The 121,896-nt window shown below is 36.6% G+C and overlaps 4 protein-coding genes across 5 annotated transcripts; all 4 read right to left on the bottom strand.

Moving 5' to 3' along the window:
- Positions 1-206: 206 nt before the first annotated feature.
- Positions 207-11,461, bottom strand: pi4k2b (phosphatidylinositol 4-kinase type 2 beta). Its single transcript, XM_043238020.1, has 10 exons — positions 10,927-11,461; positions 5,107-5,258; positions 4,564-4,764; positions 4,348-4,479; positions 3,899-4,052; positions 3,325-3,389; positions 2,863-2,962; positions 2,300-2,433; positions 1,810-1,869; positions 207-1,064 (listed from the first exon to the last, which is right to left on the bottom strand). The coding sequence occupies exons 1-10, from the start codon at positions 11,264-11,266 to the stop codon at positions 891-893; spliced, it is 1,512 nt and encodes a 503-aa protein (XP_043093955.1). The 5' UTR covers positions 11,267-11,461; the 3' UTR covers positions 207-890.
- A 645-nt stretch (positions 11,462-12,106) lies between these two features.
- hgsnat (heparan-alpha-glucosaminide N-acetyltransferase) lies at positions 12,107-26,584 on the bottom strand. 2 transcript variants are annotated; one of them, XM_043238000.1, is made up of 18 exons: positions 26,353-26,584; positions 25,430-25,545; positions 24,326-24,462; positions 24,074-24,192; positions 23,077-23,146; positions 22,887-22,956; positions 22,575-22,672; positions 22,140-22,216; positions 21,450-21,480; positions 20,520-20,680; positions 19,415-19,530; positions 17,707-17,828; positions 17,150-17,276; positions 16,946-17,032; positions 16,655-16,732; positions 14,735-14,805; positions 14,397-14,509; positions 12,107-13,807 (listed from the first exon to the last, which is right to left on the bottom strand). In XM_043238000.1, the coding sequence occupies exons 1-18, from the start codon at positions 26,501-26,503 to the stop codon at positions 13,626-13,628; spliced, it is 1,926 nt and encodes a 641-aa protein (XP_043093935.1). In that variant the 5' UTR covers positions 26,504-26,584; the 3' UTR covers positions 12,107-13,625. The 2 variants fall into 2 exon arrangements, with proteins under 2 accessions (XP_043093935.1, XP_043093943.1); XM_043238008.1 differs by lacking the exon at positions 26,353-26,584 and adding an exon at positions 25,762-26,339.
- A 775-nt stretch (positions 26,585-27,359) lies between these two features.
- itln1 (intelectin 1) lies at positions 27,360-30,251 on the bottom strand. Its single transcript, XM_043247547.1, has 8 exons — positions 30,145-30,251; positions 29,952-30,033; positions 29,594-29,677; positions 29,043-29,290; positions 28,773-28,931; positions 28,475-28,595; positions 27,742-27,845; positions 27,360-27,597 (listed from the first exon to the last, which is right to left on the bottom strand). The coding sequence occupies exons 2-8, from the start codon at positions 30,013-30,015 to the stop codon at positions 27,457-27,459; spliced, it is 921 nt and encodes a 306-aa protein (XP_043103482.1). The 5' UTR covers positions 30,016-30,033; positions 30,145-30,251; the 3' UTR covers positions 27,360-27,456.
- A 4,188-nt stretch (positions 30,252-34,439) lies between these two features.
- pcdh7a (protocadherin 7a) lies at positions 34,440-66,393 on the bottom strand. The gene is made up of 4 exons (XM_043247536.1): positions 62,942-66,393; positions 61,652-62,368; positions 38,706-38,904; positions 34,440-37,431 (listed from the first exon to the last, which is right to left on the bottom strand). The coding sequence occupies exons 1-4, from the start codon at positions 65,510-65,512 to the stop codon at positions 36,929-36,931; spliced, it is 3,990 nt and encodes a 1,329-aa protein (XP_043103471.1). The 5' UTR covers positions 65,513-66,393; the 3' UTR covers positions 34,440-36,928.
- Between the last annotated feature and the right edge of the window lie 55,503 nt (positions 66,394-121,896).

Here is a 121,896-nt window from a genome sequence, read left to right as displayed (position 1 = left end):
GGACAAAAACACTGAAAACCTTACGCTTTTTTTTGCACAGGCACGAGGAAGTTATTAATAAAAGTGACCACAGGGTGGCAACATAATAACAGACCATAGTGACAGACTCAGAGATGCTCCAAAACACGACGTTGTTTTGCTAGACAGGAACCATTTTACATGTTACAAAAAGTTAACATAATACCATGACATAATAACACTACATCTATTATACCAACCCCAAAGCTTTATTTTTCTTTTTTTTTTATTCACTTCATTTTAAATATACAGCTCTACATTAACAATTGCTCAGCTGAAATACAAAGTCCAAGATGCATCACAGGATTGTGTGAGAGAAAAAAAAAAACTTTTGTAATTATACTTTTTTTCCTAGGGCTTACAAAGCACCCAGCTTTAACAATGTATATACTGTTGCCAGCATCCTGTTACATAAATCAGCAAATACATTCATCATATTAAATACCATGGTCACCAGTATTTCTTGGTGTTGAAATGTCCTCAGGAGACGTGTAAAATGTAAACTTGCAAGTTACATTCAAGCATTTTTCAAGTTTAAATTAAGTTCTATGCATCATTCTTCATTTATAATATCTATAGTTATAAAATAATTGGCAGTTGAGAAAGGCTGTCGCCGAAAAAACATCATCTTCAGTGAAACGATTCCCTTTTGACGATCCAACTTGACAGCCACAGCAAGCTGAAGAGGAGAATTCGGGGAAAAGGCTCAGGAAATTAAAAGGCCTTGGATCCTCTGCATCCGACCTCCATGCATTTTTTAAGTCTCTCCCTTTGCTACATTCACTCGGGAAGTCTTTCCAGAAAGTTCTTCATCCAGTGTCTCTCATATAGGACCCTCTTCCAATTTCGTCTTCACCCTCTGTGTGGCTGTTTTACCAGGATGTGAAAAAGGGTCTCTTGCAGTGAAAGGTCTGGGTAAATGCATTGCCCAGTTGGACCACACGACCCTGTCCTCCTCCACGACTCCTCTCCACCACCACACGAGGCATCTGCACTAACTGGATGGGGCTCCTCCCGTCTTTCAAAGCCTGGGTCAGGTTTAAGATCTATTTGGAAAGAACAGGCACATGTGATTTTACATGCACTAGAGGCTTTATATTCTCTTAAAACACAACACTACTTCCTGATGAAGTCTGCTTCTAAATGATTCATTTGCTTCTAAAAATATACAACTATCTGAAAACCTGGAATTTAAGGTTAACTCTAAATATTCAGAAAACCACCTAAATTAAATCCTTAACGCATTACTAATTAAAATGTTAAGGTTTGTTATTTACAGTAGGAACATGATCTTAATATTGTAATGCTTTTTGCCATAAAAGATAAATCAAATAAACCTATGACTTATGACTGTTTTTTTGGTCCAGGGTCACATATAAGAAAAATCTGTAAAAGCAGCCATTACTTTAAGTTTGCATTTAAATTGCTAATATATTTTAGATTATTACTGTGTTTTCTATCAATACTGAGAAAGACAAACAACTACAAACTTTTAAATAACAGTGAATAATACTATGCAGGAGAGATTTGTTTCTTTTCATTAGTTTTTCTTTTTTTTATTTTATTTTAGATGCACAATCATTTTCCCTTGGCATTGCAAACCTGAGGTCTAAATCTCAGCTGTGATAGGCTGAAAATAGCATCCCGGCTGGGTGTATTAATATACGTTAGCTGTGAATTTTTCATTATGAAGAGCTCCAGCATTTAGTGAGAATGAAGTATGTGAGAACGGCGCACTATTTCTGGAACAGCCGAGAACGAAATCACCCCAAAGCATAAAATAAAACTTACCTGTCCTCTCATAACGGACATCTGTTTCTCAAACATGGTCTTATCAAACCCCTTATCCGTCTGAAATCAGAGTTGTTAATGTGGAAAGTCAATGAATATTTAAAAGATAGTCATCCAAACTGAGATTCTTGCAAATGAATGCATAAATGATTAACTAGCGAGTAAGATTATACAGACATGATAGAAAACAGATTTACTGAGGTCAGGTCACTTAGAGAGGTCAATCAGTCATTTATCATTTCCTTGGTTTTAGAAATCGTAAGCTTGAATATTTTTAGCAGAGCCAGTTCAAATGGGAGGAATATAGAGACGCAACTTCTTTAAGGGTTTTAGTGTGCTGACAGCATGCTAAGCTCCAGCTTGCTAACAGAAACTGACAGCATGCTAAAGCCCTGTCCAAGAAGTTAAGTCTCAAAATAAACTACAGCCAAATCAACACTTTAATAACAAGTAATTCACTGCACTGAAAAACGGCTCTATTAAAGCTTACCTTGAACATCTCATAAAGGTCCTCACAGAGGTCCTGCACAAAGTTCATGTCAGAAATACGCGAGAGCACGAGGTCTCTTGTCTCCTGGGAAAAGGCCACTTTGGCCTGAGGCAACCATGCCCAGTGGAATGGGTCTACATGCACCAAGATTTAGGGGGAAAATAATAATACAAATCACCCGTTAAGTATGATCGTACTAGTAAAATGTTTTCAGCTCATAGATAGAAACTCACATTTTTGGAAGAAATACTTTTATTCAGCAAGGACACATTATATGCATTAACTGTGACACAAATATTTCTATTTAAAATGAAAGCTGTTCAGTCCATTCATAGAAAAATGTATCATAGTTTCCACAAAAACATTAAGAGGCAAAACACTTTTATATAATGATAAAAAAAGAACGTTATTAGAGCACAAAATCAGTCTATAAAATGATTTCTGAAGAATCATGAGATACTGAAAACTAAGTAAAGGCTGCTGAAAATGTAACTTGACCACTGCTGGAATAAGTATAAATATATTTTCATATTAAAACAGAAAACATTAAAGGAAATCCTTACATGCTCTCCACTCATCGGGGTGTTTAAAAGGGAAGGCCAAACCATTATCTATAGCTGCGATCTGTATGGCTGAGTCTTTAGGGTCAGTCCATTCAGATTCCTGGGGACGGACATGTGCAAAAGAAACTCAGCATTTGTGACTGGGAAGCAATCATCATTATCCATAATATAAGTCCTGCAGCAACTTGAGCTAACAGAAATGCTTTTGCAATACTAAACAGGCCTCATGTTTGACGTGGTGTGATGTTTAAAGAGCTTTACTGTGCACATAGGCAGAACTGTTTACCAAGACATGCCATGCCCATTCAAGCACAAAAAATTTAAATACGTACACTGTCATTTTACATCAAAAAAAGATGAATATGATACCCCTGCATTTGCACTTGGCTCTCAGTCATGGCATTTTCTTTGGGCTGCCCAGCACTGCAAACAAAGCAGCTCTATAAATATCCCTCAGCTCACCTTCTCTGTCAGCTCTCCATCGCCCGGCTTCTCATACTTGATCAACCAGTTATCGTTCCCTCTGTCTGAAGAAGCCAAAAGAGATATCAGATTTCCTTTTCAAAGACGCCGTAAACAATTAGCATCTCTTTCGTGTGTTCATTACATGCTACGCTGAAAGACATGGCACATTTGTGTGGTGTGGGAGGCAGAGAGTGCAAATGTAGAAAGTGAAAAAAAAGCTGCCTGAAAAGAGATGAGCTATAGTTCGACAAAAAGAACAAGAGGCACATGTTTTTTTTTTGACAAAAAAAATAAAAAATCTGGCAACCACAGTTCTCCTCAAAACACCACAGTAATAATTTATATTTATGTAATAATACTCATTCAATATTGTTTTAAAGCTTTATATTTTTTGACAATTGCGATCAATACTGAAGTTACTTTACAGCATAGCCAATTTCATAAAAATAGCCCTGTTAATAAAAATCTGAGATTAGAAGAACACTGGTTACCATGGCGAAGCATTGTTCAAGCCATAGTTCTTGAACGTGTTCCCTAACAAAGAAAGAACTTGAACGCTATCATTAGGTACCTGTGTTTCTGATGACGTAATCCAGCACCACCAGCCTCTCAAACTGAGACTGAAGCTGCTTCCTCATGTTCTCTGGAAGAGGTTCTGCCTCGAACTTCCTCAGCCAGTAGTCTGCTTCATGATAGCCCTCCACAAACAACTGAAATGAGCCCACCTACACAAAAGAAATCGACAAGTCATTTTTCTTTTAGTTCTCTTAATTCGATTTTGATGTGCCAAGAAAGTTGTGACGTCTAGAACGACTGGTCACAAAAGTGCAAATTTAGTCATTTCCAGCAAATAATGAAACACCACGCAATCTTATGAGTTTGGGAAAACCTAGATTTAGGCGTCACTTTGAGTTTTAATTCTGTGTAAAAGAACAATGTAAACAGAACGCTGGCCACGCTATAAAGCTTTGAAACAAATTGAGGGAAATGACGATTTGGTAAATTCATGCGTTTTGTTACCTTTGGAGGAAGACCAACTCTGTGAAACCGTCGTCCAACTTTGGGGACTTTCTCCAGTGCGTATTTCTTACCACGGGATTTGGCACGGTCGATTGCACTATAGTGAAAAGTCTCGCTGGCCAAATTCACAACCTGAAAACAAAGAGCGAAAGGTTTGGTTCTTTATTCCAAGAGCAAAGCTATTTCTTCAAGTAAATTTAAATGCTTCATCCTCACCTTAGTTTTGGGTACAATCCCCAGGCCCAGTTTTTGGTCAACGAGTGAGGCAGCTGCCTCGGAGAGGTAGCCCTGGTTAGGAATGAGGCAACCACGGCCAAAACAGCATGGGCAGCAGACTTTATGGAAATATTTGGTCCATTTAGGGTTTAAGTGACCGTAAGGCTCCTCTGATTTTGGTTTAAATACCCCAATGATTTTCTAAAAAGAGAGAAGATACAGACATCAAGAAAAGTCAAATTTAACACCGCCGGATTTGGAAATAACTACTAAGAATTATCATAAAAGGAAGTGGGTTTTTTTGAGAGAATGAATCCAAACCGATTCCACATTAACATTCATGCATAAATGTATTCGTTTAGCTCACTAGAGAGAGGTGATCATGCATATATTATCCTACAGTAAACACCGCTAAGCATGATGTTGCCTACAAACTGCACAATAACGTGAAGTGCATGAAATACTCCATAAACCTATTAAGAAGTACTACGTTTTCTTTTATTTTAAGGTCGTTTTCCACATTTAACAATCAAATACACATACCCCTTTGGGATCCTTGACAAAGTAGCTTCCACTGGATCCTTGCGAGATGCGTTCGGGAAAGACGCCATTTTCTATGGCCTGCTCAGCCCTCTGGATAATTTCGGCAAACTCTGGGTCTTCTGGGAAATGGTTGAATTCTCCACTGCTATTACCTATATGCACACACAAAGTGATTCAAATGTACAGTGCGGCAAATACTCTCTTGTATGTCTGCATTTATATGTAAATATGTCCCCTCATCTCAAAAGGCCATACAGCAGAACGTTTGGGGAATGATTTTCTTTTAATAATTTCCCTCAGAGTGAAATTTATGCTCAGGGCCATTTTTATCTGGAACAAAATTGAACCTTCTCCTAGAAATCCAAGCTTCAAAGCTGAATCACTAGTGAGCATGCAATTTAGTCTTAACACTTTTGCTCCGTCTGCAAACCAGCCTTCAGAAAGATAAAAATTAAGAGCACTGGGCATTTCTGAAGTCCAAAAAAAAAAAAAAAAAAAAAAAAAAAAAAAGGGGTATATATAAATATATATATATCATGCTTAAAAATATATATAGGCGGTAGATGAAAGGTTGAATATCAAAGTGATTCATCTAAAGACTGGCAAATGCAATGTTTTCATTTTCTCTACGAGGTACTGACAGGGTTCTTATAACTATTTTGTAAAATTTGGCAGAAGAAATTACTGTACAAGCTAGAAAGACCCTGTGTGGATACGAATACACCGCAGAGATAACATTTACATTTTCATAAGACATAAGCTAATTTAATTCATTTTTACCCCTGATATGCGCAATTATCTTATGGTGAACAATTAATCTATGCAAAGTTTCATCTCAACTCAACTTTCTTGGTAAAGGACTGACTTTTTACAAACAACATACTGGACTTCTCTAAAAATTGTGCCTGCTTAAAATCCTAAAATATATATATATATATATATATATATATATATATATATATATATATATATATATATATATAACGGTATACCTCTCCAGGGGTGGAGACATTATTCATCTGGTCATCTCAAAATGACAATTACATTTTCATGATTTTAAGCTTACTGATAAAGATGCCATTGTGAGGGAATTTTCCCACCAACTAATAAATTTGTAACAACGTATTGATATTACCCTGATATTACACTAGGCTTATAAGTTTTACAAGTGTGCTCATGACACTCCATACACACCACCTTAATATTTAACATTAGAACTCAAATGATAATTTAAAGAACATTACATTTTTCCTTTTCATGCTTAAAAATAGTGTATTGTTATTATTATTAAAAATAATAATAGTATTAATAAACAAAAAAGTACAATGACAAACTCCCTTATTTTAAACATATTTTACTCACCAAAATAAGATGGGAGACAACACTACATGGACAAAAATATATATCGTGGCCACAAAATTAAGAATTTGGCCACAGTTTAATAAAACGAGGGAGCAAGCTCCTAATTCATAGCCACAAATAAATATAAATGAATTAATTCTTATTTTGTGGCAACAATATAACTTCTGTCACGTAATGTCACAGCTCTGTAAAAAAATTAAAGATCTCTAAATGGATTTCTCACCAACTACAAAGAATCTTTGAGTCCATTACAATTGAATAAATACCTTAAACAGAAAGATTGTTACGTAGGTGCTTGTGCTTTTCTCTTCGACACCGAATCCTAGGTCATCATCTTGTCAGTCATCTCACCTTTCTCTATTCACATAATAACCACGAAATTTGACTCCTGTTTCTACTGCGATATGTAGAAGAAGCTTTCAGTTCAGAATTTTAGTATTCGTTAAACTATCAAAAAAATAAATAAATGAAAAAGAGAGTGGGAAAGCAATGTAATAGCTGCGCAGCTTGTAGCATTTATACACAGACTACTATATTGTAAGATTTCTATTGCGTACTTGTATCAGTGTTTTCACATGCAAGTGACTTGTGACCTGCGTAGAGGGAGCTGATGATGAGATCTGATAGTAGAGAGTCCCTGTTTGTCTCTCATCAACATCGAAAATAAACTACTAAACACACAACTTGCTCAACAGTCTTTGTTTAGAAAGAAAAAACTGGCATATGATTCAAACGCATCTTTTGTATTTATGAACCACGTGAAATCCAATATTTGCAAACCTGATCGAAACCACATCCAAAAGTGGTTTGACGTTCTCAGCCTTGTGGCATCTCGCCGATGCGTACGATATTATTACTATAGCAACCGACGCAACAACGCAGTCTAGCAGAATCAATTACTTGAGAAATAACAGCGCGGACAGTAAATACCTAAAGAAAACCAGCGTGAACAAAGCCTCGTGTCACGTGATACCCACTAAAACCATCATTCTGTTATTCCTCTACACTAAATGCACAGAATCCTCTACACTGAATGCACATATAGCAATAAAACGAACTAAAAGTCGTTTACATGGGATCTAAAAGGTAAAACGCGTGGACACGCTCCTCTGATGGTCTCTGGGCAGCTTTCCCTGGGTGAATATGAGAGAGTCCATTAGACACGGACAAACAGAACCTCTCTGATGGCCATTAAACATTTAGACGATAACAAAAACGCTTTCCCTCTCTCGTACACACATCCGCATACATCATAAGTATAAATTATCACGAACATGCTTACGTTTGCTACAGGCCACTGTATTGTAAGACAACATCGCACACAGAGATGTACTACAGCTACACGTGAACTCGTCAACGTTAATATTGCACATCACATCAAATACAGATGTGCTTAATCCATATATATTTCTTTATGTATTCCTGCAACATAGCTGTACTTCATTAATGTCTATTCCCATTTATGTGTATGTCTGTTTTGTATTTTTGCACTTGTCTCGGCATTCAGTGTGGACAGCAAAGCATTTCAATGTGCAGGGAAACTTGTTTTTCCTCACTGTGCACATGACAATAAACACTTTGAATTGGATTTAATTAGCATAGCATGATTTTTTTAAGGCTCCATCTTTGCTACAACATGTAATTATATATCACACATTATACTCCCAATTCATTCAATACTGATAGTTGATCAAACTGCTTTTGTTAACACCATGAGACACTGATGACTGAAAAAAAAAAGTCTCATCCATTGAAATTAATAATGACTTCTGATGCAAATGTCTATGTAATGCCACCAAAATTGCTCGAAAGACTTATTTCAGAGAGATTTCTTGATATTTTAGACATTTGTCAGAAAATGCCATTCCTTTCGTTTGTTAACAGTTGTATTTATACTTTCATAACCAATCCTCCTCAATATCACAGCAATTTGAGCAAAATAAAAAGCTTCTCTGGTGATGCAAGACCTGACAAGCTTCTAAACATTTGGAGTTCATTAATGTGACAAAGACTTACTGACTGCACAAAAAAAAAAAAAAAAAAAAACACTTTAAAAGTTGAAAAGTTCCTTGTGAGTATAGCACTGTTACACATTGGGGAACCCGAAGGTTGAAGGTATTTTTCAATCCGGCCAAATAGCATTTTGTTTACATAAAATGTATGTACGGGTGTATATTAATTATGTATATAAAAAAATATACACACAGTATATATTCTGAAAAAATAAAATAATAATAGTAATAATAATAATAATAATGCAAATTCTCTCTCTCTCTCCCTCTTTTTTTTTTCTTCTGTAGGCAAAACGCCTACATAAATATATTGAAAAATACTTCTAGAAAAAAAAAATTGGATTTCAGATCTAATTTGAACAAACTTAAAGTTGCCATGAAATTCATTACATGTATTTTTTTAATGCATGTTATAGATCTTTATCCCTGTTTTACAGACAAGGCTAAAGGCTAGTCTTAGACATAAATGTACATCTGAGCCATTTCAGCTGAAAGAAACTCTCACTGAGTGATCTTAAAATGTAAGCGTCTTGTTTTAATATTTATTTGCTTGCTACCTTTCTTTTCATGGCTTTGGAAAACTTGCATGTTGTATTTCTCTATGATGATTTTGGATCACTCCGGGTCATTGACAAAAGCTTCGTTGTGACTTTGTAGGAATTAATTGTTTTCGCTGAACTTTTAAAGTCTATCTGCGAGCAATTGCTCAGGTGCGGATATATCTCTAGCAGCTTAGTTGTGTATATAGTGACTTGGAGATGCTGCTCAATTGCCTGATCTCGGCTGAATGAGAAACCAACCAGGAATAAACAGAAGCTACTTCGGTAAGCCTGATTTTGTTTGCCATTTCAGTCTTTCGATTTCGTCTGAAGTATATCAGTATATATATGTTTTTTTTTCTATGGCAGGTTTATAAAAATAACTTAAATGTCCTAGTTAATCTACGACCTAATCCTGGCATAGGATAAACCGAACCATGAAACCGGGCCAATATGAATTTTTTTTAGCTGACCTTTTGATCTTAATGTCATAACTGGACCTTCCAGCGAAAATTACTCTCTGAAAATGAATCTCTCTGGTGATGTATGCATGACTTCTCCAATCATTTAGTCAGTTAAACTTTGCCCATGCATGCTTGTGTTCATTTGGTTCCATTCGTAAAAATCAAAAACCACTCAACCGATACAAAAACCAATTCCCCACTCTACATTTTTTACATTTTTTCAATAAGCCAGGACACTCTGATGTACACCACAATAAGGAAAAAAAAAAAAAAAAAAAAAAGATCACTCACTTGTTATTTCCATCTCATCTCAATTTCAGGGCCTTTTCGAGTATAATGTGACCTCCTTTGGATCTCACCAATGCTATAGGAGGCTGAATCTACATTTAATAATTAAACGTACTATTTGCATGTTCGTGGAAATAATTATCCAGATGAAACAAAGCAAACGTAGCGCGTCACAGTAATGCAATGCTAATAATATCTTAATTTTAACTAGGCAATGCAACTCCTGAGAGAGCGTTTCATTTTCCTTCACTGATGGCTTAGATGTGGATGTTAGAGATGAAACAGAAGCCAGGGTCTTTCTGCTCTCTGGCTCATCTGCATTCAAATGAACCTGATATTAATATGCAGGAAAACTTTATTGCATCAATACAGCCCACAGCTGCGCCTGTAATCCTGTTAGTACAGATGCACCTGCGAAGACTAAACCACATGCAACACACAGAAACAACCGAGCGTGGATGTCAAGACTTGAGCAGATATCCCAGCAGCTGCCGTGGTGTCACCTGTACACGTGTGCCCCGGGTTCAAAGAGCATGTAAGCTGAACTGTGCAAATGGTTGCATAACGGACCTTGTTCTGAGATAAAGCAGATGGAGTAACAAGCACAAAGAGCGAGATGTGTGGGAGTCAATTTAGAATATTAAGAGTATTTCATGATTGTCATATACGTTTAAGGCACGAGGCAAAACCTCTCCCTTCTCTGAAAAATGTTTTAACGCCTTTAAAAGTTCCCAAAAGGCATATTAGCTGTTTTTTGGAACACTGCGCGCAACAGAAACGGAACACGCGCGGTTGCTATGGAAACTAATGCAGACGGGTCCCCAGTGGGTTCTTTCCCCGGTTGAATTCACATTATACAACAAAATGACGAAAACTCGCTGTCGTTTAAAAGGGGAGTAGCTTTATCTACATAAAGGCGTGGTCGGCCGGTTTAATTATGTTTAATTAATAACTACGCGAAATACGTTGACTGTGTTGAAAAGTAGTAATAAAAACAACGTTATTTGCCAACCTGGAATATAAAAAAAAATGCTAGACACACACGCTTTGTCACAGAAGCAAAACAAAAGGTGTGGAAGTGTGACGCCTCTGCTTTGAGCCAGTTTAATCCGAATGCGCGTTGATCAGATTATATCCAGTTCATATGTATCTCACCTGGAGATGCGAGATTATCAGACGACGAGCTGTGTCTGTTCTTCCGCGTCCTTTTCTCTCTTCCAGCCCGAGGTGAGAGATTTCCGGCAGGTCCCGGTAACAGGAGCGCCTCTTCACCGGAACCGTCCGCTTCCAGCTCCGTCAGCACGCTTTCCGTCGAGTTCGAGATCCGAACCGCTGCCCCGGGGTTCAGCGAGAGTCCTAGCGACGGCGCCGGTCGGCTCTTTTCAAACAACACCGCGGGCACCTCCGACGCGAGAAAGTTCGTCTCCGGTGTTAACGTTAAATCTCCGCCGCCTTTCTCCGGCTCGCCGTCGGTGGGATCGCATTCTGCCATCATCGCGGACCGCGGGTGTATTCGGTCTCCGTCCAGAGAAACTCAGACACCTCTCAAAAATCGCGCTTCATATCCGCGAGTCCGTCTTTAAGAGGCTTTTGTTTTCTTCCTTGAAGACTCGCTGATGCTCTCAACTGTTTCTCGTCCACATCATCCGTCACCATTACCGACTTCCTCTGTTCTCAAGCATGCGCACTGCTGAAGCTCACCGTCGTCGAACAGGTTTCTTAAAGGCGCAGTAACGCTTTATTGATTTCGCAAAGAACGGTGCTTGTGAAAGGTGAAGGCATTTTTGTTGCAAGTTTGTTGTTTAACAAGATTTTAAAGGAACCCCAAAATGGCACAACTTTGATTACTTTGAAGAACGCAAAATACGTTATTTTAGGGAGATGTGGTTACCATTGACTTTAATTGCATAGACAAAGAAACAAACAATAAATAAGTCAAAAGTCATAGAGGTCTGGAATCACACGATAAATGTCTAATTTCATTTTTGAAGATGTTAACGACGCTGGGTTTAGTTTCAACCCTGCTCCAAGGAAACAGTTAACCACGTCAGTTCATTATGGGTTCCCAGTATAAATTTACTATTGGTATAGTGGTTTTCAATTATTGAGTATGATAACGCGATTAATTTTTGTTTTGTACACATCTGGAGTCTGTTTCATAAGACAAATTTATCAAGTAGGCCAGGTTTATTTTAGGTAGTGAAACAATTTTGAACATAATCAGCTGACAATAAATCAAGACAAAAAAATATATCAAACCTGGCTTATTTGGTAAACTTGCTTTATGAAACAGCCCTGGTCACCTCATCATTGCGTTTAAACAAAAAAGAAAAGATTTTAATGGTAAAAAAAAGTTTTATTTTTACTGCATCCCATGTTGTCAAGTATAAAACAAAGATATACACAAAGGAGACATAGTTGATACATGTATAAAATATCCATTATCCGTTACAAAGATGGAACTGATTTTGTAAGCTTGCAGAATATATGATAGATCAATATTTTCCCTTCTCCTGGAAAACCTTTTTTTTTTTTCAAGCAGCAATGTGTATGGAAAATATGTCAGTGATTAGTATTTTTTTCTTCCGTCCTTTCTAAAATGTGTATTGTTTAGCAGAGGTAACAAGTCACTGATAAACTGATAAACAAAGACACTGTTTAATCAGAGAAACCATAAAGTACAATACATTTGGCATTTCATGTTGTGCAAATCTCCTGAGTTTTTGAGAAGGTAAAACATACACTCTTTTTCTCTCACTAACATGCATCCTTTTAACCATACTTTCATCTTAAAGTGCCCCTATTATGGAATTTAGAAAATTACCTTTCATATGCGGTATGTAACAGAGCTCTAAGTGAATGAAAATGTCCTGCAAAGAATACTGTGTAAAACTTATTGTTTCTCAAAAGAAAGAGTTGACTCTGAATCATTAAAAAACAAGTCTCAAGCAGCTTCATACTGACGTCAAAATGAAACGTTAACATATCGCCCCGTCCACTCGTTGATCTTTTCCCATTGGTCTAAATAAAAATGAATTCTTTGCCACCGGATGCAATGTAAAAATTAATCATTGAATAAATCGTTTGAACAAATAAATGCATGTTATAAAAAAAAATGAAAGCGTTTGTAAGCATGTCAACCTGTTGTTTGGGACAAAAGTACAACATGAATGTTTCATAAACCACAATGTGGGCCCTTTAAGATATAAAGAATAAAACCACAGCATCAAAGATAGAAAGTCCACTGAAGAAAAAGAAAAAAGTAAAACAACCCAATCCTAGCATACTTTAAAACTTAAACATAAAATTGTGTAGTATTATTTTGCCAGGATAAGAATGTTTCAGCATGTTTTGTAGACCTCGATGGAAGACCTTTTATTTTTTGGTAGTCTGGTGTTCTTCTCCCGTTCTCATTTGCTTTTAGTTTCATAACTGCATACACCAATACCTTCATTAAATCTAAACCTGTCCCAAGACTTTCAGAATTCTTTCATATCATAATTAAGGAAATTCCAAAATGAATCATAATCCATCACTGAACTTCAAAACGCCATTCATTAACTCAAACAAGTTGATTCAATTCAATTTTAGCAGATTCTGGCCTTGGCATTTTGGCAGCCATTCTGTGGGCTTTGTTGAGTCCACAGAGGTATCTTGGCACAATCACATGCTTAGCTTTTTTCTTCTTTCTGCTCTTCTCAAATAATAGCCAAGTTCTATTTCTAGATTATGTGTGAGTTTTAGTCTCTGCACAGATGTTCCCGAAATCTGCTGATTTCCTACAACTAAAAATATCCAAATGATCTCTTTCACAATGAAGAGCAGCTCCTAAAATCTGCAGTACAGAGATACTTTCAAATCTTCCAGAAGATCTTCTTCCTGTAGAGCAGATAGGCTATGACCACCCATACGGAGGTGGCCACGAGGTTCTGTGCCAGGTGCTCTGCGTGTGATTGGCTATTGGCCATTTTCCAACGAAAAGGGAAGTATTCCTCAAAAACTTCATGACCCACATACACCAAAATGGAATTCATACCTGCCAAATAAAAGGTAAACTTGAATTCATAAATTCAGAAAACAATTCATAAAACAAACATAACTATTTGGAATAGTGTTAGCTAGTGTAAACTAGGGCTGCATGAAAATGGTTAAACTGTTAACGGCAAAAAATCTAAACACGGTTATTGTCTTTATTTTAACAGAATTATTGCATTTTCACGCGAAGAGAACGCACAAATCAAGAGAACGTCAACTTTAATTTACTCTTTATTTTGAGCAAAATATCTGTAGCAAAACTCTGGTGTTCAGATCATTTCAGCACATTTTATGAGTATTTGTGGTTGCCCGGTTTGGAAAGAAAGCAATCCACAAGAAATTTATTAATTTAATAGAATAGCTCTGACTGGGGAAACTTTTTACATCTGGCAACTTCAACAATAAAAGCTTGTTGGGGCCTGTTACCAATGCAAGACAAAATATCCAAAATGAAACATTTTGAGGATAAATATCCAGATTAATAATAGGTTAGATTAATAATAAGTTAGAGTCAACTATTAAACGCAAAAGCCAAATGATCAAATTTTGGGTGCAGTCATGAACACATTCATTCTGGCTGTGGAACTTACCAGGGTAGAAGAACGGAGCTCCAGACCACCATTTCTTCACATCCACCAAGTAGTAAAAAAACACTAGCGCCACAAAAGCAAAACAGCTGAGAGTCGTAACATAGGACAAAGACCTGAAAGTCACAAGACAGAGGCCATGAATCATACAGCATACAATACATTCCCTTTCTAATCAGTAAGCAAATCATTTATTATACTTTCTGCTTCTAGAAGTGCTGTGCTTAGTTTCATCATATAGGAAGAAAATCATAAAATTTTGTCCACAAATGAAGAATAATATATATTTTTTAAAAAATGATAATGAATAAAACTACAGACATATGCAAGACTGAGTTTACCACAAGTTTTTGTTGACAGGGATGAAGCCATCATTTCTGGAACACTTGGTCAATACAGCTGAGATGATTCCCTTAATGCAAAGACAGACAGCATGACATTTCCACAATGTAAACTTTATTTAAATGTTGATGAACTGTTTGAGAAGAGGAAAAAAACAACAACTGTCAAATGCATCCATAATAACTTTAACCAACAAATTACTTGATTGTTTCCAGTCAATCATGACACTCTGTGGTGAAACAATTTTGTGTGTGTGTGTGTGTGTGTGTGTGTTTTGACTGCTAAAGTGAATAATTGACCACTAAAGTGCATAATTGACCGCTGTGCCAATTGTACCATGTCAATTTTAGGCCACTCTATTCTAGGGTCTCTTTTGTCTCATATAATGAAATAACTTCTACTCAAATTAGTATTTCATGTTGATTTATTAATATATTTGGTGAGTGGCATAATGAACTCAATATCACAAAATACACCTCTCAAAATACTTCTCTTTGAAGTTCTGATATCTCACTGTTGTATTCTCTGTTGCACTAATGACAGACAATCTTATTCATTATTTCACTTTAGTCATGCATTAAAATTATTACTTAAAAACAGCAGCACTGTTAAGTATTAAAACAATCTGAAGTTTGAAGTTATGTTGTGTTGTAGTATATTTCATATATCTAATATATTATAAAATTCATTCTAAATTTATTGTAATTTATTCCTATAATGACAAACTGAATTTGCACAATGTACAATGAAACTGAAACACTTAGGCCAATTTAGTGTTGGAGGTTTCATGGCTAAATTTGAGCCGCCGGTTGGCCAGTCTTCATTGATTGCACATTCTACCAGTAAGAGCAGAGTGTGAATGTTTAATTAGCAGAGAAATAGCACAGTTTTGCTTAAAATAATTGCAATGCACACAACATTATGGGTGACATATTAACGTCTTGCTGGTGCATCTGTGACCCAGACAGAATGTCTTTGTGATGTATCAAGAGTATCCAAGGTAATGTCAGCATACCACCAAAAAGGACGCACCACATTCAACAGTAGCAGCTGTGGACGCAAGAGGAAGCTGTCTGAAAGGGATGTCCAGGTGCTAACCGACTGTATCCAAAAAACATAAAACCACAGCTGCCCAACTCACTGTACAATTAAACGGCTGCTATAACAAAACCTTTGATCACTTGCCAATGCCAAATGTCGGTTTCTTGGGCTATTGACAATGTGAAACATGTATTGTTCTCTGATGAGTCCACCTTCACTGTCTATCCCACATCCGGGAATGTTATGATGTGGAGAAGCCCCAAAGAAGAGTATCACCCAGACTGTGTCATGCCCAGAGTGAAGCATGGGGGTGGATCAGTGAGGGTTTGGGCTGCAATATCATGGCATTCCCTAGACCTAATACTTGCTAGATGGGCGTCACTGCCAAGGACTAGCGAACCATTCTAGAGGACCATGTGCAGGCAATGGTTCAAACATTGTATCCTAAAGGCGATGCCGTGTAACAGGATGATAATGCACCAATATACACAGCGTGACTGGTGACGGAGTGGTTTGATGAACATGAAAATGAAGTTGAACATCATCTCCCATGGCCTGCACAGTCACCAGATCTAAATATTATTGAGCCACTTTGGGGTGTTTTGGAGGAGAGAGTGGGGAAACATTTCCCTGCACCAGCATCACGTAGTGACCACTATTCTGCAAGAAGAATGGCTCAAAAGCCCTCTGGCCACTTTGCAGGACATGTAGGAGACCCTACACCATAATAATGAATTATTGTGGTCTAAGACCAAGCGTTTCAGGTTCATTGTCCAACTCCTATACATATATGAACAGTAGTATAATATAATTTTACATTAAATTCATTATCAAGTCTTAGCAAAAACAAATAATAATGAAATGGTAAGCAAACATACCAGTATGAATCCCCAAATGATAAATCTTGTGATTATTTGCTTGTGTTGATCTCTGTAATGCAGCAGAATTTTCCCTGCCTGAAACCCACAAAATAAACATAAAAACTGATGAAATAGGGCAGGACAATTATTAGATGTGATTCCTGTAAGCGCTGCAGAACAAAAATAGTTTGCATGAAGCATGTGACTGAACTGCTGATACTGATACTGTAAAGGGAAGGGGAGAAGAATCACTCATGCTGCTACGAGAAACTAGCAAAGTACTGTGTAAGAAACAGAAGTCTATCTCACCTGAAGACCCAGAAATGCCATTAATATTGAGTTGATGCTTCCCAAAACACCCTCAGGGTCAAAGGGCATCACAGACTGGTATAAAACCTAGATATAGGAACATATGTATCAGTGAGTACCAAAGTAAGAAAAGAGACAGGACCTAGCTAAAGCTCTAGCTCCATATGTCTGACAGAATGACTCATTGTTTTGGTCTCCGTTTACCCGTGATGAAGGCGTCTGGTAAATATGGTTATTTCCCAGCAGCCACCGATCGATGTAACCTGCAGCTCCGCCGGTGCAGTTCTGGTACTGGCCAAAGTCACCAATGCCCCCTGGACCCAAATAACCCCTGCAGGAGAGAGACAACAAGAGGAAAAATATAGCAATCTTCACACAAAATGTGCATCATGAACACGAGTCATGCTATTCAAAACACTTTTATTTGCATATTCATTTATATTTACATATCTCATATCTATGAAATATAACCAATTACAGTAATCAGTCAACTAATAATACTGTGTTGAACAACGTAAATAAAGAATAAACGTAAGAAAAGTGTTTATAATTAACAAGGAAAAAGCCGTCCAGTCTACTAATATTTATGACACCTTACTGATATTTATGCAAATTTCCTGTCATTTTAACGAGGCAGAAAAAGGGTTGATTCTGCAGAGGGTTCCTTTCATGATTGCAAATAAGGCAGGGGATAAGGGGACGGATATTTAGGCAGGTCTTAATAAATTATACACTGATATCATGAGTAGGATTGTACTTGCGTCGGGCAGTCTGGGACTGGGAGGAGGAAGGTCAAACACAACCATACTGTCTCTAAGGCAATCACAAACAGCCATGCGGGCCAGTAGAGGAAGACATCATGCACCGAATACCAGCATGTTTCCTGGGAACAACAACAGAATTGGAAAATTAAGAATTAAGAATGTTTAAATGAACAGTTAAAAATAATTAGAGTGGGAGTTAATGCCGCTTTAAATGCATGCTGATATGCAGGATATACAGTCCAAAAAAAATAATAATTATAATTCATTAAATGTTTACATTTATCACTTAAAAGTTTACAGATTATATTTGGACTGCTAGACAAAAGTTTAGAATAATAATTTCAAATAATGCTATCTTTTATTTTATATGTTTTTCCAAATAAGTCTCTTATGCTCATTGGGGCTATTTTATTTTACAAATACAGTAATATTGTGAAATATTGTCACATCAAAAAGCTATTTTAAAACATATTCAAATGTAATTTATTCCTGTAATAGCAAAGTGGAGTTTTCAGCAGCCATTACTCTGGTCTTAAGTGTAACACGATCTTTTTAATATGCTGATTTGCTGCCCAGTTATTGGTTTAATAGTTTTTATTTTGATCAGTATTAAAACTGTTTGTAATAAAAACATATTTGTTAATATATTTTAAAAAATAACACTAATGTGCATCTATCTGAAGAGAAATATTTATTTAAAACAGATTTTGGTAATAGTGCATATTTTATTACAGTTGCTTTTAATTGGTAATAATATTTAATTGGTGTATCACAGTCAATGTTAAAACTGCATTTAACGTTGATAACAATGAGAAGATATATAATATTTCTAGTGCAGCAATTCAGCATATTAGAATTATTATATCAGATCGTGTGAAACACACACACACACATATATATACATATACATATTTATTTATTTATTTAATACAAATATTTAATGCTTTCCTGGTGAGCATTATAAACTTACTTCAAAAATCGACTGGCAGATGCTTCACAGTTATGCATTACATCTTACTGTTGGCGTTTACGTCATACGTCGAGCCAGAAGTCAGCCAAGAAGCCAGAATTTAGCTCTTAGTCAGTCAGTCAATACGTTATTTACATTATTATTTGTTATAAAACCCATCGATCTGCTTCAGAGGACATATGATAAGCCCCTGTTTGTGTATAGGTCAGTTTTATGTTGCAGTGCTTGCAGTACATTTACATATGGACAAAACAGATATTCAGTTAATAATTAAAGAGATAATAGTATGTATGTTTATATTTATGATTATGTGCCATATAGTGTTGCTTTCACCAACTAAACGTATGACTAAATATCGTCGTCAACTAACTTTCTCACGTCACAAAAAAAAAAACACAAAAAAAAACGAAACAAGGCTCAACGTAAATGCTGGTCATGTGACAATGACTATAATTAAATGTATAATGCAATACAGTTTACGAATAAAAATGAGACCATGCTAAAATATCTCAATTTTCGTTGACGAAAACAAGACAAAACTAAAATGTTTGATGAAAATAAGACTAAAATGCTCAGCCTTCTAGTTGACTAAAAAGAGTATGAACGTGACTAAAACTAATAAAAAAACTAAAGTGACAGCTTCACACAAAGATTAGACTAAAACTAAAAATAAAAACGGCAGCCAAAAACAACACTAGTGCCATGTTACTTGGAGAGAAGGGTAGTGTGACTCACGCTTGACAAGTTGGTAAGTCGGTCCTGGGCCACCGCAAGATCCAAGAGAGAGACAACGAGATACGTGAAGCCCAGGCGCTGTAATACCCCAGGAATACGCAGAGAATCCCAAGACACTGTACAGACACATTCATAAAACATCAGTATTTATTTTTAATAGTGCTGGGCAATGATTAATTACATTACAAAATAATGGCTTTTTTATATAGCGTTTGTACTCTGTATATATATTATGTCATATTATGTTGATTTTTTTTTTCTTCTTCTTCTTCTTATATATACACAGCACACACATATTATGTACACTTTATGTAAACGTTTTTGGGATGCAATTAATCAAGATTCAACGTTGCCCAGCACTCATTTTTTTTTCTTTTAAATGGTCTTTGAAGTCTTCAATTTCACATTCCATTTAATCTTTCGCTAGTTTTTCTGAGCAGATTACTGAAAAATAATTTACAAGGTGACATGGAAATGTTGGGGTTGAACACATGATAATTAAAGAAAAGAAAATTGCACAAAAGTTTTCTTTTCTTTAATGATGCATTATTGCCTATTGAAAATGGAAGTTGGGGTAAAACAAAGAATTGAATGCCTTTTCTATGTCATATCCCAGCAAACCAAACCAGTTATATGCATGTAATCTATCAATGATAAACTTCAGATTTCATACTGATGCGTAGGGGTAAACATTTTGACAAAAATCATAACTGTTGATTATTCTCATGAAATGTGATTATTAATTTCGTTGATCACAATTTACACTGAATAATGTTTATACCATGGTTTGAAAAATGGTATTATTATATTACACTGAAACTAAATTAAAACAACGGAAAAGGCCTTAATGTAACCTGCAGAAAGAAAAACAGATCTTAAGCAGGCAGAATTACATAAGTTAACAATTAATTGATTAAGTAATTATGTAATGATTACATAACTGTGGCATCCGCAATTGCCATTATAAAATTGATTAATTGCGCAGTCCTGTGTTTTATGACACTGTATTTTGCTTATATAAATCAATGTAGTATTTGTACCAGCACTGGGCTAGAGATGGGTTTGCAGGTTTTAAAAGTCAGAAGAAAAATGTGTTACTACTCACAGGGTCCTTGGCAGTAGTTAGGATTGACAATGATGACTCCGATAACAAATAGTTGTAAGCTCCTCCAGAAAATCTTCCACAACATATGAGTGCGTTTGACACCTCTGCGCAATGAACCACTCAAGGACAAGCTAATAGAAGTACCCATAATGAACACAAACCTGTGAAGACAAAAAATACACAAAGAAAGACAGACTGAGAAAAAATGGGATACCAGTTTCAGGAAGTGCTACTTTCTGACATGATTTGCAACACAAATTAAACATCACCCATAAACAGAACAGTGTGAAAACCAATTTATATATATATATATATATATATATATATATATATATATATATATATATATATATATATATATATATATATATATATATATGTGAATATTTATAATAATAGTGAATATTTAAGGGAATATGATAACAAAATATTACAAAATTAATAAATTGTAATTGTTTTTCCAAATGCAAATGGGAATATTTATATTTTAAAATGTAAAAAAATGGTTTGGAACAACATTATAATTGGTTATAATTTATTATTTTTACTTATTTATTATTATAATTTCATGCACGCTTCCTAAAACCTCACAAAGGTGTAAATCTGGGTAGCACTGCTGCAGATACTTTCCCCGGCTGCACAGTAGAAAACAAGGTTATTGGGTTTAGTTCAACTGTGAAACCAGTTTATGCAGACTCTGATATGCCACTCCATTTGTGCCACAGCGATAAGCGGCCATGCTTGGTTCAGATATACTATAGCTTATGCCAACACTGATGCGGCTTGCAGATCAATCAAAGCACGGTACAGATATATAAAGCTATTTTACAATGCTGCGTAAGGAGTAAGGAGTATTGGAAAACGTAAGGAAGCTGCTCTACAAGCGTGCAGTGTGAGGAATCAGTCGTTTGTGACATCGGATTGACTAACCAAGGAAACACGAGATCAGCCACTGTGAGCCCTGCAAGAGGAAGAACACATCAGATGTCACTTCCTGCTGTCAATCCATGGTCTATTAAATTCATAACAAGTGCTTTTCAGACATATTCTAAATATGTACACTGTCAGCCAAAAGCTTGGAATAATTTACATTTTTAAAAAGAAGTCTCTTACGCTCACCAAGACAATTTTGAATTGCAAAGTTAAAGGGCAAAGTTGAATCTTCAGCAGTTAGTACTCCAGTTTTCAGTGTAAAATGATCCTTCGGAAATCATTCTAATATGCTGATTTAGCTGAGAATGCATTTCTTATTACCAATGTCGAAATTCGTGTTTGTTTGTTTTTCAGCAAAGACGCATTAATTTGATTCAAGTTTTTACAACATTAATATTAATAATTAATGCCCAATTGATAATAATAATAATTGATCAGCACATTAGAATCATGTGACGGTGAAGACTGAAGTAAGGGCTGCTGGAAATGTAGTTTTGCCATATGAGGAATACATTAGTTTTTAAAACATATTCAACTATTTTTACAAATTTGACTAATACTACATCACAATTTGACTGTTACAGTTGTTACTAAAATTATTAATGACCAATGTTATCAATAACAGACAAACCAAACTCTGATGCTTAAAACATTCTAGTAGCTATTGTAAAGAAAGAAATAGGATACCGTTCCAACTTTCATGCCTAAAGAACCAGTAACGTCCACCTCCGTAGTTGACAAATACCATAATGACCAGGGCAAGGCTGTGGAGAAAAAGCGTGAGTTAACAGAGATCCGGAATTAATAAACCACAATTAATAATGCAACCAAATTCCTACAAATCAAGACAGACAGAAATACAACAACAAACGTTAAAATAACTGCAGGCAATTAAGTTCCAGTTCTTAGGTGAGGTTACAAACCAACATAACCTTGTTTCAACAAGTACAAATTTTATCATTCTATTTCAGGATAATGAGAAATAAAATGCTAATTTCATTTGACGACCGGCTTCACGGTATGCAAAGCAGCAGCTTATACGCAAGATCATTTTCACCTGCATTTTTCAATCCCTATCTCAAGCGCATCGGACCCAAAACAATTAGTGAAAGAGCGTCGTACCCACGGAAGGAATCCAAAGAACGAAGCCTCCGTCCTGTAGTGGCAGGAATTATCGATTCCATAGAGGCATCTACCAATCTGTTTGGAGAGCCAAGCTCCTGCAGAAGAGAGAGTGTAAATTAATGAGAAAAAAAAGACAAGAATGATCGTTATATTTTTTTTGGAACCAGCAAAAACAAGCGTGATGCCATATTTGAACTATGATGGAAACATTACATTCAGGGGCATCTTTTTTCGAAGATGTGAAAATCATGCATAGACGATATTAGAAGCGCAACAACAACAACAAAAAAAAGCGAACAGCACTCTTACCGAGTTTATCAGCCTCTCTGTCTCCACTGTGCTCCCCAGGCGAAGAAGTAGATTTGTCACCACATCCAGTCTTAAAAATAGAAAAACTCAATTTTGCAAGCTTTCTAAACAGAACAGCTGAAACAAACTCTTCTGGATTGTTTAAATGTCATCAGTGCATTGTGAGAATTGTACTTGAAAATGTCTGTACCTTTTAACTGTGTTCCAGATAGCAGATAATGCAGCCAGAAGACCAAATGCCAGAAAAGCAAACAAAATAGCTGGGGGAAAAAAACAAGAGAGAAAAAAAAAAACACTCATCTATTAATCTTAGTTAAGTTTAATACATTAATTACATTTGTATGTGTCGCTGAAATCAACCCCAACTTTGCTTCACAGTGCAGAGAGCAAAGAGTCTCTTTATCTAAATGGTTCTATAAGGAACCTTTATCATCTGAAGAATCTTTCGGTTTCATAAAAAGGTTCTTTGTGGCAAAAGAAGGTTCTTCATATTACAGAAAGACAATAAAGAGATGCATCTTTAAAGAACCTCTGAAAGAATGGTTCTTTGTGGAACCAAAAATGATTCTATGACATTGCTGTGAAGAACCTTGAACCCTCTTCCCGAAATGCCCTTCAAAGACCTAAAATGTAATTTTGAATTTGCCCTGATTTAATAAAAGTAAAAAATCCTTGTCATAGTTATATATTGGCCCAAGATAATTAATATTTAGTTTAGCAATCTGTAAAATAAAAGTGATTACATTTTTGTATTTTTCAGTTGCTATTATTAAACACCATTATTTATACACTGACATTGGTCAGATGTCGCCATTAAAAAATGCATATTAGTTGACCAAAAGCAAGAAGGATTTTTATTTATTTAAAAAATTATTAATAAACCATGTACTTTTCAAGGCCATGTACTGGCCCAGGCTAATTAATCTTTTAATATTTGGCAACCCACTTGACTGATTCACGAAAAATATTGATCAGCCAAAAAAATATTCATCATATATATTTTTTTGTTTCCAGTTAATATATAAAATAAGGCATGTATGTCCTATTTGCCATTATTACATATATGCTGACCTGAAATCAGCCAGTTACCGGCCATTGAAGAATTCAGATCGGTCGACCACTGGTAAGAAATTAAAGACAAAAAAAAAAAACCTGAATTGCAATGCGCAGATGTAAAATTGACTCACGCAGGTAGCTGTTGATGGAGTCAGAATCGGTGATCATAGAGCAGCTGACCCGTGATAGATTATTCAGGTTCTTCACCCACAGAGAATAGTTCCCCTGCTCCCCAAAGTGGAAGTCAACACTGGATGAAAGAAATCAATTGTCTGATAATAAAGCCTTGATGATACTAATGGCCAAAGCAAACAAACACAGTGAATATGATTTGGACTGAAACTCTCATTATTCTGTGTTAAATGTATTGATGTCTAACTCACTTGCATTGCTCCACATTAGCAGGGGTGCCGTTGAGCTGCAGTTTCAGTGCGTGTTGTGTGCCTACGACAAACCCCACCGTGCTGGGGGTCCCGGAAGCTGGCCTTGCAGGTATTTTTCCCAACAGCTGGGGCAAACACTAACAATAAAGAAACACACGGGTCCAGCTGAAGCAGTACTGCAGCAGTTCATGACGTTCTAAAATAAAGATTTGCCGAAAATGGACTCGCCTTAGGCCATTCAATATGTAGTTGTTGTTTTTTTTGTGTGTTTTACCTCAAGGGAACAGATTTAGAGACATTTAGCACTACATCACCTGGATCCACTGCAGTGAATGGGTGCCATCAGAATGAGTTTAAACAACTGCTAAAATCATCTCAATAATACAAGGAATCCACACAACTCCTGTCCAATAATTCATGTTTTTATAAACAAATGGCAGTGTGTTTGTAATAAATATTTTACCATTAGGACATTTTTGACTTCAAACTGTTGCATCTATCAAAAGTATCAAGAGTCTTTTATTCATAATGCTTTTTTGCTTACAGTAAAAAAGTAATCTTATCTGAATCAGGAGAGAAATACGCACAAACCAAGCTTCATTTACAAGCAAAAACATTAAAAGCAAATACAAAGTGTTGGTGAATTTTGATGAGAGCACAAAGGGGGTGGACTCTTAGACTGGAGGAAGTGTTGTTAGGGATTATAGACTCCTATTTTTTTTGCTGGAAACTGTGGTTTAAAATTAAAAAGCTATACAATGATAGATGCTAGATTTGTTTCATATACAAACACACAGCTTTTCATTTCATTGAACATTAATTGATGGATTGAAGTCATGGTTTACTGTGTTGTCTTTATGAGCTCTCATTCTGGTGGCACCCATTCACTGTAGGGGATGTAATGCTAAATTACATGAATGGTACATCACTCCAAATCTGTTCTCACAAAGAAACTACTTTAACAAAGTGTCTTGTTTGGCCTGAGGATAAGTACATTTTCGGCACATTTTAATTCCCGGGTGAAATATTCCTTTAAGCTGCATTACACAGGCACATTAAATAATATCAGTATTCAATATCAATGATATATTGCAACGTAAATACCTTGTAACAGTGATCAGAAACCACATATAGCATGAAGTCATTCTCGATCTCATTGGTAACCGAAAGGGACGCCTCATCCATCTTCAGCACAAAAGTTTTGCGGTGGGGGTGAGAGGCTGAAAGCAAAGCCACTTCAGCTTCACCAATTGTACAGAAATTTGCAACATGAATACATTCAACCTCAAAGTAAGATAAACACATTTCTGATCAGTGCCTGAAGTTACAATCACAAACACATCATCGGTGCTTAACAAAAATGCAGTCTGGAAACGTGGTTCACCAGGTTTTGTGACTTTGAAAAATCAAACATTTCCCAAACATAGGCTACTCACCGCTCTGCAGACTTCAGTGGCCTCTAATTCAATTCAACCTAACTGTAGGTTTCCTAATGAAACTAGATGGTCAGCTGCTTTGGTGCACTCTACTACTGCAGTTTTACAATAGTGACTCTGTACCTCCTGCAGTCACATGCTTGCACTAATCTGCCTCACAAGAAGCATCGTAAAACAGCTCAGATCTGCCAAACGAGGGAAATTTGAATCCACGAAACCCCTAATATTACATGTACATGTTTTGGCTCTGTGCATAGGAGCATCGCACTAGCGTTACTTAAGTTAGACATGCGACAAAAGGCTAAGATAAAGAACGAGTCTCACACACAGCAAATGTAGATATGATTTAGTTAATTCAGAAACAAATATACATTTAGGCAAATCACAGTAAGAAGGTGCTCTGATATGTTAAATATAAAGAACAGTTAGCATAGGCTAAAAACAGCTAACAGTGGTGCTAGCTGGTTAGCTGGGTGAAATAACTAGTAAAGCGAAACAAAAAGGAACCACGGCATTAAAAATGTGTTTTGTATTTAATATGTTTCAGATAGAGAGAACATTTGCGTTGCGGTAAGTTGAAATGACACTCACAGGCAGGTCGATCTGTCATATGAGCCGCACACAGAGCTATCAAAAGCACAATCACTGCACAGACAGTCCATCTGTATTCCCTTTCAGCTGCCATAACATCAGATCTCACTGCCTCCTCCTTTCTTAATGTACAGATTTCCCCTTTTTTCATTAAAACATACTTCCGATCCCTCCTTCCTAGTAGCGCAAGTAGTGGAAGAGAGAAGGGTCAAAGTACAAAGGAAATCGTACGATGTGTTTAAAAGCTAGAGATCTCTACCGAGGCAATTTCAATTGAGCGAGATATCATACAGGAAATGTTTAAATGCGCTAATGATGCTTATATATATGTTTTTAGTTTAAACGCACAAATGATGTCTAGGTAGACAACTCAGTAGATTGTGAAACGCGGCCAAAATATGTAAACATACATATACGTGTGTGTTTATATATATATATATATATATATATATATATATATATATATATATATATATATATATATATATATATATATATATATATGTATGTGTACTTTATAAATACACATACATAATTTATGCAAACTATATATATATATATATATATATATATATATATATATATATATATATATATATATATATATATATATATAGTTTGCATAAATTATGTATGTGTACTTTATAAATACAAATGCATGTTTATGTTTAAGGAAAATAGGTTATATTTGTGTATTAAATACATTTATATATAATATGAATTGTAATACATTTTAATGTACATATTTTCAAAATATATGGTGTATGCATATTTATATATACATAATACATATACACAGCACACATACATATATAAACAATAACAATTCATTTATTTCATAGCACTATGTGTATGTAGGTATGTATTATATATATATATATATATATATATATATATATATATATATATATATATATATATATATATATATATATATATATTATTCTGGCAATTGATAAAATAACAAATATATATATTTGTTAGTAATAAAGACATAAGCAATGACCTCTAGTAACATTGGGATTTATTTCAAATTAGCAAATGCAGCGTTTTCTAAAATGCCATTGTGCCATTTTGTACACAGTTCGCAAATGACAATGTCTCCTAACGGTAGAAAATAAGCACAGCGGCATGTAGGAGCTCTTTAGAGGCACCGTATCCATTTGTTGCACCGGCGTTTACACCAAGATAGGAGAAATCGCTACAATAAGTGCTTGGAAAGTAGCCACCACCACCAATACAATACTGCAAAACACATAAATGTACAAATATAAATGACAATATCAATACAAAGGAATATACATGTTGCAGAAACGGGACACGATCCAGCTTCAATTCTCTACAGAAGACTAAGGTCAGCATTTCTGTCACTTGATTTGTGATACTCACATAGTGTGCATAACATCCTTTAGGCCTGACCCCAGAACACATTGCAAAGGATTCTCTGTAACTGTTAAAAGCTCTGAATGTTACATATCCAGGGTCAAAATCCCCTGTAAGAGAATCACAGAATCATTCTTGAGTCTAAAACATACAGTAAACTGCATAAAAACATACGTAAATGTCATTTCTTATTCTCGATTTCAAATTCATTCTAATTGATGGGGCTGTAGAGTATTTCAGAGGCATTATTATTCAGGTATAGCTGGTATAAATACATTAACTTTAACTGGTGCTCAACAAGATTACATTTTACATTATAAAGGCCTATTTTTGGCAGCAGAAATTACACAGAGCAGAAAAAAATTATAATTTCATGTTAAGTAAATAGTTTAAGAATGCAGTTGCAAACAAGGTCATTGATATGACAACTAAAAACTACAATAAATGTTTTGCCGCAATTTCAATATTCATAAGGATCCATTTTTATTCAGAACGTTAGTTTTGTACGTTTAAATGCAGAAAATATGTTTTATATGCTAAAAATAGTCCGTTTTGTACGTTTTAGCGTCTGTGAAAACGTAAGTAAATGTACGTTTTATAGAACATTTTTTGTAAAATGCATACAAATAACGTTGATTTGAAATATTAGAAGACAAAATTGAAAATAGGCTACAGAGAGATATGTGTTCTGTAAAAGTAAGACTAACCATTCTTTTTAGTAAGTAAAAAAAAGACTAACCTCTAACACTTTGTCCATATAATTCATTAGTCCTGTGCTCATTGCCAGTGTCATAAATAATAGGAACAGAAATTCCTCGATCAGTTTTGCATTCACCTGCGCCATACTTTAAAACATGTTTCTGAGTAAAAAAACGAACAAACAAAAAAAACATTACAGCAAATAATGAAAGTAACAGTGATATCAGTTTCAGTTACAAAGTTTCAATTACAAAGCTCGCTTTTATATTTTGAGAAAAAATGTAAGCCAGATCTCACACTGCCAGAAGATGACAAGTAAATTCAAACCTGCAAAGTACCTTAAAGAAGTTGTAAAGGTTTCCTTCAAACAGTGTCAGAAAGTGGGTGTTAGTATGGTAGCGTAAAACAGAAGCAATTTTCCAGAACTTAAGATCGTGGTTATTGGTAACATGCCACACAGCAATATCTTCTGCATTGATGTCAAAATATCCAGGGTTCTGTAACACCAATGAGAAACAGATGTTTAGAATTTTTTTTTTGGTTGTTATTTGGAAATATGCACATATATATATGTATATAATCTAGCTGTATTTAGACTATAGCTGTACCTTGTAGTCATCATTTGTTGCAGCTTCTGTTGTTCCAAATATGACTTTATTAGACCATGACTCATCTCCTTCAGGAGTATTTGCACTATTGCCTTGTTGACTTGTCCAGCGATCACCTACAGTGCATCTCCCATTTATGTTGTTCTCATGCACACTGGCCACCAGTGTCCAGCCTCCTCCGTCGGTGGTCATGTCACAGTAGGTTTGGTAAATCTCACCCTTTTTCGACACCAAATGGTACAAGCCGTCTGGAGAAAAAAAGGTTATCCGCCTTATTATTCAACTTTAGCCTAGGTCGAGACTTCTGCTTCATTAGCCGCTATATAGGAAAACAACGAGCACGATAAAACGGTGTTTTTGGAATTAAAAAGATAATACACTACAATAAGACACACCGATATGCAATTATAAAGCAGGAAATGAAGCTGTTACAGCTAAAAATAGCTGGATGTGGATGAGGCTGGCAGTTAGACCCATAAAATTAACAGCCGTGCTCACTTTTACAGAATAAATGGCAAAAAAATATATTTTTGTAAAACGATCATGTGTACCTTTTTTTATTCCCTGTTCCCTCAGAAGCTCCTTGCAACTGCTTGCAGTGTCTGAATAGTCTGTTTTCTCAGTAGGTGCATTACCTGTGAAAAATAGCATTATTGAGTTAGAATATATATTACAAATTAACTTAAATAATTTGCTTTTAAATTACCCGAAACTGATAAAATGATTAAACACGTTTGTGACATTCAGTATCATCCAATTGAAGAAGACACATTTCACATCTCAGTTAAAAACAGTTTACCATTAGTTAGTTATTAATTAACCACTATAGTGCATTAAGGAATATACAGGAATTAGCCTTTCTTTTTCTTTTTTTTAGTCACGCGACATATGCTGAATTCTTTTTCTTACTTGACTCGTGGAGTAGAGCGCTGAATGAAATGCACAACGAGAGGAAACCAGTTGACTGCATCATACAGTGGTAAATAAATCTCTGCAAAAAAAAAGAAAGAAAGAAAATATAATAAATTCCAGCGTGCAGCCCACTTCTGCTGTACAGTATGCAATATGTAATAAAAGTAGTAAAAGTGGCAAAATTTTTTACACGTTTTAAAATCAACAGAATCTGTTTCAGAGAGCCTAATATGTTGAATGTCTAATGAAGTTTAGGTTTGTTACATTAGAGCAAAAACCTTATATGTTGTAATTGAGCTGATTCATCTTCATTGTTTGTAGTCTATTGCACAAATCTGATAAGATGAAAGTTTCACACACAATTTAGAACGGATGCAACAATTAACCAACCGAACGTTGGTTAACTGAATGACGACCAGCATTTTCACCGAGGTGAGTGGCCTTCTTTATATTTAAGACTTCGAGATGGTAAGTTTCTTCAGTTTCACAAAATCAAATCTAATAATGCTGATAAGTATTTAGTGTCACTGATTAATTGAATACACGCTTCCTGAAAATTCATATCTCAGATTTAAAGATGTTATTAATGATTTAAATGATGAAATATATAAATGATTAAATAAATAAAATAATTACTAATCTAAAAAAAACTTTAATAATAAAATGGTCTTTAATTTTTTTTTTTAATAGTCAGAGGCTTTTTACCATAACAATTATGCAATCATATCAGCGCCCATAGGTTAGTAAGGTAGCGGTTTTTTTTTAAATGTCATAATACAGAGTAATAACCTAATTAGGTACTTAGTAGTAGCCTTTGTACTTGCCTGAAATAAAATGTAACTAAGTCATGGAGCAGCCTGTAATTACAGTTTGTAATTATGTAGATGTAACAGACAACTACTGTTACATATATGCGACAGACTTTATTTTAAGTAGCTTTAATATAGTCATTTTAATATAATTATAAAGCTATTGCATGTATTTAAGCTGTGGACTAATAAGTTAAATCAAACTAAGGTGCAGTTAGATAAGCTGTATATAATGCTGTGTGCAGTATAGATACACATGAAGTACACTTAAGTACAGTCTTGTTTTAAGTAGCTTATGCCTTTGTAATAGTGTGTAATTATAATGTAATTAGAAAGCTATTACATGCATTTGAGCACATGTGACTTTTTTGGGTTACATAAGTAGCTGTGTAACAGACAAACTGTTACATAGCTTAGATACATGATTAATACATTTTGTTTTATGAAAGTACAATGTCTACTACTAAGTACTTACTAGGTAATTACTATGTATAATGGACACCTTAAAATAAAGCATTACCATTCATAAGTGATATTGACGATGAAGGCAAAAAAAATATTTCCAATGAAAACATTTGATGGAGAATGAAAATAAATGGGTTAGGTTCTCAAGCGCACACCATCTGAGAACATCTGCTCAAATCATAGACATTGTTTAACATTCACTGCTGTGTTCACTTCATTGAGATATTATAACAAAAAAAATCAATATTATTTTCATCTTAATAAGTATATTAAGATGTGTAAGAAATGTACTGTGTACTGATTCTTGCTCAATGTTAAATGTATTGTATACTGATAAAATATTGGTCCATTTCCTGAAGTAGTTGTTTCATGAGTTCAATGAGTTGGGAAATCACCGGATGTGAACAGGTAAAAAAAAAGTGATGACTAGAATTCTTCATACTTGCTCAGTCGATTGACTGCATTAAAAATTGCAAACTTATTTTTATTATTGCACTTCACTGCAAGTTTTCCGAAATGCTGTTTAAATATGCAAACGAGTCTTTATCTAATTAAATATTTACTTTCACTTCATACTTTGCGCGAATTTCCAGAGCAGCCCGAAAAAGAGAATTCACCATGTTTTTAGGAATAAAACGTTGCATAAAAGCAGGCGAATGATAATGACTAAACCCCTCCGCACAGCGGTCTTGCGTGGGGGAAATGTAGCAATGCACAAGCTAGCGCTAGACAAGCGTACTATTTTAAAACCAAGAGAAAAAAAAAAGACAAAATTCTCGTATTCTTGTATTTAGTGAAATACGCATGCTTGGTTTGATGGTTATTCTACTTTAGGCATGTTTCCAGACTGCTTAGACAGAGCGAACAAAATGTTAACATGCCGGATTTAGAAGTGTTTGGACATCCCTAACGTTCTAAAGCTATTGGAATTGAAGGGGACACTGAAAATGGTGGAGAAGTATAAAAATTTTAAAAGTAAGTGAGCTGTTTCCATAACTAGAGCAGCATTTCTATATTCCGCTGGGACGAAGAAATCCTTGAAAAACATCATCCTCCCTGAGCAGATCTGTTCTTCAAAGAACTCTTGCTCATTGAAACTGCCTTCGGGGGCAAGTTCCTCGATTTTAATTCAGGCGAGTTCCTCAAAATGTTACATACTTTATTACATCAGCCAGTACCTTGGTATAACTTTAGTAAAGACCACGGGATTTCTAACTGGGGTTCTAGGGGTGTGCTAGGGGGTCTGTGGAAATTTGAAAATAAAGACTCTACAAAATGAATATTAACAGTAAGGAATAAAATAAATAAATGTGCACGTAGTTTTGAGAGAAAAACTTTTTTTAGTAGTGCAAACCCTGAAACACAATGCCAGGGATACAAGCGTCTATACATCTAATCATAAACTAAAGTGAAATAAACAGTGGTTGGTTCATTAAATATACATGCACTTAGTACAGATGAAACTTTCACATGCTGTGTTTGGTTTCAGTACTTAATAAAGCAGTTAAAGTGTTTAACAAATTGCAACTAGCGTATATCTGGCAACATAACCATGGATGAACATTTATTATGCAATAAATATGCATATGATTCTAGTCATCACTTTTTTTACCTGTTCACGTCCGGTGATTTCCCAACTCATTGCATCAGGCCTCATGAACTCATGAAACAAATACTTCAGGAAATGGACCAATATTTTATCAGTATATCCAGCTGTCCGTTTTCAGAATGTCAACGAGCTCTCACATTACATTTAACATTGAGCAAGAATCAGTACACAGTATATTTCTTACACATCTTAATATACTGCACATTAAACTTGTTGAGATGTGTAAGGAATGTACTGTGTACCGATTCTTGCTCAGAATGTGTTAAGATGAAAGTAATATTGATTAACTTTCTGTTATAGCATCCCAATTAAGTGAACACATCAGTGAATGTTAATCATATGTTGCTCCAAATCTGTATTTTTTTCTTTTTTTAAACAAGAATGTTGACAAACAAACATTCAGCCATTCATTTCTATAGTATTCTTTCACATTTCCAAGTCAATGGGTACCATCAATTGTTTGTTTGCCATCATTTCACAAAAAGACACTCGTAAATGTTTGTAATAACATAAGGGTAAGTAAGTGATGACAGAGTTTTCATTTTTGGGTGAACTGTCTCTTTAAGGCGAATGGAGTGCTGCAGGAGTGACAGATTTTTTTAGGCCAAAACCCTGTTGAGCAGAAGGAAAGCAAGCTCTGCATCTGTTTCGAGCAATTCCTCAGTATCATCTTATTCTTTAAGCTAGAAATTACTGTTTGTAAAGTTTTAAATATGGATATTTTTCTTACAAAAATGCATGAATTCGCTTCAGGAGGCCTTTATGAACCACGTGGAGCACTTTTGTTATGCACTTCCCTAGTGAAAACAATATATACTTTATCGTATATCATACATTCCCTGTTTTAATGGTACATTACAAATATTTCAAAGCCTGAAACTGAAGTTCACTCATTCTGCATTAATATTATATCACTGCATTATTACAAAAGTATACATTTTAGGGAAAAACAAAGCTGAAAAACAACATCTGCATTCATATCTGTATGAAGCTCATAAGTAGTTCCCCAGTAATTAGCTTTTAGTCTCTTTCAATATTGTTATAGCTTGTAAGAGTATGATAATTACTAAATTACAATGAAGTAAGTCTCATATCTTGCCATTTTGCTTGTGTTGCTTCACTTAAAGCAGACAAATACCATTTATAAGTAATAATAATAGTACAATTTTTTCTCAAACAACCATAATCTCAAATAAACAATGTCAAGAAACCATTATAAATAAAGTAGATTTAATGTGGCTTTCAGTGTGCGCTATAAATAAGCATACTCTTAAAAGTCACAAATATTAGACATATGTTTTTTATGATTATTTATGGGACATTATAACACATTTTTATAATACATTATGCATTCATTACAATGCCTTAAGAATATTTACTACGTTTATTTAAATGTAGCTAAAAGTCATGAACACCTAGGATGGCTTGAGAGTGAGTAAACCATGGGGTAACTCTCATTTTTGGGTGGACTCTGTGTATAACAATGAATGTATTTTTTTCTCTTACCAGCAGGGTGCAGGAGTGCAATAGAAACATCCTTGCTCAGCAATATGCGCAAAATGAATCAAGCAGCAGTTTCAAGAGCGAAAAAGAAAGCAGAACACGGTTTAAAGGTGTTTTAATGTCAAAATCAAACTTTTACATGTCACATACCAAACTTTCAAACCATTCCAACCCCTTTTGATTTGTTATTTGTCATAACAAACGCAATGAACGCATTAACTCCATGAGAGAGAGAGAGAGAGAGAGCTTCAAAAACTCCTCTTTCACATAGCATAAAAACAGAGAAATAAAAAACATTTTCCTCACAGGTGCAGGATTAAAGACCGTCAACATGCCTTTCAGGTTAAAGTTCAGTGGTCATTTCTCTACAGGGTAGCAGTAAAATGGCAGATGTTGGGCGAGTACATGAATTCAGTGTTTATCTCATAAAAAAGTTCAAGTGAATGTTACGCTTTAGACACAATGTTATTTTGCCCTCCCCGTCCCTCCCCGTTTTGCAGTAAGTGAGTTGAACTGTTAGGTAAACGTGCAGTAAAAAAAAAGAAAGAACGAAAACACACGGTTTGATATACGTAGTCCGTTATGCACCCCATAATGTACACTACTTACAGACTGCTGTATAACAGCATATTTAGCCTATAAACCTGGCAAAGGAAACACAGATTCCCTCTTCTCGAGTCCTCCAGTTTCACAAACCCTGTATAGGCCAGTTCAGCATTTTCCTCTCATCCAGGCACTGAACCGCAGGTTCTGGGCTAGTCTTTTTCAGGTAAGTTTGTGCACCAGTGCATCCAGTAAAACAGGAATAGCTGGACAGATTTTGGCATAGATGGACTGGAGTCCACCAGTCCCGCTCCAGACCCAAGGCTGTTCCGTGAAGTGAAAGAGATGAGTCTGCATTTCTCACCGTGGGAAGCCAGGAAACACGCACACTTCAACATCGTCACCCTCAACAGGTACGATGAGTCTGAAAAAGGAAAAGGGCGGGAAAACTGGCTCCCCAACAGTATGGCCTTGTGAGGACAAATTCGGACTAAAGCTCAGCGTTGATAATGGGCCGAGAACACACACTGAATCTCAAGTTTCCTGAGAGTTGGTGAAATACATGTCAGTTTGTTCTTATCAGTCAGATTGTACTTACAATGCATATCAAGAGCTAAAAAAAAAGCCATTCCTAAACTCAATTTGAAATTCCAGAGGCTTGATGAGATGCCAAGACCTGGACGAGGCTGCCGTAAGATTAACAAAGACTCATTAAAATGTCTTAATTTGTTTGAACTGTGATACAGGTATTTGAACAACTACGTTGTGTGTGTCATTTCTGGCTAAATTAAAGATCTAGCTCTTCACCGACCTCGCTTTGCATTCGCGCACGCACACACACACACACACACACACACACACGCACACAAACAATCGCACACTCCCCTCCTATAGAGGTTATATCCTCAGAAAAACAACAAAATCTGATTCTTATTTAACAAAATAAGCATTAGCTTATCCTCATGCAGTGTTGCCTTTAAAGAAATTTGGTTTAAATATGAGCTCTACTTAAAAGGGATGAGATACAGTATATTTGTTGTTTATAGTATAGTATAGATGTATCTAAACATTGTTTAATGCCCCTGTGTATGCACTTTACACAGATGATTAGTTATTCAAATACACTTCAGTGTCTTATATACTAGTTGAAGATCAAGCAGGCAAAAATGCTACATCTACTTTCAAAAAACCATTTCTCAAAAAAGCCTCAGGTATGCCAAAATGTCCGTTTATACAGTACATACACTTTTACACACACATCTGCACTAAATGGATATAGACATGTATCAGTGTGTGTGTGTATGTTTGTGCTGTGTACAGAGTATGTCACATGACATAATTGGCTGATTTCAACTCTGAGATCTGATGGGATGGTAATTTAACAGTCATTGTGATAATTGCTCCATTACAGAAGCAATGAAATAGTGAAGAATTCAATCTGAAAGTTTTGAAGCACTACTCAGAGCTGTAGTATATTTCCATATTTGTTAAAAAAAGAAAAACAAGTAGCTTTACAAATGATAAAGACGGATGACCGGATTTTTTTTTTGTCCCTCTTTTTTTTTTCTCTAAAAGTCTGTGATGAAAGCATTTACATGTCTAGTGTTTACCACGTGACTGTAGTTAAATAACCATATTGGCTCAGCAACAGGAAACTAGTTAACATTTAGATGCCACTGTCGCCCTATGATTGGTTAGGATTTTTTCCTGATGCTACATGTTTTTATTTTCATGAAGAGCCATTTATGTGGTCCGTGACTGGATTTTGTACTTCAGTCCCCACATCGCCCCCTGTCTGTGGGAGGCCTAACATGCAAACGTTTGCCATTGACAAAGTCAATCCAAGTTTATGAAAGAACAAAAGATGATTCGCTTTTTCTCCTCAACTTTGATATTTTGCATCTAGAGAAATGAACAGATGATGAATTTTTGGCAAGGAGAAGACGCCTGTTTTGAACAGGTATGCGCTAGTCTCTCGATGATCCTCCTGCTCGATGCAGTGAAGTTGCTCCGGGCCGCCCCGTGGCACGCGGGCCGCCTGCAGCTCACAGGTACACTTCCCTGCGAGACAGAGTGAGGCACGAGGTGGTCTTATAGTCGCCCCCCGTCCTCGTAAGCGGGATGACCTCTGGGGGGTGTGAGTCTTCTTCATCCGGACGACGGCCGAAGCCGGCGCTGCTGAAAGTGTCGTAGGACGCCGAGGTCATTTTCCGGTTCAGGAGATTGCGGTTGTGGTCGCCCATGTTCCTGTTCCGGTCCCGACGGCTGAGCGTTCCGAGAGGATCTCCGTTCGCAAGCGAATCCCGGACCTCCTCGCTTCCTCCGCTGCTCTTATCTGTGCCTCCATCTCCATCTTCCTCTCGGTCGCTGTCGTCCTCCGTGTTGTTGTTGTTATCGCCGGGCGAGGCGAAGGTGGAGAGTTGGGGTGGTTCCATGCGTCTGCGTGGTGACGGTTGCACAGGCATCCAGCAGGTGTCAGAGTGACCAAACTCATCACATTCTCGTGTGCACTTTCCTGTCAGAGCCACATCAGGGAGCTGCCTGGGGTCTGACGAAGAGAAAAAGAGGCACTTTTAGGATATCCTGTCAGGGAACTGTCTCTACAGAAATATGCGTAGGTCATAGGTCAAACTTTTTTTGCTCAGGCTGCCAAGTTTTAGACACTCATGATGTCCCTGGAGAATAAATGACTCTGTCTGTCTACAGTGGCGTCCAAAGGTCTGGGACCAGGTTCATGTCAGTTTGAGTACTGCTGTAATATACTACAAAGAAGAAGGACAAACTAAAAGAGAACAAGGCAAATTCTAAGAAAACTGCTGGAAATATAATTCGTAATAACAAAAACATGATAAAAAAAATATAAATAAAATTATTGTCAGCAGTGGTCATACATCACCCCACAGTAAAATTTCAAGTTCCTTTATCATATACTGTGAAAAAGTAGATCTAATGTGATATTTCAACTAATTTTACAGTAAACAATGTAAAATGCACAGATTTTAGAAGTAAAAACAAAAGTCATTGTAAATTCCCTGAGACATTTAATAGCATTTCATAGGGATGCACCGATACTGTTATCGGTATTGGCCCGATAATACGCACCTGTACTCATGATCACAGTACTGAGCAATTGCAATGGAGCAGCTCTAATGTGCTATTACCTTAATTATAAAGTACCATAGAACATAAAAAAGAAGAACAGTGAAAGAAACAAAAGCTTATAGAAGACATTTTAAATAGACATAATTAAGTGTGAAAATAACAGAAGGAAATATCGATTTACTAAATGAACTAAGCCAACTATTATTTATTTAAATGCAATGAAAATAAAATACAGGTATCAGTACTCAGTATCAGCAAGTACCAAAAATAAAAGTATCTGTCAGTCCTGGTATCAGTGTATCCCTATTATTTAGTCAGGGTTTTTCTTTTTTATCTTTTAGTTTTATGTTATCAATTATGTACATTGCTGTTTTATGTTACATCTTATGTTGTTTAATTTATGTTTCCTGCATGATTTTCATTTCCATGCTACTGTCATTAAAGGAATAGTTCAGACAAAAAATTATTTTTTGTTATCTTTTATTCACCCTCATAACAGTCCAAAACGTTATGACTGTCTTTGTTATGTGGAACATAAAATAATCTATTTTGAGAAATGTCTATAGGACTTTGTTTAGGTACAAACATTCTTCTGTGTTTTCTCTTGAATTTGAATTTTTGGTGAACTGTTGCTTTAAAGCGAAAGAAGAACAAAAAAACAACATATGTGCGTCATTTTTCACTAGCGGCCTCAGACCTTTCCCACAGATGGCTTTTTACCATTTTCCACATGCTCCTCTTCGCCTACGCTCCCTTCTGGTGTCGTCCTTTCATATCCATCCTCAGGCAGCGGTAAAGATCCCAGTCTGGGTCCAGAGGAGCTCTTGCTGCTTGGGGTCTCAGAGTCCTCCACTCCACTATCATAGCAGCCTTGATCAGGAGCCTGACTCACCACAGAAAATGTCACTCTTCTGAGGGGCTGCGGAGAGACATGGGATTAAAACATGATAGGTGACAGCAGGTATTACATCAGTGAAGATTATCTGTAAGTGACCTTTGTTTGATCCGGTTTTACAATGATCTCTCAGACAGATTAGATAGATAGATTGATAGATGGATGGATGGATGAATGGACGGATGGATGATAGATAGACAGACAGACAGACAGACAGAATTAAAGCAGTTAATTAAATATTTTGATATTATTCATTTTAGCCAAACCCTGCAACCATAAGTTTTGCACTGGAAAATGTAAAAATATAGTTAGAAATTTAATAAACACACCTTTTATTACACCCCGTGGAAAATTTTATGGCATGTATTTTATGGCTTCATCTATAGGTGTGACTCCATCTCCCCAACCTAATCTCACACTAGCAAATCAGCACATTCAAAGTCTCAAACAAAATCATAAAGTCCCGTTGAGGCTGCCCGAAAGCAAAAGGAGAAATGAACGGAAAGTCTAGCCATCCAAACGAGCCCCACATTGTCCCTTCAGTGTCTACTGGAGCAATGACTGACAGCTGTTAGGAGAACATCCTTATGAGAAGCACATTTTTATGCTCCAGTGTCTGCCTTAATCAAGACAATGTGAACAGAGAGAGAACGGGAGCGAGAGAGAGTGTTAAATGAACAGAGTAATTAACTGATGGTTTCATTTTTCACTGGGGGGGGAAGTGGAATCGTAACAGAGAGGAGAGAGGGTGATGAATCAGACTTTATGGGTGTCAGGTGTCAAATGTAGCAAGCGACAAATGAACATTAATAGAACGAATCATCTGTTTTGTCTGCGGGCCGATGTCTTACACGGCTTTGCCACTTGAGAGGTTTTGCGGGACGGCAAGTCTGATCTGGAAACTCTTTTTGTTTTATAAAGTGGTCATGAAAAAGTCAAAATGTTATTGACGTTTATCTGCCTTCGCAACACACTGCAAGTATGCTATTCCTTTCTACCATTGTGAGCCATTCTACCTGGTTTTGATTTAGGGAGTATTGTGACATCACGATTCTACCTGATATGCCACTTAAAATTGTTATTGTTGTATGTAATCACGGAGGTGTGTTCTGAACAGCTAATGTCTGTCCATCAATCACAAGAGCAATACAGCTGTTAGATGAAGACGTCGAGTAAGACTTAAACTGAATGTAAGCAACACCTCAAAAATCTTTGCCTAGACTTCCTAAAGACATTTCTTGCATAGAAAGGCCATGCGTTTCTAATGCATTTTTAATGGTGAATAAAAGATTTTTGTTTGTTTTTCACATTTCACGACGGCTGTTATTCAGAATTAGAATTATTCAGAACATACTGCTTGCACAAGACCTTATATTGAGAGATATGGAAGGACCAATCACTTTATCCTTGCAGGTAAGTACATTTATTTTTAATCTTGCATTGTGTCTATAATAAATGTCAGTGTTTGAGACTATCATTATTTGAGTGTTGCTAATAATATCACTACATACCCAGACCAGAAATAGGCTACTTGATTGAGTTTAATATTATAGTTTTTTTTTTTTTTTTTTTTTACCGTTGCTATTATTAAATCTTCACACAATATGTAACTAGTGTTTCGCTATTGCTGTCTTTTAAGAAAATTGTTTTAAGTGCCTCTATTATGGATTTTTGAAAGTTATTGTTCATGCAGTGTGTAATGCAGCTCTATAATGAATTAAAACATTCTGTAAAGTTTGAAATCTGGAAGTGCACCATGTGTAAAGTTATTGTACTAGTCATTTTTAAAATGGATTCCAAGCAGTTTTGTGTTGATGTCAACATGAACATTAGCATATTGCTGCCCAATTGTTGGTCTGAATGAAAATGCAAAATCATCTAGGTGCCACTTTTGAAGCGTTAAAATATAGGTTTCCCGGTAACACTGTAAACAAAGCAGCACTGAGCTCATAAACATCAGGCACTACATGCGTTATAAAAAGGAAATCGGTCCAATCGTCTCAGATTAGAGTCAAACAAAGGAGGGGATTGGAAAAAACGAATCATTGAGCAAACAAGGTAAAAATAAATGCTTATGAGACGATGAAAGTGTTTTTTGACCTTGCATGCATGTCAACCTGATGTTGGAGACTCCCAAAACCAAAATATGAACCATTTCTTACCCATAACAAGGGCACTTTAACAGGGATGTTTTGCATTATTGTATTCATGTCTTCAGCCTCAGGTTCAGACATATGGCTCTATCACAGGATTTCCATCTTGAGTATCAAAACACACAACATGCTCTAAAGAAGGTCATAGATAGGGTCTGATGAATTTAGCCAGCAATGGGCATTTACTCCCGAATCTGCAAGAGTTAAAGCCCCTAATTCATAACGGTTGCAAATATGTTGCACCAAAATTTTTATACAAATAATTCTATGAAACACACATACTCTTAACAGTGAGAAACATGATATAAGAACTTGAAACTACATTTCATGACTCTTACTGTACACACATACTGTACATTACAGTCTGCTTTCAATTCCTCGAGTATTCAGTATATAGTATCATTTGCAAATGATTCCATGTTGTATCTGGAGCATAATGCGTCATAATCTGATGCTAATGCTTGCAGTCATTCCTAGAAGACCCTTGAATCTTTAATATTGCCTTTGTACGTTCCACTCTTGTACACTTTTCTCTGTGTGTATCTCTGGAGGCACATAAAGAGACGCACACACATACTCTAGTCAGCGTTATGTTGAGCCAATCAATGCAGTGCCCTTGACCCTTGCTGGAAGTCTCAGTGGAACTCTGTTTTATTGACCCATAATTCCCCACCATCATTTACTAACTCCACTCCTCACTTTTCTCGGAATTTCTGCCTTTCAATTAAGACTGGGGATCTCCTCAGGTCTAACTCACACATCGAGCGCGGCTCTCCTGGACGCTAGAGAGACAAACATTGTGCAGTTACAGATACATTATATAAGTGGTTTTTCAACTGGTGCGTAGCGACCCAGAAATGGGTTGCAGGACTGTTCTGATTATAAACAGCAGGGGAAAACAACGTGAATGGAAATTTAAAAATGCAACTAACAATTAAATCATATTCAGCCAATATATAATAAAACAACCTTATGAACTTTCACTGGTGATATCAACATGTATATATTTATGCGTTTTGCAGCTACTATTATGTAAAATGAATTCCACTGCATTAAAGGTAGTTTTTTTTTTTTGTTTTATTTCCTGGGAATTGAACCCATGACCTTGGTAGGGCCCTGTAAAATCCATTTATTTCTTTATATTTTTTATCAACACTAGTACGCCACGACATGTGTTTTATTTCTGCACCATGCATGCTCTGCCGTTTGAGCTACATGAATACATTTCAAAATCTGCCAATAATAATAATAAAAAACACTATATACAGTATTTTGGCCGAAAGTCATCACAATTCAACGAAATCCATTGCTTTCTATGAGAACTGTACACGGTTGACTCATTTGACTGTATGAGGGTGGGACTAGAGGCTCAATAACATGGGTGGGAATATAAGCCTGTTTGCTGCATTGTCTTATCGACACAGTGGAACCAATCAGATTACGGCGGATTTCATGTTGAATTGCCAAGCACTGCTGGCTTCTGTTTGCCACTGTATACCGATTAACCAAACCCACATTTACACTAACGGCTTCGTTTGATGAAGATTAATTAACTTCATATTTAAGAACGATATCAGCATTTAAATCAGAAAGTAACTCGCGATGAACGTTTCAGGACTTTGTAGAGCATCATTTTATCCACACATCTGCCTGAAGGGTTTCTAGAAATTACCCACTGAATTGAGTTTCACCTACTCATTTTTGAGGTTTCATAAGTAATGTAGCTATACAATAGGTTGCTCCAAATAAGCAGCACAGAATCAATTTTAGTTGAATATTTAGCTTCTGCGGTTGAGAAACAGTGTAATTAGCACTATTATGAGAATGAGAAAGAGCTAAAGGTTTGTCTCAAGGTTTGTCGCAGTTTCCCTGACAAATAGCAAGCTATTGTTCTAAGTAGTTATCATTACGCTTAGTTTAAGAGTGATTCTCACTGTCATTGTGTATTATCTATTGAGCAACGCTTTCAATTAAGGCATTGTTTAACCTGTGGGTGAAGGTTTCTTACAGGAAGGGGAAAAATCACAAATGAGATCTCTAATATCGTTGTTTCTTTTAAGTGAGTTTAAATGGTGAATAAATGGAGCTGTTACTCAAGTCGCTTGCTTCTCTATATATATATATATATATATATATATATATATATATATATATATATATATATATATATATTTAACATTTAAGACAGTTCAAGATATTCTTATAAGACCAAATAAGTGTGATTCATGTCATATATTGCCAGATTGAATGAGTAAAACGAAATGCAAAGATGCATCACGTTGTTCAAAAGTGACAGTAACAATTTAAGAAAAGATTTATTTCAATAGATCTTTCAATAAATATATAAAAAAAAATATTCCCATCCCTAAATCTTCAAACGGTAATGTACAGAAGAACATAGAACTTTGTTCTCGTCTGTACCATTAAAGATTTGAACAAAATGTTCCACGGGGCTGTTTAATATGCATACATAATGCATATTTAGACACTGCACCTGTATATCATGTCACACTGCTATCTTTATAAAAATGTTTTACAGCATACTAATTTGAGTTTGCAGCACACACGCTATTCCATATTGTCGCAATATGATGGGGCATAATGTTTGCGTGGGAGACAGAAACTGAAAGTGCGTCAGTCACAGAGGTTAAGCTTTTGGCTTTGTGCTTGTTTGTGTTTGTGAGAGAAGAGTTTGGCTAAAGACACAGAGGTTTGGCTGTGTGAATGTGTGTGAAAAGCAGACTCTGGCTAAAGTCACAAAGGTTGGGCTTTTGGATGTTTGTGTGTGTGTGTGTGTGTGTGTGTTCTTGGGTCTTGGCTGGGGTCCAGTCAGTGCACCAGCAGCAGAAACAGAGCTGATAGAATATTAATGGACTTTGACGGCAAACATTAAAAACCAACCCTTTAATCTGACACAGGCCATTTCCTTTCCCTTTCCAGCATGACATCCAACTGTGTCTGTGTATGTTTACTGATGTGACTGTCTGTTAAACCAGGTGTGCATCACCGCCTGCATGCCTTTGTGCGTGTGTGTGTGTGTGTGTGTGTCCACATCTACAGCGGTGTGCATGCACATCTAACAATCTTGTTTGTGAGGTTTCAGGCCTGAGCGTGTGTATGTGTGTCTGCTTTCCGCAGTCATCAACATAATTAGAGAGAAACACTCTTACCTGACGGCTCAAAGGAAATTAACGAGGCCTGATTAATTAGTGCTTAGCCTCTCCTCTGCGTTCCATGACTCTGCATATTGAAAGGGCATGCCGCATACAATGAATAATTCAGACGAGCTGATTTGGATATGGATCTATAGCGTGTTCCAACTAAGTACATTCAATTAGTGACATCATTCAAACAGCACAGAAAAGACCCTCAGGCCTCTGCCATTAACTGCAAAATCAGTTTTATTCACAATTAGTGTGCACAAACTATCCCAGCGCACTTTTATCCAAATTATAGTTTTTATGGTTCTCTTCTATTAATATTCTTCTCTTGTCTATTCTGTTCTCATTTTGTAGAAACGTCCTCTAGGGAGCAAAAGTTTTCAACAAAATCTCAGATTTGCCCAGACAAAAAAAAAGTTTTAACATGAAGTCTTCAGAGTTTTCGATGTAAACTCAAACATTTCTCATCAAATTCTTCCAAAATAGAGACATAAAAGTTTTAGTTCACACAAAAATGACAACCCTGTCTTGTTTCATAAGAGAACCGATGCTGTGATGCATCCCGACTCATGATATTTTGTTCATTGTTGAATCATTCTCATTCATGTACTGACTATCCCTTATGAATCACATGCCTGCTTTATCTCCCCTCAAAGAATGATTCTTGAATGAGCAAGTGACATTCAAGAGTGTGTTGTAAAGGAGAACGCCACAAGCTGGACATGGGAACGAGGCTCAAAAACGTCACGATGCAAAATGATATCACGTTGCTTTTGTACTTACACTAAACCCTAAACCTAAGTGATAGCATTAAGATAAAAATGCATTTGCTGAAGCATTCATGCCATATTAGCTTGCCGCCACAATTTTTTGTGATTCAAGTTTCAAATTAAAATATGGCTTTCTGATACGAAACGCATTTTGGGAGACACAAATAAAGAATAGGGAAAAAAATTCTATTTTAATATCATATGAAATATTATATATTATCATGGAAATCTTGTCAAGTATTATTCACTTTATAAAAAAAAAAATTCATTACACGCTGCCCCAAAAACATATTCATATGCAAATTAGATTACCTTGTATCTAATGAATAAACTCAATTATGGCCATTTTACACACATTTTGCAAAAAGAAAAATGGTCCATTAAATCATTCTCTTTATACAAAAAAAATCCTGAAAACTAAAATGCATGTTCATTCATGTCTTTTTTATTTATTTTTATTTGTAATTGATTCCCGAAGTCCTCTTCCGAGGACATAGCAGAACCTATGAATGAAATATCTTCTTTTTTTTATGCTCTGAACAATGTAACGGCACAAAAAAAAAATGTTGGGGGTGTCAGGAGGGTATTCATCTATAGCTTATCACGCTGGATGGACAGCTAAACAAATCAATGAAAGAATCAGAACGAATCTTTCTTTGAAAAGTGCTCCTCAAAAATGTTTTTTTTTTCCTGTTCAGCGGAAGAAAGAAAGTCTTAGCGTTTCAGAGCAGGATTTTTTACAGAATTTCCTTTTGTCCTGAGCAATGAAAGAGCCGTCTGTAAGCAATAAAGTTTTCTTCTGCAATAGCGCCGCTTGCCCGAAAGGCAGCAAAACGCTACACAACTATTTACAAATGTGGGGCTTAAAGGCATTAAAGCAGGATGTAAAATTGCACTCACACAGAGAGACGATTTGCCGTTCTTGGTTTGCTTTAGTTTAGTATTCACTCATATGCCTGTCCTGCGGAAAACAATTTCACTCGCCTGTGTGTGAGCACAGCAAACAGTGACAGTTATTAATACGAGCAGGTGGCAAACTGACAAGCGTAAGTTTGTTTAGGACGGAGATAGACGGACAGACGCGCACATCATTTACAATTTCCTGTATGTCTCCTGCTCAATGACATGAGAAGGGTAAGTGAACGCGTGCGCCGGACTGGCATTTTTCTGCGGCGGGATAAAGGTCACGGAGATGCGTATGTGTTCTGCAATAGCGTGACAGATACTCCCGATGATCATCCTGCACCACGGCTCCCTCTGACTGCAGCATTTTACACTAACGCACCCCCCTCACTCTTCCTTTCGGCTCTCTTCCTTCTCCCTTGTTTCTCCTCTTTATCCGTAACTCTCATCCCTTTTTCTTCCCTCAATTCCCTTGCTGTTTCAACCTCGATCGTTTATTCGGCCCACCTTGAATTTTCTCATCTTTCTCTGTATATCTCCCATCCTCTCTCTCTTTCTCTTTCTTCCTCTCTCTCAGCTCCAGGTGATTTACAGGGCTGCTCAGCAGTATCTGAGTATCAGCACTGAGTCTGTGTGAGGAATAATAATCACCATGCAGTGAAAGAGGCACTGCAGAGAGAGAGAGAGAGAGAGAGAGAGACGGAGAGAAAGAGAGAGAGAGAGGTGGAGAGCGTGTCGTGAGAAGAGCAGAGAGCAAACAGAGGTAAGAAGTGGTTGCGCTAGAATACACACACACACTCACTCGCACACAAACACACACAGACATACAAGTGCGGATTAGCGCACATTAACTGTTGCAGCGGGGTCATCAACCGACTGCGATACAAAGTCACGGAGGAAGACGGGCACCAGTGCCCCTCAGTGGACAAAATCGAGCACTGTCAGTTTCTCAAGCGTGCTGCGAATGGAATGACATCAGAGCTTTCCTACACACTCTTTAATAATAACGTTGTGCCTCGGGTCTGCCGTATATTTTGCCGGATTTATACTACTTTTAAAACATCTTTTTGACATTTTTATTGATAGTCTAGAGGGGACAGGATAAGGAGCAGGGAAGGGATAGGGATTGAAGGCTTGCATGAGAAATTCCATGAGCGGAATTTGAAATCTTGGTTCATGCGCACTCTGGGATCAGAATATTAACATGATATTTCTTAAGGAAATGTAAAAAGAAAGTTTCAAAATTCTAAATCTGCCATGGTGTCGGCATGGTATTTGCATAATGACTTCTTTATTGGGCTATCCTTTCTCACACCGACAGCGTTTACACTACGATGACAGCGCTCGATTATTTGTATTGATTTGAATGCAACCGATGTAATCATAATAATCAAATCAAAATGATGACATTCATAATGGTAGAAAAGATTTCTTTCGGATGAATGATGCAATTCTAAACTTTCCTTCCAACAAAGAACCCTAAAAAAAACCTTTTTTGTCTGACAAAAAATATTGAGCAACTTGTTTCAACAGCGTATTTAGAATCATTTCTGAGAAATTCTGTGACATTGAAGACATCACAGGGTTTTTTTTATATACAAGTTTATACACACTCTTTTTCTGGAGCATAGCCTAATGTTTGCTTACTGCCTTTTCCTCTGACTGTTTTATCCTTTACATATATGAAGAGTTCATTTGCAAAAACAGATAACTGATAACAGATAAGTTTTTTTTAATTGTGCATTCCAACTTAAAACAGCTAACTATCACACAACACAAAAAAAACCATGATAACATATTAAAGACATGTTGATTAAGTATTTTGTACAAATTATGTTTCTATGAAATATTAGATATTATTATGAGAATATCGTCAATTACTACTACCATTATTACACTTGTTATCTCATTTCATTGCCCCAAAAACACATTAATATGCAAATTTGATTTAATTTGTAGCCATTGTATATAATAATAAAACTTATTTATGGCCGTTTTACACACATTTTGCTGAAATAAAAATGGTATATCAAATCATTTTGTTATAACATATATATATATATATATATATATATATATATATATATATATATATATATATATATATATATATATAATTAAGTGCTCTGAACAATGTAATAACACAAAAAAATTATATATATATTAATTCCTAATTATTTTTTCTGGGTCTCAGGAGGTATCTAATCATGTCAACATGATTTTTGAAATTTTTTGAACGTTATTTGTTTTTGCAAATAATATCTTTAAATAAATAACTCTCGAATTAAAATGTATATATAATAAATAAATAAAGTCACAAATATATTTTTCCCATTTAAATGTTAGTTTTTGTTTAAGGCTTTTATACACATTGCGTGACCTTACAGCGCGTTTTCCCCATTATAATTAGTTTAATGAAGCCAGACATCTAACTTCAGTCAAAGCGCCACAGCTGAGTCAAAGTCAAACAAGTGTAAGCACTTAATTCCTAGAGGAACCAAAGTGCATCGTCTGAAGCAAAGCTGTTTAACCAACCACACGGTGTTTGGGACAGATTAAGCTCTTGAGTGGAGGGCAAACTAATCCATACGTGATTGGGCTTTGACTGAATGAAAGATAATGATTAGGTGCATGTTTGACAGTCGTTTCTTGTCTTCCTGGTTCGTTTCGCTGAGAACAATGCTCCCTTAATGAGGGTGTCCTGATGTTAGCAGCACTGTATGTGTGTGGAGGTGATATTTATGGCTTTTCGCTCATCATCGTCTGAGATTTCCACATAAAAGTCTCCATTGTGCTTTACGAAGTAAACAGGATGCTTCAGCTACAGCCTTGCCTTCATATGTGTGTGTGTGCCGTGCATAGGAATTCCACATGTGTGTGTATGGCTATATATCTGTGGCGAGACAGAGAAATTTAATGAATACCCACTTGTGACGAAAAGCTACACCCACACACACACACACACACACACACACACACACACACACCGTCCCCTATTGTCCATTTTATACTGACCAGCAACCAAACAAAGCGGTTCTTTTACAGACACCAGAAAAAAATAAAAACAATGCATAATGAAGTGAGTAAGGATGTCTTGCAGTTTGTGTATAATGAGCAGTATAAGTATGTCCCGTGCCGGATGAGATATTTTCACATGCAGATGAGCTCATGCTATATAAGACGGCGTTTTTAATCAGTTATGCTACATGCGGTTTTGCCTACGAACATATGCACGAGCAATCCTGGCTCTGTTTCCTGTCAAAAACTTTCACTGAGGTGACATGCGACGAGATGAAAATAAGCAATCATGCGATTTTCACAGTCTCTGAACACAAAACAATAAATTCGTACACACCTACACTCAGCGGCCCAGACAGGGAAACACACCCCTGTGACACACATAAATTCGAACCGAATGTCTCACGACACGCTGCGGTTGCTGTGACAATAACCCTCAGTGTGTGTATGCGTGTGACACAGAGGGGCGTTATTAGGCAGAGCACACTACACTCTTTCAGTCCGCCCCCCATTCTCAGTTCCTCTCAGACGCAATCGCTCATCTCTGTGAAGCCTTCATCATCTAGGTTCATCTCATGACGTCCACTGTGAGAATAGGCCCTTTCTGTGACAAAGGCATAATTAAGATCCAGTGATGGGGAGTAGCTTACTAAAAGTAGGGAACATCCGTTAACATCCGTGCTTCAGAATGACAGTATTTCCACTTTTTGCAGTTTGCTAGTTAGTTTTCAACGAGTACGGGTGAAATATACAAAGCGGCAAACAAATTTAGGCACTAATTAAATGTTGTAGAGTAAATATGAACTTTTTCTGTCCCATATGTTGCATTTTAAAATACCAATTTATTTTAGCGAATCGGTGCACCAGTTTAATGAAGTTATTAGGATTGTGTCCATGCAACTTTTTTGTTCAACAGGCCAAAAAAACCTTATACATATACACAGTACACACACAACTATTTTTGATGCAATTAATAAATGCTAAATGCTTTCAAACTACTAATCGCAATTAATGTCATCAAATGGAATGGATTTGTTTGTTTAAAAAAAAATAAAAAATTTTAAACTTAGTATTTATTCAATTAATTTTTACAAATAAAATCATATTTTGTTCAATTTCACTACTGGTAATGACATGTTTAACATGAAGTCTGTTGTTTCTGTTAAGCAGATTTTTTAGAAATTTAGTGTAAATGAATGGAATTTAATATAAATAATGTAAATATATGTATATAAGTGTAAATGCTGACTACCATTGTACGAATAAGAAAATAACATTTGCAAAAAGAAGTAGCTAACTACTAGCATAGCGTGACAATTTCAAAATACCGTCCAGCTCTCCACTCCCTTCTGCAACCTTCCTTTTTTTTCCCTGCTAGCATTTTAGGCCATAAAATATTCAGCCCATTAAATGCAAACATTAAATCACTCTGTGCTTTAATAAATACCAATCCACTGGAATAACGACCAGCATAAAGCATCATAAAGACACCTGACAATATTAGGTCTCGCTCTTTAAAGACCAGGTTGTTGTAAACATCAATTTCACGAGTTCCTGTTCATTTTACACTTGAGTGTGATGAATGTAAACTGGTTTGGTTTACTGTCCACAATGAGGGGGCTTGAGCCGACTCCCACCTCCCGGACGTATTTAATTATAGAAATTAAGGTGGAGTCAGGGTGGTGGAAGGATGCCAGGAGAACTATCAAAGGAGCGAGTTAAACAGCTGTGTATATATCCTTCGTGGCATGATTAGCAGAATTAGACGAACAAGCTCCTCCTGAACATCCGTTTGGAACTCATTTATGATGCCTCATGTATCTATTACATACTGTATATTTACAGATGTCATAATTAATTAATACTTTTCAACATATTACTGAGAGAGAAAGAGGACAGATGACCTAAAATGATGAGGGGAACAGAATCTGGACGCAACGCCAGATTCGAACCCTCATTTCTCACCACAGATCAATGTGTCTAACCACTAGCCTGCGGCTCAAACAAATGTCAAATGTTATGGGGAATATCATACTGTACGCTTTATCAGATCCGAATAGAACTGATGGCTTACAGGGCTCCTAAGGGAGATTGTTGTTCATGTTTTCTTATGAAATACTTAAACTGTCACAACCACTGTATTTTAAGCAATGCTGATGTAACCTGAGATCAGGTCAGCGATTGTGGCCAGACGGATATAAAAATTTGATACTACAAAAAGCAAAAAAAGGTTAGTTCAGCCAAATTTTGGTCATTATTTACTCACCGGAATGGTGTTTGAAACCCGTATCACTAACCCTAAAAGCTTAGAAGAGAGCAAAATGGGGGGAAAACAGTTGATAGCTGCGCCTCTGGAAATACACAACATATGAGGAGGAAAAAAATCAATCCATTTAGCAACAATAAACAACTGCAGCCCACAACTCAGCACTAACGGTGCGTGATTGTGCGTGTGACAGAGACAGAGTGAGAGAGAGAGAGAGAGATAATATACTTTAGAAGAAAGTGAATAAAAATCTTTGGATGCTTAATTGCATGTTAACTGGAATTAAATTAAATGTAGTGATTTTTTTTGCCCCACTTAAGTAGGACTTAAAGGGATAGTTTACCCCAAAATGAAAATTAATCATTTGCGCACTCGCAAGTTGTTCCAAACCTTTTATGTAACCTTTAACAACATTTATATTGAAATGTTGGTAACACTTTAAAATAAGGTTACAATTAAGTTAATATAACTTAACAACATCAGTAAGCAAGAACTAAGAATGAACAATACCTATTCAGTGTTTATTAATCTTAGTGTCATGCATGATTAAAATCACAATTTGTCATTGTTAACATTGGTTGATGCACTAACACGAACTAACAATGAATGATTGTATTTTTATTACCTAATGAGTAAATACAGTAATAAATCTATTTTTCATTGTTTGTTCATGTTACTTAATACATTAACTAATGTTAAAAAAACGATATATATTCATGTATTCATATTTATAACTACACGTCTGCAATTATACATTTGCAATTTAGTACATTATATTAACTTCAAATATATATTAAATGACACATTACAAGTGCTATTTTTAAGTCGGTCAACACATAAATGTGATTATTTAAAAAAAAACATAAGAAAATGTAAACATTTAAGCACTATTAAAGTTGCACTTATGTACACTTGCACAAAAGTAAGGGTTAAGGCTTTGATTTTCTGTAAGTATAGTTTTTTCTAAAGTATACTATTAAGATTTAAAGTAAACTACAAGTGCACATTCGATACAATTAAGCGTCCATCTTTTTCACAAGAATGATTAGATAAAACAGCTAAACGGTGAAGGTTTGAAGTTGACAACCATCAGTTAAAATTGGGAAACCAAAAGAAATGCAAATGTGAAAATTCACTTTGACATTTCCTCTTGTTCACTTATTTGATCATATCAGTTAATCGGGCATTTCCGCTGCGCGCGCTGTGAAATACTGTGAATTTGTCTCTCCTCATAAGCCGCGTTCACTCGTCAGCCAGCGCACAAACACATACTGCAACTGCGACATCTCAGCGGGAGTTGTCTGACCGTGTCGTGTGACTGAAGCCCGAGCCACAGCTTGAATGTGTTTGTGTGTGTGCATAGATATCAGACGTTTGCTTTCTTCCTAGCTGCTTTCCCGGCACAAACGTTTTTAAAATCCCTTCTATGTTGTGAGAACCCTGAAGAACTACTGTGCGAAAGTTGAACTTCAAAAAAAAGCCTCTCCATCTCACGTTCTGCTTTTCGCTTAGCAAAGTGCTTCCTTTAAATTACAAAGAAAACGAAGCACTTACGGCCCACATAGTTGACAGTCTAACTTATGTTCAGCGAATCTCCCAACACACACACACGCACACACAATCTCTTCTCACTGCTGCATTTCCAAAACGTCCTTCTCAGGTCTGTCTTCTTAGATGTATTGCCCCTTTTATCCAACCAATTAGGCGTCAGCATTTCATCTCCCAGGAAACGTGTTTGTGGCTTTAATTGGCCATTTGATTTGCATCGCTTTGATTTAATTCTAACCGAGTGAAGAGTTTTATTTTCGCCCAGGCGGCTGTTGTTTCCCCCGGGGCCGGTGCCACGTGTGAGTGTGTGTGCTGGTTGTGTTCATGGGTGTTTATGGGTGTTGCTGTATGTGTGCGCATCAAAAAACTGTGTGTGTGTGTGTGTGTGTGTGTGCGATCCAGATTGAGAAGGGTGTCGGATTTAGATTCAGGGTTAGAAAGTGTGTTGCCTCGGTTGCTTTACTTTCAAACATTTTTAGCATTATTTGAAGCGTGGTGGGTGTTGTTCTGAACACTGTTACACTTGGGCAGTGTGAGGAAAGCATCATGCCTTATCTCTGTGGGCTTCCTGTCGACGTGTACAGGCAGGTGTAAGGGATCACACACACACACACACACACACAGAGGAACAGGCCCACAGGCCCTGGCTTGCCCACACACTCATTTTCCACCAGTGGGATGAAACGGAGGGGGGCGGACGACTGTATAGTGGTGTATCCAAGGAGAACGACAAGTAGTTTTTCTTCTACATGAAAAGCGCTTTTGCAGCAAAAGCGCACAAGAGCAAAAGATTATATCTATAGAGTCTCCTATAGAGTGTCTTAAATGGTGCAATATTCAAATAAACAAACAAAACTGGATAAACAAAGCAAGTAAAGAGTACAATCTGTGGTTGTATGCATAATAATGTCACAGTAGTATGTCTGGCAGCCTCGAAGGCTATAGTTCACAACCCTCATGAGTCCCGGTGCTGCTGCATTTAGCCATTATTCTTCCACCCCATCATCACGCTGTTCACACATGGACTGCGAACAATGCCGTAAATGTGAGGAAATCAATAAAACAAGCTTATTTTATTTGATTGACACTTTCTGACTGCACATACATGAACACATCCCGCGGTTGGACACGCTTCTGTGTAAATGGGCAGTTAGGAATTAGTGAGCCAATGCAGTGGCCTAACAACGTGATGAAAGGAGGACAGAAAATCTCATCTCATCGTTTTTATCTTCTTCCCTTCCTGAGTTTCTTTTCGCAAGAAAACGTTGAGCCAAGGTATAATCCCTAATTACAGTCCTATAATTAAGTGTGCAAGTCCAAACAGACCAAAATGCTAATTAAAGACTGTGGCCTTTATTGTTGGTTATGCATACTGATATATAGTGCATATGTAGTGTCAACGTGATCTCATTACATTGTAAAAAATGCAGGTTATTTTTTTTAACCCAACCGCTGGGTTGAGACTGTTGGCTTGTTTCTTTCCCAGCGTTGGACAGTTTATTTGTAAGCCAGTCATTAGGTTAGTGCAGTGGCGTAGAGGACGGACAAGCAGGTCATTTAATAACTTCTGCTGAGTTTAGCCAGATATAGTCAATTGCATCTAATATTAGCAATATTAAGAGGATTTGGCATTTCCAGTTAATGCAGTCCCATTACATTCTTTTTATTTTTAGGAATAATAGTATTATTAGGATACTTTTATTATTAAATTACAATTAATTTGCCCTGCAGTCATTCATAGATTAGGCTATTAGCTTACTCCTCATCAAAAGTGTTTTTAAAACAGATCTATTACAGGCCTATAATTAAAATGATTAACACAATGCAAATTGAGAGCAGCTTTATTTCATACATGTTTTTTTTAAAAAACAACCTGTTTAACGCGAAATGTGTTTTTGTCTCATGTTTTTTCACTATACGGGTCACAAGAGAAATATTATAGAACAATTTCAGATGTTTCTATATCATACTGATACTGATGTTAAGACAACAGTAACTCCTGCGCAACGTTTGAATGTTGCTTGTGTGATATCCATCGTCTCGCCTTTGTGGTTTAAAACAGAAATATTCCAATACTGCGATGTAACATCAGAGCATGGGCTTTGCATCCTATTCAGAAGTGAGCTAATTTACATTTAATTTAGTCTATAAAGTCTTTACTCTGCTGTAAATTATCTTATTTCACACAATGCAACATATAGAGATGAGACGTTTGATGGAAATGCATTTGCCTGATTTTATTTACTATGAAACTGAATTTAAGTTATTTTGATGTTAAAATATGGCAATGGAGTCTGCATCTTTTAGCTATAGGTTTATATATGTTTAACCAGCGCTGGGTTGCCAGATAAACCAGAAAAGCTTATTTATTTATTTATTTTTTACCTACATTTTTTTGGAGTGTAGTGTTTGCACTGCTGGCATTTATTTTTTTTTAACATTTATTTAAAAAACGCAATGGTCTAATTTGTCATCACAGCTGTTTAAAATGAAGAATACTTGAAAGCATACATACAAATCAATTTATAATCGTTTTGTCATTGTATAAAACAAATAACTCGTGTTTTATTAATAATCTTATATGGAAGCCATTAAAAAAAAGAATGATCATTATTTAAAGAGTGTTAATGACTGAGTCAACTAAAAAGTTATTATTATTATTATTTTTTAAAATGCAATTAAAAGTGTCTTTATGCGTGAGTCGTTGAATCATTCATTTAACTCACTGAGGAATGAGAAACATATTTAAATTTAATAACTAAATGTTTTATTGCCAACAAAGTTTTTTTTTCATTCAGCATTGTTGAATGAATCAGACACTGATTCATTTACCTACAAGAAACAAGTAACTGCCTTCTGAGGATATGACTTCTCAATTTAACCCATTTTTTAAAAATATATATTTGTTCAAGCTATAAATATTTTAACTGTAAAAAAAATGTAAATACAATTTTTACAATGTTTAAATTTTCTGCAATGTTTAAATCTTTCAACCTGCAATTTTTAAAAAGGACGTTTCTGGCATACAATTTCTGGTGAATTACATTTTATTCCATTTACTAATTAATCACAGAAATGTTATACACACACACATACATAGTAATATCTAAATTTGCCATAAATAGCTGCTCTCTCTCCCTCACTCTCTTTTTCTAGTATTTATTTATTACCTATTATATATTTATTATCTTTTATTTCTTTCATTACTCAGGGGTTTAAGTATGCAACTCTCTCTCTCTTTGTCTGACAGGCAGTGACAGAAGCAGCCTGGGGTGTTTGAATAAAAGATGAATACTCAGGCTGGTTCATGACACTGGGGTAACCCTGAACTGTAACTGTAGAACCACAGAGCTACAGTCAGACCACAACAAAAGGATCACCCCTCGAGAACCTTCAGTACGGGGATCCAGGGAATCGGAGAGCCGAGTTAATGCCGGCTCAAATATGAATGCAATTCAGTAAGAGCTGAATAGGAAATGACACTGGGACTCTAAATGCTCGAGCTTTTCCACTCAATGCCAGCAGTGTGCTGAAGAAACAATACGTAGCGCTAACAAAGAGGTGTGTTATTGTGTGGGTTTGTTTGTTTAATTGCCTACTCTGAGTGTGTGTTTAGTTTGTGCTTAATTGTAAGAATGTGTATTTCTGTGTGTTGGTTTGTATGGAATTGATGCCTTTAGAGTGCTGCCAGCACAGGAATATCTCTAATAATAACCATCAAACATTTGGCCAGATGATATTTTGGCTGCAGAGCTAGGGTATGGCGCATCGTTGAAAGATTATGAAGAATAATTCTGATCCCAGCGTTTCTATTAGCATTTTTTTAAAAAGGGGTTTCCGTCAGCATCCATCTAGTCAACAAAATCACTAACAAAAATATTTGTTTACATTTTTGGGGGGGTTTTGTTTTGTTTTGTTGTTCCATCAACAAAGGGCTGAAAACAACTCGAACGAATAATTTTATTTCAAGCTGTTGCCAAAATATGATGAGAAAACTGCAACACTGCAAGATATTAACAATGCGCTAGCAATGAATTGATAGAAGGAAAATATTGGAAAAGAATTTATTTAAATAATCCAATCATAGTACACTGGGGATCAACCCGCATGAGCTGGAAGAACTGAATACCGGTAAACTAAACCACTTTGCAGACGGATTAATATGTTCACTCAAATGCATCCTATATATAAGTAGATGAGATTAGTCTTCAAAATCCACAACATAAATGTAATATTACTTTTTTTTTTTTTTTACAGAAAATGAAGTGAATACATAAATGACTGTAAACTAAGTTATGTGGTACTAAGAAATAAGAATTTAACTAAAAATATTCTAAAACAACTTAAACACTCTCATCTAAAACACAAAAAAGAGGGCCTGTTCACAGCAACGACAATAACTATAATGATAAATATATAGTTTCAAAAATCACACTAAACTAAAGAAGAGTTCACACAACAGCTATAATGCTAAAAGCATGGAGAAACAATATCACTGGAATCCCTTATTTTTTCCAGCTCATGGACAATAAAAGCACTGATAGAAATATAGGCTACTGATATTCTGAAATACTGATTAGTCATTACATGTTGAGGACAGACTAAAACAAACTGAACACTCTTCCCTGTCTGGACACAGAGAAAGAAACAGTTAAAAGTCATGGCCTAGATCTTGTGCTAGAAACTGATGTAAGAGGATGGGAACTTTTCATCTCCTCATGCACCTTTGCTTCTCATCTTAATGTGTGTGTGTTTTCTTGGTTCTGTTGCTGCTTGTCTGGGAGGATGTGGGTAAGGAATACCCTGTCGTGTCTTATTTTGAGGTTGAAACAGTCAAGCGAGCAGGTCTGCGCGTTACAAAACTATGGCAGCCTTGACTCTCTGACTCATTTCAGATTTATACAATGTGGCAAACAAAGCCTTAATGGACACTGAAGGAAGACATTTTAATAAAATTTTGTTTTGCCAGCATTTCTTTCCATATGACCTACTTGAAAATGAAATTTTCAGTTTTGCTTTTCAGAATTACAATTTGTACTGAAAAGAAACACAGCATGAATGTGGGAGGTGAGCTAATTGTAAAGCTTTATTTATATAGTCCATAAAGCTTTATTTGGTATTTTAAATGGCCATTGAATAATGTCAAGCAAGAGTCAAACAGGATTTTATGCATTATCTTAGCAAATTCGAATTCTGGTTGATTGTGTTCTGGTATAAAACATTCACTTTTCAAGATGCAATTGATTCCCCTCTACATTGTTTCTTGCTGAATATCTTGTTTCAATTGAAAATATGTCACATTAAGAAAGTAAAATGGGTTGCGAACGACAATTCACTCTGACTTTCAGGTCTCTGCATGAACAGCTTTTCAGTAAATCAAAAAGTCTCCATATTTGGAACCTTGAAAATATAACAAAGAACATAAGATTGTGCTTACTGCTTTACATATATGACTATGACCTCTCTTCTCAATCAACATTCAGTTACCCTTAAGGAATATACAAGATTACAACTTTACAGGATAAACGAGTTAACCTTGCACTAATGACTGTTGTTACAAAGATATGTGGTGGTCACATGAGAACACCTCCCATCTGGTCATGGCCATCGGTGTTACTAACCTAATGTGTCATCTATAAATTATTAACCTCTCATTTTTCAGTGCGTTACACTTGGTCACTGAAAAGCATCCTCTGTCATTTTTATTGCCCTGCGTTTCACAGATGTCCGACACAATTTTATGGGAAGTACATAGCACTGAGCTTATTTACTGCAAGTGTACATGCATTTGCAGTAAATGGCTTTTAATTGAGCGTCTGACATAAAATGCGATCAGAAAGGCAATCAGAAAACAATGATGCAGAAACAGAGCAAACTCATACTGTATATGCATGCATCTAAATGGGGACCTTTAATTGCTTTACATTATAATATTGATACTAATCACTCCATTCCAAAATTACTAACTTTTGGCATTTTTAGAGGTGAAATAAGAACCACTCTTCCTCTTTTCTCCTCAAAATTAGCAAAAAAAAAAAATCTAACAAACAAAAAAATAAACTTCAAGACATTTTTCAACAATAACATTGCTAGGTCAAACACACACACACACACACACATACTTCCACCATCATTCTCAATCCTTTATAACCATTGCAGTGCACGTCCATGTAAAAGCTTCCATAATGCTTTCCCAATGAAAATCAATACAGCCCTGCAAGAGTGAGGTGAGCATTAGCAATCTCCCCTCATTTCTCTCTCTCTCTCTCTTACTGTATCCCTCCATATGTCTACCACTGTCTCCTGGCCTCTCCATCACTGGTCTCCTCCATTAATTTATAATATATATCTCTGGAGTCGGCCCTCACTAGCATACGCACGGCCCCCGTGAGCATGCAAGTGTGAGTGTCAAGTATATCGACTATCCATCTGACCTGTTGCCTGATCCCGAGCGTGTGTGTTGAGTTACACAGACTCACCTAATGCCCACCTGTCTGACCGTTAACCCTGCACACCCGAGTGGCGTGTCTGCAGGTGTGTGTCGACGCTCACAACATTAACAAGCCTAGTATATTGATTGCCGCTCTGTCTATTCAAATGATAGGAACGTGGGCCGCCTTGGGGACAGGAATGCAGCTGGTCGATAGGTGTTGGCGTGAGTGGGCGGATGGGGGAGGGGCTATAAAAAAAGTGCGCTGCAGCAAAGAGGGAGTTCAGAGTTTCACTTAGGAACATGCTGAGTTGTGCATTTATAGAAGATAGGAGAGATGCAAGATAGAGAGAGAAAGAGAGAGAGAGAGAGACATATATAGGTCAAAAGGATTTCCATTTTCATCGGCATTCAATTCTGAGAGTGCCGTTTATGTATGCTTTCGCGCAAGGGCCTGTTTGCAAATTTAGACAGCAGTAGGGTATTGGCTTGCCATCACGCTATACCATCCCAACATGGAAGCCAAACGCACACATACATCTACACCAAGCTCAAGTTAGGCTAGGTCACAAAGCTCCGCGGTAGAGGAGTTAATTACAGTGTGATCAATAATTGATTAAACCGTCAGAATGAGTCCAACAAACTCACCAGTAAGCATTAACGCACTCTCACCCCAAACTCTTGGCCGAGTATGAACACACACGCAGGAGCACACAAACACACATCCGAATTCTCTATTAAGCATTTTCAGTCGAGAAAAAAAAATGTCAGCAGATTAAGAGGATTGACTCGGTATTGGATTAACCCACCCACTGTGGTCAGGATCACACCAGTGTGGATGGATTGATTAGGTCTTGCGAGGCGCACATCTCCCTAACGACTGCATCAGCTGTTTTTTAGGCTCTGGGTAAAGAGACTTACAATCCGACTGTCAGTCATGCTAAAAAGACCAAAAATGACATGTCATTTAGGACTCAATATCTTGCGTGTAGACCTCGGCGGATTTGGTTTAAGCTCCCAACACCTGTCAGAAAATGTAATGCGATCCCAGTGTTCAATTTAACCATGTCTCTCTATAGTACGAGGCCACCCTTTGGTTCGGGCTTAGTCCAAAGCGCCTGTCAAAGGGTGCACAGGTAATCTTTTTTTAATGCTTCCGTTAAGTGCTAAGCTAGCAGTTTGGATATGCTGTATTAAATCTATGACCTGGATAAAAGTGTAAAGATGACAGATTAAGTAAAAAAAAGACAACTCTGCAAGCCTGCGTAGTTTCTCTCTCAGGCGTTTTATGCATATGCTGTCAAACACACTGGCCAGTTCTGCTCAAAGCAGGTAGACATATATTCCGCTCTATATTTAACACTTCCAAACATGTCTCAGAAAATGAAAGAACGAGGAAAGGAGTAGAAAATAAGGGGAGTATGATGGAGGGAATGATAGAAAGCAAGAGAGAAAGTGAGAGACTGAGCAAGTGGAAAGAGATCTATGGTGGTGTGAGAGAAAATGGGTTACATTTCTCCTCTCTTCGACAGTCTATTTTCAGTAGCTACTCCTGGAAAGGAGAGCAGGCAGTTAGCACCATATAACCTTAACCACTCCACAAGCAGTAACACAACAACAGTACAGGCTGACTGCAGTAGTTGTCACATTTGTTCTTGTCTACAACTTTCTTTAGATCTTGATGGGATGGGATTTTGCTAAAAGTAGAATTCAACTCAGAACCGCAAAATAACCCAAAAGACTTTGACAAGATATGGGCAAAATATTGTACCCTAACTGCATAAAACGATCTGTTATATATCCAGTGAAACCTGTTTCCACCTCTAAAATGTAATTATGACTTTACATCACGCAATTATTACTTCTCGTTATTTCAATCTCCCTATTGTGCAATTATATCTCGCAATGTGGCTTTATATCTCACAGTTGAGACTTTTTAATATCGCTATTGCTACTTTATATGTTAGAAATATTAATATATTTGACTTGGCAGTATGCCCCGATGTACAATTTGACTATATTTCACAGTTGTTACTTTATACACCACAGTTGTGTTTTTTTTTGTCTCACAGTGTGAATACATCTCACAGGTAGACTTTATTTATCTTAAACATTATCCCACATTTTTTCTCTCTCTCTCTCTGAGGTAGACACCGACTTCCATTTAACCTGATTGTTTCTTAGAAAACCTAATTACAGTATACTCAAAGAAACAAAGAAAATGTGTGGAGTAATACAATGGCTATCAGCGTTTTTCTATATTAATACAGAAATATCCCACAGGACTTAATTAATTTAGGTTAGTTTTGGAATCCAAATCTAGTTCAAGCTTGAAGCTTATGCCCTGACAGGCCTTGTAACATTTTGGGCAAATGTTACTCCTTGCTGGCCAAAATGATCCAGAACTAGTACAAATCCGTGATGGACATTCGTAATTGTACAAAACACTTGATGAACATGGCCTGCTTGTACTTGTTGAAGGTGCAATGGTGAAACTGAGTCATAGATGTTTATGTTCTTACCTGTTTGCTGTACTTGACAGTTTGGCAGCCGTAATCGGAGCACTGGTCTGAGCTGAGTGACATGGCGTCTGCATTACCGGTGCCGTTGCCAGTGAAGGTGTTAGTGGGGGGCAGTTCCTGCACTGCTTGGTGCTTCTTGCCTTCCACTGGTGGTGAGTTGGGCTGAAGATGAACTGCAGGCAAAGGAGAGCTGGACTTGTAGTGGCGGGCCAGATCTGGACTTGATTGGTGACGTCTTGAGCCTAGTCTTGGACTGCTTGGGTCTCCGTTAGCTGCAGCACAATAGCGTGCTGCAATCCTCTCACTGGCGCTGCTAGCGTCTTCGTCCTCCTCTTCTTCATCGCCTCCCCCACGTCTGCAGCCATTCACCGTCATAATTCCACTGTATAAAGAACGCTCAGATTTGGCAGTACCGTTATTACGCTTGTCTCTGCGTGGTTTGCGCCCACGTTCGTTTTGGGAGCCCTGGGCTTGTAGAGGGGGAGGTTGTGGACTGAAAAAGTCCTCTTCTGGCTCCTTTTTCCCAGCTTCATAGCCATTCTTACCCTGCGCCCCACACTGTCGTGCTGTCACAACCAAAAGGATCACCAGAATAACTGCAGCAGCACCAGCCAGGACACCGATGGCAACGCTCAGGCGTTGTTTACCCAAAGCTCTCTCGCTGTCTGGGTCACCTGCAATATCCATGTAGAGGGGGACTGCAAGGCTGCGGGCCACCTGAGTGAGAGGGAGAGAGCCATACAGAAAGAGAGAAAGAGCAAAAATGGAAAGTCATAAATGGTGTGTCTGCCCTTTGATAACTGCATCCTCATTTTACAGCTCTGTCTGCTGAACCACACACACGCACACATACACATTCATCTCCACTGCAAGGCCCAGACTTCTCAATTATCATGTCAAGGCTTGGATATTCAATCATAGTTATTCTGCGCAGGCAAGTGTGACTGTGTATGTGAGCATGTTTGTGTAACTTTCATCTTTGCATCTGTATGTTTCTTTCTATCCAATATCCAATGTGGGTCAACAGCAATTTGATGCATGAATATTTATAAACAGCAATATTTTTTTTTAAAAGTGCTATTTTCTGCTAGGATTTCCTAGTTGTGCAAAGTTATGAGTAAGTTCCTGACAAGGACTAAATAAAATAACTACTCAGTTCCAATTCTTGTCACTTGTCACTGTTTTATACTAGCTTATTGTTCAACAGCACAAACTGTTAGTGTTTCACTATATTGAATTACCCTTTTGTCGTGTTTATTTGAACAGCAGTGCTGCACCAATGTGTCTCACCTGTGCATCCACCAGCGTAGCATTGGCCAAGCTCTCGTTGATGAAGACATGCACCAGTGCCGTGGCACACAGGGAAGGCACGCCGCTGTCATTGACCCGGACCACCAATCGGTGCAGACCCCTGTGTCTTCTCTCCAGGGGCTCTGCCAAGGTTATGACCCCACTACTAGAGCCAATTTCAAACAGACGGAAAGGGTTTCCGCCTACCAGAGCATAGCGGAGATCGGCATTAGACCCTGTGTCACCATCGGTTGCTGAGACTGTGCGGACTACAGTCCGAGCCCCGCTAGCCGGTGGCAGAAGGGTGTATGATTCATTAGAGGGTGATGTGATGGATGGCGCGTTGTCATTTTCATCAGTGACAAACAGGGAGACGGTGGCAGTGGCAGATCGTGGCGGTTCTCCGCCATCAACAGCACGCACACGGAATGAGTACGTGTTACGTCGTTCGCGGTCAAAGGATGCAGAGGAGAAAATGGTTCCAGTGTTATTTTCAATAGAGAAAACTTCTTGCTTTCCCTCTTTGCCCTCCTCTCCACCTTCCTCTTCATCATGCTCAACAAAAAGGCTCAACTCTGCATTCTCACCTTCATCTGCATCAGTAACAGTCACCATGCCGACGGGGCTATTGGTGAGCAGGTTCTCTTTGACATAGAATGTGAAGACTTCCTGGACAAATTTGGGGGCATTGTCATTCCTGTCTGTGACCTGGACTACGACAGTAGCAGAGCCCTGCAGAGACGGGGTGCCCTTATCTCGAGCTATCACACGAAATTCATAGCGTTCCCTCTGCTCTCTATCTAGTGCCCCAGTGGCACGAATATCCCCATTATCGGCATCAATGTAAAAAGCTCCATTAACAGATGGGTCCAGTGAGTATGCAATCTCTGCATTCTTACCACTGTCTGCATCAGAAGCCACTACTGTGACCACTCGTTCTCCTGGGGCATTATTTTCTGCAAAATGCACTTCCACTAAGCTCTGGGCAAAAGTGGGAGCGTGGTCATTGATGTCCACCACACGTACCAGAAGGGAACTATTACTTGAGAGGCTTGGGCTACCGGAGTCCACTGCCACGATAGTGACACTATACTCACGAGTAGCTTCGTAATCCAAAAGTGCTGAGGTGTGGAGAAAATATTTCTTTTTGTTTCGTTCAAAGGCATCATCCGTGGCAGGTGGAGGTGCTAGGGCTGTCTCACCCGCCGGTTTCAACGTGAATGGCACATCCCCAACCACAGTGCAGGTAACCGCACCATTCTCTCCCTGGTCGCGGTCTGACACCTGCACTAACGCTACTGGAGTGTCCACCAACACGTTCTCTGGAACCATTGCAGCACCGTCCCGAACAAGGATTCGTCCAATTTTTCGAATTTCCACTATGGGTACATTGTCATTTTCATCCCTTACATTTAGAACAACTGTAGTGCGGTCAGTGCGAGGTGGTTGGCCGCGGTCACGAGCTGTGATAGTAAAGCGTAGCTGTGAAACTTCCTCGCGGTCTATGCGATGCAGAACGCTCAGCCAACCTGATGCTTCATCCAACCTCAGGAGGCGTCTCACTGATTCTGTCGCTGCTCCAAACACATACTCAACCTGCCCATTCACGCCGACGTCACGGTCTGTGGCGCGCACCTGCAGGACAGGTGTGCCAGGTGGGGCGTTTTCTGCCATTTCTGCTTCATACACGGCTCTCTCAAAGCGCGGACTGTTGTCGTTGACGTCCGTGATGGACACTCGTAAAAGAGCTTGTGAGGAGCGGGGAGGGTTACCGCCATCGCGAACCCGTAGCACGAGTTCATAAGAATCTCGTGCTTCACGGTCTAGAGGGCCTTTCACAATCAGCTGGGGCTGTTTCTGTCCTTCAGGTGTGTCGGCAACTTGCAGTTCAAACACACTGCTCCTGCTGGCAGGTCCTGCCCCTGTTTCTGACCCTCTCCTTCGGTCGCCACCATTCCCATTAGTAGGCCCGTTCGCAGGCCGCCGCAAAGATGACCCCCCATCTCTACTGTCCTGGATAAGCTCATACCGATCAATGCCATTGCGACCAAAATCACGGTCTGTGGCTGTGGGTAGAAGATAGAGAGTGCCGATTGGCCGATTCTCCTCAACAGACAGCGTGAGCACTGGTGAAGGGAAAGTGGGGGTGTTGTCATTGATGTCTGTGACTACAATACGGCCATCAAAGAGATCCACCCAACTCTGTAGGGGACCTATGACTGACACCTCAAAGTTCAAAAAGCACTCGTTCTCGTCAAATATCATCTGACACTGCGGCAGCTTCTCTCTGTCAATCCTCTTGCTGCCTGTAGTAAGCTCTCCGGTGACGTTGTCAATTTTGAAGTATTCTGAGCCAGATTCCAAAGCAAAAGTGACATCACCAGTCCCGATCCCAGAGGTGGACAGCCCCAGCTCTGAAGCCACGTTCCCAATATGCACATCGGCCGGCCCCTCTTCTGCCACGCGGTAGCGCAGCACTGAATTGGCGCGCGGGAGCTGAGTCAGCAGCTGCAGGATAAGCACGAGGTAGCAGCGCGCGGAGTGCACTGCGCCAACGCTCCTGCTCCCCATGACTCTCTCTCTCTTCCTCTCTCTTCCTTTCACTCTCTATCTGCAGCTTCCTCTGGTCCACGGCAGGCTCGCTACCGATTAATCTCTATAAACGCTTCCTTCGGCAAAAATCTTATTTTCTCCTGCAGTCTTTGAATTCCCCGGTCACGTTTTCAACACGATACAATAAAACATCCACTTTGCGAAGACCTCGGCATCGGCGATAAGTCTTTACAGCTCTTTTACGGACAAGAATGTTCCTTTGTGTCTTTTAGGAGTAAACAGGAGTCAAATTTGAGCAGTTTAAATGACTTTGTCCGGCTCATTGAGATGCTGCGGAGCGCGGGCTCCTCTCGCGCTTTCAGTGTTTTAAACTGCAATGCAGTAGAACACAAAAGAGATCTGTCTGTGAATTCAGCTCTCACATTCGCATCCCAGAGCTTGCGCTACTGGCTGGGAATACGCCAAAGTGCTTTACAAAGTCTTTTTTTTCCCGATATCGTATGTTCTCTTACCTTAAACCCCAGCGAGAGGAAAATCGGAAAGCTTTCCCCGCAGTCTTACGCGCGCGTGCCAAGCTCTTATAGATTCCTTTACGGCGAACTTGACAAAGAGAAAAGCTTTTCAGTTCGACTTCTCAGAGCACGTAATTTAGCCACTTATGGAAAGATGGTGAGCAGGATAGAGAACTGGCAACAAAAGCCTTTAGTAATTCCTCCGGAGTCCGTAGTGGATGTGTGTGAAGTGTTTGAGGAAAAGTCCCGCATTCTCCTCCTCCCCTCACCTGCACGTTCTACTGCACTGCATGTGAACGTCCCTCAAATGATGCTGCAGTCTCTCCCTCTCTCTCTCTCTCTCTCTCTCTCTCTCTCTCTCTCTCTCTCTCTCTCTCTCTCTCTCAACCTCTCCCTCTCTCTTCCCCCTCCGTTCACTGCAACACTTCCCTCGCTACGTAACTCGACCGTTCAGATGAAACGGGAGACCGTGAGTGTCTCGAAGGAGCTCGCGCTTTCCTTTTAACCAGCCTAAAAGCGCAAATACAGGGGGGTGTGTGTTTGCATACGACCACAAAACAAAATACCTCAGAAGCGAAAAATACACTGATGGTACAACTATACAAGTCCAACGAAGCACTTGTGTAGAAAAAAATCATTTAAACAAAATCCACAACGTGTTCTATGATCACAGACTTAAAATTAAACCTATCGTTTGAGTCCGTTTCTTTTACAAATGTGCATCAACAAAGCACAAGTTGTTCACAGTGAAAGGCATTTTTCTGCTGTAATGCAGAGATGTGAGACGCAGAGATATAAAACTACAAATGCAGAGATAAAAATATATATAAAACTGAAAGTGGTGTGCACGTGTACATAGACTACACACGAAAAGGAAAAAAAAGCCATAACAACAATTTACATTTTAATTGTAGCTTACAAGAGAGTGGTGTTGCAGTGAGGCAGTTTTTGTGTTTAACAGTTTTATCGCCAGTGATGAGAATCTGTTTTGTAAGAAACGTACAGAATATGGGGGTCATAGAAGGCTTTCACAATGGACCTGGCATTTGTAAGACGTTTCATTATGGCCCTCACAAAAACATGCGTTAAGAAATGTCTTGAATGTCTTCAGCTGTGATCAAGTTAGATCCTACTTTGTTCATTAAATACTATGATACTGCAAAAGGTCGCAGGTTACTTGTCGAGGTCAAGGTCATTGGCCACAAAAGGTTTCCTTTAATAAAAGAGTAATCAGTGAAACTGAAATTTAAAAAAGACATCTGATACCATTTGTACAGATAGATAGATAGACAGACAGATAGATAGATAGATAGATAGATAGATAGATAGATAGATAGATAGATAGAGATAGATTTAGACGTTTTCCTTTTCTTAATGTTATTTCTTGATTTCGATTATTCCCGACGTCTGATAACATAATCCAAATTCTATTTATCCCGTAGTATTCTTATTATTTTACTGCTTTTATTGTTTTTTTTTTCTTAATCACGAAGTAGTAATACTCTCATTGTCTGAATGCGGCAGTGCTTTTCGTTCATCCTGTGAACAATGAGCATGTATCGCACACACTCTCTCGGTCCCAGCACGGGCTGCCCCGTAGCCACGCGGATGCGCGAGCGCAATGCAGCACTGACTGAACGTAATACTACGGTCACACAACAAAAGGAGCAGCCCTTCTCCGTCTACACTCTCCATCCCGCGCGTCCTCAGTCACACACACGCGCTTATTTCGTGGGATGGAATGATCTCAAACTAACGTCGGAGGGTTTTCCTCGTTCGATCTCGTCTCGTTTGGCAATGGCAGAGGAGGAGCGGCGCGGCTGTCCTGCTGCTGCTGCTGCACCGGGGCTGGTTAACATTCCGCCGGCGTCACCACACGTGCGTGCTGTATGCTCTGCGTCTCGCGCCCTCTGTTGTTCCACCGCGCGCGTTTTGATTCCACTTCTGCAATCAATCGCCCGGTCGAAGTGGGTGGGAGAGTGGATTCAGCGCTCGCGTCCCGTGAGCACCCTCCATCTTTATCCCATCACGTTAATGCGTAAGTCTAGTTAGCATACAGTCCACCGGTGGAACTTTATCATCCGCAGAACAGACTCGAATAGCAAACACCCGCGGCTAATATTCTAGATAGAATATCGCCTCTTCTCTAAGTGAGAAAAACAGGGTAAAACAAGTCTCCTAAATATACAGCGATAATTTGTATTTTTCTGCAGGCTATCTTTCCTTACCATCTGCTTGAGAAGCTGCGAATATAAATGACATGCAGTACATTCTTAATCTTCTTCAACCAAAGAGTAGGCTAAAACATCACCCAAAATAGATAGATAGATGAAAGAATATACATTATATAAGTGTGTAGATAGATAGATAGATAGATAGAGATAGATAGATGAAAGAATATACAGTATATAAGTGTGCAGATAGACAGATTGAATAGATAGATTGATAGATGAAAGAATATACAGTATATAAGTGTGTAGATAGACAGATTGAATAGATAGATAGATAGATAGATAGATAGATAGATAGATAGATAGATAGATAGATAGATAGATAGATGAAAGAATATATAGTATATAAGTGTGTAGGTACAGACTGAATAGATAGATTGATAGATTGATTGATAGAAGAAAGAAAATACAGTATATAAGTGTGTAGATAGACAGATTGAATAGATAGATAGATAGATAGATAGATAGATAGATAGATAGATAGATGAAAGAATATATAGTATGTAGATACAGATTGAATAGATAGATTGATAGATAGATAGATATACTGAAAGAAGAAAGAATATACAGTATATAAGTGTGTAGATAGATAGATAGATAGATAGATAGATAGATGAAAGAATATATAGTATATAAGTGTGTAGATACAGATTGAATAGATAGATAGATATATAGATAGATAGTTGAAAGAATATACAGTATATAAGTGTGTAGATAGACAGATAGATAGATAGATAGATAGATAGATAGATAGATAGATTGAAAGAATACAGTATATAAGTGTGTTGATATATTGGACAGATCGATATATAGACAGATTAGATAGATAGTTGAAAGAATATACAGTATAAGTGTGTAAACAGACAGATTGGATAGATAGATAGTTAAACGAATATACAGTATATAAGTGTGTAGTAGACAGACAGATTAAATAGATAGATAGACATACAGACAGACTAACAATTAATATGATGTACTGACTGTTACACATTCTTTTTCATTGACAAAACAAGTAGTGTTTTTAAGAATATGCATCCAATTTTATTATAGTTATGGGTCTAATTTTTGTCCCACGTATTGAGTCTTTGGGGGGAAACTTAGTGATTCGGTTCAGAGTTAAAAAGCGCTAGTAGCATATGTAATTTGCATTATTACCCCGCTAATGCTGTGGCCATCAAAAAGGCGTTCTCTCAGGTGTGTGACTCAAACTCCCACCGCTGTGCAATCTTGCGTCTTCTAACTGATGCGTGGAGTGAGGACATGAATTTTAAACATGCGAAATGAGCTGGGGGAATTGCCTATGTATTGGGAGCACCAATTAGTTCACTGTGCTTTTGTACTTTGTTTTTATGATGATATGTTTGTTTTCAGCATTGTAAAAAAGCACGTTTGCATGGAATTTCATTATATTTTTCAGTGTTGCAATTTTTTTTTTACCTCCTCACAGGAGGTTTCTTAAAGCCAATTAATTGAGGACATGCCTAGTTATGAGGCATTTTCACCACTTGCTCTAGACTCTATTCAAAAAATACTTACACGTGCAATCTGTCAGTGAGCGTGTTCCTATGACTGATTCCAATCAAGGTAATGTAAGGTAACCAAGAATTTAATGCCTCGTCTAATGGGGATGCCACAGAGAGCAAAAAAAGATGCCATCTGTGTCAAATAAGACACATGTATAATTAAAACCTATAGGGATTCTAGTTAGAATTTTTTATCCATTGTGCAAACAACTGGGGAGGAGAGCAATTTCACTTTGAGAGTTAACATAGTTTCCATAGTTACACTTCAAAATTAAAGCAACACAAGAGACAGTTTACTCACTTATGAAATACAGAATATATAGGAATGATCTCTGATGAAACTCATGCGTGAAAACCTAATACTGAGAAAAGTAAAAAATTATTGAGGCCTAAAATGCTCTATTACCAACTTTAACATAAAGAAACAAAAGAAATAAAATGACCAGTGGGTTTTAGAGTGCGGAAGAAAGCAGGGGGCTTATGAAAATACAGAAAAGAATAGAAAAGTGCAATTACATGAAGTTAGGGGGGGAAATAAAACAGTGTTTGAGTACTAAAAGCTGCAATGAATAACCCTAAGACCGGTCCAGTCCCAGCACAATCAACTCAAGATATTTCTCTTTAAAATAGTGGTGCTTTTATGACAAAATGGGTATTTGGACACTTAAGTCAGTATGTGAGAAGAAATAAAATTCAAATACATTTTTGGCATTATTAACTATGTCTTTTCCCTCAATAAAGTCGTCTTTTCATCATTTCATTAATAATAAGGTAGTTGTTAAGTTTTGGTATTGGGTGGGATTAGAGATGTAGAAAAAGGTCTTGTAGAATGAGGTATTAATATGCGCTTAATTAGCACTAATAACTAGCTAATATTTTATTAATATGCGTGCTATAAGCAACTAACTGTAAAATAAAGTTTTACCAATTTTTTGTTCAAGAAAACTAGGTATGCATGATATTTAAATAAAAAGGCCCAGAGTCAGCAACATCATCGTATACAGCGCTGAAGGTTCCTGACAGCACCTCGTATGCACTCTAAATCTTAGGTAATCTAAGCTAAAATTGTTAATTTACTTAACATTGCTCTTTCTCGTTTTGGGCAGGCAATAATTCGGAATCACCTTTCAGCGCGTGTAAACGAACGAGAGAGAGAGATTTACAGTAAGCAGCTAAATCAGACAAGCATGCGACACTACAAAGAAACATTTAAAATATGCAAATAAAGCACCTTTTTGAAGGTACAGCATAATCATAACACTTTATATGCGGTGGCATGAAACCGGTGTGCTAGAAATGCTTATAAACCCTGTGCGAAGATCACACGAACACAAAAAAAGTCCTTCAGCTCATATTATGACCAACTCATAAAATAAACCTGTTTATTTTAGCTTGGTAACGGCAAGGACATCAGCGGCTGCGCTTCTCGTATGGACCATGGTTTGCCACCCATAGAAATTAAATCAGTACAGCGCGAGTTCCTTCAACTAGAAAAGAACCTTTTTGAACCGAAGAATTAACGCGTTCGAAGTTGTTTGACGGGAATACAAGCTTCGTATTTTTTAAAGCATCGGGGCCACTTTTCTGCGAGGTCTCCGCTGCAGTTGTTTTGCTGTAAATGTGTTTCATTTAGTCTTTTGTGGATCAGGAATTTCACTCTTTTTGTCGGAGAAAGTAACTGTACGGCTTCAGAGGATTTTAAACATAACACACAAGCCGTATTAACTGCTTTTATAGGTCTTTAATACCCCCTATCTTTTTTTTATTTTTTATTAACCATTGAATTATCAACTCAATTATTGCATCATTTGAAGGTTCAAGACAAAAGCTAATTGGCAAAGGTCAACCTTATTTGCTACAGCTTGTTTGCGTGTGAAGAATAGCAATGAGGTGCGCAGGAAAATATGACTAGTTTAGTCGACGTTTGAGGCGAAAAGAAAGACATTAAAGGGATAGTTCACCCAAAACTGAAAAAAATCTGTCATCATTTACTGCGCTCACTCTTATGTTGTTCCAAACCTGCATGACATGCTTTCTTTTTACAGCGGAACACAAAAGGAGATGTCTTTAATAATTTTGGGGACTGACAGCCTCAGTCGCCGTTCTTTTTGATTATGTCTGTTTTCCATACAATGAAAGTAAATGGAGACCGAGGCTGTCATTCTGCCTGACATCTCCTGCATTGTACGGAGGAAGGAAACTCATACGAGGTTGGAACAGCGTGAAGGTGAGTAAGTGATGATAGAATTGTCATTTTTGGATGAACGGTCCCTTAAAAGATGAAAAGAACCCAGAAAATTCCTTAAAAAACACTGATGCCACATTTCGTTCTCAGCTGCGGCACAAAAAAAACGACAAATGCATTAATAAACAACTCTTCTGCAGCAAATACAAATCTTTTGCTCTTCATTCGGTTGCATCAGCATTAAAAACACTATTTGTCTGGAAAAAAAAGAAAAAGTAATACGAAAATGCCAACATGTTTCTTTTCCTCCAACAATAACCACTCGAACGCAAATTATATCATAATTGTGATTTCCAATTTTGCCAAGAGAACTTCAAAGTAGGCAGCGTATAACTCCATTACCCCGATCTCCTTCACATCAGACTATCCATTAAAAAAAATTATTCTTATTACGAAAACAATGCTATTTTTAAAATGCAATTTAAATGTCAAGATCTGTGATGTAAACATAACGCATCCACGAAAGTATATTAATACTGCGAAAGACTACTGTAAATTTATACAAAGCGTAGAGTGTTAGGACTCTCAGCTGTATTCGTGGTTTGAAGGAAACTGTCAACAACATTTTGTCACCCGAGGTGCTAAAACGAGGCATCAACACAGGAGCGGTTTTGCAACAGTGACAACGTATTATTTCTATCTGCTTAATGCAGAAAGCAAGGAGTGACCAGATGATTTGTTTCAAAGGACAGCACGGGCACGCATGCTTGTAGCGCTCAGTACCGATAGAAAATGTAAATTCGTTAAGACAAGCTGTAGATGCAGTTCGGGAAATCCGTTTCTACCGAAGTTAAGAGTCTGCCAGTCGCACTGTGCGTTAAAATGATGTGAATTAATATGTTGTGAACTATGGGATATTAATAGCACAAGTCATATGTACCACTCAAACTCATTCGTTTTATTAATTACAGTTTTATTTTGTATTAATAAGTAAATCAATTCAATATCAAATGATCTAAAAAATACAGTAATTCATAATTGTATCAAACAAAATATACAAATCTAAATAGGTTGCTTGAGAAATAAAAGATGTCTGCGACGATAAAATGCATCTCATCTGAAGTAATATTTTCTACAAAAAAGGTCAAGAAGTGCAATCATAAAATATAAGACTTTTCTTGTTTTTTCTTGTTTTTTTTTTTTAAGTTGTACAAAATACGGTTTATTAAAGTATGTTTTTATTTATATTACAAAAAATACTGCTTCAGTTTTTGCACTTGTAATCTTTATTACGTAGTTAATATCAAGTTTAATTTATTAATCCAGAACTTAACCAAAAAGTGCCTTTCAAAAAAATTAAAAACTGAACTAATAAAAATAAAAAACTCAGTATGTGATGTATATCACTCAGAGGATCTTTTCAGGTCCGCTCTGTCTGTTTATGTAGTATGATAGTCTCTTCCTGCACAGACTTGATTTGGACATTTTTCCCCTAAAAATGTTTTACCCTTTTTTAAGAATTGAGGACTACGGCCGACTACTTATTCCAACATTTTGCTAAATGTTTTTAGACTTTTTCTTTGCCTTTAAACTTAAAAAAACACCACCTTGACATTTTTGAACTTTTAAACTTGTCTTGAACATTTTGAACAAACTAGAAAAAATTAAACGAATGAAAAAATACATTTAAGAAAATACAAATATTATTATTACTGAAAATAAATACTGTTTTGTACTAAATTCTTTGGTTTTAAATAGCTTATTTTAAAAAAAAAAAAAATGTATATATATATATATATATATATATATATATATATACACACACACACACACACATACATATCACACATACATGCATAATTGCATGTGTATCTGTACTTTAAGTCTGTGTGTGTGCATGTGGTCCTGATATTTCCTACATTACGGGAACTAAATGTGCATGAATGCACTTTTTGCATTTGGCATACATTTTCAGACTGTTATTCTTGAATCCCAAATGCAAGTGGGTGGACTTGCGAACAAGGATGGAGGGCATTTGCATTTGTGATGCTGAAAATACTAGTAACAGTAGTCTTGTCTCAAATTAATCCCAGTCCGTCTATCCATAACTCTCAAAGCTCTTTTGAAAAAGAAATACATGTTAAACAAACACTTCAGAGATGGCTTTCATCGATGGAGAGCAAGCAGCTCTGTAAGGTCCACGACACACATTCAAGAACACGCCGTTCATACATTTGAGATGCAGGTATGCTGACGTGTTATGCACATTAAATTTTTACACATCTGTCACATTCAGCGGTGACAATTTAACAGATTTCTCAGAAGTAGAAGAAAAAAAGATGTAGGCTAACGACTTTCACCTATAAAACATGTTCTATCGTCTTCTCTTGCAGTTCTTAAAAAGAACTTGTTTCAGGGCAAAGTGTTTAATTTTTCTCTTCTCTTTCTTTTTATTTATTCATTGATTGATTTTTATTCAGAGGCAGCAACAGGCTTCCATACATCTACTGTTTGTGTTTTTGGAATATTTCTCAGCATGTATTATTAAAAGTCCCATTGAGTTTAACTCACACAGAAGGGCTATTCCTCCTCTTTATTGTGTTTGCCCAACTTTTTGGTAATCCACGCCTGCAAATTGTATTGCTTTATTAAAATGCCATACATAAAATTCTTTATTTTTAGGGGTCTCAACAGAGTTGAATATTTTATCATACCCAACATAGTGATTTTTTTTTTTTTAACAGATACAGAACGCCTGGAGAGGGTGTATGCTGACTCGCCAATGTACTCTCCATTTTTGTATCTCTCTCTCTCTCTCTCACACACACACACACACACACACACGCACTTACACAAGGTGATGGATGGTGTTATTACCTTCAGATCTTTAAGGGCACGGGAAGGCTTTAGTGGGTGTAAACACACATTCTATCATTAATGATTAAGTGCACACACACACACACACACACACAATCCCAAGATCCGTGAACACGCATATACAGAAACACAAGGTAAAATATATCTTTAATTATTCAATATCACTGCATCCAATTACGGCAAATTCTAATCATTATAACTAAACAAGCCCTCCATGATGTATCCAAAACGCATATCATTTAAAGAACTACATAGCTTATGCAAAGTGGTCATGACTGGGCCCTAACCATTTTAATAATAAAAACAAATGTGTGCGTAAAAAGTGCAGAGATTTCTTTGACAGTCAGCGGCGTCCTCTCAGAGACCTAGTGTCTGTCTGTATTTCTTGTTCGTCTCCGGTTTTGCTGATTGTTGGGTCAAATAAATATTTCATGCCCCATGTCTCAGTTTTGGTGGCATAGGAGATCAAATTATGCCTTCACAGCTGCATCAAAGTCTCCCTCACTCCCTCTCCATTTCCTTTAGTCTGCGCTCTCTCTCTTTCCCTGCAGCTATGTCTCCCAGGATCTTTAGACCTCCACACCCCACTTTTGTTTTCTCTTTTTTCCTTTCTTTATTTCTTTCCTTCACTAAAAAAAAAAAAAAAAAAAAAAAAATTAACAGTTAGTTTCTTTATTATATACATTGAGAAACAGATTAAACCAAAGGGATATTTCACGTAATTGCACAGGAAAATATTGTTAAATTTACAGTTTTGGAAGTCAAAAAGAATAAGCCATATAATTTACAGTGAAAAACAATAATTGAATTGACATTCTAAGAATTTATTGGTTACACTTCACTTTATTTACCTGTAAATAATAGTTTATTTGCAATTGTATATTAACACCTTTTTTATATTAACATGTTTTTAGTGCTGGGCGACAATTAACTGCATCCAAAATAAAAGTGTTTTGTGTATATTATGTATGTTTTATGTATATATAAATACGCACACATACAGTATATTTTTATAATACTTACAGTACATGCATATATTTATATTTGTGTAATTTCTAGTACATATAATGTACATAAATATGTATGTATGTGTATATATATATATAAAAAAAAATATATATATATATATATATATATATATATATATAAAAAATATATACATAACTTATTTTTCCTAAATACATACAAGTGTGTGCGTGTGTATATTATTATATAATTAATATACACAGTACACACACATATATTAAACTGATTTTAGATGTGATTAATCATTAGTGAGTTTATTATTGTTCTTTTTATTAAATGCAAGCCATAAAACCTAAAATGATATACCATATTTTTATGGTAATGTTAAATGTTAGCAGGATTTTCTTTTTCTTTTTTACTAATCTTTACTTCATTACTGCAGATTGTGAAGGTGATTTGTGTGCGCTTTCAATTTGTCATATAAAGCATGTAAATTAAGCAAAATAAAAGTAGTGGACAGCTTCAGCTCTTTTAAAAGGTCAGCTCGTACTGGCTATATCCACTTCATTGGTTTCAATATGCATTATATGTGCTACGTGAGCGGAAACAGTCTGATTAGCTTTGGGGAACAGGAAATAAAGAAAGCTATTGTCAAATGCATTAGTATGTTCTTAGAAATTGAACTATTTCCTAAGCAGCATCTTTGTCTTGTGTTAAAGGAAGATTTAGCAGTAAAGCAAAAGTAAAACACATACAGTTTTAAGATTTATTTTCAGAGAATGCATCTTGAATATAACTGTATTTCGTCTTCTTCCCCTGGCAGATTTATGTAATAAACCTCACTAAATTTAAACAACATAGGTGGGGGAAATCTGCCAGCAGCACAAGACAAGAAACACTCACAGTCAAGATACATTCTCTGAAAACACATATTAATATGCAATTTTGCTTCATATGCACATTTATCTTGTTCGTGGATTTTGCCACAAGAAAAAATAAAACAAAGATTGTTTTTATGATTTAAAAATATGATTTCTGGAGTGCTTGAGCTGTTGAAAAGACAAGCATATATATATATATATATATATATATATATATATATATATATATATATATATATATATATTTTTTTTTTTTTTTTTTTTTTTTTTTTTTTGATGCAGATGTCCTTTTAGATCTCTTCACTATAGCGTAACCCTAAAGAGTACGTGGCTTTCCTCCCTATAAAATATAAATGCATACAGTATGTGTATAAAAAATTAACCATGTGGAAAAAAGAAAAATACAATTTACAGACCCACAAGCTGTATGTGTGTCAAAAATGAGTGAGCATAAGCTCATTAACTACTTATATTATTCCATGGAAATTAATTCTAATGATAACTTTATTAATAATTAAACTAGACGACCAGTTCATTTAAACTCACACTTGTGTTTTAAGCTTAAGCAGCTTCACCAGAAAGACAAGTTTTGCTGGATGAGCACCAAATCAGCACTAACCAGCATAAGCTGCAGCTGACATTACATACTTTTGGGAAGTGGATGTGTCCTTCAGCATGACATGGTAATCTAAAAGTATTTTAACCAGTTTTCTAGTGTTTTTTCATACAAATTTTGTTAACCTGGTCTCATAAAAACATATACCTCCGTGCACTTTTTGTGCAACACTGTTTTTACGTGCCTTATTACACGCCACAGTTTCAAAGAGAAATATTCACTGAATGGCGGTACACAGGTTCAGTATATGAACCCTGGCACATTTTTTATCATGTTCAGGGCCGCTTCTGGCCAAATGGGTTCAATACACGATAGCACTGTTGAACACATTGTCTGAAATTGATGCACTAGCTTCATCTCAGGCTTTTTTTTTATTTTTCCATTCTCTGCGTCAGGGTCGCGCTGATGTCTTTATCCCAATGTAGCCTGGTTTTACCACCAATTATGATCATTTGTATTCAGCCGCAAACATAAGGTGAGAGCGAGCGCGCCGACGCGGATGCGGGAATGTTGGTATTTGGTTATATGTTGTTTGCGAAAATCAAAATGTACATTCAACTTCTAACGTCAATGTTAAATTGATATCCAATAAGGACGTCAGCTGATGCTGATATTCGTTTTTTTTAGGTTGTGGAAATATGCCTTACTCCAAATCCAAATTCTGCCTTATTAATCGAAAAGTCTGTAAATTTGCGTGAAAAGGAATAAAAGGTTTATTTATTTTGGAAACTGCACTGATATGTACTTGTTACACTTGTGATATGTATTTTGCGTAAAATCGTTCAGTCACACAGCAGACAGGACTATTTAAAATGAACTGAAAATAAAAATAATAATGATAAAAGGTTAAAAAATGGCACCCAGTTACATGCACATTTACGCATTTGTGCAAAATCTGAAATCGTGATGTCCGTGGATATACTTCAAGCACAAACCAGCTCCCATAATCTGGTGTTTTCAGCAGGACTGTGAGCTCTTGTATGAAATTAGATCATGCTAAACCCAGGGACATCACGCTTTACCCGTGTTTTTCATCCTTGTTTTATTCTTTCACACGCAGACAAACAAAGAAACTTTTCTGAGAAGCCCAGATCTACCTCCTCACAGGTCCACACACCCAAACACCCACGCGTAAGCATATGCGCAAATGCAATTATCAATGCTCTCCGTCGGACCCCCGACACCCCCCTACAGACAAATGCACTCGCCCTGAGCACACTGATGGATGCTGAGGCGGTGCATGATCCTGTCCTGTAGCTGCGGGGCAAAAGCACACTCTTAATGAACACTTGAAGCTCAAGCTCACACCTTTTATCCCAGTCCTTCCTCACACTTGTTCAAACTAATTGCTCTATTTTCAGAACAGCCCTGCGCTCGACTCGGCATAAAATAGCTAATAGCATGGATCTATAACGCGGAGCTGAAAATACTACTATTACAAATACTAAGTCAGAAAAATACATAAAAAGGTATTTTGGCTAACAGTGCTCTTTCTTTGAATCTAACTTTGCATTTTAATCGTTTTAATTATCACTGCACGCACCTTTTATGCACCATAAAATCTAATTACCTTAAAACAATAGTTCACTCAAAAATTTTAATTATCTCATTATTTACTTACCTTCAATTAAAGACTGTTGAGTATTTTTTTTATATTCGGTTATAACGAATGGGAACAAAGGCTTTAAGCGTCAACAACACTAAAGCTGCATAAAATGAACTTGTATACTATATATAATTTATTGATGAATTAACACATTTTTTGGACATATGAACAAAACCAGTTTTGTGAACTACATCAACTGATTCGTCTAAAAGATCTAATTCAAAACAGATTATCCTAGATGTTATGTGAACACTAATTCAGGGTCGGAAAAAACAATGCCATTTTGGCTAATAGTTCTGTTTCTTTAATTCCAATCTGGGTTTTAATCACTTTAATTGTCAATGCATGCAGCTTTCTTACGCCTTAAAATCGGACTAATTCAAAAGGACAGTCCACTGGAAACACATTTGTCTTTTACTCACTTTCATTTACAGCTGTTTACTGAATTATGCTCTATGCTATGCTAATGAACGGGGACCAAAGCTTTCAAGTGTTAATGAGCTGAATTCGAAGATCTTGATCAAAGAACTAATCATTCAGACCTGTTTTGTCAAATGCATCATTTGATTCATACAAGATCTGATTTAAAAAAATGATTCGCACAAGAAAAATCTTCTCTCATGAAATTTCCACGGACAGGCAAAGCAGATGGCTAAAGATGGTAACTTAAATTTTATTAAGTTTAAATATCCATTTTCTACACAAAGCCATAATATACCTTAATATAGGTGCATGGGTCAAATTTATTAAACTTTTGCATTCTTCCAAGAAAGGTTTTGAAGCTTCAGTTCCTACTGTTATTATATTTAAAATAATGATAACGGAACGATAACAGAGAAACAGTTATACTGATTGCACAGTATATATATATAGCACATTATATGCAAAATGCATTTTGTATTATGTATTTATTTCATAGAGTATTTTGTTTTGAAAAAGGGGATACTGCCAGATAAAAAGAAACAGATTAAAAAAACATTCAAAATTGTTATGAATATTTAATTTTTCTTTTTTATTTAAAATATAAATTAATTTTCTACTAATGGAATTTAAAATGAGGGAAAATATCTAAAAATCCCAAACATGTTATTACCCGTTGGAATTTTAAATTTTGAAAAATATAAGCAGGATTTCTTAAAATTACATAAGAAATACATTTATAAAATGTGCCAGAGCCTGTTTGGCCTTGTTGAATTCATACAAGCTGAAATATGGAAGGAATACGACCTTCAGGAAGAGAGTTGCCTTTGAAAAAAAATTTTAAATTCTGATAATGTCGACCAGAAAAGGGACACAGCTGAGAAACTTTATAAAAGATGTCTAATTTTATTTCAAAGTGTCTACATATTGAATCAGCATGTTAGAATGATTTCGGATATAAAGATTGTATAACACTAATGAATGATTGACTACAATAAATAGAAAAAAAAAGTGCTGTCGAATGATTAATTGTATCCAAAATAAAAGTTTTCGTTTACATTATACATGTATTTATGTATGTATGTGATGTGTATATTTATTATGTACATATAGATACACACGCTCATACAGTATATATTTTGTACATATTTATGTTTAAAGATTCATGTATTAATATTATTTTATTTTGTTATATATAAACATTTAATATATAAGCGACACATTGTTCTTAAATATATAAATGCATGTGTGTATATTACTTAATACATAATAAATATACACAGCACACACATATTACGTAAACAAAAACTTATTTTGGATGCTATTAATAGTGCACTATTAATTTTATTAAGCATAAAAATTATTATAAAAAAATTAAAGATAGATAGATACAATAGACAGATGCAATTGAGATAGATTGATTGAGATAGATGACGTTTGCTAATGACGATAAATGATGAACGATGATTGAATGATCAAGATTAACGATGTCACTGGATGTATGTATGGATGTATAGAGGTCTATAAGCACCTGTATGCGAGCACCTGTGTGTGTGCACGCACCCGTGTGTGTGTTGGCAGCAAAATAGGAGGCAGATGCGGCATGTGGTCGAGGCCCTCCTGTTGTACGGCCTTCTGCGGAAATGAGACTGTGCCAAAGCCAGCTCCTATCCAGCCAATCACAATGCATTACTGAGGGTGAAACAGAGTTAATGTCCACAAACACACACGGCCACACACACAAACGCACAAACGCATACACAGTATCTTTCAGAAACAGAGACACATCTCTCTCTCTCTCTCTCTCTCTGTCACACACACACACCAGCAGACTCCTGCCAGTCTATGCCGTTTGCTGTGCCAGCTCATTCTCACCCTTTCCATCTCAGATCTGTTTTCGTTTAGCCCCACTCCCCACTGCACCAGCATGCCAACCACTCACTCTCTTTCCCCCTCCCTCCAATTCAGCTTTAACACACTATCACATTTATTCTCAACTTCATATGGACGCCACACACTTTAATGAAGGAGAAAAATATGAAGTAGATAAGGGGGAGGAGTGGAGAGTCAGAGAGAGTTTAGAACAAATTAGATATATTTTTTTCCCCCCAAATCCCAGTCTGGGAAGCATTGGCAGGTTGCGGAGGGGCCTGCCTATTGCTGTTTAAAATAATGATGGGAATAACGCTGGCGTATTTAAATGCCGTACAGTGCATTTGGTGCATATCCTGTTATCATTTCTTTAGGTTAATCCCAGTGTGTTTCAAGCATCTTCACGGGTATCTCCCTCCTGTTTAATTCGATTGGCCCAAATTTTGAAGAGAATCGAATGCAAATAACAAAACATATTCACTCTGTTCCAAAACCTAGTGAGCGCTTCCAAAACGTAAACAACTTAATTATGCTGCCGCCTAAGATACCTCATTTTGGCCAAATTCTAAGCCAGCACTGCATGTATCCGTCACAGATGAGGCAAACTAATAATGCACTGCAATGAGCTCAGTGAAAAAAGAAATCCAAAATGGTAGGGAAATTTTATAAGGCTGTTATAAATACTGCTGAATATTATTTTACATTTATTTTGTAATACCACTTGTCATTCAGCTTTTTTTTTTGTACATTTAAAAAAAAAGTTTCTTATGCTCAAAAGACCTGCGTTTATTTGATCAGAAATACAGTATAAACATTGGTATTGGGAAACTGATGAAACTGACAACATTTTTAAATATTTCAAAATGTCATTTATACCTGCAAAGACAAAGCAACAATTTTTTTTTTCAGAAAACATTTTCACTTGCTGATTAATATTTTTCCATGTTAAGCGTGAAACAATATATTTAAACAGGACCCTCATTTATTTGAGATCAAATATTTTGTAACATAATATCTTAACAGTAACATAATATCTTAACAGTCACTTTAGATCAATAAAATGCATTATTGATTAAAATATTTTCTTTTTAAATCTTATTGATCCCAAATGTAATGAGGTCAATATATGTGTGTGTGTGTGTGTGTGTACTGGCATATGTGGTTTATGAGAGCACAAATGTGTATAATGACATGGGTACAACAACATGGTTTATGAGAACTCTTCCTGTGTCCATCTCAAACGAAACGCTTAAATAAAATGTGGTTTTTGAAAATCAATTAGTACCACAAAAAGTGTTTTATGAAATTAAAAATTGGTAGTAGATTTCTGTGAGCCGTAGGTTTAGGTGTAAGGTGATAAAAAATATGTTTTTTATAAAAGCCATTACACCTATGGAGAGTCCTCATGAAACCACAAATGGAAGTATATATGTGTGTGTGTGTGTGTGAGTATGCATGTGTGTATGTAGGTATGTATTTTGTGACTTTTTTTTTTTACATTTCAGTATAAAATTATAATTCAAGTGCAGGCTTACTGACACTTTTAATCAAAACATTTTCATCTGCATTACTCAAACCTTAAACCATAAAACGTACTTCTGTATAAGTGTTTGTACTACAGTATATAAGAAAGTGCTGTCTTGGCTGTTTAAATGATATCAGATGCCATTTTTGATTTATCTCAGTAGGCGAAGGAAAATGAGCATTTACTTTACCAGAAATAAACCTTACTGCTTTGTGTGTCGTGAAAAGAGATCAGCTTATTTCAGCAGTTTCGTTTGGCAAAAAAAGGTATCTTTAGAAACTGATTGCACAGAGTGAGCTTGTGATATTGTTATTGTGTTCCTTTGTAATTGCCACCACATACATTGCAAGGTGACAGATGTTCTACAATGTATGTATCGGAAAATCAACTAACTAACAAAAAAAAAAAAAAAACCTCCTCCTTTGTGATGTCATTGCATAGAGTTGAAGGTACATCGTTTTAAACCCGCGAGTCAGTTGAACTGCTCAAAACCAGGACATATTTACATTTTTTTAAGTGAATTGGAAGGACACTGGGGCATACCTTGTGAAACCGGGACTGTCCTGGGTAAACCGGGACGTCTGGTCACCCTAATTAGATGCAAATAACTACAAAAAAGGACAAAGGGAAGTGTGAAAATGAGGAGGACAGGGAGCAAAAGTAAGCTAGAGGGAGATGAGTCATTCTGCGGTGATGGAGAGGTGTGTACCGTCTCACAGCATGTGCAAGCGAGAGAGACAAAGAGAGAGGTGCTGTAGACACAGACCATGAGGGAGGACTGTGCTGGAGTCAGGCCAGCTTAGTGACATCTTCTTTAATGACATCATAACCTAGTCGGTGGTCATTTACCTGGCCTTAGAGAGCTTTTTTTGTGCTTTCAGTGTGGAAACAGTTCATAAGTGCAACTGTAGGTGATATTAGAGACCCACTGCATTAATTAAGCAATTAGGTACTTGAGGCAGTGCTATATTATGAATATAATGATGGCTAAAGGGCAGTTTTAAGCACCAGTGCATAAAACCCCTTCAGATGCGGCTATTTTTCACGATACAGCATGACCTCAAGTGCCTTATTGTTTTCATAACTGTCACTACAAAATAAAAAAGTACAGATTTTATTTCATAAAATCACTTATTAAGTTAACTCATTAAAAAATCTTCTTGATATCATATGCAAACATGCAAAACATGTAGGTAATATTTGGGTGTATGTAATATGTATGTAGAAGACATGGGGTTGTGGATTTGAAAGAAAGAAAGAAAGAAAGAAAGACAGAAATCATTCAAATGACCAAAATCTCTCTATATTAAATTAATGCTGTCATTACAAACTTTCTATTCATCAATAAATTATTGTTGCCACAAAATTTGCTTTCAGTGTTAATAAAAATAATTATTATTAGAAACTGAGCAGTACTAAATGATTGATAATAAACACAAAATGAATACCAAATCTGCATTTCTGAATATTTAAAATATATTAAAATAGAAAGGTTATTTTGAATTAAAATAACATTTCACAATTTTTTCAAAGACATTAACAACAACAAATTAATAATAATGATGACGATGAATTATTATTATTATTGTTCTTGTTGTTTTGTTATTATTACCATAATCATATTCATTATTATTAATTATTATACTGAAACTTGGACCAGTAGTGTGTGTATATATATATATATATATATATATATATATATATATATATATATCTGTATAGTGATTCTGAAAATCCTAGTTTTAGACAACGATATCAAAAAGCATTCTTTCACAGCTAACACAGCATCAGTACATCTTGGGAATGACAGATACGTCTCTTGTACAGTAGCCAGCGGGATTTTGAGCCAGTTCTCCTGCAGAGCAGTGGCCATGTCACATATGTGATGCTGGTGGAGAGAAATGTTTCCTGAATTGCTTCTCCAAAACACTCCAAAGTGGCTTGATAATATTAAGATCTGATGACTGCAGGAAACGTGTGATGTTCACTTTACTGTCATGCTCATCAAACCAGTCTCCTGCGTGTTTTGGTGCATTATTCTGATACGTGGCACCACCTTCTGGGTACAGTATTCGAACCACAATGTTTCAGTGGTCCTTGGCGGCCTGCAGCCCAAACCATGACTGATCCACCCCCATGCTTCAATCTGGGCATGCTACAGTCCAGGTGGTGTGCCTCTTTGGGGCTTCTCCACACCAATAACTCTCCCAGATGCAAAAAAGAAACTGAAGATGGACTCATTAGAGAATAATACATGATTCGCATTGTCCAAAATCCGAATGAAACCGACTGCAACCGATGTTTGGCATTGATACAAATGACCAAAAATTTGGCTATAGCAGCCCGGCCATGAACATTGACCCGGCGGAGCTCTCGATTAAGAGTTTTGATAGAAGTACAAATTTAATTCTGCAGTTGGGCAGCTGTGATTTTATGTTTTTTGGATACAATCTGGATTAATACAGGGACATCCCTTTCAGACCGCTTCTATAGTTATTCCTGTTGGAAATGGTTTGTCCTTCATGGTGGCATGCCAGCATTACCCTGGATACCGTAGCACTAAACACACCACAAAGACTCACTGTCCTGGTCACAGATGCACCAATGAGACGCATACCAACAATTTGTCCTCCTTTGAACTCAGATACGTCTTCTATTATGTCGTGTAGATTGCAATATTTTGTGTACAGCTGTGCTATTGCTTCTTTTACTTCTCAACTTCACACCGTGGTTTTACTGATGGAAAGAATATATACTATATATTATATATAGTCCCTTTTCACATTTTCTTGTTTATCAGCAGCAGAAGTTGTCATAGCTGGTTTAACTTGAAGAGCAGAGCACCACAAATATAACAAATAGCAGCAGAAAACCTTTTTGTTTTCATGACTTTCAAATAAAAGAAAAATAATTTATAGCTGATAACGGCAGTCAGAATGTAAAATTTACGATGCTGATGAATGTTAAACGTTAAACGAACGTTAAATGAATCATCACAGTTCACAGTACATTGTGGTTCAATTTTAACTGTTTAAATGTAAAGAATCCATACAGCGGCATGTATTTTGGAGTTTTCAGTCTTTTTTCCAAAGTCCAATCTAATGCTGTTTAAACCCATACATGTGGGAGTAGATGGTACAGAACCACTTTACTGTAAAGCAGAATGTGTGAATGTGCCCTTTGAAGTGAGAGGACAAAACATTTTAAAGATTATATGCAAATGAAAGTTCACCTCGTGTGCAAGTGTGCATATAAATGCGTGTGTGAGATTGTGAAGCATGTGCGTGCGAGTCTGATATTGCATGTTTGAGTGATCATAAAGATGTGTGTGTATGAAATCATTAAATTAGAGGCTAATTATGCCCTGTGGACATGATTGCGTTTATGCAGCTTCATTAATTATACTCAAAAAGAGCCTGTTTTGTTGGCCATCATACATTAAGCAACATTTTTGTGTGCTTATGCTGCTGAAACGTATGCATACGCATGCATTATACTGTACGTAGACAAACACATTAAAATTCAGATCCATTTAATGCATGTTCCTGTATCAGTGCGCGCAGATTTTGATGCGTTTCATGCATCAAAGATGCAAACCTGTGAATGTTTTTCAGATTAGTGCCCAATCGATATGGGGTTTTCAGTTGTTTTTTCTTAATTTTTTAGCCCTTTGTGGTTTGTCCTTGTATGGATATTAAATTCATGCTTTTAATAAATAAAATCGTCTCGCGCGTATTACTCATTACCTATTTTAACCCTAACACAAATAACATACACTTATACCAGTGGTGACAAAAAAAAAAAAAAAACTTTTGCCAAAATCCATGGAAACAACGTTGCTATGGCTCTGGCCACATGGTAACTGCTGGCAACAGATACCTATAATAACCTGTCACAGTCAACATCTTTGTTAACCTTAAAACTCTGTAAATGTGCCTGCATGAGGATGAGGATGAGAGTGCGTGTATCATTACATAGAAGTTTATGAGAAAGTAAACAATATACCTTTCAAAATCCTCAATCAGGGAAAAGATTTGCAGGCACTGGAGAGCTTAAACACATGTCGCACATGTGTACAATTATTTCTTACACAGTACAAGCTATGCTGAAACCCTTTCCCCTGGGTTTATCTGTATGCAAGGGCTGTAATGGAGATTTTTTTTTGTGTGCTCTGGGAGCAGGTAACTGTCTGCATGAAAGGGAACAACTTCTGAGAACGGACTAGTTCGTTCTGTTCCTGTCAGTCAAAACAATATTTCATTTTGTCTCTGTCAATTTGCACAGCCACCATATTTCTTTTGCAACCATAGGCCCCTGCAGAGCAAGGGGGCCCCTTACGGCTTTATGAGGCAATTATATTATGGTTAAATTTACATCTAGAATGATTGTATGCAGTATCAAAGCGCAAACATGTTGTGTGTTACCGCAGATCTTTTAATCCCACACAGAGAAGGCCTACATGTATTTACACAGGAATTCACACTGACACATGCTGACTGACATGAGAGAGCGGCGGGGTAAAGACGCTGTAGGAGCCTCTACCAGTCTAACGGCTTTCCTGTGATGTGAAAGAAAGTTTCAGAACAGAGCGCCATCCTAGAATCACTTCCTTCTCATTTCTGTCACAGCCAAATGCTTCAGACCTAACCTGTGCTAGACTTGATGTAGCACACCTGAATGAATGACAGAGATGAAGAAATTACGCAAACAACGTTTTAGCAGAAGAATGGGGAAATTAAGCCTTTAATCACCACTGATGGAATTTTCTGTCATTTATGAGACAACGCTCGCCCGCCATTAATGGAATTTTTCTGGCTTTCCCTGTTTTCATAGTAAAAGAGGGGGCGGTATTACTATCGAGGGCGGTATTATTATCTTCTGAAAGAGTATAGAGTCTTTGCCACTTGAAAACACATTGCATTGATCCAATATAATGAAACACAGATTTCTTTCTCAACGGTTTACGTTCTTTTAAGACATAATTGACATTTTTTTTGAGAATACAGGCCAAAACGGGTATTTAAATTTTCTGTTTTTGACCATTTAAGCACAACAACACACAAAAGTCATTTTGGTATATACGGGTTGTAAAATATAGTTTTCTGTATGTGGTGCCTAATAAAGTTCTTTGAGGTCTTGAATGTTTAATTGGTGAGGAGTTCGCTTGTTCAGTTAAGAGCAAGAAGAAGTACAGTGTATAAGTACTCAGTTGAGTTATTTCTTGTCTTCTTGTGTTTGAATGCTTTAAAATCTCTTGAATGTTAAAAAAAAGGCAAATACATTTTTTAATGAAGATACGCAGAAATGGCCCTTTAACTGTCTTGAGCATTTTTCATGCTGGCTTCAGAGAGTCCGTTGAAATCCCTGGGCCTCCGCTTTTATGACTTAGTAAACTTGCTCAGTAGCTCACCTGATACAGCACTGCACTTTTGCTCGCCCCTAATAAAAAGTCCCAAATAAAAAGTTACATTTCTTGTAGAATCAAATGTGTGTCAAGATTGCTTCAATTAATGCATTTTTAGCTCATGTTTATATTGTATAGGTGGTGTTAAGTAATTATTGTTTTATCACTACTCATTGGACATTTCCTATAAACGCTGCCACATATGCACAACAACCAATGTAACGAAATATTGGCACAGTTACATTCATCTGTTTCGGAAAAAAAACAAAACTGAACCAGCTTTTAGTGCCACTGACTGGACATTTCACAAAGTGCTGTGAAACGTGAAAGCAGCATTGTGATATAGTTTTGCATAAATGTCGCCACAGGCACGTTTTTACAATGAGCTTGGGTTGCCAAGATTTGTAATATGCCGCTGTTTTCAACCTCCAGCAAAGATGATCAGTGGACAACAAATGTTGCCAAACAAATGTTACACTGATTATTTAATTGAGTTAATTAATGAGTAAAAGTGCATTTAATTACTCAATATGTTGAATAATACTATACCATGATTTAGTTGCTATGGTGAAACCTTTGCTTGGTCTTGAGTTTATTCACATATTTTATGTCTTAATATAATACATGCATGGCTTTATTATTATATATAGAGTGTGAGAGAAGAAAAAAAAAATTGAGTAACATAAACAGTGTCTGGGATGTGGCTCCTGATGATTTTTTTCTGTGAAAACATGTAAAATATACATAAATATATGTAAAATGTTAAAAATATGAAATTCAAAATGTGACTTCTTGAGGTGAAATTATTTTAATCTGAAACGACAGGCAATACTGCTAAATTCTTAAAACTTGAACTCAAGTGAACTCTAAAATAGCATAGTCTCCCAGCTGTCCAATTTAAGCAAATTTAAATGATATTTTAATGTGGTTAAGGGAGGTGAACCCTTATTAATACTCTGACTGTTGAACTGTTCTCCGTTGTGACATTGTTCAACAGCCTGTATGTGTTTACTTGTGCGTCTGTGGAGCCAAAGCCCTTTTAAAAGGTTGTCATGGTATGACAGATTGCAGGGTGATAGTGGAGGCACGCTGGGCTTTCCCTGGAGCGGCACAGCAGTAAGTGGCATGCTGAGGGACACAAGGGTATTGGTCACAGGAAGGCCAGTGATACTGGAACCTATAGCCGTGTGCAACAGCGAGAAAATTTCCAAGGACTATTTTCCTTTTTTACTTTTCCTTTCTTGCAAAAGAAGATTGCTGGAAACCAAACATTTTTGGGGTTATCATTGATTTCCGTTGGACCAAAAAAAACATGGTGAAAAAAATGTGTGTTTATGTGTTCATGGTCTGTTTTGTTTAGATTTTTTGGTCCAGTGGAAATCAATGATAACCAAAAACTGGTCTGGCTTCCAGTCATCTTCCAGTCTTTCTTGCAATTTTTATCCCAGGCATCCCTTTCTTTGCTATAAAGGAAAAAAATAAATAAAGATACCTCTCTCATGCTATTTGTAAATCTAAGAATGAAGACACATTTTTTTCTCATGTTATGTGTTCATTTTTTTCTCTCTGCATTACAGATACAATTTACATTACAATAAAATTTAATTGCCATTAATTGCATCTAAAATGAAGGTTTTTGTTTACATAATATGTGTGTATACTGTGTATAATTATTACGCATACAAAAATAATAAAAGAAAATAAAAAAATAAAATAAAAAAGTTTATATATTAAATACATTTACATATATGATATTAATTATACGAATATAAATATATACAAGTATTAATTACTATAAAGTCATTTTTATTCTCATTCAAAGACTAAATCATTTGAGCTACACTTTCGTTTACTTTTTTGTATATCAATGGTGTTATTTAAACGCAGACACACAGACAAATAGACACACACACACACACACACACACAAATTATATATATACCACATAAGTATGCACTATACTTATACATATTACACACACACACACACACACACACACATATAGACAGTGTTTAAGACAGATACTTCGCACTCATTCAAATGGTAAGTGTTATGCATATGTTAAAATGCATTACAACTCTCTGCCACAGAAGGGCTAGACGTGATTCTTCCATTGGCCTTCTTTGGCCCAGCTAGGAACAATAGGCCTTACTGTGAATTAACTGTAACTGCACTGAGCTGCAGCTGGGACACAGTGGGTCCTCTGGTTCTTACCCTGAGCCCAGCTGTACTTCAGAGTGCATTAACTCCCTCGCTATTTATTACACGACATCTGGCTGGTTGAAAGTGAAGCTCTGAGCCACGGAGCGTCTCCAAGGTTACAGCTATTCCCTCTAAGCCTCTTACATATGCTGCACTGTAATAGGAATGTGCCTGCTCTTTCTAAGGAAGTTGACGGCGAGCGAACTCCAGAACTTTTTGCGGAAACCAGGCTGACGAGGGGTTGGAGTGGGTTATCGTCCCGGCGGGGCACCATGGTAACAGAATTTGGTCATGCTAACGGAGTCTCTTTTGAATGGAAGTAGGCTAAAATAGCATCTGAAAATGTAAGAGGTACAGAGAATTGAAGTATTCATTCACGGCCAGATGCACTTACACACATGCACATGTTCACATACGCACGGGTACATACCAGGAGTGCAACAGACCATCACGCACTCCAGCAACTCTGAATTGACAAGCTCATGCATACATGTAGTTTCCAGGCAAATATACCTGCATATAAAAACAAGCAAGAGTACGACAAATTCACGACAGGCTACATGCAGTACACAAACTCACTCTACCGACAGAATGGGCATTCCTGACTCCTGAAAAACTGAGGTTAATTGTCTTATAAGAGCTAAGTTAATACAGTCAAGCATCATTTCAGTGAACTAAAATTAATCAACATATTTAGCAGTTTTTTACAGAACACAATACAAACATACTAAGTAAAACTGAACTGTACTCTTAAGACAAATATTTTGGTAACAGTTTACAATGAGGTTTCATTCCTTAACGATAACCAACATGAACTAATGAGCAATGTATTTTGCATTATTATAATGTATATTATACATTTTATTTTATGGTTTCCTTGTAATTTTAGCTAATTATGCATGATTACACGGAACTTACCCTAAATCAAACTCTTATCCTAACACTAGAGCACATTCTATTAGTTAATAATACTCAGAACTTCAGTGTATTAACATACTTTAAGAATGACAACTTAAAATAAAGTATCACCTATATAGCAAAAGCTTTCATTTTTTTGTGCATTTTCTAAGCCTTTTGTTGTTGTTTGTTTTATTTAAATTTTGCTGAAAAAGGGGCAATTTTTTTGTTAAATGGCAGGTTCCCTATATATATATATATATATATACGGAAATAGACAACTGATTTATTAGGTTTTTTTTTAGCTGCCATATCTTAAATAATAAATGCCAGAATTGTAATAAAACTGAAATTAAGGTATGATTAATGCGTTACATTTTTACTCAATTAAAATTCCAAGTATCTAGGCAAAAAATGCTTGAAAGAAAGTTACTGAAGTTATAAAAGGTAAAAATTCTTAAATCATAAAAAGCAAAATATTTTTGACCTTCAGTAAGAGACACAGGATCTCAAGAAGCAAAGGAGTTTTTCCATTAAAGTAACCAATGCCCAAACTTTGTAAAAGAAATTTGTTCATCCACAGTTTTCTCGGGTCACTGACTTTGCAATGCTCAAGGCGTTATAAATTTAGTTCAAGTCAAGTTCAACCATCATCAATGATGGTTATAATAAAACGACATTAATTAATGCAGTAATTAAAGCATTTGCTTTAGGTGCACCTCTGTGTTGTGGGGACTAAAGAAAGGTCTTCTCACAAGGACGAATGACCATAGTTGTGTCCAATTAGATTTTACATAGAAATGTTTGAAATTAAAGTTATAATTTAATTGGAAGCTTTTATAACCGGTGAGCTTTGGAAGTCTAAATGCATTTGCAAAAAAGATTTTCCCCTTGGAAATCTGAGTAAAAGAATTCATGCATTCAATTTTGAACAGCACTTGAGTAAAGCACAAACACATCAAAATAATACTTGAGTATAATTAAATACTTCACCCCCGATAGAAACTCGAAGAATAAAAATAAGAGAATTACCACCATTTACCTCCTCGTCTAGGAAAAAGAGATGGAAATAAACTCTTTAAATGCTTTCTAAATCTGCAGAGAGCGCAAATAACAGTCAACATAACGGCACGCGCTGCTCAGCTGCATTGCCCACATGCGATTTAAAGAGAAATTCTTCATGACTGCAGATCTCAGGGGACAGAGGGGCTCTAGGTTTATTGATGATTTAACCGCAGTGTTAAAGGTGAGCTAATCTTCAACCTCAGCTCAGTATGTCCTTTATATGCTGAGTCTGGTGGTTTCGAGCACATCCCGTGGTTTGTGACAGCCAAATAAATGTATAACAAACAGACATAGGATCTTTATAAATATCGCAATCTCCAGTACCTCAAAACGTGTACAAAGATAATGAAAAAACAACTATAAATATCTCAACACTACGTAGAACTCGCCAGCACTGGGCTTTTCTCCAAAATTGATTACGAAGCGATGCCAACATCTCTCAGACTGCATTCACGTGAGAACTGCAGAGGATGTGCTGCATTGCTCTGGCTCCTGTCTCACTCGGTGGCTGCGAAGATGAAATAATTTGATTCAAACAAACGCGCACACACACACACGCACACCGTAGCGGCACAAAATGCATGAAGATTTTTTGTGCTGTAGTTCATTTTGGTACACAAAGTCAGATAATTGGTCTCCTGGGAGACTCCCGTTGCTGTATGTTAAAAGATATTAAGGCTTAATAAGTCTGTAAATACAATCTCTTACTTAAAACGCGCTTCCAAACACATTCGCTCCTAAACTTCTATAGTCTGTTCTCTACAGCGTTTTACTGTACCGTACTGGAAACTGCTGTCAGGAGAGCTCCTTTTTAATTATCTCAGGGAAATCTCAAATCTCGCTTTAAAATCAATCATGACAGCTAACGTCTTCTATTTTTACATTCTTCTCTATATTTCGCCCTCTTTCAGTGCTCTGGGAAATGCGTATTATCTTTGTTACTCTTAAATCTCTTAGAGAGAAAGACCAAGAATTGAAAGAAAGAGAAGTGGGGAAAGACAGAACAGAGAAAGCGAGAGAGACGGAAGAAAGATGCACATGCTTGCAGAAACGGACACCTTTCAAAAAGCTAAAGCTCCATCATTTTTTTAATTTGCTATAGACAGCAGAGATCTCTATGATGATTTCACTTACAGTTATGACATTGAAAGTCAAAGGAAGGGTCAACAGCAGCAGCAGGAAATGGAATGCAACTCAATGCCCTTGTGCTCTGGTTATGTGCATACCTCTTCACTTATTTATAAGGTTATGGGCAAATCCAGGCTTTTACTGTGTCATTATAGAGCCGTAATGTTGACTGTTACTGCTGCACAACGCTCTGATTCATGTGCAGCCTGTTTCCACTGGCTTTGTTTTTTCTTTTTATCTTTTTCTTTTTTATAAACAGGAAACAACTTCTCGTAAAAAGTATTGTATATGTGTCACAACAGCAGTAGATTATATTACTGTAATACAAAACAATCTCAAGTGCTCTATGACATTGTGGTGAAAAATAAAGACCATAAATACACATTGAGACCTTAAAGGAATAGTTCACCTCTGCAGCCGTTCAAATAGCTGCTAAGAACATCACAATAATCCACAAGGAATCAACGTGACTACGTCACTGTAATAAACAAATCCATCATTAAGAAGTTTTTATTTTCAAATTGTCGTTTCAGATAAAGTCTTCCATATAGCTTTTTCCAGTAACAACTGGATTTCTTTGTGTAAGTCTGTGCAAAGATCAAGCATCATTTGTAAGCGAAAGCAGTTGTAAACCACTATGTTGATTTTGATATACGAAGATGGCTTTTGCACTGTGAGAAGTGTTATTATGAATTATGGACTCTTATTTTGGCCAGAAGCAACTTCACAAGACATTAACTGATGGACTGGAGTCATATTGTGGATTGTTGTGATGTTTGATATCAGCTGTTTGATAACTCTCGTTCTGATGGCACCCATTCACTGCAGAGGAACCACTTGTGGGCAAGTGATGTAATGCTAAATTTCTCCCAATCTGTTTTGTTAGGAAACAAACGTTTCTACATTTCGGATAGTCTGAGGGTGGGTACATTTTTAGCTAATTTTCATTATTGTATAACCTATTACTTTAAAGCACATTCACACTGGAAGCAATCGACAAAGTGATCAGAGGCAGCAAGAGCATTTATGCGCTTTATGCTAATATGCAGCAGCACGATGTGGAACAACCAAAGTGAGTGCAGACAGTGAAGCTCTTTAATATTATAATTCACCTCCATTTAGTCGATTATGAACGCCTACTAGAAACCATTGGGCCATTAAGTGGAACCTGACTAATTTTGGAGGATAAATGAATTACTTGACATGAAAATTTACACAAGTTGAATGTATTTTTTATTTTATTTTTTTATTTCCTGGATAAGAGAAAACATGAACATAGTGTCGAAAAATCCATTTCATCCATGACAAGCTCTTAGAATGAAGTATTTGCAAGCAAAAGGGAAGGTCTGGACCACAAAATGCTTTTTGTGCATACCATTCAATGATTCAGCATGTTACGAAATGCATTTCAGACACACATTTTGCTTTCCAGACAACTTCTTTCATGGTCAAAATGCATTTCATGACACCCTGAATCAGAAATCGGACTATGCAAAAAACATTTTGTGGATGAACGTTATTTAAAATGCATTTTACGACATCCTAAGTGAAATTTGTAAATGAAAGGTTTGCTGCTTTCGGTCTCAAAATGACATTTACCCATATGTACCTATAATAAGAAGATTGGAGTGAATTTCATGAACTAAATCAGTGTTAAGACTTTGCATAAGAAATAAAGTGCTGAATTTACATTTCAGTTTTTAATAATTTGCAAATTTTGTCCTTTTTGTAAACAAAATAAGAACAAACTATAAATGCATTTTATGAAGTAATTAATCCGGTCTACAAAAAATTGTCATACATTTATTACTCAGTGGTTCCAAATTTGGTGATGTCTTTGATGGGTTCTTTGAAGTCAAATATGGATAAAAAAAAATAAAAAAAAATGTGGTGGTGACGTCTCAACATGGGCCATTGTAAAGTAATATGAGTTACAAGGTATGTATATTTAAAACAACCTTATTAAGTCATTCCTGACCAATCAGTGTGCTGCTGTTCAATCTGGTGCTCCCCTTCCCTTCTTCCTCACAGAAAAGCATGTTCGCCTTAGTAGTCATGAACTGAGAAATCAAAATTCCCTTGATCTTCTGTCATATAAGAGGTCATCGTACTATAAAAAAACATTCTGCAAGTTTCAGAACTCAAAACGTTCTCATTTGTCTCATTTGTAAAATATAGCTTATGTTGAAGGTAAATGAGGAAACGCAGGTATTTACAGAAACTAAACAACAAACTATATGATTATCTTAATTTTTAATGAAGTTCCAGACTGCATCAGTAAAAAGTTGGTCCTTTGTTCACTTCATTTTACTGTGGATTCATTTACAAAGAAGCCGCAATTTGACGCATTATCTTCTGAAAGATTGATTTTGAAGTGTTCGCACAACAGGATCTCGAGAGTGAGCTAGAATAAGCCAATTGTTGAGATACATATTCTTATCTCTGCTAGCAGAGCAAGGTGAACAGGGAAGATGTAGGGGGACAGGGACAGCTCGAAGGGGAGAAATTTTTACTAGATCACCCAACTATCGAAAGCAAACCTGTGTTGAAGCAAAAACAAGAAGTGGATGTACAAATCCTTTAGGCCAACTAAACCAATCTTTGGGCTGTACACATGTAACAATGCACTTCTCCATCAATATATGAAATGCCAGCTTGTGCAGGGCCTGGTTTAGCCTGAACCTAAGTCCACTGCTTTTTTTTTGGGCTGTAAAATGCTGACCCCACCTTGGCTGGAGGGACAGGCTCCTTCACCAGGAGGATCTTTGGTTATCACTAAGTAAAAAGGACATAGCTGAACCTGGAGGGGGAAAATGGGCAAACTAAATCTCTTAAAAAGAAAGAGCTGATGGGATGGGTTAGGAAGAGCCAGCCAGGCTCCCAGACTCACTACGACTGGCACCAAAGGGACAACCTGCCCACCCAAATAGGGGAAGCAATGGGGTCCGATGCAACACATCGAGTGAAGAGGCGAGGGTGGAGTAGCCCTTACCTGGCTCCTGGGATCCTACAAAGGACTGGCAAGAGAGGCAAAGGGAAGGATGAGGCTTGGAGTTAGGAAGCAGCATAGTGAATAATGACAACTTGGGTATTGTTGGATCTGAGAGAAGGAATGTGACATCCCCACATCCTGGGAAAGAAAAGTCCACACTATATCTGGGTTATCTGTGACAGGGCTACTTTGCTGTCTGCTTGGAGGGCTTAGTGGCTGCCTGGGGTAAGGCTGCACCTTCCTGTGGGAGGCTTGATGTTGCAGCTTAGGTGTCACACTAGGGGAAGGTATAATTGATAGTCTCTGTCTGACTCAGGACTGCCAAGAACTGCTTAGCATATTCCCTAGTCGCCAAAGAGGCTAGCTTCCAAGATGGGGCATCAAGAAAGTAAGTCCACCAAGGTGTCCAATGTCCAGAGCAAAGCTGGTTCTCTTGTACTGCTCCTGCTTCAAACCTGGCTTGGGACTACCCTTGTGCTAACTCCTAACTCTTTTAGCCTGATAGAGGTCGAGCGGCACTGTAGGTCTTAGCAGCCAACCTGACCTCTGGGAAAAATGGCACTGGTCGGGTTGCGGCTACAAGTTGCACCCCACGCCCAGGAACTAATAGCCAAGATGAGAATGTTCCAGGTTGAGTGAAAACCTGCCAGTGAAAGCATAAAAGACAATTTAGAGTCAGACTTTGAATTTGCAGTCCTTCCAGAGAAAGGAAGCTCAGCAGTGTCTTCATCTGTACCTCAAAGTGCCCTGATTAACATCAGGAACATCCCCAAATGAAATAGTTGAAAAAGACTACTGCAAAACTGTGTGGAGACAGTGGCCATCAGAGAAGGTTAGGAAACAGGTGCATGGACATGGACAAAGAGGTATCTTTAAAAATATGCTCTTGTCTGTGTAGCTCTTCTAGGAAAACCGTTCTTTTATGACCAAGTGCTCAGGGGGGAATCACAGCACTTAACCGTGCTATTACCGGTGAAACAGCACTCAATGTGTCATACATTTACCACATGTGATTGAAAAAAACAAGATACAATATAGCAACAAGTGTTCAGCTCTGAAGTGTAAATCTCAATGTTTTATTTTATTATTATTATTCTTTTTTTTTACTATTCAAAGGTGATTAAGGCTGATAAGGGAAACCCCAAACATCAGTGTCAACATAACATCAAACGTGATTGTATAGGAACAAAAAATAGCTTTTTTTTAATTCTTTTGTTTAATTTAGCTACAATTTCATATAGTACAATGCAAATCTACAGTACATGCATGGGAAAAAATATCCCCAAGTATATATTAAGTTTAAATAATTACATACAGCAATAAAATTACACAATGTTGGTGTGGTAAATTTAGCTTCATTGCTTGAAATAGTTATAAAAAAAATAATACACAATTTATATCTCCATTAAACAGGCAGTTGGCTCTTTTATGCAAAAATTGTATTTTTGGCCTTGTGGTCTGTCTACAGCAACTTGTCAAACGTTCAGTGTTAAAGTGCAGATGTCAGCAACATGACACTATAGTTTAGGTGACAATTTTAAATCATTATATAATAGGCACAGTTGGCTATGACATACAAAGACAGTGAAAGGACACATTGTGATATTTTTAAAATGCTAATTTCTATCCTACCATGCATAGGTCTGCCATGACACAGCTGACTATTCTTTCTACTATTTTGACAGTAGTGGAATCAGTAGTTTCATGATGAATTTAGCCCCACCTGGCTGACGCCCTCTGGCTGCTGGAACCGGCAAATCCATAGGGGCCAATTATCATGAAGCACAGTCACATCAGACACACACACACAACTCCGCTCAAAGAACTATTGTGTGCCCCGGTTTGTATGTAATCAGTCAAGGTCACAGCAGCGATTAATGTGCAGTGAATATGTACAGCACTTTTATTTCATCAGCCACTGTCATAAGTTATCACTCAGCTCAAGGTCTATGCAATTGAGAGAGAAAATTAATGTGATACCAAAGGAACAGGAAGGCCACAAAACACCCCAAGTCTTATTCAGTCTTCCCACACAGCACCATATACTGTACTGTGAGATCTTCACTGGAGTTTAAGTACAGAATTCTATTATTTTTTTTATGGTACTTCACATTGAGGTCTCAGAGTCACGGCTTTTTGTTTTATGCCAGTGGTCTGTATTTAAACACATGGCAAACTGAAGTGATAAATGAATTTACCTTTGATATTCATTCAGTCTATCTCCACCCTGCTGGAAACGTATGCTCTGCAGAGCTGCCTTCCTCTCCCAGCATCCCAGGGGACGAGTCACAGGAGCCGGAAGGGGTTCAGTAAGCTTCAGTGAAAGGCCTGACATTGCCTTGGGGTGGATGTTTAACAAGCTCCTGTGCATATGCTCCTAGCTTACACTGCGCAAACAATGTTTGGTTGCATAAACCATGCCAAATACAGTCAACAACGAACATACTAATGATTTATATTTTGTCATGTTATTATAATTCCATTCCATGATTGCCATCTGAGAACTATATAATCATGATTCGCTGTATATTTTTACATTTTGAACGGTGTTTCTAAACTAGTTTTGTTTCATCGCATGATAACTCAACACTGAAATCAAATGAAATGAAATACTGAAGTGTATTGGTTTATTATTGGTTTCTGTATGTCTTTTGAATTGTATAAACTTGGAAAGATAAACTGGGTCAAATATTTTTAAAACCTTACAGTTTGTTCCAGTGTTGTTATTCTTAAAACTTCAACTTAAAATAGTCTTTGGTAATTGAAATAAAGCTGAAATAATATATAGTTGAAAAAAATTATGTTTGCCTTGGCAGCTACCTAAAATATATAGATTAGAAAGGAAAGTGCTGAAATTGAAACTAAAACTAAAATAAAGCTATACATAAATATTAAAACAACTTTTAATTTAACATTTTAATTAATAAATACAATTTGATTTGATAAAAACCTACTAATATTGATAAAAAAAAAAAATAAAGTTGATCTGTTTATGGTTTTTGCTGGGAACACATCACACAACCTGTCCATGTTGACATATGGCTAATTTGGCTATAGCTTCTACCAAAAGTGACAGATGAATTTGCAGCAAAATAATGAGTTTGACTGGCACAGTGTTTGACAGCAGCAGCAAAAGATATAAAAAGCTAAATATTTTCTATTCAATTTTGCTAATTATTTTTTGGGTAACTAATTATGTTTATATATTTTTTTTCTCCATAACAATATAGAACTTATTTAAAATTATTTCTTTATTATAAAGTGTTACCTTATTTTTTCTAACCATGCATGATATTTGTATTGTTAAATAAATTGTATTATTTGCATTTAAAATGGCTTTCTTGCTTTCTGTCATAACAGACATGTGTTCCTTTTTAGGGTCGCAACCCTCCATTTGAAAAGCACTGTTCTAGAACATTTGGAAAAGAGTGGAGCAGGATTTTGAAATTTAAAGGACAAGAAAAACAGCTTAACAAATTTACATACAAAGAGTACTTCACTAGCTTAGCAGTGCCCACAGGGTAAACACATGCACTTAAAGGACAGAACCCACATGCATAAACAAACACACAAACACACACACACACACACTCACGCACAGCAAATGTACTTTCGGATCTAGACATCTTATTCGCTGAAGACTCTTCAAAGGCTCATTATATGAAGAACATGTTTATGTGTCCCTCGAGTCAAGGACATTAAACATTCAACTCACGCAAATCATAAAGAGCAGCTACCCTATCTGTCTTTTTCTGAAACTTACACACACACACACTCTTCCCACCATCTGCCTTAGTCCGTAACACACACACATAAAATCAACCCAATAATATCATATGAAGTATGCCACCAACTCTCTCTCTCTCTCCTTCTCTCTCTCTCTCTCTTTCTCTCTCTCTCTCCTTGTTGTTGTCTCTCTTCTGACACTTCAGGCGTAACCCCAATCCCATCATCCTACTTTTTTTTGCCACTGGAGTATTAATCATTCATAACAATCTCTGAACACTAGTTATGATCTGTCTTCTGTCATAATGCACCCTGACAAGATCAGCCAAGAGACTAAATTACAGTACTTCGTCTATAGTGTCTTGCCGTAGGGGACGAAAAAATGCACGGCCCGGCTCAGATGTGAATCCTGAGATTTATATCTCTACTTTAACTCGGCCTCTCTTTTTTCTCTTTTTTATGTTTATGTGTCCGGCCTCTCGCTCGCTCTTTTTCCTAAATCAGTGCATGTCTCATCCATCATTGTCATATTTGCTGTCTCTTTTTGGCTCAGATGAATTCACTCTCCAATCTTTCTAATATGTTAGCGGTTTGAACTTTGAATATTTTAAACGGTTTTAATATATATATAGTTTGTTTTCCTTAAACGGAGTTGACTAATGTATTTTCCATAGCTAATTTTATAGCTTTAATTTTATTTACAAACAATTTTTGCATATTAAAAAAAAAACTAAATAAAAGCTAGAAAGTACCTTGTTTTTTCAAGAACCATATTTCATGGTTCACTGTACTTGACAACCAAGTTCATTAACTTTACTTGAAAGAAAATTACACAAATCTACGGATAAGCTTAATTTGTGTAAAATGTGCACATATATGTATAATGTAAGTATGTATATATATATATATATATATATATATATATATATATATATATATATATATATATATATATATATATTATTAATGATTTAATCATTAATTCTTTTCATTATAAATTATTACTGATTCTTATAATTTTATAAGATTTTGTAAGTTTCTGAGAGAGTTTCAATGTGACCTTCATATAACGAAAAAAGAAGAAAATCTATCGGTTTTAATAAACATTAACCCCTGGGAAAACAAATTACCTCTGGCTGAAGAAACACCCAGCTATCTCACTTGCCATGAGCTTAGTGAGCTGTTTCTATATCACATTGATTTAAAGCAAGGACCTGAGAGCACCAGTGACTCCCTTGACAAGAGTGGACATGGGAATCGTTGTGGTTTATGGTTAGTGCAGTGACGGTAGAGTGTGTTTGTGTGAAGGAGAGAGAGAAAGACACAGAGAGAGAGAGAGTGCAGCGCTGTAAACAGCAATATTCTGCTTATCAAAACACTACAACGTTGCTTCACCAGGCAATTACGGCCTCCACTCCGTATATTGATAAGGGAAAAAACCCAAAGAATGAAAACAGACTGCACCAGCATTTTCTAACATCAAAACTTTCTAACCAATCCACAGGAGTCTAGTGGGAGCACTTGACTAAATGTTCACTGTCGAATGCTAATGCACTCAAAATGGACCAATCAATTAAGTTTTCAAAAAAAAAACTTTTCTTTTTTAATTCCTTTAAGGTTTCTTTACTAAATGATATTTCAGAAAGCAGCTGAATAACTTCACACCTATGTGCCCACATGAAGCATTATCGTAAAATTGCTTTCTAGCTTAATCCTATTAGCTCTTCTTCTTCCAAAGTCCACCTCCATCATCTTCCAGAAGCTGTTGCACTTAAGAACTTAATGTTCAGCGGCCATGGCAAAACCTCTCCTTCTTTTTTTTCCTTTTTTTGCTAGAAAAATCATTAAATCACATAAAGTGTGCAAGAAGTATAGCTAGGATTAGATATCACGAAAACAACTTGTTTAAGAATGTTTGTAAACATTTCTTTGGATGGATTGCAGAGAAAATCAAGTTTGAATTAAATTAAATTAAAAATACGTCAATCCAGAGGATGAATTCTACATCAAATATTCACTGCTGAAAAACGGCATCAAATAGTTTTATTGAAAAAAAAAAAGTTAAACTAAGCAATAAAGTTTAGTTAAGTAATAAGCATTTATTTTATTCCAAATAATATTAATCATAGTGTCTCTGCTTAGTTGCCCAAAGCACTCACTGACCTTCCACAATAGTGTCAATCCATTAAAAAGAATAGACCTACATACAGATGAATACACAGTAAAAATCAATATTTCAAATACCATCAGCTTAGTCATATGGCATGTGGGCATTTCCAGAATCAAAGCACTGTAAACCTTATTTAATGCTTCATACGTAGGTTTTTTTGCTCAAAAAAGTATGATTTTTAGTCAGAGGTCTAGATTTGACTGGTTACTGGTATACATTCCTAAAAAAATACTCTTTGTGTACTTTGTGACTAAGTACAATTTCAAGTATCTGTACTTTTCTTGTTGGAGCCCCTTATTCATTTTATTACATTCTAAATATCATATTTCTTTACTCCAATAAATTTCCTGGACGCTATTTAGAAATATCCACCCGCTCTCAGACAACAAAAAGCAATGTCAATGTTTTGCGAACAAACTATTTCTTTCCAATTAACCTGTTGAGCAGGTTCACAAATCGCAATTAACGATTTATTTGGCAATCGGTTTCCGTTGAGATAATTGCAAATGCTTACCGACAGATATTTGTTCAAGTCCTTTCATATCCAGGCCAGGAACAATGCAACAAACTAGAACATTCTCATTACACGTTATTGGATGTCTGTAGCTTCACTGATCACAACGGAAGCGGTCTAGTTTTGTTGTGCCGCTAGCTTGACACAGTGTCAGGCTTCAGAAAGCAGAAGGATCAAAGTGTGCTGACCTCACATCAGCCGGCACTGCACTAACAGGGAGGAGCCGAGAAACGCTGATTGAACAGATTTAACACGGAACGGCCGGTTTCCACATCCAGCTGAGAATAACCTGCAGCACAAAGAGAAAAAGAGATAAAGAGAAAATCCACGAGCGGCTCTCCAAAGGCTCATTAAGAAGAGATCAGAATATAAAGCATTTAATAAAAGCAGTTTCATGGTTAATCTTGGCAGCAAGTGGATGGGCATCACGCTGGATAAAGACATGAAGATGTAGAGAGAATTGTGCAGAGGACCAAAAAAAAAGGGGAGAGTGTGAAAAGTGGGTGTCAAGGTCAAGGCATTGGACCGGAGAAACAGCAAGAGAGAGAATGGTCAGGGAGGGGGAAAGGGAGAGGGAGCGATGGAGGAAGAGGATAAAAAGAAGAGGAGAGGGAGAGAACACAAGAGAGAACGAAAGAATGACATATTAGGCAAGAGGGAGTCTGCAGCATGCCAAACCTCCCCTGGAGCATCTCTCTGGTTCTTTAAATACCCTTGCAGTGCTTTGTTAAATATGAAAGATACGATGGGTTATTAATCTTTAATAGATCGTCTTACCATATTAAAGTGACGGAAACACATAATGTTATTGTAGACATTCTGGGTTTTTGAATTAAGAGGAAATTCTGTTATTTTGAGATGAATTTAGGAGGATTTATTTCTTTTTAAAACTACACATGACATCCTAGGAATCTCGTGCATCAGTTTAAGGTAAAGGTAGATACCGCAGACGCAATATTATGCTGCCAAAAAAGACTACAGTAGTCAATGCTTGAAGTGGATCAAAAAAGTTCATCGCAAGAACGTAATTTGGGTTAAATTAATTAATTAAATGTTTTGATTCACTTTAAATGCTGACTGCTTTTTTTCAACAAATTGGTTGAGTGAACCATTTAGTGACTTACTCTTAAAGATAAATTTGTGGCATTTATACATTATGCATATGTAAAACATACCCTACTATATCTGGCAAAATTCAGTGGATAAAAGTGAAATGTCACAGGTTGCATGACAATTACAACATGACAAATACAAACTACATTCATTCTATAAAGACTTTTAGAGTGCAAGGGTTCTGGAAGTTAAAAACCATTCATTTTCACCATAGGGAGAGGAAATAAACCCTTAAAGACAGACCTACTGTGAACTCCAAGGGTGTTAATCTTCTAAATATACTTTGTTCAAACTGTCAGTCCACATTATTTCAATTTAAAATAATAAAACAGCGGAAGTCCTGGTGGAAAAGTGCATTACATGTGATTCTACAAAGCAATTTCCAGTAATCTGAGAGATGTCACTAAGTATCAGAGTTCTTTCCTTTATCCAAAATCTTAAGTCACCGCAGACATTTTGACTGATTTGCAAATACTTTTTTGCTTCAAATCAAAGTTTGCAATTTGACATTCACCTCATAGCTGATGCAAATGAATGGTAAAATACCTTGGGAACCAAGGACGCAGAAAAAAATGGATAGCCAATGTTATAGTCTATTGTGCTGTATCAATGCTTTTGGAATTTCATGAAATTTAAGGACTACTGTTGAATAAATTGAAAATATTGCAGTATATAATAGTTGGATTTTAAGGGTGGCCAGGTAACTGCAGTTTAGAGTAACTGAACTGCTGACGGATATCTTTCAGTAGGCTTTATAGACCTTGCATCACAATCCAAAACTAATGCAACGCTAAGAAAATGCAGTCAAAAGACTGTATACCAAGACAGTATGTCACCCATATTGCTATGAATGGGAAAAGATGTATAATATTGCAAAATATGTACAAATAAAAGAGCAAATTAATTGCTAGTTGGTAAAGTTAATACAACACTGCATTGTAACATACATTTACTTAAAAGCACAGTTCACCCTACCATTTCCACAACCTCATGTTGCTCCAAACCTGTTTTTATTTCTTCTTTTGAGTATAAAAGTAAGTAATTTAAAGAATGTTGGTAACCAAACAACTGACTGTAGCCATTGACTTACATAGCATGCTTCCCATACTATCAAAATCAATGGCTTTGTTCCCCACATTTTTAAAAATACCTTCTTTTGTGTTCAGATGATGAAAGAAACTCATACAGGTTTGGAACGATATGAGGGCGAGTAAATGACAGAATTTAAATTTTTGCACGAATTATCTATGGAAACCACATTTATATTTCTGTTTACGTTGAAAATGTATTGCTCCATTTTTGTTGCTTGACTTAAAAGCGTGTTATTTAAATGTTCATTTGGAGAGCATATATTTATTTCTTTATCATTTCAGTATTTCCCCATTCAAGGAGACAGGAGTTAGTCTGGTATGCCCTAAATAGCTGCCCTGAGGCGTTGCAAATATGGCGGCCGAGTGAACTGACTTTCATTGAAAGGGACTTTGATGCACTTTATGACTATTTTTACATATAGCACACATGACAGAAGCTCTGCATTGAATTCAAACCCATCTGTGTATGAGTGTACGAGGATCAGTGGAGGATCTTGGCATAGGCAATGTAGGCAACTGCCTGGGGTGCCAATGTTCTCCGGGGTGACACGGGTGCCGCCCCCACGCAAAGCTCTCAGCTCTCGCTTCTTCATTGCTCATTCACAGCAGTATTAGAGTCAGTACAAATTCTCTCACATACTTATACACTATATGCAAGTTGTGCTCGCCAAGGCTCCATTTATTGGAGTAAAAACTGTATTTTGACATTTTAAAATGTAACTTCTGCCTGTTATGACAAAGCCGAACATTCAGCAGCTATGAGTCCAGTCTTGAGTGTCACATGATTCTTCAGAAATCATTTGAATATTCTGGTTTGGTGTGCAAAAAAACATTACTGTGTTGTTTTTTTGGTTTTTTTGCGACAAATTATTTTTGAATTTCTAAAACTGATCATGATAATACTTAAAAAACATTCTTAATAACTGAGCATTAATACTAATTGACAAAATCACCATGTCACATAACGATTTTCAGTATTTGATATTATTTACAAGCCATTCTTAATAAAAGAACATAAATACTAATTGATCAAATTACCAAGTCAGCATATAATGATTTCTGAGGGGATCGTGTGAATGAAGACTGGAGTAAATTCAACATTTCTTAAAGTTTTTAAAAAGCAAATTGTAGTAATATTTCACAATTAAAAATGTTAGGTTGATTGACTGATTTATTGACTGACTGATTGATTGAGATCACTAATATGTATAACACTCTCAATCAACAGCACGGGTTTTCACATTACAGTATTTACATCACAGTACAGTGTCACGATATTTAGGAAACCTGTTCGCAAAAACAGTAATTTGTGTACATGCAGCAGCTTTAATTGTGCTAATCGTGTGATGTTTTATTACATTTACTTTACTTAAACGTCTAAACTTTCCCGAGACATCAAATGAGCCAGAAACACCACTGACCAGGATGTATGACTATGAGCACAGGACAGGTGCAATAATGCATCAGTCATCATGGTAGTTGTCGTGGCGACAGGCGTGCTGCCCTCCGGTGGTTGTTAGGGAGTGTTGGGCGATCTTTGAAGGACAATCTTTTTTTCTCCCTTTCTTTCTCTTGTTTGAGTGATTGTTCTTTTCTCCTCTTTCTTACTGCAGAGTCAGGGGTTTTGTCTCCTCTACACTAGTGCCACACTGTATGCACTGATAGACAGAGCTTAAAAACAGACACAGCCTGGGGGAAGTTAGGGTGTGTGTGCGTGTGTTTATGTCCATGCATGCTTATGTTAAAGCCAGTGTTCATCATCTATGAACACATTGTGTGTGGGAGGGTGTGTGTGTGTTATGCCAAAAAGGGTCAGTGTGTTGCTTTCTCTCGTCACATCAGAGTCGACATAAAAGGCTTGTGCGTTGTGTGTGCGTGTTTTGTGTGTATGCGGCTGTGTGCTTTGGGTAGGTGGCTATGGACGGATCAGTCGGGTTGTGACACACGCTGGTGAATTTAAATTTAGAGAGCTCAGCACAATATTGCCAGAGGCAAGAGTTGTCCTATCTAATACCTACTTAAAACAACAAGCAAAAAGAAGAGAAAAAAGGAACCGAAGGGGGAAAGACTGAACGCAGAGATGAAAATATGGATGTTAAGAAGACAAATTAACTTTTACTTTTGCTTAAAAGAGTTTGGCTAACCTTTCAGGGTCAAATGCACAAAACTGGAGTTAAAACGGGTTCTAACACAAACACTGGTAAAGCAATTATAAATGCATGTAGTTTGCAACTGTTCAGTCATATTCCTTAAAACGCATAATGAAAATCTTCTCACCCCTCTGCACGAACCAAAAAAACAGTAGTATTTTAACCACAGTATTTTAACTAACAGTAGTAGTATAGTTCTGTATAGTATATGTGGTAACCACAGCTAATCCATTGTAAAGACAGGGTAATAAAAAATAAAAATATAAAACTTGCCATGCAACGAATAAGCTTATTTATGCTTCCATGAGTCGATGCTGATTTTAAGCAAAAAATCTTTCAGATATGTTTTGTCGTTTGACCACATCAATAAGACACCACATTATGACTAATAACAATCCTGAATTCTTGCCCACAAACAGGGACAGTATTGATCAACAGACAACAAATAGAGATAAATGAATGCCCCTCAATATTAGGCTCTGCTATATGGATGTGTGTGTGTGTGTGTGTGTGTGTGTGTGTGTGTGTGTGTGTGTGTGTGTGTGTGTGTGTGTGTGTGAGATCTAGTCAATCGTTACTTAAAATCTAAACAGATTTGGTCTCCAGGGCTTAAATAAAGCAAGAGAAAGTCAATATACACATGAAACATAGGAACTGGGAAGCTTATATTTGTGTGTGTGAGAGTATGTATATAAACCCACTACATATTATACACACACACACACACACACACACACACACATATTTTTGTAATACTACAGTGTAATATTTATTAATAATAATAATAATATTATTTAGATAATCACAATTTAAAAATAACTGTAATGTAATCTATGACTAATAATGATCAATATTATAGGGTATCAGTCTAAAATGTGCTTTGCATTCATTTGATATTTTCCTATTGTCTGTTTGTGTGTTGCTGTGTCGAACTAGGCATGTGTGCAACAGCAGAAGTGGTTTCTTTTGGCTCTCTTTAGTACCCTATGGGAATACTTTAGGCACTCACTATTCAGCTTAGCATTCACAGGCCAAAGGAAGCACTGCGACACTCTGGCTCACTCTGACACACTCGCATGCTACTAAACCTCTGGACACACGAGACCCTCTAATGAACGCAGAGAGAGAAAATGTAACATCAGATATGAACTCGAACCACAGACACGCATATTTATACCACGACAATCTCCTAACAAAAATCTTTAACAAGCCACACAGGACTCTGATACAGAAACACAACAGAAGCGAGGACAGTCTCAAACTGAGAGATGTGCAAAAATGCGTGTCTACCTACACAGACATGCGCTTCCCCACTTAGAAGTTTTGAAAGAACTGTAAATGTTAGATTGAAGATATCTTAAGAGTATGAGTGAGAAAGCAAGAAATAGAAGGTGATAGAGAGTGCATGCATTTTCACCGGAGCATTCATCTGCAGCACTTTGTCTTGTCTGTAGCCCTATTGAACCAGAACACCACACTAGAGATGACTAATAGAGAGACATTAAGACGCTACACACACACATGCTATAAACACACACATACACACATTTACATTATTATGGAGATTATACTATATTAGATTACATTAGATTAGGGATGTGAAAATCAAAGCAGCGATACATTTCTGGAAACAGAACAGATTGGCATTTTGATCCAAGAGTCTAATTTAAGACCGGGATTCTGATGACAAAACATGGCTGTCTCCAGTAAATCCCATAGCATGCACACACATTTGTCACAGTTTGGATTGATCTTGGACTCGCACGCAACTCCTGCAAGCACAGAACCTTGAATATATATATTATTATGGGTTTGTGGACTACTTGCATTTACTCCGTACAATACATGCATTTAAAAACCTGTATTATTATTTTTCTTTCACAGAACACAAAAGGAGATACTGTCAAATCGTTCAAGGCAAGGTTTTCAGTGAAAAATAACACATTTCTGTCTGTTTTTTTTTTTAAATATGGCTTACAATAGGTTTATGATGCTTATAATGGCTATATGTTATTTTTTTTTAAGCCTTTCATTGTATGGAAGACAGCAAGTAGAACGCTTTATTGGATTCCTCCGTTTGGTATTCCACAAATGTCACGATTTTTATGTCTATATGCATTCATTTAATGTTTGCTTAAACTATTTCTTAATTCTTTTTATTAAAAGAAATGGTACGAATGGTCATGAAATCATTTTGAAATAGAAATGAAAAGGGGCTGGTGGTTTTCATTTGAACTCTATGATATCTTCAGGAGTGGGTTGTGGAATTTTTCCTCTTAGAAATGTATAGATGAACATATTACTTAGCCAGCTTAAAACTGCTTCAAATATCTTTAAACTGGTGTTTTTGCTGGTTTAAGAAGGTTTAGCATTGCCTTCAACTGGTTTAGTATATCAGCCAGCTAGTCTTTCACCTGAGAAGTATGCAACACCTCTAAAAAAAACCATCAAAACAGATCAGCCAAACCACTTTAGACTTGTTTATGCTATTTTTTTCAGCATGGTACCGATTTCATGAAAACATAAGGTCAGACACGGTGCAACTGTAAACAAGGCCGAGCGAAATCAAGTTAAATCAAACGAGAGATGCACAAAATGCTATGAGAAGAACGAAAAAGCGATAGAATGAAAAAACGAAATAGATATATGACAGTTTCTCATTCCGCTGCTATGCAGAGCATCAAAAATCAGAGGCCGGGGGAGTGAGACGCACACATCAGGTGTCAAGAGACAGAAAGAAAGAGGGGGCGAAAGAATGAGAGAGAACATTGACTTGCAAGACATAAGATCTGTCAAGTGTCATTCCGTCTCTCCGACCTCTCCGTACCACTCCAACCTGTAACGCAAACAAACAAATCAAATGTGCGTTGCGGGCTGAGCAGAAATACAGCGGCGCTTTTGCGTGTCTTTCAAACCTCTGGTGTATTAGATGATATCATCCAAAGTAATATAATAGATAATAGGCCTACGAGAGTCTCGGTCTTATCTTAGATTCTTGATTAGCAATTAACAATCCACAATTAGAAAACCATTTTAGGTTTGTCCAGGCGAACAGGATTTGTGACAGAGGGATATCCACTAGAGTAACAGAACGAGCGAGCTGTCTAATAGGATTAGCAGCATGTCATTAAACGAGTTGTCCCGGGCGGAGAGAGGAAGAATGGGACGAGAGAAGGACAGAGAGATTAGGGATGTGAAAGTCAAAGCGGCAAACGTCTGAAAACAGAACAGATATTTTCATCTAGGAGTCTAAAATAAGTCCTAGACTTGGACAACAATACATGGCTTTTTCCAATAAATGGCTGAATAATGACACACAATGAGGGGCGAATTCATGTTTTCCACTACAGATATGTGTAATTTTATGGCCCATTGCATTCCATAAAATGCCATTTGTAATGCATACCATTGGTTTACTCAAGATACTGTAAATGCACAAAATGCTCGAAAGATACATTTTCCGTAAACAAGACTAACATATAGACAGAAACAGTGTTGCTTTTTTAAGTACAATTAGAATTGTGAACTAATGTAGAGCTAGCATTATTTACTTAAAGGAATAGTTCACCCAAAAATACTAATACATTGAATATATAAATATTTAAACAAAAAATGGGTGCTATGTACTAGTATTTTGTGCAGAAGTGATGGTTAAAGTTAAAATACCTTAAAACTCAAACACGTTCTGTGAATTCTTTTCATAGAATGAGCCAAAAAAACAGAACACTAAAGTAACTGTCATGTCGAGTGGCTGTAGAGCAGCGCACAACACGGGAGAATTACAAAAAACAGACTCTAACTTACACTGAAAAGAAAAGGCAAAAAAACTGGTAAACAATCAGCCAACTAAAATAAATACAGGACAATGAAACTTGGGCTGAACACAGGGTTTAATGAACGAAGACCAACGGGATAATTAACTAGACACAGGTGGAACTGAATGAACCAATCAAACAACACATCAACAAGAACAAATATGAAAAAACAGGAACTCCACGGCAACAGAAACATGATAACATTATTCATATAAACATCATTCATCGTTTTGAATATACTTGAGACCGCATAACAAATTTGAACTGACTACTGTATGTATTATCACAGTCGAAAGTTTGTAAATTGGGCGCATTCCAGCACATGTAGACTTCATTATTCATAGAGTCATTTACATGGCAATTAATGCTGTGCTATTACCACAGATGGAAAGCTGACAGAAGGCAGAATTTTATATAAAACAGATATGTGAACTTTCTATTAATAATGGCAGCAGTTATTGATCAAATAATAAGCAAGTAGTCTATCTGAAGTACACCAGATCATGGCAGTCATGTAGCTCTCTGAACCGGCCAGCAAGACCAGGAATTCTACTGTGCAAACTGCGTTGAGCACAGATTTTGAGGAATGTTTGCACCCTCACCTGATTTGCATAATTCTTTTTGTGAACCAGGTGTTAAAACAATACGGAAAGCAAATGCAAATAATTGACACTATCAGCCGCCACATTTCAGATTTTGTGAATTCCCTCTTCTGTCTTTTGCCTTGTTGACAATGATAACCCATTGCAATGTAGATGTGTTGCTCACACTGCAAGGCTGTGTCCTTGTAGTGAGCATGTCAGAGGAGCTAAAAGTCTCTACACATTTTAATATTTCTTTAGATCTTCCTCTCTCTTTCTTCTCCCTGCCTGCACTACTCAAAATTCCTTTTTCAATTCATGAGAGCAGAGGGAAAGGGGAAAGCCTTGTAAGACATTCTTGCTACCAATTGGATCAGTCATTTTTACTGCCTCCTCACAACCGGTTGACTGGGGCATGTACATTCAGAGCAGCTGAGTGACCTGCACTGATTCAGAACCAGAACCAAGTGCAGAAGCTTGTTTAAGCGATGTTACCCTGCACCAGTTCACTGGCAAAGGCAAGTAGAGCATGCACCCTGGAGCATTCTCACCTCCCTTGAACTTCATTCACCCTGACACACACGCACACACACAGACTGCATACACAGCAGCAACAGCAGCCAAATTATATAAAAAATGCAAGAGTAAAATTCTTTAAAAGGTGAAGTCAGCTCAGTGGTGTGAAACTTGAATATGCTAGTATTGAAGATACAGCGTGTGATAAGATTAGGCACTTTCCATTTGTTTTATATTGCCTTATTAAAGCATCAGTGGATTAATTTTTTTATTTTTAATTTATCATTATTATTATTTTTTTTTTTTTATATTGCTTGGATATAGCCGTGGCGGTGGTACTGTCTCACTTATTCACTTGAACACATTGATTCATTCAGGAAACAAAACAAGCTTTTAAGAGAGTGACAGAATCATTCGTTTAACTGATTTGTTCAAACACACTGATTCACTGAGGGATTAAAAACAGCTATTGTGTGTTGTACAGCAATTTTAGTGGTAGCTTTTTGAGAAATATTTTTATTGCAACACAGCTAATATAAATAATAAATAACTCTATAATAATAATAATAATAATAATAATAATAATAATAATAATAATAATAATAATAATAATAATAAAGGCAAATTTTCAAACCAAACTTTAATTAACAGAAAATTATATTGTCTGCTAAATGCATAAATAAAAGGTCACTAATAACCACAAACTATTTTTTTCACAAAGTTAATCTAAAACCTTATTATTATTATTATTGTTTCATTTTGATGATTGTATATTAAACAGATAGCTGAGTATTGAGTTTATATATTATTTTTGAATTTATAATTTTAGATATAATTGAATATTTTATAACAGCTTTGTTATAAATTTATACATTTTATAGCTTAGTCTAACCACCTAAGGTGGAAGAACAACTTTGCCTGAGTGTTAAGTACTCTATTTCATTAACCATTTATTGTTTATTTTCATAGAAAGTGCTTGTACTATTCCTGCACAGCAACAGTCAATGCCTGTTTTATAATAAAACTAAAATATTAACAAAAAAAATTTACTTTTATATTTGAATTTTCTAATAAAACACAAGGTTCAGCCAGAGGAATTTATTCATATTAATGGCTCTCAAAACAAAGCACTGATAGACCCAGTTTTGTAAAGTACCTGCTTTGCAATACAATTACAAGTTTAGTTTTTTTGTCCCACAAATGACTGTAATTACTTAATGCGGACTGCTGTAATTGCCAAAGCACATTTACATATTCATGCCAATGTATCGAGTGACGTTTTTCTTGTTGCAGAGCGTGGTCTGTCTGCGGTTTGGACAACAGTACAAAGAGAGCTTGTAAACGAGACTAAAGACTGATTGAACGGCAAGGTGTATCTCTCCAGAATTTGTGTCATGAGAATCAACAATCAACCTGCAAGCATGTGATACATAATCTTCCATGATTGTGATTACAGAGTGCATTTATGCTGCTTCTTTGCATTTAAAAATGTCTATGTAATTGCATCTTTTGTTATATGCCAAGGGTTCAAAGTTAACACTAGTTAAGTGCCAAATGCACTGGCAAAACGAGTTTTGTAATCATGTGGAACGGCAGCAAAATGTACAATTTAACTTCCAGGATTTCTTTTTTTTGGTTTTGTTTTATTTTTTTGATGTAAGTGCTGTAATCGGATAAAAAAATACATTCCCAGTAAATTTCTTCATTCAATAATTCATATGCACATGTATTCATTTTCAACCCTTTATATGTCACTTTAGATACAACTTCATGTGAAACTAAAATCTCCCTTTTGCTCCCTCTGGCACAAAAGTAAAAATCCATTTATGCCTACGGCTAATTTTAAATTCAATTGGGGGAAAAACTAACAGCAAGATGGCAAGTAACTGTGAAACTGCTGACTGAATGTGTCAAGTCCAAGGGACATCTCTGTTACCCGGTGTCCCAAAGTCTAGGAGGTGCAAAGTTAGTCTCTGAGACGCCATCCCAAGAGTTTAACTTTCCCCAACACGCCAACCGATTCATGAAAATTCCGGGAAAACCAGCCCATGATCTTACAAATGTAATTAGCGATCCATCAAAAGAAGTTCTGCTTGACATCTAGACTCAGATTAAATGTTATGTGCGAACATACTTTCAGTAATTAATTTATTTATGAGGATCTCACACTTGTAAACCTGGTGTTTGATGCAATGGAAGGGAATGTTTTTGTGAATATGAAATCTGCACCACTGTGGAGGCTTGGAAAGAATTTCAAACAGAACATTTATCAAAGGAACCACTCAAATGCTATTTCAAATTATCTAGTTACAAGATTATTTCAAATCATTTATTTGAAAAGTGATTATAATGTTACAAAAACGTGAAGATACCACTAGTGAATATTACAAGACCTTCCATACAATAGGGTCATTAATAAACTCGCTGGTTATTAATTGCTTCTCCATATAAAAGGGTTTAGTTTGTCACTCCTCCTTCTAGAAACTTTAAAGAGACTAAGACAGGGAACTTCTTTTGACAGAAGCTCTAAAAAAAGCTGTAATTACTGTGGTGCAGTACTGCTGTAATTGCCAGAGTACTGTGGGCATTTATGCTTTAGAGAATTTCACAGGAAATTCGGTACAAGGCAGCACATTTTCCTGAACCGCTTCCTGAATACAACAGGGAGATGCTACACAATGTTGGGCAAACAGAATCAGGGAAAACTACAAAAGCTCTGTGGTAGAGACAACCATGAAACAGTCACTATTTAAACAAAAATGAAGTAGCGCTAGCTTTAGCTCCAGGGATGATGTCAACAAAGACAACAAGCGCCTACTGTGTTTCAACCAAGCCAGTTAGTTGTGATGCCTGGAAAGAGTTTTGTGAGTTGCATGAGGACTCTCAGCACTGATTTGGAAATTCCGAGGTGCTGGGCACATACAGTATACTCTGACAAACACAGCATAAAAAAAGTTAATATTCTATATTACTAGTTTTATGCATGCAATACAGTCTGGATGGTTGACATTGTCAACCATAGCAGCATTCTGTCATGTTACAATCAGCATGTTAACAATTTCTGTAAGATTAAGCATTTATTTTAAGCAGCTCACTTCTAAAAAGGGAAAGCCAAAATGGACAAAAGTCTTTTGTTTGTTCTCATACCTGCTTAACCATATTTTGGGGACAAATTGGTATCAACATGCTAAAAAACGCTGGGTTGAAAGCAATTATGGACGAACCGAGCAACTGGGTTGTTTTGAAAATGAACATTTTCTGGGTCAAAACAACCCAAAACCAGGCTTTGTTCTTTTATCACCCAGCATTTTTTAGAGTGTTGATACCAATGGCTAAGTAAGTACAAGCACATAAACAGAAGACTTTAATCCAAAGTTTGTCTGCTTTGGCTTTTCATAGTCAGGTTGTTTTTTGTTTGTTTGTTTGTTTGTTTAGAAGTTGGTTAAAAAGAGTGTTTCTAAAAAGATTGTTTCTGGCATTGTATCTTGTAAGTTTTGCAAGAACTGCAAGTGGCCAAACTCCTGTCTTAAAGTCTGCAGAGCACAACTGAATAATTTATAAATGAAATTGTAAGTGAAATATTTGGTTGTCATTACATCATGATAGAACACATCTCTGACCACAAAGTCAACACACAGGTTCATGAGGTCCAAATAGCTTTTGTTTGCAAAATAGAAGGCTCTGGAAAAATTTAAACAACAGAGTAAACAACAAGTCAGAGCATATGTATGACACTACGTTGAATGTACAGAGCATGTTGTAATTTTGAAGAATTTTATTGGTGACAGAAATCACAAGACACAGCTTCTCTTTTAATATCTGTAAAGTATTCACAGCAAAGAGCACTGAGAAGCTTGTTGAATGACCATACAATGCAAACCTAAAGAAATGAAGCAGAAACACACACACACACACATACGGTATGTGTGTGTGTTTCTTCTTCATTTCTTTAGTTAGAGATGGGCGATATGTTATCGTTTGTGATATACCATTGAAAATTCTTGATGTTCAGCCGAATAACGCTACAATCATTACAAGACCGTTTAGATCTGCATCTCATGTCTCCGATGAGAAGAGGAACTGGCTGATGACTGAATTCGCAAAATGGCCTCAAGCGATTAGGAATTAAACGTTATGTTTTCTAATACATTCATCAGTTACATGTAGCCTATTCAAACAGCACTGCACAAGCTCACAGTGTATCTGCTTTTAGCTAGGGTTCAAAATCCAAATCTGCGCTTAAAGAGTCAGCTGCTAGGTAACAATTTCATTTTTAAAATAAGAGTATGACGATAATAATAACAATTACAACAGCTCTATTGATACATTTAGTATACTGTAAGTCGCAGTGTTCAAATTGGGATCTTTAATATTTTTCAGTGTTTTCAAAGAATTCTCTTCTGCTCAGCAAGCCTGCATTTATTTGTAGTAGAAAAAAAATGCATGCCTGATTTAAGAAGGGGGTCTCAAAAATGTCCAAAATTGTTTTCCTAACTTATTTATTTTAAGTTAAATTGTTCTTTTTAGAGTTTAAATAAATACAGATTCTGTGTTTACATTTGAAACTTATTTGATTTTAATTATCATTGTGTAATTGCTGTGTGGTGTTCAGCACAGTCACTGGAACAAAACTTAAACATAACATAATCTGCTATTTTACAGAAAATGATTCATAATAATAATATATTATCGTCATTGGTATCGTTATCGCAATAAATACCTGAAATGATCGTGATACATTTTTTAGGCCGTACTGAAAACACAATGAAGGTTTTCCAGAGAGCAGAACATGTTTCAAAATACACCATTAAGTTTGGCCTTGCAAAAGGCGACCTTCACAGTTGTATTATATGTGGTCAGCACTGTATGTTTGTGCTTGTAATTAGTCCCTGTTTGGAAGAAAGAGTAACACATGGTTGCCCTACGCTGACCTGAATAACTGCACTCTATGCAAAAGTCAAAAGGAGAGCACAATAGTGAGAGCTACATTGTTGAAAGCCTCTTGATGCATTGGACCAAGACCATGTCTGATTTGAACTCTCGCGATTGGTGTCGCAAGAGGCTAGACAAGTGATTTTGGGTCTCTACAAAACCCTGGCAAGCTGCCTACACTACCAGCAACGGAAAAAAATATCATTAAATTACTTTATACTATGGGGCCGTTGACTGCTTGGATCTGATTGGCTGACGCATGTTCTAAATTTTTTTAGGGAACCGCACAAAAAGCATAGTTCCAGGCAGCTCTTTGACCGCATTAAATGATCATATCACATCATCAAATGGTTTAATCAAAATAAACAAAACCCACAAAGACCCTGGCCAAAAAAAATAAATACAGTAATCAATATGATAAAAAACGATTTCCATGTTTTGCCACAAAATTATGTTTTATTATGTACAGAAAGCACATCTCTCTCTCTCTCTCTCCCTCAGAGATGCACATACATTAACATATGCGCTGATGTTGTAAGCGCTATGTTAGTGAAAAAAAACAACTTAAAGTTTCAATATTAGTCTAACATTTTTGAGAGATGCACAGACTTGGAGGTAATTCACATGCTCTCTCTCTCTCTCTCTCTTTCACGCACACACACACACTCATAACTTAGTTATTAACTGCATTTATCACCAGCTCAAACCTCTGTTACTAGTAAATTACATTTTGTAATTAACAACGAAGGCATTGATTGAGATGCGCAAGAAATAATCTTACTTTATAGCGTTTTAAATACAAAACTGGTGTATGTATGTATATATATATATATATATATATATATATATATATATATATATATATATATATATATATATATATATAAAAAAGAATATAGAATATATATCATCTGATCGATGTCTGGAGGTGTGGCAACTGTAGTATAAGCAGAATAATTGACTCAGAGCATTGAATTATTAGAAAAATAATTCATTACCACCTCGGGTGTGCATTAGTATACTAATAATTCATCGGCCTTTGTCAATTATTCCTTACATAAAGAATATGATATTTCATTATTATATATTTGTTAAATGTTTTAAAATGTTAAATACTGCATTGTCCACCAACTTGAATTTAATTAATTTAATGAGTTTAATTAATCCATACATTCATTCTTTCATTTCTTCGTTCAGTCTACACAAAGGATCCTGTATATGCAAAGCCATCTCACTGTACAAGCTAGTGTGTCAGGAAAAAGAATTGGGTATTTATTTTAAAAATAGCATGGCCTATGGACTAAACATGTGCTTGCTTTTATTAGTTACCGAGAACTAGCGTACAATAGTTTTTCCTTTCCATTACATGACATACACCGCTAAGGAGCCTGGGCATGAAACTATAAAGCCTATGACCATTGCTGAATGATACACTGTATTAGCTTAACATTAATTATGGAGGACATATCAAAGACGGGTACTCTAAAGCCTTGCATGTAATCCTGCTCTCTATAATAGTGACCGTTGTGATCAAATAACAGTATGTTCTCATGTACTGTTAATATAAAAAGTACTGCACACTGTGTGTTACACACATAGGCGTGTGAAATATTTGGTTAATTTTAGGTATACTAATAGATTTCAGACTTCTAGTGTTAATAATGTGATCACAATGTTTAAAAATGATCAAATTTACATATTTATTTTCAAACACACAGGCTCACTGTATACTTCAGGCTGTTGGACTGCTTGTTAATACAGACAACGACCAGGACATGGTCAAAGCGATCTTCTGAAGTTCAAACCGAGCACTAGAATGGGAAAGAAAGGTGATTTAAAGTGACTTTGAATGTGGCATCATGGTGCCAGACAGTCTGGTCTGAGTATTTGAGAAACTGATGATCTACTTACATTTTCACATTCTCTAAGATTTACTTAGCATGTATCCAGTGAGCAGCAGTCTGAATTGACTGAATTCAGACTGGTTGAAGATGATAGAAATTGTGTCAACACAAACACAACAGTGACTCAAATAACCACTTGTTATAAATGAGATATGCAGAAAAGCATCTCTGAACACACAACACGTCGAACCATAAAGCAGATGTTCTACAGTAGCAGAAGAGCACACCAGGTGCCACTACTTTTAGCTAAAAACAGGAAACTGAGGATACAATTTGCTCTGGCTCACCATAATTGGACAGTAGAAGACTGGCAAAAGGTTGTCTGCTCTAATGAGTCTTGATTTTTTCCCTGCATGGTAAGGTCAGAATTTGGCGTAAACAACATAAAAGCATGGATCCATCCTGCCTTGTAACAATGGCTTAGGCTGGTGATTGTGGTGTAATGCTGTGTGGGATATTTTCTTGCCACATTTTGAGCTTCTTAGTACCAGTTGGGCAATGGTTTCTCGATCTTAAAAATTAAGATCTACAACCTAGGGTCAGCAGAAATATGTGCCTCTACATACATTTCTGAAAAACTGAAAAAAAATATCTACAAATCGCTGCAGTTTCCAGTTAAATGAACACTAGAGTTATTATTAAGTGTGGATAAGTATTATATAATTAAGGCTACCTTTCACACAATTACCTGCAGAATGTTATGTTATGCTATTTTAACATTCTGCACGATTTGAAAACTGATATTTTTAAATGCTGTTGTTGCATATACAGCTTCATATGTATCAGTTTTCGAATTCTGCAGGTTTACTCTGTACCTCGCGTGATACGGCATTGCAAGTTCCAGTTTGTATCCTGTGAAAGTACAGATCAATAAAAAATAAGTTTTTACATTACTTTATATTTCGGGTAGGTTTTGGCTTCTTTTTGGTGTAGGGATATTTCCACAATAATAGAGCATTAATCTCTAGCGACACTAAAGTTCCTTTTATGTAAAGTCCGTTTACTCGGCTGCCATATTTGCAACGCCTCAAACAAGACCAAGTCCTGTCTAAATGAATGGGAAAATCCTGAAATTTCAAAAACGGCGATTAAATTACATATTTCAAATCAGCAACAAAATCTGAAATAACTACCACATCATTGTTGTTTCTAATGCTTTAAAAGGCTTATTTTTTAAGATACAAACCATCCAATATGCACGCATAGCTCCAATGCGTTTATGTCTGTGCAAGGTTTCTATGGGAAGCTATGGGTTTCTATTCTAATAGCCGCTGCAGTGACTTTACCAATCAATGATGTGCACTTTGCTTTAGAAGGCGGGACTATTCCCATTCATAAGTACAGGAGTAAATCATATTTGTATTTCTATAGACTTTGGTGAGACTCACTGAATTTTAATACTGAATGGCTGTATGTTCCTCAAGCAGCATTAGGCCTCTGTACCAACGTAATAAAACGTGCCACGGTCACACATTAAATTAAATTCCAGCACCACTCTCTGGACATTTCACTTTGAAACTGCTGCAGAACATGCAGTAAAGAACATAATTACGGGGTTGCAAAAATGTATGTAGAGGGACGTATTTGGACGTATATAAGTCTGGGTTGTACTCAAATGTCCACCACGTCACTAGATATCAATTCAATCGGATATGGTGGAATGGGAGCTTTGCATTCGACAATTCTGCAGCAACTGCGTGATGCTATCACATCAATATGTGAATAAAATCTATGTAATTAAGACATGTGAACTAGTGAGGCATACCTAAAAAAAGTGGCTGGTGAGTGTTTACAAGCACTTATATGCAAACGTATATCTGATATGTCACTTTGTAGGATGTCAGCTGTCACTATTTCATGTCAACTACCAACGTAAACAACACACAGACAGAATAGCTGCATGTAAACTGTGGTTTTAGCAGGGCTGCTGATTAGACAAATTATGAATTAATTTGATGATGCGTCTGTTGTTGTGGGTTGCAAAACCGTCAAAGATGAAAAGCTGCATATGGAAATGAGTGGGTACAGTCTGAGACTGATATAACATCCATATTGAATTGCCTATTCTAAATCAGCATCAATGAGGTTATGTTTTCCATTTTTAGTATTTGTGGTCTGTTTGGAAATCCCCAGGGGAGTTGTATAGGAAGATTACACATTTTCATAACCAGCTTGGATGGAATTATGGTTTTATAGGGAGCACTGTACCTAATGAGCATCACCCTGACATATGTGTCATACATGTTCACAAGCTCATGCAAGCTGTTCAGAACGAGGGTGATGAAATCATACACAAGTCTGTTCATGTAACATGCCAGCTGGACACTCCTTAGTTGTCAGGGTTGATGCGGGCAATGTGAGACATCAGCAGTCTGTGCAGGCAATTCATAATTACAGAAATGTGCACCACTGGGCAGCAATTATTCAGGCATGACACTCTGGCTTGACTTCATTCAAAAAACTAATGGTTTGTAGAAGTGGGTTCTGAAGATGTGAGAAGTTAAAAATGTATGTAAAAACCCAAGTTGGATGACATATTAGACATTGTCAGTGATAGCTGCCTTAACTAAGCTCTGAAATATTCAATGTAAGTCATTTTAAATTATTTCCAATGATAGTTAATGCAAAATTTCTCTAGTGAGGCTTGACAGTTTTTTAATTTTAATTAATTCTTGTCTTTTACATCTTGTCTTTTGGTATATAAGTAACAGTTCGCCAAAAAAAAAACAGAAAAATCTGTCATTATTATTTAGCCCCATGTCTTAGATTTTATTTTCCTTTTTTTTGGAGAAACAGTGAGCAAATTGTAACTGGATGGTTGTTGTTTTTGTTTTTTTAATGATTTTTATTTTTTGTAGGCTATTCTTTTAATAACTTTCTCTAGGGTCTTGCATACTGAAATCTGATACATCATCATGATCAAGTCAAAACTTGCCTTACTTTGAGAAACTGATTAGCACTAAGAAGACTGTGAAAGTCTTAATTGTC

Source organism: Puntigrus tetrazona, chromosome 1 (assembly GCF_018831695.1).
Source record: "Puntigrus tetrazona isolate hp1 chromosome 1, ASM1883169v1, whole genome shotgun sequence".
In the NCBI taxonomy this organism is placed as follows: Eukaryota; Metazoa; Chordata; class Actinopteri; order Cypriniformes; family Cyprinidae; genus Puntigrus; species Puntigrus tetrazona.
The sequence above is the reverse complement of the archived record's forward strand: the minus strand, read 5'-3'. Positions and strand labels throughout refer to the sequence as shown.

Bases quoted from the DNA above. Each gene is read 5' to 3' on its own strand.
- pi4k2b (XM_043238020.1), bottom strand. From the start codon at position 11,266: ATGATGGCAGAATGCGATCCCACCGACGGCGAGCCGGAGAAAGGCGGC. The intron at 4,765-5,106 runs GTATGTGTATTT...CTCTCTTTTTAG, and splicing joins TTGTCAAGGATCCCAAAGGG to AAAATCATTGGGGTATTTAA. The intron at 1,870-2,299 runs GTAAGCTTTAAT...CTCTGATTTCAG, and splicing joins ACCTTTATGAGATGTTCAAG to ACGGATAAGGGGTTTGATAA.
- hgsnat (XM_043238000.1), bottom strand. From the start codon at position 26,503: ATGAAAAAAGGGGAAATCTGTACATTAAGAAAGGAGGAGGCAGTGAGA. The intron at 21,481-22,139 runs GTATCCTATTTC...TTCCTCTTGCAG, and splicing joins TAGGCATGAAAGTTGGAACG to GGCTCACAGTGGCTGATCTC. The intron at 16,733-16,945 runs GTGAGATAGACT...TGTGGGTTTCAG, and splicing joins TGGCATTTCTGGGTCTTCAG to GCAGGGAAAATTCTGCTGCA.
- itln1 (XM_043247547.1), bottom strand. From the start codon at position 30,015: ATGATGCAGTCAACTGGTTTCCTCTCGTTGTGCATTTCATTCAGCGCT. The intron at 29,678-29,951 runs GTAAGAAAAAGA...TATTTTTCACAG, and splicing joins CGCTCTACTCCACGAGTCAA to GTAATGCACCTACTGAGAAA. The intron at 29,291-29,593 runs GTACACATGATC...TTTTTTCTCCAG, and splicing joins GGAACAGGGAATAAAAAAAG to ACGGCTTGTACCATTTGGTG.
- pcdh7a (XM_043247536.1), bottom strand. From the start codon at position 65,512: ATGGGGAGCAGGAGCGTTGGCGCAGTGCACTCCGCGCGCTGCTACCTC. The intron at 38,905-61,651 runs GTAAGAACATAA...GTCTCTCCGCAG, and splicing joins CTGTCAAGTACAGCAAACAG to CCCCTCAGAAGAGTGACATT. The intron at 37,432-38,705 runs GTAAAAAGCCAT...TCTCTTCGTCAG, and splicing joins AGAGGAGCATGTGGAAAATG to ACCCCAGGCAGCTCCCTGAT.